General features: G+C 40.6%; 1 protein-coding gene and 3 non-coding genes across 4 annotated transcripts; all 4 read left to right on the forward strand.

The window, feature by feature from the left end:
* Positions 1 to 34,908: 34,908 nt before the first annotated feature.
* On the forward strand, positions 34,909 to 109,025 carry LOC118332820 (cadherin-20-like). The gene is made up of 12 exons (XM_035668643.1): positions 34,909 to 35,264; positions 85,792 to 86,093; positions 89,594 to 89,888; positions 90,273 to 90,392; positions 93,398 to 93,565; positions 95,086 to 95,273; positions 95,856 to 96,109; positions 100,408 to 100,544; positions 102,388 to 102,509; positions 103,164 to 103,281; positions 104,933 to 105,184; positions 107,114 to 109,025. The coding sequence occupies exons 2-12, from the start codon at positions 85,875 to 85,877 to the stop codon at positions 107,632 to 107,634; spliced, it is 2,394 nt and encodes a 797-aa protein (XP_035524536.1). The 5' UTR covers positions 34,909 to 35,264; positions 85,792 to 85,874; the 3' UTR covers positions 107,635 to 109,025.
* trnae-uuc lies at positions 103,744 to 103,815 on the forward strand. Its single transcript has one exon. It is a non-coding gene; the product is annotated as a tRNA-Glu (tRNA).
* Positions 104,263 to 104,334, forward strand: trnae-uuc. The gene has a single exon. It is a non-coding gene; the product is annotated as a tRNA-Glu (tRNA).
* On the forward strand, positions 104,499 to 104,570 carry trnae-uuc. The gene has a single exon. It is a non-coding gene; the product is annotated as a tRNA-Glu (tRNA).
* Positions 109,026 to 116,681: the final 7,656 nt, after the last annotated feature.

The raw sequence follows: 116,681 nt of genomic DNA on the forward strand, positions 1-116,681 counted from the left end.
AAATAAAGGTTAAATAAAATAAATAAAAATAAAAAATAGCCTGGGCACACTGTAATGGACCTGTGCTGTTGTCATGTTCTTGTTTATGTCTTGCTTTGAATGCGATTTTTGTGTACAGACTGTAAAGGCAAATATATTCTCTAGAGGGCATAATCTAAATTTTAATCAACAATTTAAAGGTTATATATATGAGATTTAGAACATTGATACAGCAGCAAACAACTGCTGTAAACATATAGCGGTGTAATTGTGACTTATACGGAGAATGACGTCACACATCCCTTTGCCTGTGTTGCTATTGCAGCCTTTCTGTGGTTTGTTTACAAAGCCAGTTTGCTCCATGTGCAGTGGAGCTGAGCGACTAAAACTGCTGCTTTTCTCCTCTATATCAGTGAATTAAGGATTTATTTTGACCAAAGCAGAACTGCTGATTGTTGGAACACGGGAAAGACTAACAAAGACTGTTTTGGCTATTTCTGATTGAACAAAAGATCTTTGTAGGGATCCTTTCCTTAATGTTTTCTGGCTTAGAATAACAATCTCCTTTCCTTATTGTTTTCTGGCTTAGAATAACAATCTTAGCAGATCTGAGAGGCAAAACAAGCACTTCTAGTGGACATACTATGACAGATACATTCGTCCTCAAGGATTAACATTAGCTTGCATTACGTTTCACTAATTTGTTGTATCTAACTCTACAAATCAAGGGTTTATTTTAACCAAATCAGTGTTGGTGATTGCTGGAAAGACTAACAAATTTTATTTATGTCCCATTGTTTTGGTCTGAGATGCTGGTGTTCCAGTATGATATCCAGTGCCAAGTGGATTTTTTATATATAACCTTTAAATAAATAGTTTCCCTGTAGCTTTGAATACCGGATTAAAACAAAATATGTGACATTTGCATCACAAAGAATCAGTTACCAAAGTGGTAGATATTTCTGATCATTAAGAAATTCCTTTCTAAGAGACCTTTCTAACAATAGCAAAATAATACCAAGTCTCACATAAGTTAAAATACTTGTTTTGGAAGACTCCAGACTGCTTGAAGGAAATTAAGTTATTTTTATAATCCTACAAGTCTGCAAAAGCTATTAATATTCCCATGAGACAGGTCCAAGTGTCTCTATAATCTGTGCATTAAATAACATAAAGTCCTGAAGACAAAAATAGATCCACAGCAAATGAATCTTTCACATCCTCAAATTTATCCTCATATTTCTGTATTATAACTTAATATTAGTGTGAATTTGTGAAACATTTATTTTTGCAGTGATCACCAAGCACTTAAGATACTTATTTAAGCTGTTGTCAAATCTACAGCCATTCAGCCCTTCAGCAACACAAGAACAAGATGGATGCGAGACAAAATGAAGACCACACGTTATTTTTTAAGTCAGCTGAAATTACTTTCACTTAGCGAAATGACTTTGTCACTCAATTTCACCCTGTTGGAAAACCGCCAGGGAACACTGGGGAATTAGTAGATGAAAGAGCATTAATGAAAGACAGTTGTCATTTTCTGACAAATGTCACAATGAATAAATTTGTCGAGAGACGGCAGCGAATTCAGGAAGGTGACAAAAAGACCAGATGTATCAATAAAAGACATTATGTCTAGGAAGTCAAAAATGTATAGAAATTAATACAGCCTTTTCTCTTCAGAGAGTAAATCCTGCAGCCTTCAAGCAGATTCAAACTGTCATGTCAAAAGCCGGGTTATTCTACTTTGTATGAAATTGCATCGAATTGTCCCAAAATCACAGTCTGTCTGACATCAAGTGCAGTTCATCTTACAGAAAAATAAGACTCAATCTTTGCATCAAAAAATGTTCTCTTACTGTCAGAGCTTGGGTGATGACAGCATTATGCAGCATGCCTTTTCAGATGCTCAAAGTAACCCGTTTGCTATTGATTTCAGCTTTACATCACACGACCCTATATAAAAAATATGCTTTTAGATTGACAACATACCATAACATGAGTTCTTAACTGAGTTAATGGTAGAGCCACGCTCAATTGAGGTCTATTGAGCTGTTCAGAGAGAGCCTGCAGTAGCTTCAGGCTGTTTTTTACTCTGGGGATCTTATTTGTATCTTACAGTATAGCTCACTTAAATTTCCAGGTTGTAACACTTAATCAAATTTAATTAAGTGCAGTGCTTGAGTAAGATTTTACATGCAAGACACATGATTAGCATGTAAAGTATGACACATTCTTAGCCAGCTTAGCTAGATGCTCTGTCGATTGCAATGTCGGTAATCAGTCAAACAATTTGTTCAAGACTTAAATGTCTCTACAAATATTGAATGGATTGACAAGAAATTTGGTACAACCATGAATTCATGTTAATTTACAAATGTTAGTATGCTAACCAAATTATGATGAGGTACTATAGGTAAGGAGAACATCCCGTAGAAATTATCTTCACACCTGAGCACCACTGGTTGTTGATCATGAAGCAAACACCTTCCCCTTGTTCTATTCTTTTTCCAGTCCTGACGGTGAATAGAAAAATGGAGAACCCCTCTGGGACCATGACATGGGTCAAATGGTCAAGTCAAGTCTGTAAAAACCATAACATTACACTTCTTACTGTCCTATTGACCATCTCTTGCCAACATCACACACTGTGCCTACACTTCGGATAGAAGCTTAGACTGCACTTGCAGCATCTGCAGTGTAGCCTGGGGCACTTCTCATGAGATTTCCCAGGTGGGTGTAGCTGATGTAATCACCGTTCATGATCATCGCAACGCAACTGACAAACTTGAGTACCTTAAACACACCAGCCACAGCATGCCAAAAAGCCTGCACCTTTCAAGACTTCTGTGGTATGTCATGCCTCTATTCCATACATAGTCATTAAAACAGGGAGACTCAAAGACATGCATGTTTGGAACTGAACTCCTTTGCAGCAACACTTTGGATTAGGAAATGTAGACTACCTTACTGGAAAAAACATATATTGGATTTTAAGGATTGATTAGCATTGGAACAAATATAAAGATCTGGACAATTTACTTACTCCTATGAGAAGACATTAGAGCTCTTAAAGATTCCTGTGTTCATAAGTACTTTTCAACACTGCAGTGGCACTGTGTGACCCTTTCAACTCCAATTACATGCAGAGCCCCTTCTGAGAATCACACCCAGCTCACCTAAGATGTTAGGCTTGATGTTCATTGGTTATGCAAGAGGTGTTTGTCCCCAGAGAGCCTCCACCATCTTTGTTAATTACCCCTTGTCTTCCTTTTACATTCGAGACGACTTCTATCCTCAAGTCAAGATGAGGAGGGAAAAGTGTGCACCTTGAAGTGGGCAATTATTCCTCACATTGTTCAAGTTTCAACTGCAGTCAACTCAGGAAAAGAAAAGAAAGAGCTTAAACTGACTACAGTATAGTTGTTTGTTTTAACTGTATTGGTTTTACACTCAGGAGCAAAATTCCTCTTCAACTGTTTTCATGGCAACAGATTAAAAACAGGCACTGCAATTTCCAAGCTTGGGATGAATAAACTATGTCTATCTATCTATCTATCTATCTATCTATCTATCTATCTATCTATCTATATCCACCATCAGTCAGCATTGATTTAATAATTTGCAGGTCAAAAGACTACTTGATGTCTGTGTTAAAAACTGAAATAAATGTGGTTAAGCATTTAAATATTTCACTGTGAGACAGGTTTTACTACACATTAAACAAGACTATAAGCTTACAGCCAGGCTAGCAGCTCTGTGATTAGGCACATCAGTGCTTAAATGCTAACATCCACATGCTAATTCTATTGGCTTTGAAGTTAACATGCCAGAACCATGTAATTACAACTTCTAGGTCCATCACATGATGCACACTGGCCAAATAAGATTTGTCCTAACAGACTTACATTGGGAAAGAAGGAGTTGATCTTTTTTTTTTTGCCTCACAACCCCCATGAAATGACTCGTTTCACCACCAGAATCTGAGCCATTCGGTCCAATAACATTTGGGAAGTACAGAATTGCTTTTATCCCCATTCAAGTTAGCAGAGGGCTCAAGCAACAACTGGCCTACAGTGCTAATGCTGATGATGAGGTGTACCAGTATATGTTTAACGCGTTTGTCATCTTAGTTTAGCATGTCAGCATACTAACATTTGCTAATTAGCAGTGAACAAAAACTACACCTGAGGCTGATGGAAATGTCATTAGTTTTGAAGTTATTTTGGCCTAAACCAAAGTAACAAGAAGAACATCTGGCATGAAATCAGTTGTACTGAATTCAGACTATTGAAAACATGTTGCAGAAAAGATGTAAGGGATTAATAAAAAAAACTATGCTATTCAACAATCAACTATTGGTATCAGTTTGTAATGCTGTATTCGATTGCCTTGAGCACAGTCTGATTGCATTTTCATTGTTTTTACATATATAGAAACTAACATTAGTCCAATACAAAATATCAAACATAGCAGGTGTTTTTCTCCTTGACCTCCACCATGTCCACCTAATGCCAATAATTGCCTATTGGACAGGGAAGGACAATATTGTGGATGATTAATTAATAAAGTAACAAAATTTTTCATTAACACATGTAGGAAATGTCATTGAACTGCCCCAGGCCTCCTTTTTCTATTATAAGTTTTGTTAAATTTCCTAACCTTACTCCAGTGTTAAACTGAAAACTGTGAAAGACCAAATGTGAAACAATTTGTCATATATCCACAAACATCACAAGTGTGACTCTCATAGGCAATACAGTAGCATAGGTGAGCAAACAACAGGAGGATAGTAATTTATTATAGTTTCCATTTGACTGCACACTGTGACAAACCACAGTTGTGACATGAAAAGGTATTCTATAGTAATTCTACATGTAAACCACTCAAGCATAACCAGACTTCATACAAGTCGTGACCCACAACAGTCAACCATGATTACAGTATGCAGTTATTATGGCTGAAGGTTGTGTGCATTTTCTGCAGCAACTTCACATCCATTATCTCCCAAATTTGTCACCATTTTGACCTCTGCTTTAAATAGATTCCCCTTTTACTGGAAATGGTCTTGTTGCATAAGTAAAGGGCTGTGGCAAAACTTCACCAAACTAAACCAATACTGATTATTTAAACTCAGACTTAGAAGAGAATTGATAAGAGACTCATTAGACTGTCTTATTTATAGCTTTTGACACTTAAATTTGTTTAAACCTCTGATAATTAGATTTGAAACGCTTCATATTTTATTATTTCATTGAATACTGGAACGATAAAAAAATGCTATCAAACTCTAACCTTGAGTTGCATAGAAAAATAAGTGCAGATTGAAAATTTAGTATTGCAGAGAGTTGTGGAAAGCTGTTCTCTACTTTTTCACCTCCGACTTATTATTGTCTACTACTGATTCTAGCACTATCTATGTACCATAATGTGTAGAACTTGTTGACCTTTCTAGTGCAATTGCCTTTTATAAACCACTAATTTTTAGGGCAGGTTTGTGATCATTAACTGCCACATGTACCGTAGATTTTGGGGTATTTAACCAAGTTACTCGCTTAACAAAAAGGAAGCTTATAAAAATCTACATGTGACATGTAAAATTACTCTGAACATCTCCCTTTCCACTTTGTTGAATAACGAAATTTTGATTTCATGGTGTTTTTTTTTTCCATTTATAAAAAAGCTTTCAAAGTATCCCTTTGAAGTGAATCTGATTCTGTGTACTTGCAAATTTGTATTTTTTGCACACAAACATTTCACCCCATCTGATCTCATCATAGGTTGGATGTGCTCTGCTTACCGTGCTCAATGAGCTCCTGTGTTTGAAACATGATGGTTTTATTATGAAAATGTTCTTTCATCTCTGTTAAGACGAGTCATTTTACTAATGAGCCTCTGGCTGAATTATAATTGACAACTGCCAAAGACCAGGTGTTTTCATGCATTTGAATTTCAAAATCGTGCTGGATAGATGTTTGCTTAAAGCACATATTCAAATGTTGAGTGTGTCAAGATGAAGGACCAGCTTTGGCACCAGCTGCCTGGCACTACGGAGCCCCTGATTACAGCACCGGGGGCGACATGTCAGCTTGAAATACTATGCCCTCGGTTAGCATGTTTTGAGGCCAACAGCTCCAGTAAAAACCCCAGCTGGATCATGACTTTACTCAATGTGTGATGGAGAGTAGGCGAGAGAGGGCTGCAAAAGAAGCAATCCCAGGCAAGGGCATCTGCAAGGCCAATAAATAATGGGGTGTATAAGGAGCTGAAGTGATGGCTAGCTGTATTTACTCTCTGCTCGTCTTGACAGCTCTGTGAATGTGATGTTTTTCTTCTTCTTTTTAAACTCTCTTGCCTGCAGAGGGACAATTAAAGAAGCCCATGCTCGGTTCTAGACTCTGTGAATGATTATGGAATACTGATGAGAGGTGATGCCCAGCCAATTCTAACAGGGTTTCACTGCTGAGTCCTCCATTGATTTGTTTCTGTTCTACTTTTTTTTTGCCGACTGGATGAAAAAAGGCTCCACCAGCTGACAAGACTGATAGAAAAAATAATACATTTGTTTGAGTCTGATGAGCTGGCACGGTTAGAAATATACACAGATAAAGTGCTGGGCTGAGGAAGTTTTTGCCCAGGAAACAGAATATGTGAGACATTAAGGCATTTAATTTACATTTCACATTCAGTTCTGCCCTGATAGTGCTCTTTATGTAGAAATATCTGTGTTTACCTAAGCTGGGAACGGACATGTCAGACAGACAAGACTAATGCAAAGACTTTGCATTAGTTTGGACTCAAAGCATTTAATTATCGAATCTGAATCCATTTAGCGCCCCAAGGCCCTCACTTAACTGACCAGACTCCTCTAGCCTTGCAGGTGGTGGACCCACATGCTACCAGACCCAGTCAGTTTCATCAGGCCTAAACCGGGTGCATGCCCGTCCACCAGGACCTTGGTTTACCTATTCCAGGCAAGGTTGCCTTGGGATTGCAATGTCTGGGCTACCATACTTTGCCTGCTGCCAACATGACCCTTCTTAAATCAGAATCTATTTCTTCTTTGTAAAAGGACCAGTGTGTAGGATTTAGAGGAATCTAGTTCTGAAGTTGTAGATTGCAACTAACTGAACACCGCTCACAAATGTATTTGACGACATGGATATAAGCATGGGCTGTGATGTAGTAGAAACTAAGGTGGCTGCAAAACTGACGAAAAGCTTGGAAGGCCCAATCTACAGCCAATGTCGTTCCTTGAAAGCAAGCAAAGACAAGAACTTGAACACTTCATACCCTCCAAATCTTGCAAGAACATAAACTCGTCAGCCCAGTATCCTACAATTTATGTCCCAGTTTGTCTAATGAACAAATGAATGAATGAGACTCAACAATCAGCTATCTTTCTCAGTTCTGATTGGTTGTTTTTGATGGCAAGGCACGATGGATTCTATACGCACTATACAAGGAGCCAGGGGAACCAGATTTTTTACAGATTATCTGTCTCGTTAACTGCTGTCAGGATATAGTGAAAGTTTCTGTTTGTAGCTTTAACGCTCCTTTTTTCCTGTATCTATGATCTTTCCCTAACCTTACCTGTACTGTACCTTCCATTCAGAGATATTGTTGAACAATCTAATGAAACGTTAAAGGCTTTTTTGTTACTTACTTACTTACTGGGTATGCAGCATCAACAAACATCAGTGTTCTTTTCTGGTGGTAGAGTAAACACATTATCTATGATGTTCTTCCATGTTGCTATTTACATGATTACAGTAAAAGCAAAGATATGGATGGGGAAAAATTTGAATGAAATCGTGGCTCGGGCAACAAGAAGGGTAAACTCTGCAGACAGAGCTGGAGGTGAGCAAACTTTGTAAACCTGAGATGAACTTCAGCTCTGCACTGAAACCTGGATGAACTGGATTATGAAATAATACTCTTACTCATGGCACAGTGCAATATTTTTCTGTTTGCTTTCAGACTGCAGTGAAAAGATAGAGGCAGAAGATCAGAATCTTTAAACACACTGTGTTTTTTGATCTCCTGACTGTCAACAACAAACTGGACTTAGGCCAGCTTGGTTTGATCGGTTGAAATATCCAGTTATAACAAGAGCCTCTGGATCATGTGACAGTAAAACGTTCTATTGACGGAGAATAGAAAATAAAATCTTTAAGGCAGGTTTATGAGCAGTGTGCCTCTGTCTGCTCTTTAGCAGCAGGAAAAACTCTGAGCTGCAGACTAAATCTTGGATCAAACAACAGGAGTTCTCAAATCTTGCCTGTAAAGGGCAGTACAGACTGGGAACTAAGCTGTTCACAGTACGTGATAGGGCAACGATGACTGTTGCACACATGAAGGCAAAGGATCACACACTACCTGATCTCATTCATTCAAAAATACAGTTTGTGCATGAACTATATTATAAAATGCTGATTAGAAGGTATGTATGTATTTATTGAGGTATTTTTTAGATGAAGGCTTTTCTGAATTACACGTTAGTTGTTTAGTCTATGAAATGTCAGAAAATGGATAGGAATGTCATTCAAATTGCTTGTTTTGTTTGACCAACAGTCCAAAACTCAAAGATATTCAATTTACAATAATTTAAAAACAGAAATAGACGTTTTTAGGTTCTCAAGTTCTGTCTTAAATTGCCTCTGTGAATGAAAGTTTATGATAAAAGTGACTTCTCTTCCAGTTCATATTCTCAGTTTTTCTGCAAATCTCCCATTACAATTTGCCAGCATCACTCTCAGAACTTGGTGAGCCTTGGACTGCTTCACACTGCATGAGCACGGACAGACTGGGTTTGTCAAAATCAAACAGATTATTGTCGGAATTCAGCTGCTCTGGAATTATAATAACCCAATTTCCAGTTATGAAGCAGTAAGTGCCACAGGAAAACCTCCAGACAAGACTGTTTAGGGTGGGCTTACAAAAACTTTCTACATGACCTCAAACTTTAATTTATTAAAACCAGTCCTCCAAGAGTGTCATCCTGATTTGGTCAGTCGGCCAGCCCTCTATTGTCCTGTTTAATGATACGCTGCTCATCTAATCTACACAATAGCACAAGAGTGTTGTGCTGATTACGGTTGACCCTAAAAGTAATTGGCAGGCTGCTTGCCAAAGCAGGGAATTAATCTAATGTTTTGAAGCAATGATGAATCAAAAGCATTCAGAGGAGATAAATCACAAGAGGCACAACAAACAAATGACAGTGCCTGTAATTATCAAGAGGACTTTGTTTTGCAGCTTCACCTAAGAACTCAGTGTACTGAGAGAAAGGCAATAAACCTCTGTGAGACTGAGGACGCAGTCTCAGCAGAGTGCCCAAATATTGTGTAGACTGATGCCCGGCCAGGGGAGGCTGCAGATGACTAATATCTGCTGAGAGGTGTGAACAAAAGGTTGCCGGTTCAAATGCTAAACCATCTGGGAAAATACGGGCAATAAAAGTTAATATGAAATGCTCTCCCCTTCCCTTGAGACCTGAGACTCTTGAGCAAAGCATGAAAGACAGTGGCCTTTTTCTTGCAAAATACTGTATGACATGTCTGAGAAGAAAACATCACTCTAATAAAAATAAAATACCACTCACACAAATAAACCACTCACACATGGACACACAGCGTGCATGAGCAGTGCATGACGGCTACCTACATTGAGTCTGTTCTTTTCACCTGCAGACACAAAATCAGAATGTTTGCCAGAGCGGGATAAAGCAACAGTCCAGCACATAGCTGTACAGTATACTGATTGTCATAAATCAAGGTATGCACTGAAGTTTTTAGTTTGCATAATATCTGAAATGCACTACATACTTGAAATCTGCTTAGAATTAGTATACAATATGGAATTTGAATACAGCTTTGAAGAGTTGTTCCCACTTTGAAAGCGTTGTGAGGAGAAAGGAGTCTATTTTTGGCGTTGAGGGTTGTTAAAGTAAAAGCCATGTTCATATTGGGTAAAGACAATGTTAAGTGACTGACAGTTGGAGCACAATGAGGCTTGTATGAACGATGGGTAAAACTCCAGAATGAATCATCAGTACAAAAAAATGAGCTTTTTGCATTAGAAAATGTCTGGTTCTTGTGTCTGGTCTGTGTACATGAAAACAGAAGGAGAATTCTGTTAAAAAATACTCAATTAACTTGCAGGAAGACATCCAGAAATCTGATAAAACAAAAAAAGATGAAATAATTGAAACCACCATCCATAACATAGACTTACATTGATGTTAAATTATCCAGGAAACCTTTGAGGTCTGTATTGAGGAACACTGATCATTACAATAAAACAATCACACTGATTTACAGTGGGGGGAAATACTTTGGGAATCAGCAGCTTTTTATTCATTTTTCAGATAAATAAAGGTCAACAAGGACATACTGGATTATTTTGTTTCTGTGTTTGTTTTTAATCAACATCTATTCTTTTGTATTTTATTATCATTATTATTTATTATAATTGAGTGTCATCAATTGGTGAATGCAAATCAGATTTAAATGGGTGGTTGTAAAATCAAACACTGATTTGTTTCCAGATCTAACAATAAAAATCATTTTAAATCCAATTACCAATCATGACTGATGAATTATGAAAATATCTCAGCAGAAAAATGGCAAAGACCAGGCCTGTTAGTCAGCATGCTGTGATTTTTTGTTTTGATGTGGTACAGTTTGCTCTCCGAGACACTTTGGCCACCGCAGAGGGAACTGCTTTCTCTACAAATGATACACTGAAGGTGCTCCTTGTGGATCTTTTTAAAGAGCATAAACATGGGTATTCATAGGATTCTGGAGAGCTTTCTGAACGGTGCAGAGCTGTCCCTCACCACGGCTGAGACAGTCGCAAAATACTTCAAATTAAAGGATGTTGGGCAAACATTCGAGTGGGAATAGAGAGACAGGAGGAGGGGGCAGATAGGAAAAATCGTGAAGGAGGGAGAGAGGCGAGTGAGGATGCAAGCCAGTGCTTTCATGTCCTTCCAGTCCTCCCTCTCACATAAGGGTTTACTCAGAGAAATCTGCCGCCTGTGGTTCTTCATAGAGTTCTGAATTGGCCCTATCGGTGGGATTTGTTTGCACAAAAGGGAGACATTTGGACTGGGATTATCACAGGCCCAGACCTCCATGTCTCAGCTCAGTTTAACAGCCTGCCAGAGATGCTTCTTCTTGCCAAACTCTTGCAACTCTGAACCGAATCGGTGTGGATGGGGCTGTAGTAAGAGCAATGCTTAAAGAGTTTAATGGGTGGTGCCTTTTTTATAGGCTTTCCAAAACACAAGAGCAATAGCGCAAAGACTGGATTAAACAGTGTGTTTATCCGCTGTAACATAAGCTACTTACAACCTGCAGTAGTAACATAGCATTACTCAAAAGAGCCCACTGTACTAGTTTGTGGGTTCACAGGTTAGTCTATGTTAAATAGTCTAATTTACGACTAAAGCATCTGTTCAGAATTTGATTGATTTCTGGATGCCTTAGAGTTTAGGCTAACGTTAGTGGATCTGCTCTGCTCTTTAACACCCAAGACAGTCTTACATTTGCCAAACACATCGGTTAGTCCTTATCCTCCTTACATCTGGTTTTTGTTTTTTTGTTTTGTGCATTTTTCTGTACAAAAACAAGAACCCATTGAGAAATTATAGCGCTAAATCTGCCACCATTGTTGGAACTAGCGTGCCATACAAGAACGGAAAGTTTGACAGGCTTATAGCAACAGAAGCAACTGGGCAGGGCTCAGCGTTCAAAGTGTAGGTGTGCTCCAGCTCCTTGTGGATTAAAGTAATTACAATAGTTTGAAGTCAGCAACAACGCTGTTGTGATTGTTTTTATACATATTTCTTATGCTGAAATCTGCCTTAGGAACTGTAGATGGAAATTTGGATTATAGTGCAGATCATTTATTGTTCTCTGTACCTGCTGAGAGAATAATACTATAGTAAGGGATGTGCCAAGGAGCCCCACTGAATGCCCATTTCCACACATTTCATTACCATCCTTTCCTCTGGCCTTTTCCATCTTTCAATTAATTCTCAGTGTTACACCAATTTTTATTGCTAACTGGAGAATAGAATAGATATTTGCAAGTTAAAAACATCAGTGTTTTAATTAGTTAACTGGTGCCATTAATCGCAAGATTACAGTGTCAACATCTTCTTTTGCAGTTGTCTCAACCATCTGCTGTGTATCATGAAGTACACTGTGTACAAGAAAACAAGGAAGTAAAGGCACTGATTAAAGGGAATTTGGTAAAGAGAGGTTCTCATTAATTTGAAGCAGTAGCACAGAACTGTTGCTCCATTGAACATGAAAACGTTGCAGCTGCTTATCCAGCTCCGAAAACATTAAAAAAAACAAAGATTAGTCTTGTGAGATCATTTCAATCAGATTTCGCTTCAAAAAGATAAAATGGCATTGCATCATATCTCTTAGAGAGGCATGAAAATGTTGATTCCCTCTCTGCTGGTGTGTATTCTGGGCCGAACACACAGTAGCGCCAGGGTTTGTCAGGGTAACGATCTCTTAGACTAAGAGCCACAACAACAAATAAAAAGATAAAACGCTGGGATGCTCATGGGAAAAGGGAGACAAAAGTGAGTCACGGAGGATTTGCAAAGTGAGAAAAAAAAAGAACATTACAGCTGGTTTTGAGGCACAGCTGCATCTCAACAGCAGAGCTTGAACCCTGAAGTCTTTTCATTGCCCTTTTCCATGCAGATGCAGCTTCTACCTCTCCCTCATCTTCTTTACATCAGCTCCTCTTCATCTTCATCACCCTCTTCTTGCTGTTCCAGTTCTGAGCACCGCTATTGTGAGCGTAATGGCCTCAGATGCACAAAAACAGAGATTTAAAACACATGAGAGGGAGAGTGGAGAAAGAGACAGAAGCTCCAGAGGCGTCGGTGGCATTGAGTGTATTTTTGTTAAGCTTCTTTGCTGCATGCCCCACAGATGTACAAGAGGAGATGCAGCTACCATGGAGCAAAGACCTGGAGAATATCATGTTTGCCTCATTAAAAACGACACTCTGTGAGGTGAGTGCAAACAAACAGACAATAGGAATAATAAGACGCCCCGCAGCCCTTCACATATTCAAATGAGCGGGATACATGCAGATTTGCACTTCATTATTTAAAAATGTTCAGTCCGTGCTCACTAAATACGACCAGCCATCAGGATAAAACAAGCAGAGGGGGAAAAAAAGAATCAGTACCAAAGTAGTTCATTGCTGTGAAACCCATTAGTCTCTAGAGACAATTGGGGCGCATGTTTTCCGCATTGTGTCATGTGCAATATGAAGCAGAACGCCCTGAATGCAGCAGCTAAAAGGTGAATTAATCAGTTAATTAATCAGAGGCTTTTCACTGAATTACATGTAAGTTTCAACAACTCAAAGGGGTTGAAAAGAGATATGAGAAATAGTTTGAGTCCCTTGATATCACTGCATATGCATGTTCATCTACATAAGGAGTAGTCCGTTGTTCTAGCAAGACAGACACACCAAAATACTTTCATTAAAAGTTTACTCCCTGAACTACTATTTAAAATTCTGATTGTTCTGGAGTCCAAAAGTTATTTAGTGTTATTCCATAGTGACTCTAAATCCATTTATCATCACAAAGATAAACTGAATACTAGTTATATATAATAGTACTGAATTACCATTAAAGAAATACAGTTAATCAAACATGTTTTTGTTTTTTTTAATCTTTGCTGTGAAATATTTGAACTGCTGTTACTCTTCATCTTTCTTATTCCAATGAAGACGAAAAAAAACATATTAAATATTTAACTGACTGCATCAAAGATAACTGTTATACAACAAGAGGTTATACTTGCAGAACAGTCCCAAATAAAGCTTAAATAAACAATGAACACCTACAATATACAAATGCACATTCAAAATACCAAAAAATAAAACAAACAAAAAAAGAATTGAGAAAATGTAATTTAAAAAATCTGCCTTTTTGGCCACTAGGTTGCAGCAGAAGCGAGTAGAAAAACACAACAGTGACATCAAATTTTAAGTTGATATGCTAAAATGATTTACACATCCAGCAACGTTAACATTTATTTGAAGTTATGTTTAATGCGAGAAAACTAAGTCCAATATTCACTCTGTTTCAGCTCTGCTTCTGGTCTCAACCAACTTGAGGGAAATATTTGGCTCTTTGGTTGCTAAATGCTAAATTATGTTCACCAAATGAACAAACAATGAGCTGAAAGATGCTAAAACATCCACTGATAATTGTTTTCATACTAACATGGATTATATCAGCTTTAAAAAAACAGTTAGTAGTATTAAAAGTTTTAGGGTGGGGGTTCAGTATGTTTTTTTTTATTGGAAGCTCATACCTTTTTCCAGAAACTAAAGCTCTTTTTGTTGTTTGACTTTTGGTAATACATTTTCTTTTTGTTAATGTCAAAATAAATGAAGACAAAAACCCTTCTTAAATGCAGGATTTTTTATTTTTTTTTCTCAAAGACAAATCAACCATATTTAAAGGGTTATCATGATCCATTGTGGTATTTAGTCATGCAGATACTTAGGTACCATGGTTTAGAAATATCTGAAGTGTCTTTCACCAGCTGAGACGTATAAAGCAGAATTTTTAATTTTCTTCGGCAGAAAATAGTCCCTATGTTTCTGCTGTTGGGTTTATGTCGTTTCCTAAAGCGCTACGAATGGAATTCCATTCACCTCCACTGAATCTTGGTGGAGGCAGAAATCCAATACATTATGTATAAGACATATGTATTAAATCCTATAAAATTAAACTACTTTCTATTCATTTGGGTGAACCACACTTTTAGAAGTGCAAATGTAGATGTTAATTCAATGCCTGTAGCATTATGGAATGGCAAAATGTAGATTTATGTAGATCATAATGTGGATTATTACTTCAACTAAGGTATCTCTTGTTCTGCTACATGACTTGATAAAGGCAGCCTGAACCTAATTACTGTCCTCAGGTTCATTTATTCCTGAAGAGAATCATGAAGAGAGGCTGGTGTTTTTCACATCCCGTCACCAGGACACATGGTATGCAGTAATGGTGGCATCTGCCCGAGCACACACACATTTTTGTAAACACTATAACTTAGTAATGATACATTAGAGAAACATCACACTCGCACAGGCTCAAAAAATCCGATTCTGGAACACCTTGATGTACCCTAAAATGTCTATGACTCCTTAGTCATGACAGTACATTGATCGTATGCCAATCATAAACAAGGAGAGGGATGTTGAGCTACAAATATGGGATAATTAAGGAATTAATTGCCTTAATTCATGATCAAATTAGCATAATCAGTTATAAAGATTCATCTCACTGGTCAACAGCCTCTTGTCAAGGGCCATAGCCAAGATTTTAGAAATACTAAATCATGCATGTTTGGTGTTTTTTTAGCCATGCTACTGACATGGCTCCTACCTCAACAACTATTGGATGAATTGCCACAGAATTTGGCAAGCCAACTGACTTTGGTGATTTTCTTGACTTTTCCTCTCAGTTCTGATACAGATTTTCAATTAATTGTAATGATCTTCTGGCTTTCCTCTAGTACGACCAGCAGATTAAAGTTTTCCTTCATTCAATGAAATAGCTTGGCATTTACAACATAGATTGGGACAAAATCTAGTTAAGAAATTTGTGGTTTCTAGAGGAATTCTACTGACTTTGGCCCTACAATTTCCTTTAGCACCATCCCCATCACATTTTATGGACATTCATGTTCTCCAATGACTTGTAATCACATTTATCTAGCGCCACCATCAGGTCAGAATTTTAATTTATCCAATACTTGAACCAAATACCTGCAAAACGAATGGCATTCCTATCAGCCTTAGTTGTGTTTAGCACACTAAACTAAGATGGTAAACATTATACTTGCTAAACATCAGCAAGTCAGCATTTTAATTTTGAGCATGTTAGCAGTGTTGTATGCACTTTACATAGTTTGGCCAGACTGACAAATAGCCTTCTAGTTATAACATTTCTATTGCTTTCAGACAAGTCTTTAAAAATAATTAAATGTATTATTTTTCATGTAAATATTAAAAAGCAATGAAAACACAGGAAAAATCAGACACCTTTTAAACAAAGTTAATGGTGATGTTGTGAAACTATTGGAACGGCTTACCACGTGTAATAAGGGAGTGCCATGTAGAACCACCATGTTTGTAGCCCAGGACAGACAAACCACACACTGGCTCTGGGCCGTTCATGTTTTTTTTGCGTGTTTTCTGGCCACTGTAGTGTCTTCTGCAATCTGGAGTGGACGGCCTAAATTTCAAAGTATAAGTTTGTGTATCCTGACAAAACACTTTCCCTCAAAATGTGGAGTTTCACATTCTCACATCCCCTTAATACAGATGACCTGCCCTCATTGTTCTGAGTGCTAGCAGCGGAGCAATGCTCAGACTCTTGTTTGTTTTGGGACCGGGTTTGTCATATGTATACCTTTTTACACTTTTTTGTCAAATTTCCTATCAAATTAATCCATATGGCCTTTTGCAAGGAAGTGCCACAAACAAGGCAATAAACTAAAATGTATGTTTGAATTATGCAAGGGAAGTGCTGTGAGTACAAAGCATTAGAAACAGGTCCTCAAATACTCGATGTTATAATAGAATTCCACTCAATATGCAAATTTTCTCCATGATTTCAAGGCAATCACAGGTATGCTCAGCTTTTGCTCTTTGCTGGACATGGTTTATTTTTGTATTGAATGGAATAATGTTTTTTTTCTGATGTTTTTTTCTGCTTGCAGTTTACAGTATCCGGGCGGAGGAAATGGATGCATTTTTCATGGCACAGACAAACACTAATAGGGTTTTAAGAAAATGAAAGTTGTCACATCATAATGTCTCAGTTACATTTCTCTGTAATCCAGTTTTCCTTCCTTCCAGCCTTGTGTTTGCTGTCATTTGAGGAGTTGCAGGCCCTGGATACTGACAGCATGACGGAATCGAGACAGAATAAATCAAGTCATGTCAAGTTTTGGACTCCACTATCCAAAACAGAAGGACTAAGATGTACATTTGTCAAATTGATGTTTTATCGGGCCTCTTCTGAACCTATGACAGTCCTCTGAACACCCCAGTGGGGATGGAGGAGTCTTACCAAAGAGTTTCATTAGACTGACGAGAGAAATGAACGGTCAGATTCAAAGCTTCCTTTGTGTGTAATTAAGGGAAATTATCCTTCACAGTTTTGGCAGGGCAACGGGCTGATGAAAATTTGAGGAGGATAGTAAATGGCTCTGCCACTGAAAAATGTGTCAGAGTGACTTCTCAGACCACCTAATGTTTTAAATTGAGGCTTTTCTTTCAGTTAAGGTGACATTAAAGTGACTTTGAATCATGTGGCATAAATGGACTCATATCTTTATACAACATTTACTCCAAAACTTTTACAAAATGCAGGAGTACAATCTTGTACTTCGAGCAATAGTTCTAAAGCCACACACAGTCGAATCGAGAGAGGAAAACGTGTTGTCTGGTGCACTTTTTCTGGCAAATGGACGGCAAGCTTGGGGTGCAGGCAACATGGAGGGAAGGTAAACATTGCTGGTTGAAAATCGAATCGAAAAAGGTTCTCTTTAAGTGTTGTGATTCTTTTAGCCTGCAGGTTTAAGGCACTGACCATGAACTGCAATGTTCCCATTTCATCTCCAGCTGGACAGCTTTGTTGCATGTCATACCCCATCTCTCTTTTCTGATTTCCTTTCATCTCTCTGCTGTCAAATCTCTAATGGTGGTGAAATACTTTAAAAACTTGAAAATATCTTTAGTGTATTTGGTGGTGTTTCCTGCACACAGGTTCCATGACTCTTATGGGATGTAGTATCTTGGTTCTTAAAGTAGCTCTTGCATTAAGCCTGATAAAAAGTGCTTTTTAAAGGAAGACTTCAACATTTTGGAAAATGTGCTCAGTCAGTTTCTAATTGAATGAGTAGTATCAATCTCATGTCTATTCATAATAAATGTGGAACTGGAGATGGGTATTCAGTGAGGAACAGGAAGCCTGGCTCTGTCCAAAGTTTAAAACTACACTTAACAGGATGTCTAGTGGTATAGCATGTAGTGGCCTGTTGTTAAGGATTATATAATAATTTAGGCCAAGCCCCTTTGCTGTACTCTCTACATCTCTTAAAATGTATGTGTTTTGGGGGTAATTTCGGCTATAGCTATGTCTTGACTATACCCCTTTTAGACAGTTTTTCAAAGATTTTCACCTTCCATAGTAACCAACGGGGTTGGGGCTACGGCAGTCAAGGTAGAAAACACATAGTTGTTTTTTTCATGAGATTTCTTAGGGGAAAAAAATACTGAATTAAGACAGCCTTCACTACTCTTTTGAGACATTTGAGTCCTCCAGTTCTGTCAAGGAACCAAAGTTGGAGAGGCATCATCCTCACCTGAACACAACAAAATAAGTTAAATGTTCCTGATTTTGAATGAACTACATGAATTGCTCTCTGTATGTAGGCAGTGTGATAAGCCAAATCCTTCACCTTGGACTGTGAAGATCCACATCAACACCATGTTCCCAAAGTGGAGGAAATTTAGCTGTTTTCATTATTAGCCTGTACGCTAAATAATAGCCAAACTATCTAAAGAACCTTTTTACACTTCATGTGCTCTCACTGGAAATCAACCTGAAACCAAGAAAAATTACCATTGTTGTGTCAGACTTAATTCCATGTTCCAGAAGGCTTGCAGAGGTGTTTTTTCTTCAATGCTTATTTTTTTTTAAATAAACACACAGGTCTGACAGATCCCCCACACCACCACCACTGCTGCCACGCTCCTCTTTCCTCCCCGATTCCTTTTGTCTTCCTAGCAATGCCGCCTCTGGTATTGTGATCACAGCTTCAAGGTCCCCGGTGCCTGAGCTTAAGTTAAAAGCAGAAAGAGAAAGAAGCCTCAATTAGGTTTTTCCTCCCCTCATAATTTATTTTCAATCTTTTTTTTTTTTAAAAAGAAAGGGACAACATCTGTGCTGGTGTGTGAGCTTCTGGAGGTACTGTAAGTTTTCATTTTTAATTTGACATAGTTTGATAATTTCTTCCCAGTCTGTAGGAATTATAACAAACATTGACAGAGTGTTGTACAGACCCTGTGAGTTGTGCTCTGTTGGCATTCATTTTTCCCCTTTCTATTAATTCTGATTTGTAATTTACCAGTCTACAGTTTAGCACGGGGCTCTTTCTACAGGGACCCCAGAGATTCCCAAACTGAACCAAATATCAGTAAAGCCCTGTTTAATTTCCCGAATACTTTTAAATTAGATGGCAGAAAAGATATCGGCCTGTAGTGTTCTGCAGGGAACTAAAATTTTGACTGAATTTTCTTCCTAAACCTGGCCTGAACTCAATGTTAACATCAAAATACACACTCCCAGTCTGCTGCTATACTCTTATGATTTGCAATGGTACAGATTTTCCATGTTTACAACTCGAGACAGTCGTATGATATGATTGCAGAGCTGTTTGTGTGAGGATTAAACATACTGTGCATTGGCAACATGGCAATATATATAAAAATGTAATTCAATAACCTGAAAGAACCTTGATTTTGGTGGATGCGAGACATCCATTATTTGTCTGTTTTTTCAGTAACTTCATATCATTAAGCCCCAGCTTGGATAAACTACTCGGAAAATATGAATCTTATTTACAAGGTAGAAACTGGCAATTACAGTAACTGCCATATAACGTAAACGAGTATGAATTTAGTGGCATCTAGCAGTAAAGTTGTAGATAGCAACCAACTGAATACCACCCTCCTTTATAATATATAATAGAAGCTATGGTGGCTGTGAAAAAAAGTGTTTTGTGCCAGTGGTTTTAGTTAGTCCATTCTGGGCTACTGTGGAAACATGGTGTTTAAACATCGCCAACTCCGTAGAAGAGGACCCGCTCCCTCTGTAGATAAAAACGACTCATTCTAAGGTAACGAAAATGCAACAATCATTATTTTCATTTAATTATACGCTAATAAAAACATATCTGCTATTACATCTTCCTAACACACTGAACTAGGGGTATCACAATAAACCAATATTGACGATAATCCTGACATTTAAGAATGAAATGCTGATATCACGTTAATAATACACATAATATGATACGTTCATGTAAATAATGAAGCGCCTCTTAAATCACTTCGTTCCTGTTTTGTGGTTTACGCTCCAACATAATAAGTGCCGGTAATGCACCTTAACGCTGGTTGCCAGTGTTACAGTTGTGTACTTCATTTGCCAAAAGATGAACTTCACAACTTTCATGATAGTAGGAATAACAGCAGTGGCTGTCGCAGACTGCGTTAGTTTTAGCTTTAGTTAGGTGTACCTGATAACTGGAGACTCTCGTTTAGCCTTAAAGCTGCATTAGTCAATATTTAAATGTTAACAATATATTAATAACAAACATAAAAGGTGTTGCTTATGCTACCTGCCCAGCAGCAAAGACACCAAACCAGATCTACAATGTAAGTGCATTTTAGACTTCTATTCTTGAATGCTAATGTTGCTCTGTGTCTGCTGGATTTGTAAATAGGCCACTGTGTGTTAACACCCTCTCGATAACAAATTTATACAGTATCAATGTGTTAATGTTGTGTCAACAGCTTGTCAATAGAACGGGAACTTTAGGAACTGGCATCAAGACATACAATGGAGGAAGTGGAAGCAGCTATTGACACCCTTCCTTTTAAAACACAAATCTATAGAATACCCCTGGAGAAAAGATGGAGTTTTCCTGGAATATTAGCGAGCATCTGGTGTCCAATAGAGGAACCGCATTTAAATATTTATGTATTTTTTAATGACTCATTAAGACCAACAGCATTCATATACACAACAACCCCCAGCTTACACATTACAGATTGCACTCAATGTGCATTTCCATGTCCTCGTGGAGGTAAAGCACCTTCTTCTTTTCCACTTACCACAGCATTTTACAGCCTTTTCTTCCACTTATTGTACAATAAACATCATCCTCTCCAATTTCTCATCTCGCCTCCTCGCAGTGTATTTTCGTGTGATGCTAGGAGAGGGAGAAAGATAACAGGCTGAGAAGTCTAAGCCAATCAGTGTTACTCAGCTCCTTCCTGGATGCTCAGTACAAGGTAGCCCTGGAAAACTGACAGAGCCAATCATCACTAAAAGGCCATACATACCCTCAGAACCTTCCCCCTCCCATCCGGGCACCTCGTCATGTCACATTAACCTCCCCTAGCACTGCGAAAGACATGCGTGCATCCCACCAACCTGGAGTCTTCTGGAATCTAGCTTCATCTTAGGAGAGCCTTCATCGGCAGGGTCATCACGTTGCAGCTCTTCAGCCCCCGAGGCAAACACTGTATCTCCTCTGAATTACTTTGGTGGACACTCAAACTGCTTCGAAACAGGTAATGTCACTCCTGGGATCAGCTAATAAGTCTTCCATCCTATCACTTTATTTGCTATCTGAAAATAAACAGAATTTATTGGCCATAACATTTTGGTCCATTTATTTGAGGATTATTCACCCACAAATGTGTTTAACAGTTTGAGTCAGAGCTTTAAAATGAACATTTTTGTTTACATTTGGATTTATTGTGCCTTCAACTGTACTGCAACTTTTCTTTTCTTTTATGAAGGGAGTAAAAAAGCAGCTTTAGAAATACAGTGAATGTTTATTGATCTTCATGGGCACATTAGGTTGTTGTAACAGCACGAGTACAGGGCTTTCCTCTGCAGGGAACACAGAAGCATCTCAAGGCCAGGTGTAATGCTGTGTTCACACTGATGTTAGCACTGCATGAAAAAATGCAGCCTGATCAGTCATTTAAATGGGACCACTTCTCAGAAACAGGACTCTCAAGGGGCCACTATACCCTGCACGGCAAGGGTCACGTCACCGATGGGGGAAAATAAGCTGGCACTACTATTGCTAGCATGCTAATCAGCTAGCATGTTAAGTGGTCCTGACTATGGTTGGGAATTGATAAGATTTTGTTGATACCAGTGCCATTATGGATTCTGCTCATCATCCCTTATTGATTCCTAAACAGTTTTCTTTTTGGAAAAAACTGTAGGCCTAGAAAGGCTTTTCTGCATCAATGCACTGAGAATATGAGAGAATATCTGTACAGGATTCGTTTTCATTTAGGTTATCTTAGTTAAAGGTATAATATGCCTGCCTGTGTGGGGCTAATGTAATTATAACAGAGGATATTTACCCCCATGTTGTGTAGAGAGATGTTTCAGCATATTGCTAGTGTTTCCATCCTTACTTGATATGACCATTTTTACATTACAACATCCTTATTCGTGAAATTAAGCCATGCTTTCTTCCTCCTGCCATCAATTTATCCAGCAGTATAGACGCAAGGTTGACATCATTGTTTTGCAGTGTGCAACTGTCAGAAAAACATGCAGGCATCAATAAAAATGGATTAATGATCTTGGAGGCATACCATCTCGATTCCCATCCCTAGTAATGACCAAGCAGCAACCTCTGTGGCTGGCAAATAAAGCCAATAAAGTAACAAAAACTACAGTTCCTCAAATGGCCACTTGAGGCTCGCTAAAGACTCCATATTAAAATGCCCAACTTTACAGCGTCAGTGTCTACGTTTTTGGTCTCTGTTGCTAAATTCCCCCGTTCAGGACAACTGTACAAGAGGTGAATTTTGATGTAACTCACCAATTTAAATTATATTAAGGCTTAAAGTTATGCATAATTAAGGGCATGGCCGCTTTGAGTGACAGCTGGGTTAGGGTCATGGGTTGCCAGACATTCTGAACAGAATGTGGTATTCAGCTTATTATTAATTTATAAATTTTCTCTCATAATAATCCTTTTAACGTTTGAAAATGTCATGGTCTGTCAGAAACACTAGTGTTGTAATATTGTGTAGTCAGTTTTTCAAGTTTATCTGCACCAGTGTCTAATTAGTCTTCACCTATAGAGTATTGCCTGTGTTTCATTCCCCCTGGGCCAGTTCGTCTTTGTACCCTCATGTCTGGAGTTTCAGCCTCTTTTTTCTTGTGTCGTTTGTTTCCCTGGTTTGTGGATTACTGCCTGTTGTTTGACCCTGCCTCTGCTTCTGTGCCCATTTTGGATTTGTTTGCTGTGCTGACTGGACTCCTGTGTACCGTACCTTTTTTCCCTGGCAAGTAAAGACTGTGATTCTAAAATCCTGTATCCTGCCTCTACCTGTCTTGCATTTTGGGTCCTTTTTTCTTGGAATCTCCAGTTTTAACAGAAAATGCCAACCACAGTGATAAAGTGTTGCTGTTTACAGTTTTTCAGATTTTTCAAAGACAGCAATGTTAGCACATCTTCACTGATTACTATTATACAGTACAATTAAACAAATAATATTAATAATAATAATCATCATTTTACTCATAATAATTAGAATAATCATAATAATCATAGTAATACGTTTATTTTAGTTTATTTATACAGCTGTTATAAAAAAAAGCTATTACAAAATGTTTTGTGAGGCTAATGAAAAGTTGCCTTAAGAAATACAGTATATGCTATGCAACACACTAATGTGAACTTATAAATAATTATATATGGATGACAGAGTTAAACGTGTATGTTAAAATGATGAATTCTCAAATATCTTTACAAGCTTTATGTTCGTTTTTTTTGTAGGAAGACATGTTTCTCAGACAAATGTTTCCTTTTCAAGAAGTCTCTTTGAAATGTATTTCTCTGTCCTCTCCTCGAAGTCTGTTATTCTTCATCTGAATCTATAGTTTCCATGATGCTTTCTTAACTTCAAAAGGAACCAGTACATGGAAACTTCCAGCACCATGTCAGTGTGTGTTCTTGTGCTTCTATCTTTGTGAGATAGCCAGCACTACATTCCTCTGTATTTCCTGTAAAATTGTGTGTTTCTGACTAAGTTATACAAAGTTTTGTGCTTTTTAGAATGGGAAAGGGTTGTTGTTTTGGTTCAATTTTGGCAGAAATGAAGGTGGAAGTCCCCCGACCACCTAATAATTTACTTTCTGCTGCGCTATTTTATTTCTAGTAATGTTTCCTTCAGTGGGGAAAATATATTTTTTCTCACTTATTGTGTTTCACAAAACATAAGGAGACAAGACTCCAAAAGAAGTGTTTTATCTAACATTGTAAACAGATTCATGTTTGTTATTTTTCCCCATTTTCCTCTTTCTGGGGAGACTTGAAGTATGTTTTAATAAGTAAGACAAGCGACTGGGTAACAGAAACTGCCTTTGTTTCTCCTTGTGTTTGTTTTAGAAAAACATTGTTATTATGATGTCTCAACAGTGAATTGCAAAAGTCTGCCACAGACAGGTCACAGCTCTCCTTGTATTTGCACATTAAAAAGCCTCACAGTTTTCTCTCCTTATTATTATTCTTTTTTTTCTCTCCCTCTCTACAATAGTGAAAAAGGTCCCTGCAGATGTTCCCTTGGCTTTTATGTCAAAAGCTATCTGACTGATACGAGGAAATGTCAGCCGAATCCAAAAGTAAAAAACAACCTGATTATTCCTTTCTGTGAAAGGTCACCTGTGACACAGTATCTTGAAAATGTAAGATAAATTTGTACAACATTAGGTGTACCCAGCCATACCCAGGCTGGTCACACGTGTCTGTCTCCGCTCAGCCTAAAAGAGAAACAATTGGCTGTATACACGCTCAACTTAAGCCACACAGTCACAGGTTCTTTCATTTGTTTATGAAATCTATTTCTTTCTGATAAAATCCATGTAATTCCACAACGACTGCAGCTCATCATAAAGCTTTTGTTATGCCTTCACGGTGAGTGTACACAGTTTAAAGCGGCTGACTTTGGTGTGTGTTCGCACCACAAAATCTGATGTCTCCATCAGGCAGATTGTGTGCATGCAGTCATGTTTGTTTTCTTCCACAGGTGACCGCCTTGTTCACTCATACAGGCAATGGAAGACGGCAGAAGATTGCATTTTATGGATTGCATTCTTAACAGTTGGGAGTAATGCTTTTGTCTGGGTGCTCTGTATAGAAACAGTGGGTGATGGAGGTGCTTTGCATTGTGCATTGGTGTAGCACCTCATGAAAAGGGTCTCGCAATCTCCAGTTGCATACACATCTGTCTTTGCAGGAAAATTGCAAAACTGAGGCGATATTGTGCTCAACGTCTTTTGGTGATTTACTGTTCTATTGTAGGTAATATACAGCGCAACCTAGGACCACAGCGGATGGATGAAAACAAAATATACACTGATAGTTTTTCATGTGACTCCCTGCTGAGGATGGCACAAATTTCCATTGGAACTCTGACAGTGAACGCAGCACAGCACGCCTTTCCTCTTGCCTAATGATGCAAATTATTAAAATGATTTCCCTCCACAACCTGTTTCATGCATTTCCTTCCAGAAATAATTGAGGAATCTTTTTATGTTTTCAATTAGCCGCTTTTTTCCTTTCTTCCTCCCTGGTTGACATTCATTCTAATTGCTAAAGAGTCAGGCTTACTTGGAAATGTTGCGGGGCATCACAATAACAGGCTTTATTTTCCCCGTCAATCTTCCACAATGAGAAGGAGAAGTGAGAGGGGAGTTTACAAATAATTACTGGAAGAAAAACATAATTTTTTTGCCTTTATGCCTCAGAAATATACACACATATTTCTCTCAGGGAGTAATTACAGTCGATACTGACACAGAACAATTGTAGAGTTTTTGTTGTTTTCAGGAAATTTGCTGCACTCACACCTGATACACATATCTCTAATCCTGCCTAGATTTTTTTTTTTTCTGTTACCTACTAAACCAAAGCTGTGCTCCAAACCTAAAAAAAAAAACCCTCCACTAAAATACTTTTAGTTTCAAACACGCAACCTTGCAGGATTAAAAGGTGGTTATTAAAAGTTGGCAGTTTTGTCCTTCCTAGAATAACAGCAGCTGCGGTCAGTTTGAATTCATGTCTATTACAATGGATGGTGACTCAGTTTCACTGAAAAGAATGATAAGAACATTCAAAGACACCTCTCAGTCCACTTCTGCAGTACAATACACTTCTCCCCGGTTTAGCCCTGTGCTCAGTATGTTACATTATCTAACAGTAAGTATCAAGTATCTTTAAAAAAAAAAAAAAAAACTAAAATGCTTTTCGGAGTTACAATACAGAGGTTTACATAGCATTTTTACTGTTTGTTGTTACCATTAATGTGAAAAGCACAATAACCAATTTTATCATAATGTATTATTTGCTCAAGTCATTTGAATGTATATAAATGCTGGACAAAACACAGAGAAATAAATGACACTCAGTCTCCAGTCCCAGTTGATGAGAATAATCGCACCCTCCTGACTCTTCCAGTGTCCTGATGGAGGTGAAAACTAGGCTAACCTTCCTGGCTGTTTCCCATGGGAGGAAGTGGCAGATGTACAGAAACACATTTGCCCTCCCCAGCACACACACACACACACACACACACACACACAACACACACATTAAACCCGAAAGCTCTCCAGGGTTCTGTCTCAAGCCAAGCCAAAAACCCAAGCTGGGGTAATCCCCAAGGGAGCTCAACTCTTCCACCGGCTCTCCCCTCAAATCCTATTGGGTCATAAAATCCAGAGAGCAACTCCACCACTGGGGGGGAGGATGGGGGTGCTTGTTTTGCTCACAGTCCTATATGGTACTGTTGTCCCAGTGGAGAAAGTGAGGACGGCAGAAGGAGCTAGTTGGACACGTGTAGTTCGTGACTTTGTGAGGCCCCAGCTGCGAGCACACACTTGTAAAAAACAAAACACACACACTTACAGGATACATACACTGCCATCACTCTTCTAGGGTTCAGAAGCACACCACATACAATTTACACAACAATTAAGATTCATCAGCAACGATCATGTCACATAGGAGGGGTGGAAACAAAATCAACAGGGAGACATTTTCTTTCATCACTCAAAGCATTCTGGAAGCACAACAGTCAATTTCAGACTAATCCAACAAAACGCAGCGGTCATCTAATCAGGAGCGAGGCCGCAAGGTTTGCCTTGAATCATGGCACGCCAGCGTCACGCCAAATGCCTGGTGCTGGCATGGAAAATCCGAAAGAAAAAAACACCCCAACGAGGCAAGACATGCCAAAGAAGAGGCTAAAAAACATGCCAAGGACAAAATATCATTGGAAAAACACATCAACAGAGCTGGGGAGTAAAGATAACACAAATAGATACTGTAAGTTGTTGTCAATAGCGCTATAGGGGAAGTCAGCGAGCACTGTAATTAGCAGGCAGTGAGATATTAATAGGAAGCCACGTGTAGGAGTTTGTCATTGATGTGTGTGAGTAAATTGTGACATTTAATGGGCCATTTTCCTACCATATAGAAGAAGATACAATACCAACAATACCACACTTATTTTATTTGCTCACAATCAAACCCACTATAAAAGAAAATGCAGCATCTGTGGTTAAAATTACCCTGACAAGTAAAACCTTTCACACAGTGCAAATTACCTCCCAGCACCAAAATTATGCATGAATCAATCAACTTTGGGGATCCATTATAAAAGACAGATACGTGCAGATATGATTTACAGCCATGAAATATTTACACCTAATATCCACATACAATCTGTGAACTGATGGAGTGACCTAATAACACCTTGTTTCCCCATCCCTCTGTGCAAAGCAACCAAAGGTCAACATCTGCTCTTGCCAGTTTGGAAAACACTGGGAGGCAGAGGGTGACTGGGAGTGGGGTGGGGGGATGGTGTCATTAATTGGCAATCAGAATCTGAATGTAAATGAACGGAACTTTGTCGAGGTGATAATGACGCTGGGATGTATGAGCAGTAAACAGAGTAATATGTGTGCAACCGGAGCTCAAACATGTCTGATAATAGATGCACCTAAACCATCTGCAGCGGGGGAAACGATGAGGCAGTTACACGACGTTGCCGGTTCTCCTGATCAGTAGAAGAACAGGAGGTAGGTACCGACGAACTCAATGTGGTCATGTATGAGAATTAAGTGTATTGAGCCGCATTTTGACAAAAATATGAGTGAACATACTGAGGACTGGAACAGAGGATGGAGCTTTGACAGTGGTTTGAAAAGTTTTAATAAACGTTTCTCTGCTGTGAAAACTTCCATCTATTGGAGGAACCCAATCGGTTTTCTGTGAAGGAGCAAACTATAAAGTTTTTACAGCCGTCTCTGAGACACTGAGGGCTTAAACGATAATGGGCTACACAAAATGTCTTTCTAATACAGGGTTGGAAAGGTTTACATGAGAGCGATGATCACTCCATGCGGAAAGCTGGCATAGTTTAAGCTGCAGTGGATAATTTGCATTTTCACGGCCCCCGAATGAAAACAAGCAGTGATTGATTCCTGTGGTCAACCTGGCCAGTCTGTGATGTGTCCTTATATCAAAGGAATCCACAGGGACAAAAGGGGGAAAGCTTGCCGTCGGAGCAGACTAAAAAAGACAAAGATTTGTTTTTACATAGAAATCTCTTTAAGACTTTTCCCCCATCTGCTGTGGTTGGCTGTTCCGTTCAGTATATCTGATCCACCATGCCACATTTATTCCAATAAAATTTTAGATATTGGATTTGATTTGCATCCTCATGTGCACAGCATGTATGGATCACTCTGCGTGGCATCTCGCATTTCACACATCTCATCGCTGCAGAGGAGAGAGACAGTCCCTGCGGTGAGACACAGCCAGCTTCTGCTAGGGGTCCATCATATAAATAAATACACAAACACACTGAAGCACAAACACACATTCGCCCAGTCATGCTGAGATACTTGGAGCAGACTGACAGAATTTGGCTGAGGAAAAAAAAGGCTATCCAGTTTATTTGCTTGTTGACTGGCAGGTTATTGCATATCAGGTTTGCAAGACAGAACGCTGAACATCAGCTGACTAACGGTAGGATCAGACCCGGCAAACTTCAGCTTGCATCACATCGAGATTTTCCCTGATCCTTGTCCGAGTCGTCAGAACCGTCACCTCCGGGACCTCGCAGAACTTCTCTCCAGCAGCGTCCTTGGTTTTCTGGCCGTACAAGTGAGCGCCTCTTCTTCCAAATTATTCATCAGGCCAAGACTAGACAATCCACTGGAACATGGGAACTGAGAGAATGCTAACTAACTGTCAAGAAAGAAATTGTTCGAGCCCTTTTTCTTCTCTCCTCTGCTGGTTCGAGAAGGCGAAAAACCAAAAACACATCAATCTTGCATGTTGTTGACAGATTCCGGACACCTTTTCAGCGAGGTTTGGTTTGTCATTTGAATAATTTGTGCCATTGTTGTTTTATGGCCGAACCATATCAACAATTTACAGCAGCTGTGCCGTCTCTCGCTGTGGTGTCTTGTTTGGTCTTTCAAACTATGACAAACTTTATGTGACAGTTGTGTTTGCAGTGTAACACTGATTCAATATAGAAAAGTATGAGGCTCCCAAACCTAATTTGCCATATATCGTACCCTGGTGGCTCAGTTGTTTGTTGCGCTACAGAACTATTTTGATTTATCTTACGACTACATGGCCACTTTTCACCTCTCTAATTTCAAATTCCCCTGAGATGTGTGTAAAATTGTCCAATTTAGAGAATGGGTGCTTTCAAATTATTAAGATAATAAACATCTTGACTGTAGCACTGACCATGCACTAAACTTGCTCTAGCGTTGCTCTTATTATAAGCACCTCTAGGGCATGAAATCAACTTGCTAAATGCTCCTACTGTAATTTAAATGTGATTTATTTTCATTAATACGCATTTTTTTACTTTTTATTGTGTGCTTTATAGTCAGAGTACAGTGCCAGACTCAAAGCAAAAGCCTTCTCAGCCAGTGCAGAGCTTGGTTTGACAGGTCCAGTCCTTTTTTTGTATTTTTTTTTTTAATACTGCATAGATGCTTCTTACAGTAACAAGGAGCTGAATCATAAATCAGACAGCCAGGACCAGCAGCCACTGCACATGTCCGTCACAATCGCAAATGGCAGTTTGCATGACTGCAGTCCAAAAGCCACTGTCAGAGCGCCAGCTAGTCACAAAACAGGTCACAAGCGAGAGATATAGCTGACAATTAGGAAGCTGTCATTGTCATTCACTCCCAATCATTCATATATGAAATTGACCAGTGGTCCAGAATGGGAGGAGAGACTTCATCCAGTGTTTTTCTTCCCTTTTTTGGTTCACTGTTTTCTCTCATTATTTCCTGTTGATGCTTCACAGAGACTTTACCCACCTGTCAATTCTCCCTAGTGATTTGGCCATCAACCACAACACACAGAGGGCATCTGGCATGTCTGCGAATGACCGCTGTGTCCATGCACAGTGGACGAGACCAAAAATGAAACAGTAGAATAATGGGAGAGCATGTTGGGATGTCATTTAATTATCTTCTCTCTTTCCACATCTGCAGTAACTCAAAGGAAAAAGAAATTATTTGAATGAGCAGCTCTGATCTGAACTGCTTTCTGATCTCGTTGGTCATGCGTCTTAATCAGCTGCCTTTAAACATGAATGAGATGAAAACTACAAATGCAGCTCTGGGCTGAAATGGTGCCTTAGGGAAATTATGGATTTTGACCGAGGCTCTGCGTTTATCAATTATGACATATTCAACTTCTCAGTTTCATTGCTGGGGAGGTTGCAACACACCAGAGACAAAACTTTACAATGGAGTTCATTAACAACAAGAGCTGAGTAGTCTCATAGTGAGACTTATTTGTACTTTGTTACTCAGTGTGTCCATGTTAGCCGTGTCCATCCCGCACACATAACTTGTCACATCAGTCAATGCAGAAGCTGTCGGAGCCAGCGGTTGCTATAGGAGTGGCTAGCAACTCATGTCAATCAAAGAAATATGGCTATTTAACAGTTGTTATTTCTGTATGTCATCTTACAACAATCTGTGTAGCTGTGTCAATCTCAATTATGCTTATCTACATTTTCATTTAGAATGACAGGATGATGACGTTTACCCATAAACCTCTGATTGGCCTGTGCTTCCTCTAGCAGCCATCAGTGAGTACCTGACACTAGACCTATTTCAATCACTGGAAAAGAAAAATGTGGTTCAGAAATCTGGAACCAGGATAAGACCAAAGAAGTCCTCGGTTTCACCAACAATGTTGTAAATCATGCATTGTAAAAACTTTGGAGCAACTACAGTATCCAGGTAGTTCTGGATAATCCGGGTAAAAATTGTATATTTTCCTTAGTGCTAATTTAGTGCTAGTTTTACCAAATCCTTAGATCCCAGTGAGTAAACAAACTCTAAAGAGTGGCAAAAACTACAAAAATACGATCATTTACTTAATAAAATATTTTTTAGAGGATTTAAATTTTTCTCTTCTTACAGAGTGAGCACCGAGTATCAAGCTGCCATATCCTATCCAGAATATAGTAGACTGAGATGACTCCAATATCCACAGGTCAATATAAGTAGGTCAGGGTTATCAGAAAATGTCAGCGATGGAGTGGGAAAGGTATATGTGTGAAACAAAACTTGTTCTGCCCTATATTTAATGATTTCTTTCCCTAGCACTTTCTGTTTCTGCACCTTTGACAGTTCATACGAGCATCACCCTCATTTTTCCTCTTTGCCTTCATTGTTTTTACTGTCTATCTATCTATCTATCTATCTATCTATCTATCTATCTAGGTCTTTCTTTTGTTTTGTCTCTGTCTCTGTGTCTGTGTGGGTTTACCATGCTCCTCTAATTGTTTTCTCATCTCACTCTCCAGGGATGTGTAGGCATGGCCTTATTATCCCGGCTGATCGATGTGATTTATAGGTTTAGGGAGCGAGACATGCAAACTTTCTCATCTCCTGGGGTTAAACCAAAGAAATCAATCACACGCACTCGCTGTGTGCGGGCCAATCCAGACCTGAAAACTACTTTCTCCAAAGACCATCATGGAAGCACTAACACTCTTCAAATCAAGCTTCTTTATCTAAGTTCTTCTTTTTTCTCGCAAATACTCAATTTAATCTTTATACCAGCATAGTGTTTGGTGTGTATGCCAAAAATATACACTTTATTAATGTTACTCAGCTGAAACACCTGGTTACACATCTTTTTAGTCATCCTTTTGTGTGTTTCACTACAGTTATGCTTAATTTGTTTATGCCATTGCACGGTGCAGTAATTTGCCATGATGCAGATGGCCTCCTTGTTAACATAATCACGTTGGCCCTCGTGAGGACAGCAGGAAATCATATAGCAGTAGAGATTATTCCCACCAAGATTGCTGTCATTTCTTCTTTCAAAGATTCATGTTTTTTAATGACATTCAGCTTCATTAGGGAAGAAACAAGTATCACACTTGATCCAGACCTAGATAGACTGTGGACTTTTTTTTATTGATCGTATACATGACTCAGGCTGGCTGAAGGATTGGGAACAATAAAAGACTGTAGTGGATTAAAGTTACTCTGATTTTTTAAAACCTCTTCCTCATCCTTGATGATGGATCACACTGTGCACCTGCCAGACAGGTGTGTGACGTCAAATCACCATACGGCACTCCACGGGATCAATACCACGCAGTTTAGCATTCAGAATCAGCCTTTTGGCTAAGAAGTGTGACGTGTAACACATTCAAAAGACTCCATCTCCATCCAACTCAGCAAAACTCTTGATAATGCATCCAGAAAGGTCAGATTGTTTAGCTTCCTTTAGCACCAGCCTTAAGCTAATACCACTGACAGCTGGTATTTGCAAAGTGGAGGAACAGGTTACTGCTAGTTTCAAATCCAGAACCAAAAACCAGATTCCACTTTGTTTTGGCTGAAATAGAACCTTGTGCTTTTAAGTCAACGGTAGTTTAACATGCTATTTCTTATATAGAAGATTTTTGTTTCAGGAATAATCAATATTTTCATATTTACAATGCAGCTTCCATTGGCTTTACGAGGTTGTAGCATTTTAATTTTTTGGGATTTTCCAACCTGCAACTTTATGGTTTTGGTTCACTCTCACTGCATGCATAGTGTCGTTTTTTGGCAAAAAGGTCGCTGTCCGAAGCAAAAAAAAACTGAAAAACAAACGTACAGTAGCATCAACTGGCAACCAGACAAAGTTAGCAACTAGCTGACAAGTTGATCAAGAGTTGGCAGGGACCAAAACAGAGCTAAACATTACATTTGTGGGGTTGCCAGAAACACAACCGTTTTTTCTGCTTGATGTATAAATAAAGGTTTGTTAAATGCTTTCGTAAAACTATTTTGTCATGTGACTCAGGCTGGCTGATAAATTGTCCCCAATGTTGTGATATTTTTTAGTACACTTTTTTCATTTCTTACAGGTCTGCCACAGCTGGTGAAAGTATCTGGAACTTCAGTTTATTCCACCTGCACATCATGTGGGATCAATGATAAAGATGGCAAAGATCCCTCATTTACTAGTTGCAGGCATTCACATCATAAGACAACTATGCAGAGTGCAGAGTTGGTTGTGGGTGGGTAAAAATATAACATGTATATTCCATTAAATTTAGGTTTAATGACCTTAAACTGCACACTGGCAGATGTGAGACACCCACATTTGTTTGCTTCTCAGGCACTTATGTGTTAGTTATTAGTGCTGAGTTGGATACCTTGAAGGAAAAATCTCGGTCTTCTCGTTTACTGATTGTCATTATGACTTCTATGTTGATGATAATGCTGTTTACAACTCAGGAACTGTGAATTATAGTACATTTGTACATTTTAATATGAACATAACTCCAGGAAGTACAGCATCAGAAAATATGACAATGCCTACATGTCATTAGGTTCCTCTTTTTGAATTGCATGTGATTATATTGAGAGCTATGAACCAGCAAATTTCCTTGTTTGTGTCAACATAAATGGCCAATAAACTTGATTCTGATTGTGTTTCTAGAAGAGATATATTGAGGTAGGGGAACATATGCCCCCAATGAGAAGATGTAATTGGCAGCAATCACATATGAAGTCCAAATCCCAATTGCTGAGACTTGACATGTTGTTAAAGACTTTAAAGTGCACTTGTACTTTTTCTGCAGAGACTTGACTTAACTTGAGGTAAGACTTCACTCAGACTCTGATTTAAAGATTTGAGCCTTGACTCTGACTTTAATTCAGTGATGTATGAACATCTCTTGGTTCTATCTTCTCTCCAGCCTGCGGGAACGCAACCTGTTTACTGTCGATGGATGATTTTTTATCTGTTTTCCAATGACTCAGTATCTTCAATTAACTCCTATTAGACTTGTTTAAGGACAGTTAATCATTAATTAACCAAGGGAATAGGGTGGTAAATATTTACTTATTCATCAGACATATTTCTTGTTTTGTTCATGATTATTTTATGAGGCAATTTTCTCATAATGTGTGTTCATGTGTGCAGCATTCTAATCTAACGGGCTGGTGTCCCTGATTGCACATTCATCATGAATGTTAGACCATAATCTTTTATCCCTCCTTCAGACAGTCTGTTGATAAAATCCAGTGGAGAGCAGGGACCACAAAGTTAATAGACTATCACTCCCCCTAAAAAGAACTGATTGTACTATTCAGGGGGGTCACATACACAGTGAGAGGGGTCACAGCAAGAGCGAGAACAAAAGAAAAACTGGGGAAAAGTGAGTGGAGTGAAAGAGTGTATTTTGAGTCCTGCGGGTTAATTCAGTGCCTTTCAGCTACAATTGCCGTGTCTAAACATTCATGAGCCGTAGAGGGATGGAGGGAGGGAGGGAGAGAGAGAGAAAGAGAGAGAGGAAGAGAAACGAGGGGTATGGATGGAGCAACAGCACAGCGCTCAGACACGAGGGAGAGCTGGAGAGGCAGCTGCTGTGTGAGCTCGTCCACAACGCTTTGAGCAGGTAGAGAGAGCACAGGCAGCAGAGGGAGAGGCGGAGAAAGAGAGAGAGAGCTAGAGAGAGTGCAGGAGGATAGGAGGGAGGGAGGGAGGAAGTCTGTCTTTTCACCTGAAGATTACTTTGTATCACACTTCTCTCACCCTGAGCGCTGGAAGGAACAGCGAGGAAGGAGCTGAGTTGATCAGGAGGTGCCAGCACTTGCTCTCTGTTTTTTTTCCCCCTCTTCTGCACGGGGGTCAGCTGGACTTCTCTGTAAAAAAAAAAAAACTAAAACAAAGCCACTGATCAGCGTCTACTGGAAAGACTGAGAAATAGAAGCTGGCACGTCTAGGATAGAAGACTAAAAAAGTGAGAAAACTGCAGTAAATGACACTGGCCGCAAAGGAAGAGAAGTTTGACTGAAAATCTACTCCTGAGGGCTTTCAAAGGTAGGATTTGGATTTATTTGTTTAATATTTCTGTGCTAACGGGAATCTGTTAGAACCGCATCACCTGAACTGGTTGTAACTGGAATCATGTAAAATCCCAAATTGGTTTGACGTAGTGACCAGAGCAACCTGTTACAAGGTAAGTCGTTACATGCTGACTTTGCATGCTTGCAGAGTGTCTCCTATATATATGTATGTATGTGTTTATCATGAAGCAATCATGAATATAATTTATTGACTTTCAATAAGCAGCAATTTTTAACTTCTTTTATTTAACTATGATGAAAATGGTGCAACAATGTAAAGTAGAACAGAGTGTTGAAAGGAGGACAGTTTGTGTCAAAAAGATGATCTGCAACAGAGCAGAGAAAGAAGATAAAAATCTGAAGGAGCAGAGGAAGAGACAGTGGGAGAAACAGTTAGAGGGAGCGGTGGGTGGGGGGGTAGAGAAAGAAATACATGAGTGTGAAGGAGAGTTGGACTGAGAAAGACAGAGAGAGTAAAAGAGGAATAGCAGGAGGAGGGATGGAGGTCTGGAGTGGCGGGGGCTCGCTGGCAGCCAACTCAGTAACCAAGGCAGCTGACATGAGGGAGAGCCAACCGGGGACAGTGGGATTTCTATTTTTCACCCTTGCTGAGATACGCCGGGGCTCTGCCAAGTCCCCTGCCTCATCCCCCACGGATAAAGATTTCATTGTGCGGCTCTGTGACCGAATTCATTAAGCATCAACATGTACTCTCCCCTGGCCGCACTTACTCTCTGCCGCTCTCTGTCTCTTTTCTCCCCGAACTCCTTCTCCGCTCGCACTCTCCGGCTGACACTCACTCTCCCTGTCTGCTCCTCCCCTCTCGCTTTCATTATAGTCTCAGTTGGCCCCATAATCAGCTCAACTCGTGTTGCATCAACAGTTGTATTTTGTCAAGCCCCGCAGTGAATAATAAACACATATGCTATGATTCTTGAGGGAGGATTTCTATCAAGAGGAGCTACTTTTGGCAAGGCTGGCCCCCAAACCCAAAGTTTATCAACCTTGGTTTCAGGATGCCACATGGGGTCGCTCTGTATGCAGCTGGGGGGTCTCGGGAGATTTAATGGATGGCAATTTGGCTCACTTTGCTGGCGTTCTGGGGATTTTAGGCCAGTAAAAGGTTGAAATCCTGCTTTTAATGGCACACTGAAATTCTGTAAATGCAGAAGAAAAAAAAACAAAATGGTGTATTTAGAGTTTTCCTTAAGATTTCCTATTCAAAACTACCTTCAGGACGACGTGATGACATAAAAGTGACTATAATAAATAATTGGATCATTTTATGGGAAAGGCGTTGCTCGTTGTGACAAATAATCACCTGATCTACAATTCCCCTTAACTTTCAGTGTATTGTCTTCTGTTTTGGCCATCCAACTTCTTTTTCAATAGCAGCAGGCACCTCTTTGCAGCAAAAAAGCTCTTATAAACCAACTGTAAGCTACCTGCCCAGCACCAAACAGCACAGTGACAAACCTTGCAACCAGCTGGCAAACATTGTGGAGCATTTAGCATTCAAAAATACGCAATTTGTGTCTCCATATGTCAGGAATGCCTTTTGACAAATTGTGCATTTTTATGCCACATTGTTAAATGCCCATTTTTAAAGCTACATTTTGAAAATGTCCAACTTTGATGCCCCATTGTGGCAAACAGCAATGCACACGCCTCTCCTTTGAGTTTATGTTAATTTCACAAAAATGTATGAGACTGCATTGGGGGTACCAAATAAAAGCTCCAGAAAATGACCTTACCGCAGACTTTAGGGATGGAAATTTGTTTAAAAAGAAATGACATTTCTTCAATGTGATATAAATGACAAATATATATTTTAATGTTTTCATGAAGCTTTCTAATTTAAGAGGTCAAAGTAAAAACAAAGGTACTGCTACATTAGATAATTGAATCACTGAATGTGGAGAAAGCTGGATTCAAATGGTTTTTGAATGTGTTCACTGTATATCATACATTAGTCCTTTCATTCTCCACATTGAAGTCCAAGTCATCATCCCTTTAGGTAAAAGGCTGGTAAAAGGCTCCTCATTGTTTCCAAGATGTGAGACACTTCGCTTGTGGTGAAATCAATAGCCCAGTAAATTCTTAATTGAATGACTGCAGGGCCTGGAGCCTGATGGTGCTTTATAGGCTACCAGAAGGACCCTTTGAGAGCATGCAGAATAACAAGGACCCTGCCGGCATTGTTGTGGACTGGGAAACAACGTAATGTCAATCAGCCAGGCCTGGCAGGCGATAGCGGCGATGGGAGTGTGTTAGCGTTTGTACACCTGCCATGTTACGCTTGAGCAGAAGCTGGTGTCATATTACCTCCAATTAGCTTTTGTTCCTCTGAAATGCTTTTTTTGGCTCATTGGATCATTATGCAGCCTGTTTTCCCAGTGTTATTTGACACCAAGGCATGGTATCATAGATGTCATCAAGGTGATCAGAGATTGAAAAACACTCAGGGTGAAACATAGTTGTCAGGAAATGGACACTGGGTGTCAAAATGAGATATATGATTTCTGTACACAAAGCATCCTCATAGTATTTTGTAGCAGAGCGAATCCTTTTATTGGAGCTGTAACTTACCTGTCTGAGCTGTTGATGGATTGACTGACCTTGGGGCCGTGGTTGCAATTTCAACAGAAGTAAAAGACAACAATCCATACTTTAGGTCAATTTTCTGAGCATCATGATTGTTTCATGCTGCAGAATCTCACCCATCACTCTGTTAACCATGTTCTGTAGTCTGTCTATGGATCTGTACCAAGAATTACTTCTGCTTTTCTTGTCAATAGTCAAGTTTAAATTCGAAATAAGCACACATTTTAACAAAATTTCCAGGTAATCAGAAAAGTTGGGCCCATGATGTCATTGAAAGAGCACCAGTCAAACCTCAGATGCTGAAAAACGTGAAAAATGTGATATATATATATATAAATATAGCATATATGTGGTTGTTGGAAAGCACTTAAAAAAAACATGATTGAATAGATGGTTCATCTATTGTTTATAACTGTTATACCAAAGTAAGTCGAGAGTAAAAAACATCCTTTCCATCAAGAAAAGCCTTCAGTGCCGTTCTTTTTTCTTCTTTCAATGAAGAAATATTCTACAGCTCTGATATATCTAATACTGCAGCATCTGCGCTAACCTCTATGCGCCCACCCCCGTAGCTGCCAGTCCTCCCTCCAGAGGACAATCTCGTTTTCTTGCAAGTCACTGCGAGATGTTTAAGTCACATGCGTCTTGCATGTCATGATTTATTTGATTTTCCATTGCGCTTTGTTTATTTTTTAACCTGAGCCAAATGTAAAAACATGTGATATTTAAACCTTCTCTCAGATTTTTTTTTCCGCTCAGGTTTTATAATGCAGAATTGAAAACATGCATTGAACAGGTGGCTGGAAGCGCACTTTGACAGCCAACCCTCGCTAACAACCTTACCTCTGAGGGTGGCGTCTCGAAAAAAGATGTCCAACTTGCCCATTTTTTTCTAAATGACACATTGTCCAACCTTGTCTTAAAAGATTTGCAGTCCCTGAACAAAAACAACCGGCACTTTTCCAGAGACATATGTTCAGCACTACTTGTTAAAGAAGAAGCACATGCAGACAAATGGACTGAGGCAGCTAAACATACGACTGTAATTTAAACTGTCAGTACTAACAAGGCTAATACAACTGCACAACCTTAAAGAACACCTACAGCAAGTAATAAGTTCATTCCTGTGGCATCTGAGTTTTTAAATACAGGCAACACTTCCCCTTTTCCCTCAGTGTATATACAGTACAATAACGTTCATCTGTGTGTAATTGATGCGTGTGCATGGGCCATTGTTTGTGTGTTAGTCTGAACAAATTCCACAGTGCCCGAGCTTGATCATGCACCAGAAGATGCAGGTTTTCATTTCATTAAGCTGCTCCTGCAACTCCCTGTAAGCTCAGACAGTGAATTATTCCATTCCCTCTTGGGTTGAAGAAAGCAATCATGTTTTCACTTCATTTTTTTCCAGGACTGACTCTCAGGCAATGTATCTATTGAAAATGAGAGTTGCTTAAAGTAATAGACAGAAACACCTCATCTCTGAAATTAATTTGAATTGATTCTCCCTAGTCCTTTTCCCCTCTAACAAGGTTTTGAGAGGGAAATTTCAAATGTTCAAGGCCACATGTAAAAATCAATTTCTAAATTAAGCTGATCCGAAAGATGAGCTATCTCTCTCAGACGTCCTCAGCATGGACAGGAAAGCAGTCTGAGCACATACCAAACTTGCCTCAATTGTTGCATGGTAACATAATGTCGAGCTAATTTGTTTTCACTGAACAATTGATGATTTCCTATTAAAAAAAGACAGCTCTGCCTGTGTTGTATTTATTATCATATCATACATATCATATCCAAAGTGCACAAACAACGATTTTATGCGATAGATCTTTACAACCCTAGTCACTACAGCTTTGTGTCTTGACAAGACACAGTGCATGTAAATTTACATGCCAGCACAAAAAACTGACAAACACAAGTGGCTGTGGCAGTGAAAAGTTGCCAAAACTGGTATCAAACTGGAACTTGTGCAAAGCACGGTCTTACAAACACAAATAAGCTGGCAAGCTAGGCTAAATGAACCAGACTTGTTTTGAGGATTCTAGCCTAGTCTCCTCAAATGGACTTTTCCACAGCTCTGGTTGTTTGAATATGATGGCAGGTTTTGATAGAAAACATGTTGATGTGAGAAGAGAGCTTTTTTCTTGTTGAAAGGACAGCAGACAAAACAGAAATTTGTTCTAGTGAATGAACGTTAGCTTCACTGTTGACTCCATTTTGTTCTGAAGCTGTAGCTGTTAGACATCATGGCATGGAAGTAGTAATGGAACTGGACATGCTGTTCCAAGATGGCGACTTTCCAAAAAAAGTTGTTCACTGGATGCATACACCAAAAAATCATGCAAAAGTTTCTGCATGTTTGGGACCCAAGATGATGCACAGCAATATTTATATAGTATAAGCTCTTAAGGCTAAAACAGAGTGACAGACTTTCAGACAGACTGCAGTTTGAAATATGGGCACTACTGCAAAATCCCAAGTAGCAGCCACAGTGCTGGACCTTAGAGATTGCGTGAGGGGTTGTTCATGCAGTGCTCTCTGTGGTGGGATAGGAGTAAACAGGATGATGTCAAACCGTCTTACCTCTGCCAATAGAAGAGACCAAGTAGTTGACGAAGCTGTCCCCCCACCAGCTTAATTCATGCAACAGTAAATGTGCTCACTGTCAACCTGTTCAAACATCCTACCTACTCAGTTATCACACTCTGGATTAGAGCACCAGGAAAAACACCTAAAATATAAGAGCAAACTATGATCCCAGTTTACATCAAAGCCAAACATCCCCTATTTAATTCTTTAACAATCAATCTCCCTGGCATAGGCGAAAAATAAACAGCTAATCGACCTTCAGCGAAGGCCAAAATAATCATCACATTGCAAAGGAATACAGTTTGACCTTGGTCCTGGCAGACAGTGATTACGTTTTATTGGCCCAAAAAATGGAGCCCCATACTCACCAATGTACTCTGGCTGAATAAAATGGAGCGCGGTGAGGAATGAATTATAGTCTCTGGAGTCTGTGAGCTCCAGTCAACTTTTTTTTTTCCTATAGCAATGGAGAGGATGAGCTGCCATAAATCTGACCCAGAGATCCATTAGGTTTCTGTACTCTGCAGCACACAGTATCAGGCTACTCTCTTTTTCTCACTCTGTCCACTGCTCTTTGGACCGGCCCTGACAGTAACATAGTCTGTAATGTTAATTAATGTTATGGATTTTGTTTGTGCATTTGTACATCTTTGAGACCATACAGTGTTCGTCTCTGTGTGTATATACTGTGTTTGAGTGTTTGCGTCAGTGGTGCAGTGACTTACTAGAAATCACTTAGAGAGGGCATTCCTCTGTCAAGCCCACACTAAAGGTCTTCAGGGATCGAACATGTTCGACGTGACCCGAAACAAACCTGTGTTAAACCTAAATCCAGACCTAATGTGAATTAGTTAAGACTCAATCTAAATGGGATCCAAAGACCTGAAGATAACTAAACTTAATTCTTGATGCAGTAGAACCAAAGAAACCCAAACAGAAAAGACAACTCTTTTTGACAACCAACGTCCCATAACAACCCCGCTCAACTGGTATTACTAACTTTTTCTACATGGTTAAAGACACATTGTTGACCCTTGTGTGTCAATAATGTTTAGTCCTGAATAAGGAAGAAATACAGGGATTACAAAAACTGACAAGTAGCTGAAGTTGAAAAGAGTAGCAATTAAGTATTTGTTTCTTGCACTTAGCATCTAACATCCTTTGTCTTACCATTGTCTTACATTAAAACCTTTTCATTACATTAAAACGTTTTCCCTGCAAGTTTACATTCAACTTTTTGCAACACATAATCAGTGCTGACTGAGAGTCTGGAAAAACCTGACCAAGAGTGTTAATGAAATATTGACACAGATCTGAGACCAGCAGCTATAGAACTTTATATTTTCCAGCCTGATTAAACTGAATATAATTTGGAACTAGCCCAAGTGAGGTCTTGGTTATGAGGAACCAGGAGGTCTTAGAATAGTTTAATCAGCAATAAATATATGGTCAGTTGTGCAGACTGGTGGGCAATGGTTCTGTAATTTTTATAATGACTTAATCCTGCCTCTAAATTTGAGATTTTTCTAATAAAGAATTGTGGATATTTTTACATGATTGACTTATGAGCACACTGTGACCGTCCATAAGAGAACTGCCATCAAATTTACCAGAATTGCTCAAAATTTATATGCAGAAGTATCATCAAAATCTGACTGTAATTGCACAATGTGATCAAACGTTATGGCAGGTCTTGTGAAGAGTTTGGCATGCACCTTTAAGAAACAAAATATATATTCAAGAAAAATCTAATTATTTTTACTGCATATAGGGAAATGCATCAGGTTTGGTAAAGATTGGACTCGAGTTTGTAGCAGAAGTGGTAAAAAAAAGTTTTGCAAAAAATTAGAAAAGGTTTCAGCAGTGATGAGTGAAAATGTAGGTGGATAAATATAGCCTCTTTGGGACACTCTTAACAAAATAAAGCAATCAGTTCTTGGCTCATGGCTGAACTTTTCATTAAATAAAAAGAAAGGTGTAATATGTATTTTCTGAGATCATCTGTGCGTCATCATTTGCAGCTTGTTTCTTCTCCTATTCATGCCCAGGCTTGATGTGAAACCTGCTAAAAGAGTACTGTATGTGTTTGTGTGTGTGTGCGTGTTAGTGTGTTTTTCTTTGTGCGTAACCTGTGAATACATGTGTGTGTGGGGGAAGGTGGGTGTTTGCATCAGCGCAGATTGCTCGTAAAATATGACCTCTGTAAAAAGTTTCCTGTCCGCGTTCTCCTCCTTGAACTCCAATCCATTATCTTCAGGTATCAAATTCATCCAAACAGGTGTAGTGTGTTAAATGATATGGGCCCGTGGCAGCCTGCCACAGATGCTAGGATGAAAGAGAAGCACGAGATCAAGTGCTGAGTGCTGGCTCTGCTTATACACACAAACACACATATACCTGCATACCTTACACAGGGGCCCTATACTGCAGTTATCACCCGCATCATCTGCAGCTGTGAGGGAAGTGAGAGCGTCACACCATGACAGCCATCTGATGAAAGTTTAGTGAGTTTTCCTTTTTTCTGTCTTGGAGGACTCAAGTTTTGAAGATATATTGCGCTGTAAGATACAGTTTGCTCTCTGATTGGCTGGAAAGCTTTTATCTGTGCTTTCCTCAAACATCATTTTTCTTCCATATCCTGAAGCATCCGATCGATGGTTTGAGAGTCATGTAGACAAAGAAGACAAAGTCAGAAAAGCAAAGTCTCATATCTGTTTCTTCCCCGCTGTTTGCTGAGACAGTCAAGAATTGTTAGTTGTGCAAGGTGAAAACATAAATCTTTGGCTACACTTTTTGCCTCACAGTACTATAAATGAAAACAGTTTAGACCCACTCCTGCCAAACTCTCCTGCGCCACTATCAAAAAATATCACAACCTCCTTCAGGCATCAATTCTGTAACATTGTTAAATGAGTCCATATGTTAAAGTAATGGCTGTAGGGCTTTTAAAGTGGCTATTATCAATATTTTATAATAATAATAGATCAAATGACAATGTGTAATGTGAAAGGGGTTGCTTGTAGTGATGAACCCACAGACAGTTCTCATCCAACTCTGCAGAAGCTGCTTTAAGCTCACTGTTTTGCTTCACTGTAACCGTTAGTTAACGACGAGGTGGTGAACACAGTGGAGCATTTAGCAGCTAGCAAGACAGATGAGTCTCTCAAGAGTTGGTAGAGACCAAAAAAGAACTATAAGGAGGGTGACTATTAACACTTTCACTTTTGTCTACTAGCAACATGTTTAAATGAGCAGCTGTTTGCTGACTTGATCATATCAAATTTCTGGTGCTAAAATGTAAAAGTTGTGATTACAGCAAGTTAGCATTGGCATTTAGGCTGTACCATCTTGTTTTTTGGAGCCAGATGTGATAATACTTGGACCTGCCTCTATCCTGACTGGATCTGACTAAGATCCCGAGGACACGCTGTGGTAGGCTACTTGTCAATCACAAGGTAGTCTCATGATAGATTGGAGAGCTTGCCATCTACCAATCATCTGGGGATTTCTAAATTCATAGTAGCTGCTTGAACGCCGGTACGTACAACCCTTACTTTAAGGACACATCTTACCTGATTCGATGCTCTCTGCTAGTGAAACAAACTGGAGATACAGTGAATCACTTTGTAACACGAAGAGAGCTTTTTAAAACATGAAAAAGGATGTCCCGAGCACGTTGTGATGTGAGAGTCACAAGGTAGCGACACCCTAAGTCATACCCTGCTTAATCATCTATTTTATTTTATTTTATTTATCTAAATGAGACCATAATTTACGAAATTAACATCTTGCTGTACGGAAGAAGGTAGGTAATAAATCAAGTGGAAAGTAGGGTGATTTTCTCATAAGCTTACATACAATCAGACTTTTGCTGCAGCAAGTGGATTCGCCCCCTGCTGGACATGGGAAATAATGTAGTTTTAAGGCACTTCCGCACTGGCTTATAAATTAAATAATAAAAATAAAATAATCATATTCTTTATATAACATTTTATATTATTATTCATATTGTAAACAGTTGACAAGAATGAAAGTTTTTACTGTGAATAATGTGCTGAATTATTTATTTTTTTTGCACCAAAATGTGAAGGTAGAAATTCAGTAAAAAAAACTATTATTTTTGCGTTTATTAGACTTATTTAATTTACTTAATGAAAAATGACAATGTATTAAGAGAAAAGGTAACCCAAATTGTGAATATAATATCTTTCTGTTGCTTGCTGTAGACCTTTTATTAATGTGACTAACACCTTTAAAATATTATGTAAATGTAATTTGATCCCAGTAAGACTATCACTGTAGCTTCTAACAGGGGATTCATGTTATTGTGCTCATTTACATATTCTTAGAGGTGACTGACAACATAAAGTACACTAAATTGGTTATACGGGAGATAAATAACACTTATTTAATGCATAACATATTAAATCCTGAATTTGTGACGTTAGATTTAATGGAATCACCAGATTGTTTACATGATTTGAAGAATAAGCCTCAAAATAGGATTTAAGATGAAATGACTTTGCCTCAGTGAAAGAGCTACAGTCAGAACCTATTTATTTGCTCACGCTGAGCCAAAGTCCCTTGTGTTAATGCACGCTGTGTGATGGGGCTGACATTACTGACGCCTTGTTGCAGTGATGGGTGGGAGTGGTGGGGCGGGGCACCTACCCCCCCCCCTACACACAAACACAGATGAGCCGTTTGATCTCACTCTGCCTCAGTTCAAAAGGGATCTACCCCTCAACCGCAGTCATAACCCCCCTGAAAGCATACACTTCACCCTGTCCTCCCTCCCTTCCCTAAATCACATTACCTGTGTCCTCTTTTTCAGCTGAGGAGTGTATAGCAGTAGATGAGACAGAATGGAAGATGTAGAGGAGGAGTGAATTGAGGAAATAACCACAGTGAGAGTTCAGTATCGGCTGTCGACAGGAGGGAGGATCAGTTCCTCTTCCTACTGAATTCAGAGTCTCGCTTGTCTCCTGAGTGGATTTGAGTGTCTCATGTGGTGGCCATGAAATCAAACTCATGGAAACCTCTTATCATTTCCAAGTAAACATGTTTTTGATCATTTGAAAGTCAAAAGATGTCTAGACGATTAAAATAAATGCATATTTCAACAGCATTAAATGACTATACTTGTAGTCAGCTGCCATTTAAAGCCGTATTAATCGATTTTGTTGGATACTTTGGGGTAGCAGAACAACCTGTAATCACAACATTAAATCACCTTATATAGTTGATATACTGAACATGCTAGCTAGCAGTTGCCTATTTACACCAGACACAGAATAATATTCACATTTTTTTTTTTCACCTGTTGTTTCTGTACACATAATTCATTCAGTCATTTAAGGCAGAATTCATGTTTTTTGGCCACTTGGGGACAGCATATATAGTATATATAATATAATATAATATAATATAATATATATAATATAGTTCTGAATACAACATTTACATCTTATTAACTTATAAATTTGATATAGCTGTAACGTTTTTTACGCTATTTACACATCCAGGAGCTTTAGAGCAACATTAGCATTCATTTAGAGTCATATCTTTGTCCACCTGATGAATTCAAGTCAATGTTTATTTTCCAACAACCAGTTTCCTGATAGAAAATCCTCCACTATGTTCGCATCTAAACTGTGTATGTCTGCCATTTGAAATAACGAGATAAGGTGGTATGTCAATTAACATTGGCCAATATTTCCCTTCTGTTCACTTCCATTCTACGTGAGCGAAGGGGGGAATATAACTTTGGCTTCCAATGGCAAAGCAGATTTGCATCTTTGCTTTGTGTGGTAAACTTTGACCAGCAAAGCCACCACAGCCTCAACCAGTAGCAAAAGATTGGCCCTGCACTGGCAGACAAGATATAAATTTCACCTCACCCTAAAATGGAATAATTTTCTATCTAGTAATATGAGAAAATATGTCATATAAACTTAAATATCTTGCTAAACTGTGAACTTTCTGCATGTTTTGTGTGTGTGTAACAAGAAACTGAGCTATTTGTTAAATGATGTTGGCAGCAACGCACTGCCATAGTAGCCCAGTTTTAACCTAAACGTCTAGACATTCTTTGACATGCAAATGAGTGTTTTCTGGTTTACGTTTCATATCCAAGAGAACAGCTCCCAAAAAATGCATTGAATATATCATAGCTAGGTAATGGAGTTAGCCTGGGACAATGGTTTGGCTTCCCTTCTTAACTTCTGTGGCGAGCTCTTGTGGCCATATGTTTGAGTAAGTGCCTGTCTTGTACAACAACCTACCAAGCCTTGTCAAGTGAGCCCTGGGATCCATGTTTGCAGTCACTTCAATTCTTAAGTCCTACCTTTAAATATTTGAAGAGCCAGACACGAATTAAGAACAAGGAGAAGTGAGGCACATGCAAGAATAGGAATGCATTCATAATGAATGCGCCTCAGTTCCCTCTCTTGATTTATTTCAAGGCGAATGAGCATAGCGAGCGAGAGCTAAATTAACTTGTTTTATACACTTAACATGTGATAGGAATGGCAATTGTTTTCTCTGGAGTTAGGAATATAGTGAATCTGATGATTATTTAAAGGGAAATTCTTCTTCATCACATACATTTTAAAAGTTGACAACAATCCAGGTGTGAGTCTTTTTATTTTAGAGGTAAACTCACTCTCCCTCTTCCTGGGTTGTATATGTCAACTTCAGTTTGTCATTTCTGACATTTCCAAGAATACTTTTTTGAAAAATGCCTGACAATATGCTGTATGCAGCTGTGGGTTACATGTGAGCAACAGTCAAGAAGAAATGGGAGTCATGTAGTGCGCCCATGTCCCGTAGCTGTGTGGCATTATGGTCTACTGAACCCGCTGAAATTGGTGTCTGTCTTACAATGAGTTTTGTCTCTGTATGACGTCTCAGAAGGCTGAAAATGTCGTCTTGCTGTCGTCTATGGTTGGTATATTTTGGTGGATTACATCGTCAACACTGATATCTACATGAATAAAAGAAATGTTGTGTTTTCTGTACATGACAACATATTATTTCAGAGATTATATATAATCAGGGAAATGGCTGCAGGCAGAGAACTGACTGGTGGGGTTTATGGTTTAAGATTCTGAACTACATTCCACCATAACACTGAATCCCTAACTGTCCGTTCTCTGGTGGGCAAACCAACCAAAAACTGCAAAAAATAATAATAATAATTTCTGTTTTGTAATGGGAATTTGAAGCACACATAATCAGGAGAGAACCCCTATTTCAAAAAAGCAGTTCAAACCTTCAGAGTCTTGTTTTATTTGCTTAGTGGACACTCTAATCTGTCATTTCAACACCGACAGCTTTACACATTTGGCGTTGGTGGATGGATTTGTTTTTATGGCTGAATGTTTATTAGAGCAACTGAAGTAAATGACTTTCTCTTGAGGAAAACGCTACAGCGCAATTTATTCCCTGCTCCTACAATTACACAGCTCTATATAGTACAACACTTGACAGCCTTCACTGCATTTTTTTTGTTTACTACAGTTCTGAAATCATAATTTGCAACCTTACAGTGTTGTGTTCTGTCTTGTTAGAAAACCATGATTAGTATTCAAACACAAAAGGAAGACAGAGTGTGTGTGTGATTATGTTTGTAGACATTTCATGTGAATGTGCCAGGCTGTAATAAGTAAAAAAAACAACAAAAAAAAAACAAGAAGAAGCCAGAACATTGATGTGGTGTGAGTTAAAAAGAGAAAGTGAGACGAAGACAGACGTATGTAAACAAAGCAGGCAGAGAAAAAGCGAGGTGGAAGACTGCTGACTGTTGGACTGTGGATTTGTCTCCTCAGCTGCTGGCTAAGTCTGTCATCTGTTCAACGGTTGAATCAACATCTGGTGAAACCCGCATAAACACAGCTCTCTGAGCCACCGACGGAGAGGCAGTGAGGGAGACAGAGAAGCTTATACACTCGACTGGGTGTCACACTTGTAATACACCTATAGAGAAAAACACAGAGTGAGAAGCAGAAACCAATGATAGAGCATTTTCAACACGTCTATTGCCAATTGTGTTGCAAGTAATGCATTAGATAGCAGGTTCCCTACTGTAATCACATTACTGTTTGCTCTGATAGTCTAATGCTGGATATTACAGTCCTAATTTTAGTCATCACATCACATTTACTGATCTTCTCAACAGGTCATGACTCATATTACATATACAGTATTATAAATAATTCTGAAATAGTATACCTATTTAAGTCGTATTTATTTAGTTTGCCATGCCCCTGCTTCTGCATTACAACAATGAGAGCACAGGATGCGTGCAAGACGAGAGGCAGTGAGATGAGGAAGAGATCAGACCTGATAGAGGAGGGAGAAGCTTCTAATAGCCAGAAGAACAGATTTAGTTTTACTTATTGTCATCTGGCAAAGCTCAACAGGCATAGTTTACTTCCAGGGTGTGGTTAGGGTGTGGTAAGTGGATCTTAATAACTTCTCCAGCAAAACTTTGGTTTTTCACACTGGACTGGAGTGATAAATCCATGAGTTTGGAGGCTTTTTAAACACCAAAACACAGTGGTTTATATTACAATGAGGAAGGACTTTACATCTCTGGAAAGTTATCATGGCAACAATCATTTTATACCCTCCATCTGGACAACTGTAAGGTAAGGGTAAATGTGTGCATATAATAATATGGATTCCTTTGTTGTCGCGACCAGTATCAACCAGCAACCACAGCCTTCAGCATTGGTATCCCAATAATTGATCCCATCTCAATCGCCTCTCACAGACGTGAATGACCAACCAATAAAATATCAAAATTCTCAAATGTCACATCCAGTCTGAAAGAGAAGGTGGGACTGACCTCTATCAGGAAGCACTCACTGCTGCCTCTCCTTGCTTGCATTACTGCGTCGATGTCACTATCAAACAAGTATGGCTGATTGAGTTGCAACTCAGATATTGGTGTAAAATTAAAGATCAAAGCTACTGAAGATTATACATTTTTTACACCAGCAGCAACAGAGAGAACTGGATGAAGGAGAATAAAAGTCCACTACAGAGAGTATATCTTCATTCACAAGAAATTCCAGAGAATTGAGACCACAGAGCCCCTCAACACTGTCTGATGAGTGATTGCAGAAACACAAAAAGCGATGGCAACATACCACCAAAGTTGGCACCAAAGTTTAATAAAAACAATTCATAATTTACCACTTTAAATGAGTGCACAGACAGTGTTTCAGTCAGCCATCACGGGCCATCCTCAATGCATCAAGCTGTCGTTCTATTTCTGGGCAGCGGGACAGACACGTCCTATATCAGTGCCTGTTCAGGCTCGCTTTATGGGAGACCTCCTCCTCTTGCAGTTCAAGTCAATTGTCAACATGATTTATGGAGACGTGAGCTATCTCTAGACCGGCTCCTCAATCTTCCCCTGACGAATTGGTACCATCGGTCCATGTAACCGTCGTTTGTTTTCTTCACTGGCCAATTTTAATCCACGCTAACAAATTAAATCTGCCATGTTTTTGAGCAAGCTATTTTTTCCTCCCTTCTCCTTTTTCCACGTATGACCTGTTCGACAATTACCGGAGATGTGAGATTGACACCAAGGAATGAACTTCACAAAACAATTTGGCATGTCTTTTTTTTCTCTCCCCTTTTTTCCCTCCTCCTTTCTCTGGTATGAGTAATATCCACGTTTTAATGGGGGTATAGTGTCATAACATTTAATGGTTGGGAACTTGGTTTGGATGACACGTTCTGATTCTCGCATCTCTCAAAGACACGCACCACTTATTGTCCCAATCATCTCATATAGCTCACCAACACCAATACAACTTGATTAATGTGACTGGCTTTTATGAGCAGGATAAAAGGCTCTGCATATTACAGAGGCAATTATAATACCCCAGGAAACTCTTCTAAAAACAATGGAAAGCTCATGCAATCAACGTAAGTGGTGCTAACTTTTTAAAGTTTGGCTATTTAAGTTTATAATTGACTCCTCTCCACCACCACTAAATGGAAATGAGGGTCCAGTGAGCAATCAGCCGTATCTTTATCCAGTAACTTTGTTGCCCTACTCTGCCCTGACTTGCCTGCATATTAAGGGAAATGAACTGCCGGTGGCAAGGTGGCTGAAAGGTTGGAGAAAACTGAAAAGGCAGCAGGTTTCACCCATGCAAGGACCAGTGTGTCCATCTACAACCTGGGAACGTGTCAACGATCAAAATACTGCATTTGAATGTCGTTGACAAACTGAAAATGTCAGTACAGCTGAAAGGTCAACAACTGGAAGTGCTCTGAAAATGTTATCCAGGGAGAGTGCATGCAATATGATTTCATGAGGCCACATTTTTATGATAAAAGCATCTTATTAACAAGGCAAAGAGTAGCGGCTAGCATGTTCATATGCTAATGTTTGCTCCAAAGTACAGCTAAGGCAAATGTCTTTAGTTTTGGTATTTGGTTATTGGATATATTAACATTTTGAAGGTCCTTGATGAAAAATTAAGGGACCACAATTCATCCTGATGAGAACATGAATGTCTGTACCATATTTCATGGCAATCCACACAATAATTTAAAATGAAATTTAAATCCAATTTACCTCATGGTGGTGCAGGAGGAACAGTCAGATCACTAGAGATTCATCCAGGGGCACCATGTGTAGCATCTGTATTTCATTTCATGGAAAATAATTAGATATTTCAGTCTGGACCAAAATGGTGGACCGACAGACCGAATGACCAACTGACAGAAATTGCCATCTGTAGCGCCATTCTGCTAATAAACTAGGAAGCATGCACAATATTTAGAAGTAAGAATTTGGGTTCTAAGTTATCAGATTAAGAAAATATATCAAAAAACATAAACTGTCAATGCAAGTGGAAAGTTTCAATTCTAGTTTCAGTTGTGTATGTCATGGTTAAGTATGAACCTCAACTGTTGCAAATATATCAACAACTTTGTTAGTGAACTGCTGTTATGTACTAATGTAACCTCAGCTGTGGTGTGATTTCATGTGTGGCTTAAACTTTCTATTTTTGACTTTGGAGTCTGATGATCAATGATCATCAGGAAAAGATGATAAAACTGACCGGCCAGCTAAATATTCACTTTCTTCCCAGAAGCGTGTTTTAAAAGACACATAATCTTATTATCTGCCATAACAGCAACAGTGCCAAATTCTTGTGAGGCTGCAAACAGAATTATTGAGAACGACGTGAAGATTAATCCCACTGTTCATGACTCTGACGTTCATAGAAGTTTTATCCCACAGCAAATATTGTCAAAACGCTGGTTGTCAAAATTCCAGGTTATTTGTTATTTTCCCACTGACCACCAGCATAAACTTCAGAAAATTAAATAAGCTGTGGAGCACTGAAAGAAAGGTAAGGAGACAGGAAGAAAAGCTTAAGGCTTTAAGACCCCCCCCCAACACCTTTTCTTTCATTCCACTTCCACACAACAGAAAACAAGGCCTGCACGTCCGCGCGCAATCACACTCTGGAGTATCACCACATATAGTGCCAGCTGAGAGAGATGGATGGGGCGGCAGTGGTTTCTGATTTAGTCCGCACAATGAGGCTGAGTGATTTTCTCTGTGGAGCATGTCTTGCCTCTCTTAACCCTGCGAGGGGGAACTCGTCCACTCCCCACAGCCACCACCATACCCTCCAACCCCCCCTACTCTCCGTGCTGCTCAGAAGATTGCCTCCCTTTTCCTGGTGTGATTGGGGTGATAACCACTAATGGATGGAGCCCAGGGCGCATTTAGGGAAGAGAAATGTTGGCAAATCTTTGTGTCCATAATAGGCATGGAAATACTGGAAACATGTCAGCCTGCTATATGGTCTGTATCAAGAAAGCAAGGTTTTAATAATAGGGCCAAGGCTCTCACATTAGCAGGTGAGCATTGATTTTATAAACTGTACATTCAAATCTAAACTTTGGAGGAGAAGGATTCTTCTCCTCCAGTTCATAGATATCATGCTCGAGACCTTCACGTTTCTGTACAAAACCCTTGACTTAGTAGGAGAAACAACAGCTCAGCAAGGGGTAAACCTATAAATATGTAATCATAAATTCATATACATAGAAACAAACACTGGTGCGCCTGCACAGCGTGATCTGTGTACAGCCGTCCTTTAGCTTGCCTGGGGGTGGGCAACCCTCATTGTCATGTTGAACAAATGTGCCATCAGAGCTGCTCTTTAAAGATGGGACGTGTCACAAGGGGCATGTGAGAAACCCACTCGCCTGGAGGCAACACGGACCAACAGTCTGAAACAGAAGAACGGGAGGAGGAAGTAAACATAACAGGCGGCAGCGACAATCCTTGACATTTCGCTACGAGCACTCGTCTTAACGGCTGCTGAATACGTATTCTGGGCAGAGGAATGATAAATATCCTGACGGGTGAGGAGGCAGAGCTGTAGCCAGACCTCCAGAGGGAAGAGTTATTGGGTTTAAGGTGAGGAGCCTGAGACACACGGGGAGTCCATTAGACTTTTATCCAAACAGAGCCAAATAAGATGATGGCTTTGTGCTCTGGGGCGTTAGTCTGGAAAACTCCTCACTTCATAAAAACACCCATCTACCCACCCAGTATAGAGAACCTTCTTCAAGGGGCATTAAATGAGCTTAAAGCTTGCTATGTTTGTTTTTTATTTATGTAAAACTAGTCCTCTAAACTCTTTGCTTAATAGCGATTGGGGACTTTCTAGCTTTTGTTGCTAAAACTGGTTAGAGTTTACAAAAAACTGCACTGCAGAACCAATCCGAAGTCTTTACGATGATGACAAGCAGTAGTCGTGTGCTTGTAAACACTATTGTACCATATAACATTGCTTGGGACATTTTTCAATGTTTTAAAACGCTCTCTCCATGTTACAAACTGATTTGCTATATCTCCAGTTTGTTTCACGGCGGAGGAGAATGGACATTGTTTCAGGTAAGGTGTTCTCGCCGCCGTTAAAGCAACCTTGCATTTAGAAATCCCCAAGAGATGGTAGACGACAAGATCTCTGATCGTCTGGTAATGCAAAACAAATCCAAAGTAGGCTCTCTGTCAATGCCTGACATGTCTGATCTAACACCTGTATCAGTAGGACGACATCATTCATCAGTTATGGAAAGATAATGATTTAGCTGAAAACTTTTTTTAAAAAATAAGTATTTGTAATGGCTGAAAGAGAACAATGTTGACTCTTGGATGCTTTGTTGAGGCTTTCATTTACCCTGACCTCCCTCTAGGTGTTCAGACAAAACTCAAAGCAAAAGGTTTCACCCTGTCCCTGACTATTCACGCAGTCCCTGTTTATTAGCCAATGTAACAACCAATGTACGAACTTCAGATTACTCCAGCCTCTCTTCTTTTCTTCTTACTTTTGTATGTTAAAAAGGAAGTTGACTCAAAGAGTTTGCCTTCAGTTAACATTTGTCTTTGCATTAATCACAGCATGATCTTTTTTATCTTTCCTGTGATGTTGCGTAACTGGACCCAAGGGCAGATAACACATCACACACATCATTTTATTTGCCATGATCACAAACTCTCTCTAACATTAACCCTACTGTACACAGATGTTGTAGAAAGTGAGAAAGGGATTTTAGAACCATTTGATATTATAATAATATTACGTTCTTTATCCTTTTGAAGGACAGTTTATTTGGCTTAATTTGTGAGTTTCTGAACTTTGTGTACTCTAAACTATGTTAGTAAGTGTTTTCTTGCATCAAGAAACACAATATATGGTGACATAATAGGTAAGAAATCTGTTTCACTCGATATTTAATTTAAACATTTTGGTATTTTAAAAGTAAATTTTGGTAAATACAGTGAACAGTAAGCCTTTTTCTCCTCTATCAGTGACCAAACCTTATGTAATGAAGTAATGATGAATTACCTGTAATATAAGGGACGACTGTAAGGCAGCATTGTTCTCATTTGTTTTATGCCTTACACATAAGATCCTAGTGACATCCGTTGCAGCACACTGCGCCTGCCTCCATTGTTAAACACTTAAGAATACGAGTTGTGTTGTGGGAAGTCACAAATCTTAGCACCTGGCACAGGACCTGCTGCGTAATTTAAGTGTCATTTTGTGAAATCACAGCAACGACTGTGTCACTTTAAAATGAGTAAACCAATCTGTCAGTGGGTTTGAGACCGTTTTAAAATGCAGCGACTGTTTTCTTGAAACAAGAGACATTATCTTCTCTGTGGCATCAAGACTGCATCATTTGCTTCTCCCCGAAACAGTGATATTATCTCATCCTACTGGCTGAATATTTTACTTGTTTTAGGAGAAGTCTGACGACCCCGCTGTTAGATTAAACTCTTTGTTGGGATGTTTTGGTTTTTTTTGTGCAGGTCTCCTTCTGTTCACCTCCTCCTGATATCCTATTCGTATGCCCCCATTGCACCTCTCTCTATTCCGTCTGTCTAACACTCTGCCTCAGAGGGCTTTCATGCTTCAGTAGGTGTACATGCACCTAGATAGAGCTTCTTAAATGGGCAGATAGGTCAAACACTAACAGAAGCAGGAGTGTAGTCGACGCAGGGCTTAAAGCCGGACACACGTAAAGTCTGGCCAATTATTTTTTTCCCCTGCTCCATGTCCGCGTCCCTTCCTTTCTTTTTTCACATGTACAAATACACTGATGAGTCCTTCCTGCGTCGAAGTTAAAGCTACCCTTCTCTTGTTAAAGGCTTTCAAAGACATGTTGAAGGGAGCGGGATGGGTGTGGGTGGACAGCTTTTGGTATCTTCTTATCAGTTTTATCCTCTCTGACATGTTTCCTGGCTATCCTGTAAAATGCTTTGGCATCGGAGGAGGAAACCAACCCATGCTGGCCCCAGTAAGAACGTGTGAAAATCAATGATGTTTAGATAAGCTCGCTATCAATCCTGACATCTGCTCTGCCTCCTCTTCATCTCTTTCCTCTGCGGAGCACAACAACAAGAAAAACAAGCCTCAGAAACGTTGTGTTTTGTGTGCGTGCATGCATGTCTGATCAGAGAGTGTTGGGGCGAGAAGGAGGGTTAGTGTGAGTATAGGAGGAAGCTAAATATTGGTTGCAGGTTGGGGAACACTCTCTTTAAATTATGCTAATTTCACTCAAATCCTGAGTCTCACACCAGCAGCGGTGGTGATGAGTGGATGAGATCTTATGTGCTCAAATCTGGGATGAAAAGTTCGCAGACTTCACTGTGAGGGATGTGGGTATATATGCAGGGGTAACCTTGCAGAGCTGCTGGACTCGAGATCACAAGAATCAATCTTGCCAGCCTTCCATCTATGTGTTTGTGGGCGGTGCAGTGGTGCCGGACCAATCAGAGTCCTTTGAGGAAGTTACCGGCAGCTACGGGGGTGGGCATTAGGCGTGGTACAGCGAGAAGACACTGTTGGTTAAATAACAATGGCGGCTCCTGTAGAGGTTAGCGTAGACACTGCTAGTATCAGTTATATCACAACTGGAGAGTCTTCACTGAAAGAAGACCAAAGAACGGCACTAAAGGCTTTTCTTGATGGAAAAGATATTCGCTGCCCTTTTCCAAACAGTTTCCAACATTGCCAGATGGTTCTGTGTAACAAACCATCTGGCGCAGTCGGGTTAAGTCAGGTAAGGCTGTTAATACACACACACACAGCTGTGACTCTAGAGAGGGAATGAGTGGAGGTTTATTGGAGGATTGTAGAGGAACAGATATAAAAGATAATACAGTGGACAAAATGCTGGACTGGTAATGTTTTTTATTTATTTATTTGTATTAGTTGTATTTTTGTTTATTTTTATTAATGCTATTAATTGTTTTATAATTTCTTTATTTACATTTTCAAAATGCAGGAGCATTATAATTTTTTCACATTTTTTTATTTTTTTATTTCTTACTTAATTTGTTTAAAATTTGGTTTTATTTATTGAATAAAAATTTTCTATTTTATTCATTTACAAAATTAAAAAAATTAAAAGCACAATTTATTTTTATAATTACAATTATTAATTCTATTTTTTCGAATTTTCAAAATCCTAGAATTGTACCGATTTTTTTTTTATGTAATTTTTTTTCCCTTATTCATTTAATATTATTAATTATATATTTGCTTTGTTTGGTGGTGTTTCTACTTTAAAATATTATTACCATTATTTTATTAATAGCATGACACAGGTGGCACAGACCAATCGAAAGTCCATCTTCAACCGCAGATGAGTCACGTCTGCTGGTGGTAAAACCAGCACAGACAAGGGCCGGAGAACTTTTCATGGCATTCTGTTCCTGAGCTTTCTTTTATCCATTTGCTCTCCCTCCAGCCTTATTCGATTTCAGACGTGCTGAGAAGGGATTGAGACCCAATATTCTCTTACCCTACCTTCCCACCCGCCTTCCTCCTCTGCTTACAGAGGCTAACATGAGACATGACAGGAGGCAGGAGATGGAAGATTCAGCTCCTCTGCCGCAGAGTAAGCCTCAAATTACCAGACAGATTAGAAGCAGCATCAGAGGGGCACAACAGGCCTCTCAGGGATCGGAAATACCTGGTGAGAAGAGGTGCAGGTCAACATTAGAGTGCATCCTAGAGCCACAGCTGCATACGGGCCTTGTCGCCTGTAGCAGGTGGCTCGTGGAATTACACGTAATGAGGGATGAGAAGTACTTTGTGCTGGCTGGGAGATAGGCTCTGGGGTTAGGGTGAAAGATCGCAACCTGAGCGCAGAGGCAGCGTACTCATGTCTAATTCAGAGCTCAGGGAAACAGAGAGCTAAGTTTCTGGATGCGAGATAGTGTCTGTTCTTTTCAACATGAATGCAGTTATTATACGGGTGAGTGGAGAGGGAGGTGGACAGAGGAGTAAATGAGGAGTGAAGATGTAATCATGGTTGGACCGCAGTGGAGGATCTGAAGAGGTAGATGACACTACAGCTGTATTGTATACTTCACTCTCACTTTTTTGCATGGCGTAGTTACAGATTGTTAGTTTAACAACCTTTTCAGTGTACAGGGGGCAAAAATAAGTTCTTACAAAGTTTCTAAAGAACCAAAGTTCTTCCTCAATGGATATCAGTGACGCTGGAGGTTGGCAGGGAGTCGCAGAAGGTGAGCTGAGCAACCCACGTGATTGGGTTAGAGGTGCAACAGTTGTCACACGTTATGTGAAGAGTTTTTGTTGACATGCAGTGCTGCAGAGGTCTGTTACTGATGGAGCTGTGAAACTCTGCATTAGCCACTAAACACTCTTCTAACAATATGACAGCAAGGTGGCAGAATTCCTCATTTAAAAAAAAAATAATTTATATGATTATACTTTCAGTTAGAGTATTATATTTGTTCACATACCATCTACACACAGTAAAACAGTTCCATCTATTTTTGACACAGTCTGAGAAAATCCAATGTCTGCTATTAGCAAATTGTTCCGATGGCCATGAGAGGGGAACAAGTCTGGAGCTGTCGGTCGTTCTCTATTCATTTGATCTTGAATTTCAATTGTTTTTGAACTGAGGGGTATATTTAAATGCATATTGATGAGATTATGACTTGAAAGATAATAATACCTACTTATAAAAGCTGTATTCAGTTTAGTTTTTTTTTAAATCTTGTAAATAACTATGTGTCATGTCGTGTATGATGTCATGATATGCAAATTAGCACGTGAAATTAGTAATCTTGCGACCTTTGGAGCAGGCTTTAGCTGCTTTGCATTGAAAGTAATTGGCAGCCCTGGTGAGGCTGTGCATGCGGTGTCAGTAAGCCAAAGCAGATCCTCAGGGAGGATAGTAAAGCCCCACAGAGGCTGGAGCTTGTGTGGAATTTAAAGATGATTCAACCAAAGGTTTTGGAGATAAACTAGTCAGATTATGTCATTTATTTAGACCGGATTTGGTTGGTTGGTATTTTCTAAAGGAGGAAATGGTGTTTTCTCCACTAATGTTTGAAGGAACAGGGAAGAGTTCGACATTTTGGGAAATATGTGTTCATTCACTTTCTTCCGGAGAGTTAGATGAGAAGTCCAGACAGTAAATATGAAAGCTACATCAGGGAGGCGATCTTTAGCTCAGCATAAAGACAGAGAACACATAGGAAATAAGGGGAAACAGCTGTCTGGCTCTGTCCAAGGGTGAAAAAATCATCTTGCAGCTCACCTAAAGCTCACAAATGCACATTTCTTTTTGGCCGGTTTCTCATATAAACTTAGTTGTTTTTTCAGACATGTAGCACACGACTCGCACATTGGCTCAACTGGACCTTACACAGACTTCACATAAGTCATTTAATGTCTGATCCAACTGATTTCGGACATTTGCATTCTCACATACAGCTCCTCCATCTTCATTTTAACAGATATGCGAGTGTTATCGATCTTCTCATCTAATTCTCAGCAAGAATGTGAATAAACCTATCTCATACCATGTTGATGAGTCCACAAAATAAATGTATAATTCAGTTTTAATTAAGTTTGAGAGCTGCTTGGCATTTAGTTACAAAAAACATCTGTTGGTGGACAGAAATTAAAAATAAAATTATGTTTGAACTTTTAACCTTCCAGGGTTTGACTATTTGAAATGCAAGGATTTAATGCTGTGAAAGAATTGGTCATGTAGTAGAGGGGAGTAGGGAAAGGAAGAAAAAAGTAGACGGCACCCTTGGGCCTCTCGTTGTGTCATTTTGTTCTTCTCTGTGCCAGTCCCCATTCCCTTTGGGCTCTATTACAGCCTATACCGACTCCTGCTGCCAGGCCAGATACAAACATAATCCCTCTGTGGTATAGTGAAGCCAGGAGCTCGGGGCAGGGAGCATGTTTAACATCTCGATTCTTCTTATTCCACTGTGGGGGGAGCGGTTTTGGCAAGATAGTGCTCCAAGATCAACACGAGGTTGACGGCCATCTGGTCTACAGCTCTGAAAATCCTCAAATGGCAAATACCACCCACAGCCTGGGCTCTGTCTCCCAGCAAACACAGCAGTGGCAGGATCCAACAATCAGCTGGGCAGGCCGGCCCAACAGCAGACCAGCGGCCCCAGACCAAACTACGGAGATTAGATCAAACAAACGATCCAGTGTGTGGGAAGGTGGCTCATCTCTTTAAACAGAGAGGTGACTGGCTTTGTACTCTTTTATTTATAGCAACGTTTATCTGAGGGAGAATAGACTTTGTGAAGGCCAGGAGGCTCAGTCATCCGAGGGTGCAGAGTTTGTGAGGCAGTCAAGGCTATGTTGTATCGCACTCTATGCTGTATAGCAAGGAGCTGTGCACAGGGGTACTATTATCCTCCTTCGCTAACGTGCCCCCTCTGGGATCATCATTTCTATGAGAGCTGCTATAAATCATTTTTACTGCAATGGAAACATCTATTGTGATTGCCTGCCCTTCTATTGGCAAATGTCATTGTCATAATAATACCTGGGAGGGTTCGCTTTACTGTGATTATGAGTGCCACGCTGATGCGGCTAGGTGGGCAGCACCAAGTAATCTGAGTATAGAACATCCTCAGGGCGAGGATGACTTTTATACCGCAGTTAGCAGCTCACATGATCTGTATGAAAAGTTCTGTGTGAAAAGTTGAGTACAAACAGGAGGAAAATCAACAATTATATCCTTTAAAGGCCCTAAAATACATTTTATCAGCTTATTATTATAGCCAATGGGATTCTGCCTGAACACACTGTTTTCTGCGGCACAGTTTTGGTCATGAGATTTCTGCCTTTATGCTTTTCTCACAGTTGACAGTTTTGTGGTGTTGTTTGCTTAACTCGCTTGGCCACTGTCAATCAATTCTTATGACTCACAGTCTTCATTAGTAGAGTTATTGGGGCTTTTACTCGTTAAATCTTGTTGCATACTGAACCTTTAAGCACCATCCGCAGTTTGTTTTCATATTTTGCAGCTATGAGTAGCTCCTCCGTCTCGTATGTGCATTGCAATGCGGGGCAACCCTGTTTCCTAAAGATTAGAAGTATTTTGAGTGGATTATATTCACTGGCAACGTTTCTTTTCCACTCCACAAACTTGTTGTGTTCTGGTTGGGTCGCGATGGATGGCGGCCATACACAGGGCAAACAAAGCACAGGACTTTAACACAGGAGACCATAGTTCATGTGTGGTTAGGTTTAGATAACAGCAACACAAGGGGTTGGAATCATTGTGGTTTTCAATTTCAAAACCAAGACCATGAGCTTTCTCTAACTTTGAGTTCCTTCAACACACACAAAAAAAGTGAATCGAATTTAGTTGTCACTGGAAACATTCTCTTTTTGCAGATATGCTCAGTTTGAACATTTGGCAGCTTTGCCAGTACATCAAGGGACAGATCCAATTTTTTTTCCAAGTTTCAACTACTTAAACACCTGGTTCCACTGGCATTAATGTGTGACTATGGTGAACCTATACACCGAACATAGACGTAATCAGACAACAGTATGTACACTTTAATTTGCATTCCTGTCTTAATTAAAATGGTGTCATAGAAAGTGCCAAGGTATGTTCAGCCAGGGCTTTGTCAAACTGGTCAGCCATGGTTGTTTTTAGTGAAAGTGCTCAAGCTATCTCTTGTTGTTTCATGCTATTGCAGCCCTAGCTGCACCACTCAGCCTGCAGCTCGGGTTGGCTTTGTGTGAAGGTTTTTCAGGTGACACACTCCAGAACATAACAACTCGTAAACGTCTTTTTACCACCAGATCCCTTCCTAACATCAATCCAGTGTAAGTTATGGGGGGATTTTAATAGTTTGCTTATTATGTTGATTAAAAATAAATCCATTACATTTCTTTTAAAAGGCATTTGCTGTTGCAAATGAAAACAGAATATAGACATTTATTATTTTTCCAGACATGTGTCACTTTTCCAAAGAGAATACACCACATGCTCCTAACCTGACTAGCATTAGTATGTAGAATGAGGACAAAATCTATACACATACGGTAGGTGTGTAGGTAATTACTGGGAATATTTGTTTGTGTGCAAAGAGACAAATGAAACAGGCAAATCATATGAGCTGTATGCAAAAGCAGAAATATCCTAAGCATCAGTTCTACGGCATGCAGAAACCAGCTCCCAGCAGCTTTTTCTAAACAATATCCTCCAGGAACCAATATGTCAAACATTAACATACAGAGCAACGGAGGAATCCGGCTGTTTGGGACCAAGGATGTGTCATCCTGAGTTAAAGATATGTCAGCTTCCAGGGTGGCTTCCTGCTTCCCCATCACCCTCCACTGCACCCAATACATCCATGTAGTCAATCTTTTTATTTTTTTATCTCTGTCTTCCAATCTGTACAGCCTCATTTCAGGTTTTCTTTACTCTCTTTGGACGGAGAATCCTCCCCATGTCTTTGGTTAGCTTTTCATTGATCAAACTTCTGCCTGTTTAGCTAATTGTTGGCAATTGTGAGTGGTGTGTAATTCATCCCCGGGCGTAATCCATCAGCCAATCAATCGTATTGATGTGCCAAAGTCTCCACGTCTCGACATGTGTTTACCACAGTGGTGTTGGGAACACAGCGCAGTGGATGTTCATCATGTTGATGAATGTACAATGCACTGAAGTGGGAGGAAAGTCAACAGAGTTATGCTCAATGGATGATTATTTTAACATTCAACTATTATCATTATTATTAATAATAACATGTTTAATGTATTGTTTATTACCTCTTACTTTGAGTATCCTTAAATTGTTTTATTGTTGTGACTAAATATGACGTTACGGTACAATTTATTGGGACCAATAGTTGCTCTAGGTCCACTTACTTATTTTTTGGAGCTTTCAGACGTCTTTGGGAAGCACAGAAATTTGGTATTTCCGCAAACCACCACCTACTTTTTGTTGTGCGATAAGTAAAAAGTAATTCTGAAATGTTCTTTGGTTCGGTAATTGATTAATCGCTTTCTTTATCGAGCAAAAGTGCCAACAGTTGCTCATTCTGGCTTCTCAAATGTGACGATTGCTTTTCTCAGTTTCATATCATTCTAAACTGAAACTATTTGGGATTGGGACTTTGGCTTAGACGAAAGGAGCAATTACACATTACATTGGGCTTTGAGATCTTGCTTCGGCCTCGATTAATACAAAAAATAATTCATAAATTAATCAATGATGAAAATAATCAGTAGTTGGAGCCCTGGACAGAAGCCGGATTCAGTAAACAACCACCAGATGCAACTCACCTTTCTTGATAAACATACAGGGTTTTGGAAAACCTGAAATTGTTCTCACAAGTCATTGTGTGAGTAATGAACAGCAGGGCCCAGGACTCATTTTTTGATGGAGATGAATTACTATGAAGAAAGAACGGAAGACAAAAAAAACAACAACACAAAAGCAGCTGAGACACAAACTGACAACTCAGCCTCAGCGCACAGATCTGAAAGTCCAAGTCTCTGACAACGGAGATGGCAGTGCCTGCACTGGGTGACAGGCCCGATCCATTTGGCGCCGGCGAAGACACAAACACAAGCTGTCTAAAGGGAGTAAGGTAGACTTCAATCAGCTAAAAGGTGATAAAACATAATTAATTCAATCACCCACTCACTTTCTCTCCCTCTCCCCCCTTCTCTCTGTCCTCTTAGAGAAAAAGCAAAAAAAAAACCCACAGCAGTGAGCTTTTCTTCGTGAAGGGATGCATTCACACAAGCAAGTTAATGGGAAACTGCACTCACAGTTTCTTTCAAAGAAGCCTCCTCTTTCTCTCTATTTATCCAGTCCTCAATAACAAGCTTGCATCTGATTCTGTTCAGTTTCACATGGTAATACAGTCCATGTCATTAAACACACACTCGCTCACACACCCACTATACCCTGTGCATGCACACAAAAATAGACATCTGTATTCAAACATTGCATGCTGAGACCCTCTTTACGAGTCTACCTACAGTCATTAACTGTAAGACCTGGAAAATGACAAATGACTGCCGGGTGAGAGATAAAAGACGAGAGCAAATGTATATACACCTGTGTGTGTGTGTGTGTGTGTGTGCACTCATGCATCCGTTGAGCGCAATGCAAAGTAAACCAGTGAGAAAAGGCAACATTAGCGCTGCTCAGTGCCCTCACACTGTCTGAGAGACCATTAACACCCCAACCAGCCCAGCCTCCGTCTGTCAGGGTCAAGTAGGCCGCGATTACTCCACAGCACCACGCTCCACACTCCACCTCCCCTTGAAAAAGAGAGTGTGAGCTGGGAGGGGGGTGGGTGGGGTGTTGCCTCTGAAAATGAGTTAGCATCAGATTTCATGTCAGACTGGTGTGAAATATGCACCGGAAAAATTAGTTGTCTGTGAAGATCACGATGGCCTGAAGGTAGACGTCTAGAGATCACAGAAGTGTGTGCTTCCTGAGTGTGTGTGCGTGCACCTTTTTTGTGAGTCAAAATGAGTAAGTGAGCAGGTAACGTGTATGAGTGAATCTGAGTAGGAGAGTAGATGTTCATTCCAGGCCGTACAGGCAGTGTATATCCCTGAGAACTGGTGCACCGGTGAAAGTAGAATCCACTTCCCCGAGGCGCTCCTCTCCCACTAGAGCAAGGTGTGAGGAATGAGAACAATAGCTGTTGAAGGCAGAGTCATGTTTCAGCACAATTGCTGCCCGCTGTAATACAAGGCCGCTACATTCTGTCTCCCATGGCAACCAAGCCCTACGCTCCAGGGACTGGTTGGTAACACAGGGGAAGGTTTGTCCTCTCCGGTGTTAACCTGACCACCACTGATGACGCGGTAAACAGAATCATGGAGGAAAACAACAGCCTTGTGTTAACAAGACAAAAACGCGAACAAATTAATATAAGTCAGTGAGTTTGAGAAAAGGCATTCATTCAAGCTATTTTCCTTTAAAAGATAAAAACGGCTTTCATTAGCCTGCCACTACTTCCAATTAGACACTGGTTGACATGGGTTTTAATGTTTCTGCAATGTAGCTGCCAGTTGCAGCTGAGTTATATAGGTATCTTTTGATCTATTTTTAAAGATCTACTAATTGATAATAATGTAATAGAACTTTTTATATGAACAATAAATCAAATGGCTACATGTAATGTGAAAGACAAACCCATATTTAGCAATTTTGGGGGGGTTTTTCGCACATTTACTGTGTTCAGTATAAAGCAGCAATATGCCATTTTTCTAATAAAAGAAAGCTTTAATAAAGCCAGTGTACGCTACGTGCCCAGCACAGAATGACAGAGAAAGCTAGCAACAAGCTGGTGAAGAAAGTGGAACATCTAGCAGCTAATACTTATTTTATATATAACAGACACCTGAGAGCCAAAATGTGTGAATACTGGACTCAAATTCACTAACACAACTCCAAGTGAACGCTAATTTTGCACTGCGTTTGCTGAATCTATGAACAGGGGGAAAAAAATTGCTAACCTAAAACATGTTAGCAATGTCTTTAGGTCACACATGCAACAATTTAAGTTTATATCTCACCTTCTGGCCAACAAACAATAAAAAGAAAATAACAGAACCACTCATTTTTATATTAACAATAGACTTGTTGCTTGTTGTAGCAGTAAAGTTAGCGACTGACATTAGCTAGTGAAGAAGGGTGAAACATACATACTGTCGCTAAAGAGCCACATATATTTCTTAGATGTTGGTGGAGACAACAAGCACTACCAGCAGAGACAACCATTTTGTTTGGCCCTCTAGTGGCCAAGAACCACAAAAGCAGATTTAAATTCCCAGTGTGTAACATTTAAGAGGATCTATTAGCAGAAATGGAATATAATATTCATTGGTATGTTTTCATTAGTGTACAAAAAAAAATAAAAAAAATTTATTTATGTGTGTATGTGTTTTTGTTACCTTAGAATGATCTGTTTTTATCTACAGAGTCCGCCATGTTAAAATTAATGTGTATATGTATTCAGTGTTTCGCACAAGAATTCAGGAGAGAAGAGCCTCTGAAATACTTTCTAAACCATCAAGATACTTATATTTGTGGTTTGCTTCTCTTCAAAGCCGATGGCTCACTCTGTTGGCTCAATAGCATATATTGCTTTGATATAAGAACTTATTGCCAAACAAAACTTTCCTGAGCAATAAAATGAAAAAGAAAAGGTATATATAAAATAAAAATGTAATTGCACTTTAGACAGATTGATTTTATGTCACAAATGATTAAAACTTAATATCAGCAAACTCATATATCATTCCAAACTCACTTGACATGGATTCTTTTTGACCTGAAAAGTTTGTGGACTTTGTTCAACTAAAATAATATGTAAACTGATTTTCAATGGCTCTACCCTCCACCTGAAGACAGATTACAGCATCACAGTGCAATGTAGCATAACCCGCATGCAGGACAGCACATTACAATCCCATTATAAACTAGTCATTTAGTTTGAATTGAGTCTTCTAATCTTGTTTTCCTAAAACCAGGTCAAGAATATCTGCCAGTGGGGTGATATCATAATGAATACAATCATTGTTTTAATTTGTTTCTAAAGCTGTTTTGCCTGTTATGAGAATTTATAAACTGTAATAAATGGACTCGAGGCAGGTCACAACATAAAAACCACCTAAAACTTTGTTTTAAAAACAATTAAAATTTTGAGTTTTCCAAAGCCGAAATACAGTTCTTGTTCCTTTTTTTGTACACCGGTGGGTGATGTTGCCCATCAAGAAAGAACTAAAGAGCAAGAAAAGAAAGGGAGCATAATAGTTAGACAGACACACAATGAGACAGAAAGCGAAGGGAAACACAGAGAGGTTTCTGTCTCAATGTGGATAATTACATTTCTACCTTTCTCTGGCAGTTGCATAGCCTTAATGCTCGTAATTAATTTCATTATTTTTGGCCCTGGCTGTTGAGTGCAGATTAGTTCTCTCTGAGTTGTGGGGATAAACACACAGTAATTGCTTATTACTCTCAGAGCCCGCATTAGATTATACTAAAGCCAACGAATTAGAAAATATCCAATCACCTTTAGCTAAAATTCAAAAAGCGGTTGTTATTGTCGTCGCTTGTTTTCATTTGTCCAATACGTCTTTTACTTTGTGCTGGACACTGTGGATCCGCTTATAACAATGCTCTGGCCCCTGGTACTCTGCAGCATTATCTTTGTTCTTTTTATGTGATTGTCCTCATTTTGTTTGTATTTTTTTCCAATTTAAGACTGTTATTAAGGCAAACTAAATACATTTTAAGCCATTTACAACACATTCACACATTTTGGTATTCTTTGAAAGTCTTGTTTACATAACCTTCTTCATTCTCAGTACAGAGAGCATCTTCTATTTCATCAAACTCACCCAAGTCCTTGTGTCTTTTTTCCTTTCCTGTACTATTTTTGGGAAGGTTAGCTTTGCTGCCCTTTTTTCAGTGCAGTTACATTTATACCCGGGAGCTGGCCACTGCGAACAGAGTCCTCCCCTGCTGACTACTGAGCAGCAACAGGCTGGGGATGAAGTGCCTTTCTCAAGGGGACCTCAGTCGTTGTTTATCTTTAGCTGCCCGCTGAGAATTTCACCAGCTGGACTCGAACCAGCAGCCCTCTGGGCACATTGCTGGTTCTCCAGCATCTGTCCAATAATTAACTGGTGTGTGAAGTCAGTTACTGTGACAGTTCTTACCTGAAAATCAACGCATTCACTGTTCTTCATGGATACGTTTCTGGGATATTAATATCTCAAGGCTCTTGAATTGCTGTTTCCCATCATACCAGTTACTTTTCTCTCTTAGTAATTGTCTTTCTCGTTTCACAATGAGCAGAATAATGTGAGTTATAAAACATGTGCTTTGTGACCTTTTAACCCACTATGAACCAAGGGCTTTCATTAAAATATCATTTACCAATAATGCTGTTAAAAGACTTGTATACACTCAGAATCTAACACATGGCAGATACTTAGTACCACTGACATATTTAGGTTTTTACCAAAATGGCATCCAATCTGTAATAACGTATAATGTTTTCTTTGAAAACTTTGTTATCTATATTTTCCAAATGAATGATTCAGATGCAGTTGTAATTCAAAGGAAACAAAATTACTTATTGGAACTTTTGTTTTACACACATGGAGGGTTTGACCTAACATTGAAGCACATTTTATAGTTTTAAACATCAGTCTGCCTATATTTGCAGTATTTTAATATATATTAATAAAAGAAAATAACATTAATCGAATGATACTGCACCCTATCATTATACGCTATTAAGAAAGCAGTGAACCTTTGCAAGCAACTTGTCCTCGGGGCCACTGAGAAAGCCAAGTGTCCGGTACTCTCAGAAGCCTTTTGACAGCTCTCACGGCTCTAATAGACAGTCATGTTGTTACACAATACAGCAGGTTTGAAGCCCAAAACTATGCTTTAGGTCACAGTTACATACATGAAGCGTGAGCAGTTACTGTAGATAAGTGTAGATGTCTGTCAAACCAAAGCTGAAATGGGTTTGACATAGACCATGTGCAAGGAAAGGAGAACCAGGATGAAAGTCAGAAACATGCCATGAAGACCACACAAAGTGCACCACATCATTGAGCCTGCAACCAAACATCAGCCCCATAGGTTCACTTTTGAAAAAAGTAATATAACTCCTAAAATCTACCTAAGAGCAGTAAATTAGCAGTTATACATTACATCCTTCTCCCTTCTGTAAAAAGTATCCTAATAACTATGCACTTTTGTTGCGTGGTTACACTTAAGTATCTCTCTGACTCAGGGCTCAATATCTTGTTACTTCTGCTCAAAGGCAGAAACCCACTTATCTGTCACCACCAGCAGAAAATCTACCTGAGACGCACATCAGAGTGCAGGCTGTTATGAATAGATCATAACTCCCGTAACAAGATCTCAACACAGACACCTTGTGTTCCATCAGGCGAGATGAGAGTTTGACAAGGACTGAGAGTAGGACTTCTGACAATGCTTCTTTGTATGGAGCCAGTTTTCAATGTGGCTCAGTGAAAAGGCAACGTAACAAGATCTAGCAGTCGGGAGATGAACAGTGGATACAATGACCCAACGGAAAAAGACAGACAGAAGGAGAGAGATCACTGTGGCAACAGAAAAATATACTTCCAATAAGTTTTATCACCTCTGTTTGTATCTTTGACACTTTATTTTGATGTTTTGTTTTAATTACCTGTGAGCTAATGAAGCTAAAGAACATAGCAATAGATTCACTCAAACTAGGAATCATTATTTTCTCACTTACCTTTTGTGGTATCCAGTCAGACAGATGCAGTAGGTTTTTTAGACACCATACCAGTACAGTGGAGTTGAATGGAGTTTTGTTTGTTGCTCAAAGCACTGGAAAAAGATCAGGAACTACTTTTTACTGCAGAGATGATGCAGTTCAACAGCTTGTCCTGTGGATTATCCGGGGTAACTGGTGCATTTGCTTCCGGCTGGATTAGCAACAGTGCCAGAGTGCAAATTTTATTTAACATTTATTTGAAAATAAACACATTTAAAGCTGCTATAATTGTACTATAAGTATGATGCTAAAACCACTGTATAACGTAAACAGGGTCACTAGTAGTGGCAAACCCTCATTATTATCTCAACTCTTCAGTTCTTCGCACATATACAGAGCATTGTAGTGTTCATTGTTTTAGTTTAAAGGCAACTTTACTGTTTTGATTGAGTCTTAATCGCTCTCATCATCACATCACATCACATCTTTTACAGCTGCAGATGTTTTCAGAGAAAAAGCTCTAATGACCCATTGTGTGCTGCCGGCCCAGCACTTAACAGAACATAGGCAAGTTTGCAATAAACTGGTAAAATAGTGGAGAATTGAGCTCAATACTCAATATTGGACTTTAAACAGCTTGTTGTGCTGCCCTCAAGTGGCCAAACACTTGATGCATGTGTAGGCCTGACTTGTAGAGGGTCTGTGTTAAAATCCACTTTTTAGACCTTCATCAATGCAATTCCACACAGTAAACCTAGGATCAGATAGTATTCCAGCAGTATTCATCACTCTTAACATCTAATGTATATGGTTTTAATGGGCTTAATAGTGCCCCAGCAGTTTGCTACTTATAGGTTAAATATACTTTTGAAATCCTGCAAGCACAACAAATTCCACTACACTGGGCATTAGGGCAACAGTAATGTCTATCTAGAATCCAGAACTTTTTGCGCTACTTGTTTTAGTAAATTTGGTGAAATGTTTTATTGTATTTTAGCCCTCACTCACATCGCCTAGGTAAACCTAATTTAGAGTTAAACTGTAATCAAATCACCGGATTCTTGGAAAATTATTTCTCAAAAAGAGTGGGAACCCAGATACTCAACCACCACAAAATACATTGCGTCTCTTTAGACTGTCCAGTGGCGGACTGCGCGGCAGGCGGTTCAGTATCTTTGATACAGTCATGAGAAGACATCTCACTCGAGTATACCTTAGTGTGACAGAATGCTGCTGATGGCATACTTTGTTCATTTAGCAGGCAGTATACTGTACGTACGTTAGTGTGCGATTCCGAACACAACCTTAGTCGTCTTATTGAGGTTGACAGGCCTGACACATCAGCCTATTAACATGATTCGACTCGTGGATAAAAAATCCTATCTTCAGTTTCTCGCTGTCAAGTCCACATGTACGTACAAACACATGCAGAGTGCAGCGTGCGTCTGCAGAGATGCAGAGCACTTTAAAGCCTGACTAAATTTCATCTGAAGAACTGGAGGAGCTCTCCTGGGATGCAGCAGCCTGGCCCTGCCACTAAAGGTAATAGGGTCAGACAGCTGCGTATTAGCTGTGGATCATCTCCTTTGACACAGCCGTTGATCTCACTGGCGGCAGCAGTGCAGAGTCCATACCTGTACCTGCCAGGCATATCTGTACTCACTGCAGAGAGGAGCGAGGGGGGTAGCTATGTTTAAGCAGCAGGCAGCGAGCGGAGCGCCTTCTCCTTCCTCGCTTCCCAGGTACACTTCACGCCTCGTGGACTCTGCCTTCGAAGACATCCACTCTGCATGTGAAGGATGGCAGGTTTGTGTCTTGCAAAATGCACTGAAGCAGGTGCACACACTCTTATCACTCTAATATTCAACACCTTCTCTCCATTCATGCATTTTTGTTAGAGGAGGTTAAATCCTGGGAAGACGGGAGTTCAGGCCATTCATTTCACAGAAACAAGAACAGATCAGACTTAGAGAGCTGCCTCTCCCCAAGGCCCCTCATCTGAACAAGACAAACACAAGGCCTGTAATTAAAGATGTAACAAAAGCTCTGTCAATTGTTTCTCCTCTCAACTCCGCTGGCACGTCGCCTTGCATTATGGCACAAAGCTTAGTCTGGTGTGCTTCGTACACAAGGCTACGAGCGAAGGTTCAGCTGTCCTCACATCCACTCGGCTAAAAACTCCTTCACCCCTTTGAGAGGGAGAACTGCTCTACGGGTGCTGTGTTGTTCTTTTGTTTTAAGCCTCATAATATCATCGATGTTGATAATGAAATCCTTCAAAGCTTGCAGTGATTCATTCTGCATGACTGAGCAGGTTGGGATTTGGAGTCTCGCTCAAGGACACTTTGACAGTGCACGTGCCAGTTGATGGACGTATGCTGGCTGTGGAGGGAATTGAACCTGTGAACAGATTGGAGTTTTAGCTACAAACATTTCTCGGAGACAGAGCTGCTCTGGAGGCGGAAATAATCTTATTGATTAAGTTAAACCTCAGTGGGCAGAGCCAAAGAATTGCAGTGTTTCGGAGCGTGTTGAGGTAACTCACAAAAATGTGGTCAAAATAGGATTTTTTGGGGGGATAACTTTTTTTTCGGTTGGTAGCAGAGCACTTGGTTTTAATAGTATTCTATCTTATCTTACCTGCCCTGAGTTACTTTCTGAGGGGACAACATGACATTTGTCCAATTAATTATCTACTGATATTAGTGCCATTAACGTTCAACTACTTGTAACATTTGGATGGACTAATGAGCAATGTTAAAAAGAAGTCTAACAGGGGAAAAAAATGAGACGATCACACAGGTTTTAAACAAACATCCACATCATTCTTGGAGGTAAAATTACACTATTAACATTTGACTTCCTGGTTCATCTTTGACCTACTGTATATGCAAGCTGTTTTCCTGTGAAATGAAGGATTATTAGCAACATTTCAGGGGCACTCGCATTCATTTTACCTCCAAATAAAGTCTGTCTGATCGTCTAAACACTTGTGTTTCTTACTTGCTTCATTTGTTTTTCTGTAATGACATTCACCAAAACAAAGGTAGGAATAGGGGATTGTTTGCAGCATGCACTATAACACTGGGTCTCTTTTCTAGCTACGAACTTTAAAATACACAACGGATCTCCTGCTCCTAATATTTCATGTCACTCTGACTTTCTGGCTACAGCGTCCCTACTAAATTTGCAGATGTCAATTCGGTGAATGTGGAGGTGTCACATTATCCCATTTTGTGCATCAGGAATGGATTCTGATTTAATTTTCCTGCAGATAATGCCCAGATCAGTCCCAGAAGTGTCACTTCTTCAAAAACTCATTCACAGCAGCGGAAGCAGTGATGGCAATTAATTCCGACTTTACGAGCGCTGGCCTGCTTTCTTCTACTTTCGTCAATACCAAGTGTTTCCACATTCTTGGGATAGTTTTTGTCAGCTCCGTAAATGAGGTATTAAAATTCTCCTTTCTTTCTGAGGCTGTCTATCCAGCACACAAATGACTCTCTTTTAGAAATAACTGATGGCGACGTTTGTCAGACGCCTCCGGATTCAGCAGCCCAGAATGCTGCTTCACCGTGGGGCTGAGCACAGCAGTGGAGTCATTAAAGCAGTCAGAGAGAGATGATTTCAGATCAGTCTGTCACCAACCCCTGGGTTGCAACCCCAGCGTAGCGTTAATGGGAACATTATTAAATCAGCTAGAAAAACAGGTGCCAGATTTTACTCTGAATCAAGCAGCCACTTAAAGCATTGTTTCATCCTGCTGTCCTGCTTTTTTTTTTTCATTTTCTGAATATTTCTCATTTTCTTTTGATATGTCTCTCCACTAGCAGCGTAACAATCAGCTCATGATTCGATAAGATACAAGACAAACAGTTCATAGTTCAATACACCTGAGATATGTTGGAATGAAAACAAACTGTGGCTGCATGAAATCCTTCCTCCTTAGATAAAACGTGTGCAACAAACGTGATTTCAAACTTCACCATTTTTAAAGGTTTTGGTGCAAAATGTAGATAGACTCTCTTTTGTACAAGCAGATCTGTGTAAAGTGAAGAAACTGAAGAATGAAGGACTGAAACAAGTATCCGATATGGATAATGTACCAAGTATGAGAATAAAATGTTCACTTTTTGGTCCAGGATGAAATATCTCAGTAACTATTGCATTCTTTGAACTTAGTACAGCTTCTGAAGGTCCCCAGAGAGAGGATGATTCCTTATGACTTTGGTTTTGGAATTTTTTTCTCCAGCACCACCATGTAATTTTAAATAACCATGAACAACTTTTGAATGCAATTTACATTAAATTTGGCACATATATTCATGGTTCCAAAAGGAATAATTGTTAAACTTAGGTGATCCTTTTTGATTATGACTAATTACCTGCTAACATGCTAGCATGGCTATAGAGTTTTAAGATTTAGAACAAAATGTAAAAAATCTATTTAATAAAAAGATAAAGCTGCATTAAACCAAACTGAAGTAAGAAAAATGTCTGCAGGAGAGTGTAATCGTAGAACTGCAATTGAAATATCCTCACACAAGATTTTCTGGAAGGACATTTTAGGCCAAAAGTGCACCTTCTGGATTTTAATGTATGGACACTGAATTGGTACCTTTAGGGGCTTCCTAACTGATCAGTTTTAGCTGATGTATTTCAGTGTCCAGCTCCATAATTGTCACAGTTTCTTTGTTTTACAATAGACTGCCTTGTTATCCCTCCTCCATCCTCTTGTGTTCATACAGGATGTTTAATGCTAATGTACTCTTGTGCATCCTGGCGTGTGCTCGCATTAAAGGGGCACAGAGGCTGGCTCCTGCTTACAAAGCCACACACACACACACACATAAAATAAACACATGCACCTTCTATCCATCAGCACCTTGTAAAGTCACCAACATGGGAGTCTTCAACATAATCGTTGTAAGTGCACCGAAGAGAAAGTCGTGTTCTCTGGTAAAAGGGTTCACTGTCTACAGTCCAAGTTTCTTTGACCCCCCAGATGCGTGTTTATAAGAATAAAGCCAATGGCAGAGCAAAGGTTTTGTGCATCTAAGACCTTCTGAGATAAACGAGTCCTTTGAAGCTTTTAGTTGCCAGGTGACAGAGAAAAAGTATTTTCCCCCGCATAATTTGACCAAGCATGCTGTTACAGACCTTGGAAGCGAGACTCCAGGTGGAGAGAGGATTTCATAACCATCCTAATTGATTTTTTTCATGCACCAGTAGTTAATGACTAGTTGGCCAAGATTGGGCAACAGCTTCATCTACACTGTTGCACAAGATGGACTTGTTTGAGGAGATGGAACAAATACAGCATCCTCTCTTCCTGCTATAACCCCTATTCCTTTCCTTTGTTTAGATTTATCGTGTTTATGTAGCTGGAAACGAAAATGGAAACTTTTCACGCACATAGCTTTGAAGGGAACCACTGTTTTTTCCACTGTGATAAGCCAGGTTTGTTTCGGGGGGGGATTGGTGGACGGTGTTGTTTAAACCCCCGCTGAACTATTTCATTCCTCTGATCACTGGATCAGTGTGGAACTACAAACACACAGAAACCAACAAAGGAGACGTTTATCCTGTGTGTGTTTGTTTCTGGTTAGACGCGGCTGCCTGTGCATACACCCCCCGCATACCAAACGTGTAATGGAGCGCGCGCGCTCCCCGTAATTGTTATTCTATTGACTCTGGGAAGTGGGGGTAGAGACTGAGCCAAACCTGCTGATATGAGACACGTGCACTTGCTACCGGGACATGAGCCCTTTTGAACCCGAGATATTGTGCCCATTGGTTTGGTTTAGCTAAATTAAGTTCTGAAAAAGCATCTCTTACGCTTCCAAACAGACTTCTTGAATGCTGCCACTGCGTGAGGTAAAATGCTCTGGAGTGGGATGCTATTTTGCATTTGGAGAAACATGTTTTCCTCTCCTTTTTCTGCACTCCTTTTTCGTTTGCTACATGTAAATAATTAAGCAACGATGACATTACAGACAGAATACATATGAATACATTCATAATTTTGGAATGTCATGTTCTGTGTTTGTTGCTTGCGTCAGTCACAACACGTGGTCCCCCTTAATTTATACTTCAAAAGTTACTTTAGTCTTTCATTTAAGATTCAGCAGACAGGGTCACAGGGACAAAGCACAGAGGAGGGGTTATGAGGAATGACAGAACAGGGAGGGGTAAATATCAGAGCCAGGCAAACTGTTCCTGAGGTTTGTGGTCCTGCTGCTCGGAGGCCCCACGTCTCCTCAGCTCCTGTCAGCTCATCAAGGCCAAGTCCCTGCCTATCCCCGCTGGAATACCGCATCAAACAGCCCGGGGAGCCTTTTATCCCAAACAGAATGCCGCCGCTTGTCACGGTGAAGGCTCTGCAACAAGCTGCGCGCGGATGGCAAAGTTTAACACAGCGGAGTGAAAGTCAATACCCGGGCGAGGTGGCGTAGCTCAGACACGAGAGGGGGAAACGGTGAAAAGGTCACCAGGAAAATGGGATCTTGAAAGACACAGCTTGTCTCACACAAGAGCACGCAAAGCAAGAAGCCAGATGATGCCAGGCAGGCGGTTAATGTCACGGTTCACTTTTTTCGACCTTGTGCCAATTCTGATGTCTCACAATTAAGGCCAAACATCTTTATTTTTGCCTTTTCCACCAATTACTGTAAAGGTTACTGCTTCAGTTGTGAACTTGGCTTGCGTATACAAATCCTCCTTTCACGTGTGTATCTCCCTCAACAAAGACACGATGACTTCCCCATCTAATTTCCCTTTGTTTCGACCTGTAGCCAGAATCAGACATGAAAAGGCTTGACTGCGCACCCCAAAGACACAGAAGAGCTCTTTGTACTCAGGCTTGTTCTGCTCCATGCCATTTTTAATCATGGGCAGAAGGGAAGAGAGCTACTCCTCTTATCTTAGATGACATGGAGGCTTTGCTCCCCCTCTCTGGCGCTCTCTCATCTTGTTCTTCTGAAATCTAACCCTCTTTCATGCTTTCCCCTAGTGGTGGTTGTGGTGGCGAAGTGATACACTGAATGAGACTGGCTGAATTTTGTTTAGGTTATTCTGTCTGAAGGCTTTTACACGATCAGGGTAAAGAAAAGCAGACAGCAAGCATGGTTTTACCTTCCTGGGCTGTATTTTTGATCAAGTCTGGTGCACCTAACTGTTATCATTATTTTTAATTGACTATGGATGCATAGCACTATTAAGAGCTTATTTAACTTTCAATCTTGGAAGAGAAGGTCAGGCGTATTTAGTGAAGTATTTTCTGGACACAGACCTCTAAAATGTTTCCCGTGTCTCCTCAGTTGCCGACGCAACCGACCCGATCTGAGGCGAGTTTGGTGTGTTGTTATCAAGTTGTGCAGATTCAGACAGAGTTTTAGTCCTAGCTTTGTTTTCATGCTGCACGTGATAATTAAATTAAAATATATTGTGGGTGAAACAGAACAGACAAAGGGTATAACACGCCAGAAAACAAAAATCTGTCACAATACAAATATAGCTTACCTCAGCCAACTGGAAACTGCGATGGCTATAATCACTGCATTAATTAGTGCTGATACTTAAAATCTAAAATCTCTAGTTCAGATGGCAGTTCAGATGGCAGCCAGCCTGCTAAACTCTGCTTGCTAAAAGCACAGTAGTGTGTTTCAGAACATGGCTAACGCTCGATCGAGCAGACGTCTGAACAAACCCTTACGGGCATCGTGACAAATTTTACATCATGAGGATCCTCGCCGAACCTTGTTTTTTAACCTAAGCTTCTCTTCGATGCACAAGAGGCGAAACAATAAATTCATTAGTCGATGAGTTGATTGACAGAATGTAGCGGAGTGTGGGCTAACTTTTGTAATCTAGATAGCGATTTCAACTATTTTGAATATCAATCAAAAATGTCATTCGCTTCTCAGTTGTAAGGATTTGATGCATTTCTGTGATTTATGGGACAGTAACTTTAATATCTTTAGGTTATGGATTGTTGGTCAGACAAAATAAAAGACATTTAAAGACATCACCAGTGGCAACATTTTATAATCTAAGCTAATTGAACTAATATATGTGTGTGTAATAGTTAGCATATAGCATAATATAGTTGCAGCCCTATTGTATAAGACACTACCAGTGGGTTTATATGTGCCGTAAAACAACAGGCACTGGGGTTTTGTGGCGCGTATACGCTGCTGGTGTATGTTGCCCTCCAGCTTGCATTGTTAGTCTCAGGGCCACTGTCTTCACAGGCAGAGAGAGAGTCGCAATGGTCGAGAGAGCTCAAGATTGCAAAGAGAGGTAGGGTAAACGACAGCAAAGCAGTGAATCAAATAAATAATACCTTATTTTGTGATTGTTTCACGGCGGTTACGTTCTAAAGCACAAATGAACTTGGCTACCGTCCCTCCTGCAGTATGTCGACTGTATTTTATTGACGAAAGGCCGCTAACTACACTCCGCTCTGGGGATAAAGCTATAAATTCTTTGCAATAAAAGCCCCTGTTATTTTGTTATTTAAAAGCTTTGATTATAAAGCAGCAAAATCAGGAAGTGTTGAGTTTTCAACAGCAGCAACTTAATGCGACTCCTGTACAACTGAAAGCGAACACAAAACAGTCAAATAAAGCAGATGTCTGAAAGCACAAACAGGAGAAACTAGACTTCAAACCACAGAGATTCAGTTAGATGCTGCAGAAGTACTGAGAGCTGAACACTCAGAGACGTCTGTCTCTCTGGTCTCTGGAGCTGAGTTTTGGAAAAACACATGCATGTTTATTGAGGGGGAGTTGTCACGGGTTGGCCATGATGGTTTGACTCGGCATGACCAAATGTGCTATATGCTGTCTATTATTTCTCCTATATTAGGAAACCAGTTTTTGCTGATTTTAAAAACAACAACATTTCTTTATAAATGTAATAAATCTCTGTATACTTGCCTGTCTGTGTGTCAATGGGAAATTATATCAGAGTGGACGGATACTTAAGTCACAAAGGGCTACTTAGGGGACAAAATGGTTAACAAGACAATAATGTAAGACTGATTAATGGAGTGGTAAGAATTGGAATTGAGAGGATACTTCAGTCCAGAGAGGATATGTAAATGTAACAACCATGACATTTCCTTTCTTAATGAAAGACCTGAACAGTGTGTTGTAAGTCTTAAGTAAAAGGTACTGTGAGGTGACAGAACAAGTCATGGCCCTTATAAGCCTACAACCCTAAACCTTAAGAGAAGGCGTACTTGATCAGATGCGTGAAAGCACCGTGTCCCTACAACATCCTGCATATTATCACAAAACCAAAGTCCGGCAACATGCAGAACATAACTGTATCCAATCTATTTCTACGGCGGATCTAGGCCTTTGTGAAGGGATCCGAAGGGACCTGTTTTCCAGACGTCTACCACCATAACAGACTTTTAAAAACAGACAGAGGCCCTTCCCAAAGCCCTATAGCTTCAATTTGTTCTGCCAATTATTATCCTCTGCCCTGCCACAATGATTGAAGGTGTTGTTCAATGAGCCTGAATGCCACCCTCTCCGTCGCCCGCCCTGACAAAAAGGGAGCCCCTGCCTTTTTCTGGGGGTCCAGTCAAGCATTCGCTGACAGATTGGCTGGGGCGCTAACCAGTCAGGTCTTCAAAGAGACAAAGACGAGGGGAGGGCTGCAGGGGAAGGGAGGGAGACCAGTGGTGAAGAAGAATGACCTGCCAAATGAGAAAGAAGACATATTGAAAGGGACAGAGTGGGAGAAAGAAAAAAACATATTGAACCGATGGAGAAGTACAACCTTTTGACCATCTGGCTTGGTGGGTGACAACAGCCTTCATCTGTATTTTTAGAGCTGTACAACACACCAAATTACTCTGTCAGGAAGATTAAGGAGAGTCAAAGGGCTGTCGAGTGGAAAAAAAAAGAGCAAAGTTGTCCCAGTTGGCTATGAATAGTGGAGAAAGTCAAAACTTTACTAGCTTATGTCTGCAGCTCCATCACTTTATTTTCACTCTTAATATAATATGAAAACAGTTCACACTATGTAATGAAAAAACATAAAATAAGAACCCGAGCAGCAGAGTAGAACACTTCTTGTTTCTATGTAATATATTCTCATTTCTGTTTAAACATGGTTGACTACATCTCCAATATAATTTCACTTTCCCCAGTCCTTCTCCTCCTGCGGAGAAATATGCAAGAGACTCAACTCTGAAAACCTCTTTTTGCTGCATTAATTCCATGATTGCTTAAATGAAACACTGCTATTTTCTCGCTCAGTGCTAAACAGGGATCAGATCTCCGTGACCATGACTAATCTTCCGCTGCGCTTTTTGTGCGTATTGGCGTGCACCTAATTTTTCAGGATCTTTTTCCCAATTTGGAAAACTAATTGCTTTGACTCTGACTGGGCAAGCAGCGGAATATAATGCAGTTTAAAGCTTCATCTTTTATGCCCATAAATCCCTCCACAGATCCAGCCGTGTACAACACTGGCTCATTAAAATGCATTAGGGCAGATTCGCCGGAGTGAGAGGGCAGGTGATTTTTTCTTTCCCCCCCTCATCCTTTGCGTTTTCTACTCCGCTGGTCAGTGATCCAAGGACCCTGCACTCCCGGCAATCTTGGCGCTCGCTCCCAGCCGTCACACACTCCCGAGTTTTCCCCCCACCATGCTGGTCACTTTATTCACTTGCAAATACCCTGAGATGAAATGAGTTGCTTTTGTGGTGCGTGCAGGAGCACTTCCCTCCACTGCTCGCTATCTGCCACCTCATGTCTCTCTCTTCTCATTCCTCCATCCCTTGCTTGCCACCTCTTTGATTTCCACCCCCCTCTCTCCCGCTGTAATTTCACCCCTATCCTGCTGTCAATCTACCCCCCTACAACTCTTTTCACTCCCCTCCTTCTTTCTCCACCTCTTGTCCGTCCACTGCTCCTTCCCATGCCGAAGGTTGTAGATGGCTGGTTTTGCTTGGAGCCAGAGGAGGCCGTCCCACTGATTGTAAAGAGGGGGACAATTGGTCCTTTAGTCTGATTGGGTCCCCAGATAGGCAACACGAGGGATGAGAGTGTGCAGACAGCTATGAGAGGCAGACAGCAGCGGTGACAGAGTAGAGGCAGCAAGAGAAGACATATATATATATTTATATATAGATAGAGAGAGGGGAAACTTTACAAAGAGGACAGCGAGAGAGAGCGTGGACTCAAGGTGACTTTAGGGAAACTGATGCACTGCAGGCAGCAGCTTTCACAACTTTTACAAGGGAAATTTAGCGAGCGTGCAGGGAAAAGCAGTAGAAAGAGATAAGAGAAGAAAAAAGGAGCATTTTTCACAGAAGAAGGACTGAGGAAGAGGAATAAAGTTAAAAAGGAAAAAGGTAAGGCGTGGAATTTTTGCCTAAAAAAAAGAAAATATGATCCTTGACTTTTAGCAGTCATGTTTTGAAACAGCAGCGCCAATGAAAAATGTCAATAATACTTTCAAGCCGTAAACAGGGAATGTTGAGGATGATTTAAGGGTGACTGGGGATTTGTCAGCTGTAACTGAGTGTTGCAGCACTGAGTGGAGATGGAGAGTGCTGAGATGAATAAGGCACGAGGTGGGAGCACGATTTCATTACTGCGCTGAATCAATATTTAATTTTTTTGTGTGTTAATTGATAAACAATGTTTACAGAAACAAATACATCGCATGTCTGTCTGTCAAAAGTAGGTCACGGTGATTATTCAGGGAGCCCTACCTCAGCCGGGAGGGGGGGGCTTTGGTGGCACATTAGAAAAACTTTTGTGAACACGAGCTGAGGCTCAAAGCGTGGCTCCAATTCTCAGCACGTCTGCACTGTCGCTACTTCAAACAAGTCATGCTGAAGGAGAGGAATGCCTATCTGCTTTTTACGGACTTCTGTTTGGCATTCAGACCTCATTCCCCAGCGTAAGCCAAGGTTCTAGTTTCTCAAGAGGAGGACAGATTCATTTTTTTTTCTTTTTTTTATGAAACCCATTAAGCTATCGCCTGTCTTGTAAGCTCAGGCCGACAAATAAGACACTAGATTGGCATGTGTGCTCTCGCCGGGGCAGAAAGACTTTTCTTGCCATTATCAGTGTCAGCAAGAGGCGGTGAAGGATCTTCTGAAAGATGAGCATTGTGCGCGGGCCTCCATATTAACGACACCTCTCAGGGTTTTTGTGATGTTGCTTTTGGTTGAGGTATCTTAAATGACATTCCAGGACAGGAAATAGTCTAATAGAGGAGAGGATTCTCCACTGCTGCCATGTGGTGGATGGAAACTGTACATCAAGTTCTCCTCCCAGACAAAAAAAAAACCCAAATTCAAAAGAGATTATGAGTTCGATATTAATTTGAAAGGATCAGTCCCCAAGACACCGCTGTTTAATCTGCGGTGGAGTGACACTGATTGCAAACTTTTCCAGATGACGCTTATGCATGGTGACATCATTTCCATGCACCAGTGCCTGGGATGAATGCCAGTTTGTGTGATTTAATTTCTCCATAAATGACAAGGCTCCTTTTATGGCCTCCACCGAGCAATGAATGAACTAAATGTGCATCGGGGAGGGATGGGGAGGAGAGGGAGCGAGTCCAAAACAAGAGAAAAGATTGAGGAATCGGAGAGAAAACTAAAAATAAGTGCAAGCGCTCGAATGATATAATAACAGACATAGCAGATGTTAAATGAATTTTTTTGGTCCATGCTATTACAAAAACAGGAGTAGAGGGCTGAACAAACTTCTGAAGCTCACTCAGCACGCAAAGGCAGATAGAGAGCGGAGGGAGGGAGTAATTAAAAACACCTTACAGTAAACGAGCCGCAGGGAGGGAGACGCTCGTCACGGCACAGCGGTGGCGGCGCACGCAGCTGCACAGACCGAGGCCCGGGGTGCTCCCTACAATTAGAGAGCACGGCAGAGGCAGGTTCAAAGCCTGCCCCATGCCAGCGTCTCTGTCCTCGGGGGGGGCAGGGTTAGAGGAATGAGGACGAATAGAGGGTAGCACTCGCACACAAACACACATAGGCATGCTGTGCTTCCACAGAGAGCTCATATTCATACCCACACACAAACAACTATATGATCTTGAGAGTTTGGCCAGAATACACACCTCCCTTAGCCTGGCTCTTCCTTTGAAGGCTGCCATCTCTCCCTGTGTGCTGGCTGAGGAAACTGGGCCCTTGCTGCAGGCGGTCACGGTATAGACCCTTTGCTTTTAGAAACCAGAAGACCTGGTCATTTTATTCCTTCTTTATGCACACACACATACAAAACATACCAGAGGCCATACTGTGGGGGCGACCAGCTTATTAAAAGTTACTGCCGCAGCAGAGTCTGAATTTAATTACGTATAAATAAGTAAATAAACATTAGCATTTAGAAATTAAAAACTACGCTTCGTTGAGAGGAAATGTGGCTTGTCACACTCAGCACTCGGCCCGGGAAGTGAAATTAGATTCAGCAGCTGTATTTAAGAAAACCCTTCCACATTTCGCAACAGCAGCCGCTCGGCTTATTGTACTCGGCTTATTGAAAGACACTTTCTCATGCCGGAGCTTCTGCATCTTAAAAAAGTCAAAGTGCATCGTTGCAGCCCCTCGCCCGGGTCGGAGATATGCAGAGGCTTCGCGGTGACATCCCTTTCCACCGTGCTAAATCAATTGTGGTTAACAAATTGGCCGTGACGTTTTGCGCCGCCAGGGTGGGTGGAACCCTTTTTCACGGGTCCACCCAGTTTGTAAGGACCTTTTCCACAGTCTGGGAGGGCTCCTTTTAGAGCTGAGGTGAGTGGAGCACAGACATGGCCACTGTGAAATTAACACTTAATAATGCTCCACATAGCACTTAAACAGGGCGAACTCATACTAATGTACCACACACTGAGTTGGCCCTTGGTAACCTCACTCAGTGAATGAGAGTTTGGTGGACCAAAAGGTCTGGGTAAGGTTTTTGATAACATAAGAACTGGAACTAATGATTATTTTCATGATTAATCAGTTAACCTGACCTATAATTTGGCCTATAAAATGAAAAGTTTAATGTCACATAAACTAAAGAAAAGCAGGAAATTGTAACGTTTGTGAAGCTGAAAATACATGTAGGTTAATATTTGACATTTCTGCTTGAAAATGACTTAAAATTAAAAATAAGAACAGATTTTTTGAGGAACTGACGAACTGTTTTAGTCCTAGATAACACTGTACATGACATTTTTTTCCAGTATTTTTTTTACAATTTTCATCACAAATACCTTGTTCACCTACAAAACCAATATTTATTTCAATACCTTATGTGTACACAATCAACCAAAATCTGAAATTAGCTAAATTATTACGCGATTTATCTGAAGAATCAAATCCAATTTTTGCTCCAACTTTAAAGTTTTAACACATTTGTCCAAGAGTGTTTCCATAAGTTATTGTACAGCAATGGCAATATGTTTTTCTTGTTAATTTGGCCATTAGTGACTCATTAATCTGAACAGGTAGGGTTAGCGACATTATATATGCTGCCTCAGCCCAGTGGTGGTCGGCCAGTCATACAGTAGCAGGTGTTTGTTTTCCTCCATTGGAAGGAAACGTTCACCTCGCTCACTCATGTAGGAGCAGTTTGATATAGTCTGCTGTTGTCAGATTGCAGTTAATGGAGCAGCAGGTGGACTTGGAGTAAGATGATACAACAATATGGCCCATCATTTTGTCACACCAGCTGCTCCCCGTGACAATCACCGTCTCCTCCACTGTCACTCAATTTCATCCTCCCTCTCAACAAACACCTTTCCTTTCAGGGGTTTCTTGCTTGTCAAAACAAACATAAAAATCAGATGCTCTTATACCTGTCTCGCCATTTTGGCTTAATTGTAGTGCGTTACTCACTAACTCAGTTATTCTCTTTTGGATACTAAGGCAGATTTTCGACGAGGGAAGAATGTTTCAGCCCGGTGGGAAAATACCTCTTCGCCTTAAGCCTGACAAAGCTTTTGCATATGATTGCTCCTCCACCTTCCTCCTCATCCCTTCATCCCTTCATCCCTTCATCTTCCCATCCCTTCTACCCCCCATTCGCAGCTTGTGCGGCAAACACCAGCTGCTTTTTCTTTAAACAAGTGGAATGCCATAAGATTAGCAGAAGAGAGATGTGTGAAATGTTTTGCTAGCACAATTGCGTGGCATGTCACCTCATTAGGGACGACAAAATGGAGCAAAATGCTCGGGTGCAAGCTGTGACCTTTTAGGGGCGGAGCTGAGAGGGGAGGCCAAGGGTTTGTGAGCAGAGAACAGGGAGCTAATTTTACTTCATAATGGCAACCAGGCAGCTTGAATAGACAGAATAGAGGGGAGCGGCGAGGTCAAGTGTCAGCCATCCTGCCAAGCAGCTCTTGCAGAGTTTACCTCTACAGAGGAGGCTCAGAAACACACACACACACATGCATGCATGCACACACACACTTGGGCCAGCCTCCCGCTGACAATGCAGCCACGCCCCCCACCCTTCTCTGCCTTTTGTGCCTCTTCAACAATGATTAACTGAGTTTGGCGATTCAGAGAGTCTACAGCAGCACAATGCACTCTCTCTTACAAAACATAATGGAGTCAGCCCATGAGTCAAACAGTCTCTCTTTCTTCCGCTGTTTTTTTTTCCGGCCCCAAACTTTCCATCTCCCCCTGCTAACAGCCTCCTTGCTTTTCTTTTCCTTCCTCCCCCCTCTCTCTGGTTTTTCTTTGCCTTTTGACCATAAATCCTATTTCCCCCCGAGCTCGTTAATGCAGGAAAAGCGGGCAGATGCTGCCCTCCTCCTAATACATAAAAATAAGATGCAGATGGAAAGAGGCAGCGTAGGTGCCATGCGCTGCATGTGAAAAGGTATTGATTAGCTAAAATCGATGGATAACCTGAAAAAGCATCTCCTGCAAGAAATTCGCGGGATTGACCTCGCTGATCTTAAAGATTCCTATGATGTTCGTATCAAATGCAGAGGGAGATAGTATTTAGAGGCATGAAGTCGAACATCCATGCAATACCATAGGGGCCTGCAAACACAGAGATATGGAAAAAATAGACACTTGTAATGAGCGGTGTGCAGTGCTGATGGGAACTTGTGGAACATGGTGTGAGTAAAGCTGAGCAGGGGTGTTAACAGAAACACTACAGTCTCAGAACATCACACCCCCGGGCCTTTTACAGGAGGTGTAAAGGAGTGAAGGAGCTCACCTCTCCGCGTGACAGGAAGAGGAGGAGGGAAGGAAGCACAATCTTCTTTTTTATCTGCAGGTTGCAAAAAGTGCCTTTATGTGAGTGTATTCAGGGATCAAGACAAGATTACACAATTAAAAGCAAATGATCAGCATTATGGCAAATATACTTATTTTCTTTCTTGTGGAGAGTTACATGAGAAGATTGATAAGCTACCACTCCTCATGTCTCAAAGCAGGTGATTAGCCTAGCTTAGCATAAAATACTGGAAGCAGGAGGAAACAGTTAGTGTGGCTGTCATCTGATTTTGAAAAATCCAATACCTGTAAAACGCCTAAAGCTCACTGGTTAAAACAATGTATCAAAAATGACTCTGTGTGGTTGTAGTGAAACTAAACAAAAGATCCATCCATCCGCCCAGTACTTTTATGCTGCGTCTCGATGTCGTGTGGTTTCCTGGCTACCTCATGGTGACGACAAGACTCCAAAAAGTCGCCGCTCCAAGCTGCTGTTCATCAAGAGATAGTCACAGAACCTAACACTAATCTATATCGTTTTACGGATCTTACAGTTACGCACACCTTTGATGTCCCCAGTCTTTTGTTCTTCGCATTTTAACTCTCTGGGGGTATGGTAATAGTGAGTGGCAGGATGACACCAATGTTTTGTTTTGTACTTCTGTCCCAGTCTTCCTCTCCTCTCATATTACCTCTTCTCCTGTTCCACGTAACATCATCGGCGGTATGAGAAGAACCCCATTCAGCTTTGATAAGGCACACACAGCTCATTAAAACTCAGTAGTGGAGGGCTAATGTGGAAGCAGGAGAAAAGCCTGCGAATGTGCGTCATCCGTAGGCCTCCCACAGTGCAACACAGACTGGGTCTCAATACACAACAAAAGTATGATGTTGTCCAAAAGGACGCAAATTTGAGACTCATGTGTCTTCTTTGTTCTCTTACAGTACCCAGGAAGAAAGGAACCCGGAACAACGGCACTGGTGAAGAAAGAGGAAAAATCTTTTCAAATACTACTCTGTGCTTAACAATGGGAGACCGGTTGCATCTTCCAGCAGTTGCCAGAACCTTGCTCCCTTTGGCCCTTGGCATTTTGACCCTTCTGCCTCACATCCTTCTGGGTAAACCCGCGGAGGAGGAAAATGCAGGCAGCTCAGCACTGCTCCAGAGGGTGAAGAGAGGCTGGGTGTGGAACCAGTTCTTTGTCCTGGAGGAGTACACTGGGCTGGAACCACTTTATATTGGAAAGGTCAGTGTTCACTGCTTGCTGTACTGTATGAGCAGGCACACACATATGTGCACACACAAAGGTATAACTTGAAGAAATGCAAAGTGTACAGGTTTCTGGCCTGGTAGGGGAGCTGCTTTTCTGCATGACCTTTCTGCATGGCGTATCTGATGTGTAAGGTGTCTCAGTAAGGTGCTGCAGAAGTATTTCAACCCTAACTTTCAAACAGTGCAACAGATTTATAGGGGAGCTCAGCAGCCTGGAGGTCATCCACTGCTTGGACTGAGCTGAGTGCATGAATGCAAAAAAGAAGATCATGGGTGGGCAGAGGCAAACCTCAACGACTGCAAAGGAGAAAAATCCCAATTTAATCCCTGGATGCACCGCGTCCATACTAAGACAGCCTCTCTTCTGTCCACTTTGAACCAGAGCCAGACAGCAGTGATTGAGTTAATTGACTCGAACTGAGTCTTCACTCAGTCGGCCCTTTTCCACAGAAGTGGATGGCGCGTCTGCAACACAACCGACATGCACTAAAAAGAGCAGGAGAGGGATGCTCACAAAGGAGCACTTTGATCGCTCAGTCGCTAAAGTGAATTGAACATTTGATCAATAGTTGTAAGGCCAGTCATCATCAGCAGAGAGACACAACAATCTTGCAAACTCGAATGAAAATTGCCATTACATCCCCCAAAAAGTGGGTTCTGGGGAATCTTTTTGAGTCATTTGTAGGTGTTTGTGCCAGTGTATGTCACTGCAAAAATGACCCACTTGAAACATAAAATATCACGTCACTTTGAAATCTTTGCGACAAATAATACAATGAATGCTACGAGCAGGCTTCTCTTGTTTAGCTTTGTGAGTTATCTAATTATAGATTAAACTGTTATTGGGTAAACATACATCGCAATCCAGTGTCTGTACACATAGCATAGGATGTTTTTTGTTATGGAAAGACATGCCATTATGGCATAAAACCAAAGTGAGGATTAGAAAACCACAAAATAGTCTGTACTGTGTAGTTATGTAGCATTTGCCTGTTACTTACCAATACGCTTTAGCTAGTTACTGACTGACAATACCAACAGACTGATAATCCCTCACTCAGTCCAAATCAGTATTTTAATCACCTAACAGAAAGTCTAATTGAATTTAACATTAGATACATAATATAATATGTCTAACATTTTGTAGCACCAAACAGTACAGATTTGTACTTTTTACAAGTAAAAGCTCAATTCTGCTGCTGTTGTGCAAATCTTTTTCTAATACATATAGCAGCTTCTGATCAACCCATATTAATATCAGGACTAATTTCTGGTTAAGGAACCGCACAGATCATTTAGTTGGTTGATTAGATACAGATACAGATAATGGTTTACTCGCTATATAACTGTAGTGCCTACTGTCCCCCTTTCCCCCCCTAAAACCTTACTAATGGGCCCATTTGACAACTGTGGACAGTCCTGGCTCAAAAACTCAATTATAAATGCATGTAAGTAGGGAATTCACTCGCCCCTTAACTAAACTGAGTGATTCCTGCAGAGCATTCTGTCAGAACATGGATGTAAGATCTCTTGGGGCCCACGTCGTGACATTAAAACACCAAAATATGCTGCCCTGATTTTAAAACGCTCATTCCAAACCTTTGATTGAGTTTTCCGTTGCCAACTTTAAAAACACTGCGTTACTAACCTCTCATCCTCTGAAATTCCTCTTCAGAAAAGATGCAAACGTGCCTAATTACTGTTCTGGAATAATTTCCCAGCCACCGCTCGGGAATACCGAGGCAAATGCTGGAATCCGGAAAGTCACGTGCTCCGACCAGAAAGACAAGTAACAAGTCCTTAGAGAGTGCCACCAGTGCTGTAGAAAACTAAAATTACTGTGTCTACTTATGTAGTATGAAATATTCCTTACAGTCGCTGCACCACATTCACTTCCATCTTACCTCTTCTTCTTTCCCATTTAGTGTTTCTTCACTGATTCTTTTCAAGCCGCCCACCCTAATTTTTCCAAGCTGAATGAAATAAGTGATTCTGACAAGCCTGGCTACTACCCAGAGAGCCACTCAAGGCAGAGAGGCATTGTAGGATATGAAAAAGCAGGAGAAACATGTACTGTAGCCTGTCCCCCCACCCCCAAGGATTTTTTCCCCCTCAGCTTAGCATTCTTAGAATTCAGAGCCGCAGGGATGTCGGAGGTTTGGACTTTGGGCTGGGGCTGAGACCGAACAGGTAATTGATAGAGTGTCAAACTCCCTCTTTTCATAGGTTTGGGTGGAAAGGAAGGATCAGAGCAAGAGAAGGCGGATAAGGCGAAGGGAAGGCACCGGCCTGAGATATATCACCATGAGACACGGGCTGAAGTTCACAATGGGGTGTTGATTAGAAAATATATTCTGGGCCGAGCTGGGCTGCACGGCGCTTTGCAGGAGAGAGAGCAGGTGGGCCCGTTGTCCGAAGAGATAGGAAAAGCTGTATTGTCTGCTGCTCGGGGGAATGATAGGTATTGTGAAGATTGCTGCTGAACTATCACCGGAATAACAACAATGAGTGCTGTAGCTGCAAACTTTTAGGAGTTCACCAACCTCAGCGTGGTCATTTCACTTAGCAGCGCCAGACGAGGAAAAGGCCAAAGTGTATGAAAAGAGTGTGCGTTGAGAGTCAGTGGGGTGATTTTTGTCAGTGCTGTGTTGTGCACTCGCTGTGTGTTGATTATATATGACACAGGCGTCAATGGGGGCATTTAATTCCGCTCTGTCAGTGTGATGGCAGTACTCATCATACACAGAGACCCTCTAAGTACAAAGGAGTGATTGCACATCAACAGGCTGGCATTTGCACTTACAGGCCACAAAAGGCTTCTGATTGCACTGCAGGGCCTTTGGCAACAATCAGGCTGTAAGCAGTGATTAGATGTACTAACAGCTACAGTATTAAGGTACACATACAACCACAGATCACCCATGGAGGTCTGGAGTTAATTTATCCACTGGTTTAAAGATATTCATTGTACAATGATATAACATTTAAGATGCTGCAACCAAAGATTGCTTTTGTTAATAAATAACTTAAATCATTAATCGCTCAGGATTGTAGCTAATTTCTTTCAGCACACACTTGCTCTGCCTGGCCTGAACCTCAGCCTACCTCACTAGCACATTTTCAGTTGGATTTAGATCAAGAACTTTCCACTGTTTGACCCCAAAAAGTTCTTTTGATCGTCTCGGCTGTATGTTTAGGATCACTGTGCTGCTGCATTGTTCTAAAATTGGCGGATGTGACCCAATTAAATGTCCTCAAAAACATGTTGCTGCACCATATGTCTGTTATTTTCATGTTTGTTCAACTTGTAAGCACTGGTAAACTTGTTGTCTGGTATATGTTGTCATGATTTTTGAAAGTTATCGTCTTTTTTTGACCAAGCGCTGGCAGATTGGGCACAGATTTGAACACTAAAAAGTGGATCTTTTCTTTTTATATTCTGGAATAATTCCTTACAAACATCTCTGTAAACAGCTCCACTCAGACATGGATAAAGGCGACGGCTCCATTAAGTACATCCTGACGGGCGAGGGCGCGGGCACCACCTTCACCATCGACGACAGCACGGGGGACATCCACGCCATCCAGAGGCTGGACCGGGAGGTGAAGGCCCAGTACATCCTCCGTGCCCAGGCCCGGAACCGCCTGACGGACAGACCTCTGGAGCCTGAGTCCGAGTTCATCGTCAAGATCCAAGACATCAACGACAACGAGCCGAGGTTTCTGGACGGGCCGTACCAGGCGTCTGTACCCGAAATGTCTAAAATAGGTGAGCGTGGGGAGATGAAGGCAGACAGATGGATGGAGACAGAAACTAAACTGTTGCCTGTGCATGTTTGAGGTGTTTGTTTTTGAGGGAGCGGCTGCATAGCAAAGTACATAATGGCCCGGCAGAGTCATCGTTTGTTCCTACAGGCTCGTCTCCATCTGCTTCATTCACTATTCATAAACCCACTTTTGTGGTTACTTTGAAGTAAATAAGCATAGTTAATTCCTGGAGCCGCTCCAGCCACAGAATAAAAAACTCCAACTAAAATTATTTATTTGATTTATATGATGATATTGGTGTAGATTATGTTTCTTTCTCATCCACCTCTTCCTTTTCCTCTAATTCTGTCTATTCCTCCTCACATTTGCCCCCGTGTTTACCCAGGAACATCTGTGATCCAGCTGACGGCCACAGATGCCGACGACCCCACGTATGGCAACAGTGCTCGTGTGGTCTACAGCATCCTGGAAGGCCAGCCTTACTTCTCAGTGGACGCCAAAACTGGTATGACTGCACACATGCTGCTAAACTCCCTCTAAAACACTCAACCTGTAACTCGGGAAACCAGCATTTTTATCCATTACATAAAGAGTCTGATGGATTTCAAACTTCACCAGTCACTTTAACTATTTTATGAGCTCCATATGAATGTTTTATAAGTAAGAATGATGTTAGATGACCTGATAAAAGTCTACAAACTACCACTGACAGCCAGGATTTACTAACATCCTCGGCTGGCAGCTACTGTTAATTCCCCACCTTGTTTCTAACACTGTACCGCACTGTAATTGCACCACAGTCTGATTTTAGCAGTCCACACTTTAAGCCCCTGTGTATACCAACCAGCTCTGAATGTGGGAAGCTCAGCATGGCTCCTGTGGTTGCTATGAGACTTGTCTGAAACACGGCACTCTTTTGTAACAACTTGCAGCATCTCAAACTCCTCGCACTCGACAAAAAAGATGTGCTAAGCACAAAGTGTGACTTCTCTGTTAAAAAGGAGGACAGCATAAGACAGGCAGCCCCTCGTGGGGAAGTGATCGAGTGGTTCCGGAAACTGTCTCACAGGTTTATCTATTGTCATTAAAGGACCATGACAACGAGTTTGTATGTGTTAGTTCAGTCTACTACAAACCAAATACACTGCCAATCATTTGGCAAACAAGGCTGTTGTGATGTTTACTATATCAATATAGCATTCAGCTTATTAGAGTTAGAGTTAGACGGGACGATTGATATCACTTTCATGTCTCTGCATTAAGTACTGAGCTGGAGCCAGGAGGAAATCAGCTTAGCTTAGCAAAGTTAAAAACTACATCTACAATCAGTTCTGAAGCTCACTATGACAAAAAGAAATAGGACAGAAATAATGGTTTTTAACTATAGATAAAAAGCCAAGCTGGCTATTTCCAGTCTTCATGCTATGCTAAGCTAAGCTAATCACCTCCCATCTCTAGCGCCATACTTAATGCACGTACATGAGAATGGTATCAATCCTCTCATTTAACTCTTTCAGTGAATTTGTGTCTTGTTCTTTAAAGACATAATTTAATAACGGAAATCGTTATTTATTCAGGGAAATAAAATACAAAATAACTCTGAGTATAAGAAACAATTAGTTTTGCAATTATACACAAAGAAGCCAACAAAAGATGACTTTGTATCTATGACGAAGGACATAACTGATACATTTGAGAAATTGCAGAGCAGCCTTTTTAAACCAATCCACACTTTGGTTTAAAATCAGTCTGCATTACCACATGATGATAATTATCATGAAAAGTATGTGGACACGTGTTCTTCTGGTACTGTTTATCCTGGCTTGGCATCCTTAGTTCAATGAAAGGAAATGTTGATGTTACAGCGACAACATCTGTGTTGGACCTCACTCATAATCTTGTGACTGAATGGGAGCAAATCCCTGCAGCCAGGGAGTCCAACATCTGGTGGAAAGACTGAAACCAGAAGGGTGGAGGCTGTTATAGTAGCTGATTAATGTCCGTGGCTTCCAAATGTGCCCCCATACTTGTGGGCTTTTAGTGTAATATATCAAAAAATTAAGCAAGATGGTAGCATAATAGTATATAACACTTGTAAATAGAGGGGCTAAAACTCCTTGACAATTAACGTCTAATTGCAACATTGCAGCACATACAATCATTCATAAATGCAGCTACCACTTCCAAAAATCCATTAGTCTCCTAAAAGCAAAGAGTCACTGGCCATTGTTTACCACAGCTGCCTCATTTCCTTGTTTGTCAGCACAGAAATCTGTTGCCAAACCTCTCAGGCTGCGCTGCCCATCAGCAGCCTCTCAGACTGCTGCTGCTGTAGGTTCATCCATCACTGAAACACAAGAGTGGCTCTACAGCTATCAATCAGCCTCCCTGACTGGGCTATAAGCGCAGCACTGAGGCTTTTATTGGAGGGAACACGGTGTATAACTTTAACACATATAGCTCAGAGCACTGTTACATTCACTCCTTTTCTTACTCTTCAGCACAAAACATCCCTTGACCTTGGTTGGATTCTGCTGCATCTGGCAAACTGCCTATGTATGGATGTCTTTGGTAATGCGGTAATGCACTGTTGATAGTAGTGTCTAGATGCCATCCAGACAACAAGGAAAGTGAACTGAAAGCAGGAAGACCTTGAAGGTTTAGTACGTTACATGCACTGCAGTAGCCGGGTTAGTGCACCGTTGTTTTTTCGTACAGTTCAGCTGTGTCTGAATTATACCAATTTTGCCTACTATCCGTCAGTTTATAGTCAGTTTCAGTTTTAGTCAAAGTTTGGATTTATTCATTGTGGATGGAAGCGTGTGCCACATCAAGTGTAGATTTATCCTTTCATGCTGCCTCACTGCTGTCACAGTAATATTTTATCTCCTGTGTGTCTCACGCATACACAAAACCATCCTTACTCAATCACACATAAATAAAGTCTACTATTTTAACCAGGAATTCTCAGAGCTCTTACCCTGAAAAAAGGAGATTGCCTCTAACTCTGGTGGTAGAGTAAGTTGAACATTAATTATAGGATTGGAGGTTTGATTCTTAGCTCCTCTTGTCCACATGTTGAAGTGTCCTTGGACCAGATAACTGCTGTAGTAACTCCCAGTGATTGTATGTCATGCAAAAAAAGTATTTATTTGGACAAAAGTGGCTAGAGATGAAAAACATGAAATTAGTTAATGCAGCTGACTGTCCATATGACACTTCTTGCAGGCAGAGAATGACACAATGCCTTTCTTTACTGCAGCCCAATAATGAAGTTGTGTTTAAACCAGAGGCTTTAAATGAATGACAAGTTTAATTATAATTCACTCATGCAGCCTCTTGTCCGTCTCATTGAGAGCGCTGACATTCCAGGACACCATCGCGTGGACACATGACCCTAATCTGTGTCACCAGCTCTCTGTTGCTAACCTTTAATTCACCTCGTGTATCTTTCTTCGCCCTCTCTTACACTCTCTCTCCTTTTCTGTGTGTCTTGGTTTCCCCCCTCAGGCGTGGTCCGCGTGTCCCTGGCAGATATGGACCGGGAGACAAGAGAAAACTACACTGTGGTCATCCAGGCCAAGGACATGGGTGGCCAACTGGGGGGGCTCGCTGGTACCACCACTGTCAACATCACGCTCAGTGACATCAATGACAACCCGCCCATGTTTGACCAGAGTAAGAGATGGACAACAGTTCCTCCTTTCTGTCTTATTATTCTCACATTTTACTTTCTTTCCTGATTCACTTTCCTCCCTGCTCGACCTGAACCCACATCACCTTTCTTTCTCGGATCCCTCCTGATAATCTTACAGCTAAAAAAAAGTAGTAAAATTTTAAAAGTTATGGACAGTTTCTCTCAGCTGTAGAGTAACAGTGCAGCCAGAGGTGGAAGGCTATATTATGGTATGATATAAAACGCATACTAAACGCATCATGGAGCTGAAAAATGGATCTCAACGTCAACTAAATGTGACAAAATTATGATTGCATGAGCGGCGTGCCAACTTAAGTATTATTTTCATTATTGATTCATTTTCTTTCTTTCCTAATGTTAATCAGTCTTGTTTTGTCCGACCAACAGTACCAAACTCTTATTTTTATGTAAGGGATCCTTTTATTTGCATTTTACACCAAAACCTATGGGGAAGAAATGCTCTTTTTGCACCCAAGGATTTCATTTCATTTTATTTGGACACTGTTAAAAAATGTTTTCCCTTCCCTTAATTAGGAACCCTCAATTATAATGAGTGTGTCGTGAATCCTGTTCCGTACTGAGCCCTACACGCTCACATTTGCGGCTGAAACACATCACAGAGTCAAAGATGACCCTGAAGTTCACTCAAATTTAAAAAACAACGCGTTGTTTGGTTCCAGGATTGATACTTGACTTGTGGTTGTGTGTTTGAGCTGCATGTGGGGCAGCAGTGTGGCACATGCATTAAAACATGGGCCTGCAGCATCTGTAAACCACATGTGAACTCTTATATTCAAAGTGACACACACACACACACCACGGTAGTTTACTGTTTTCTGTGGGTTGCTCTACATCTATCCACCTCATTTCTCTGGAGCATGCAAGCTGTTAGCCCCTCCGTCTGTCCACTTTTGGCCACCAGTCCCTGGTCATTTACCCCCTGGCCTCCTCCCTCGGACACCAGTCGCCCCGTGCTGTCTCTTTGATTATCCCCATTTCTGCTCCTCTCATTACCGTCTCCCGGAGGTCAGGGGTTGTCTAGCTGTCCACGGTCATCTCTTCCTGCCCGACGGGTGGCTTCGCTCCTAGACAAAGAAAAACACCCGCCCATTTCCACTTCCATCACTAGTCCCCCAATTAGCGCCATCACTTCGATAGAACTTTGATCGGTTGTGAAGAGCTTCAGGGATTCCCCTCTGTCAAGCACAATGTGCAGGCATTTCACTTTGGACTGCAGGGAGTGCCACAAATTGGGCAGCTGTCACCTCTTCTTTGAGGTTAAACGGTAGATGAAATTGAAGCTGGCCCACGAGACAGTATATAACCCAATTGTGAGGCGTTTATGGAGCCATTTATTTTAAGCTGTCTGGGATGTGATTTTGAGAGAAGAGAGGCGTCATAGAGGTGATGGAAGACGTTTGGCTCCCTCTAGAGGATTAAAAAAAGAAAAACAGATGGGAAAAGGTGACAGGATGATCACTCTGTTAATTTGCTTCCTCAGGGCTGTATCAGATGAGTGTCCCAGAGTCGGCTCCTGTGGGTTCAGTGGTGGGTCGGATCTGGGCGAAGGACAGGGACATCGGGTTCAACGCTGAGATGAAGTACAGCATCATCGATGGAGATGGAAGGGACACATTTGACATCAGCACTGACCCCACCAACCTTTTTGGCATCATCTGTGTGAAAAAGGTACACAAGCAGACTGATGAAGAAAATATAAATCTATGTTTGTCTGTGTCACAGTTAATAAATATAAGTTATATATATTGTTCATGCATTTATCTCACTTTGAGGCTGTAAAGATGTTTTATAATACATTTCATTAAGGGTTTTTTTGTATTTATTTGTTTACAACCCTCATATGAACCTCAAAGGGCTTCTTTGTCATAGAGGAACAAAACTCCCTTCAGAAATGTTGCAATTTAATTTTATCTTAAGAGGGACAAACATGACATAACATACACTTGCTGTCTACAACCCATTCTTGTTTCTTAGTGTTTTGTTTTTTTGTAAATTCGTTTCACTTTTTTGAAGAAATCTCTTAATCTCTTCACCTTTTTGCTGTTTCCTAGCATCCTTCATCAGATTGTCCTGGCATGTACTTCAATGCATGTTAAGTTCTGCAGGAGATTCTTTCTTTGACATCAAACTGGCACAAATTCAAGTGTTTCTTGAAGGAATAATAGCAGAATGCAAAGAGCATAACTTAATTGCAGCCAAAGACAGCAAGGTTTCATCTTTGTAATGTCTTTATGTGGGTTCATCCTACAGCCACTGGACTTTGAGACCAAGCCCAGCTATACTCTGAAGGTGGAGGGCGCCAACACCCACCTGGACCCTTCCCTACGCCACCGCGGGCCCTTCAAGGACGTCACCATCGTGCACGTGAGCGTGGAGGACGTGGACGAGCCCCCGCTGTTTGACTCACCAGCGTACTACATCGAGCTGCCAGAGGACGCTGAGATCGGGACTGTGTTGAAGACGGTGTCAGCGAGGGATCCCGATGCTGCCAACAACACTGTGAGGTGAGGAAAACAGTGAAACAACACTTCATGTGGTTTATCTAGCTTTGCTCCTTGTTTTCAACCTACCTTACCCTTACTTTATCCAGGTAAACCATCACAGTAAATACATGTTACTTTTGAAATGCAAGAGAAACATGGCGGATACAAGTGAAGCTGAGAGGGTCTGAAGTCTCAGGTATAAGAGCTGGCTGCCCAACAGTGTTGCCTTCATAAGCTGCTGCACCTGTAATTTGTAGGAAAATTAAATCAAGGTGACAAACAAAGGAAATATGGCCCTCGTGGAAAGGATCATATGGATTTGACAACTAGTTCAATTAAAAATGCCAGTAACAATAAAAATAAATTGGCTGCTGTTCGCTGCTGTCATTAAGTTTTATTATGATAACAGCTAATTTCAGAATATGTCTCATCAATATCCAAATAAAATGAGTGCCAATAACATAATGCATTCATGAAAACACATAAAAGTCAGGTGGGAGTATAAGTACCTAACTTTATGAGAGTGGGTATTTCTCCCAGTGCATGCTGGGAAAGGCTGTGATGCCGATAAAGTATATGTAAGTAAAGCGAATGAATTAGAACATTACATTTAGCTGAATTTATATTAATTTACTATAAGCTGGCAGGCAGTGTTTTCTGGCTCTATAGATGTAATGTTACATGATCACCAGCAGGAGGCAGCAGCACAACATGACCCCTCTTAGCAGGCTACTCTCAGGCTCAGTGTGTGTTTCAAGGGGTCCATCGTGGGACAGCTGATACTGATGAAGACGAGGATGAGGAGGACAAAGATAATAATGTTAATACCAACTCTGACAGGTCTCAACATCCAGCAATTAGTCAGCACCCAGAAGCTGAAGACTTTCTCTTCTCTCAATTACTGGATTGTATGTTTTGTGCTCTAACAGAACAGATGTTGCGTGCTGGGTTTACTGTCCAGACTGCACCTCTCATAAACTAATTAGACATAAAGCCTTTAATTAGGCTATTAATCATATGAAGGAATCAATGACTGCGGCAGTAAATGAGTGTTTCACATGGCACCGGCTGTACCCGGTCCCAGCTGTCCTTTTTACAACCTCGATTAGGGCTAAAAGTAGTGGCACAGGAAATGGATGTAAAGGACATGGTTGTTGCTTGTGTGTGCGTGTGCTGCACTGTCTGCACGGACACTCAGCAGTTTATCTCGAGCTCTGCATCTGAAATTCCTTCTTCATTCATACGTTGCACTTATAAATCCTCATCACTGTCACCTTCCCTGTCAGGTAAAGTGTCACACACTCTTCTAAAAGCATTTTTTTGCACAAAAGTGGTTTATGTGCTATTGACGCCATACTTTTTGTTCCATGGTGGACATTTTGTAAGAGCAAACACTTACACTTAAAGCAACATTTGTGTTTTTTGTGATTTGGCGCCCCTGTTTCAGAGTGCATGAATATGAACAGTTGTATCCGTGCATTTGTTATGATTCCATTACTTACTCTGTCGACAGTTTTGCTAACACAGCCAAGTGCAGCAAGTGCAATAACACAAGACATAGCAAGCCAGCTGATGTTACTTACTAGTCCAACAGCAAGAAGGCCAGCTCGCCGTCTATTACATGAAGCTCTCGCCCTCACTCTCCTGATGGCCTCTTGCTCTCACTCTCTCTTATTCACTTCTTATCTTCCTTGGTCTCTTTGCCTCTGCCATCTGAGGCTGCTGAGCCCAGTTATGTTGTCCGGCTCCGGTTCTGGTGCCCATTTTAGCTCCACTTGTCATCATTCCTCCCAGCCTCAAGAGGCTCATGTACTAGAGGTGTAAAGACCAACACTCCCCAGGTATTCTGATGAGCCCCCCAGTACGGCAAACCGAGCTAACTAGCTGACAGCAGCTAAGGAAAAGTTAGCAGCAGTTAGAAGATAACTTACTTTAGCAACAAGTAAAGCTATAAAGCTGTAAATAACAGTTGAGGCGAAGCAGCTGGAGGACTAAGAGGGAAAACTAGGAAATATTTTCTACATAAAATATGATCCAGTTTCACACTGCTGACATAGCTGTGGACTCACACTTTCATTGTTTTAAAGTTTCTATTCCAAAACCTTTTAGTATATTTATATAGAATCAAATATCAGTGCTGTAATCTGGACTTTTTCTTTTTCCACGAACTTGTCTTGGACTTGGCCATTGGCCTTGCCAGATATCCTAGTTGGTCTCAACCGAGTCCTCCTTCAAAACAAAACCTTTGATGAAGTTCAGAAAATTGGTTCAATTAGAAATCCATCTAGAGCGGGCATTGACATTGGCCGGTAACCACGGTTATCAGGCGGCCAAAACTCATCTCATTGGCAATGTCTCGCATTTGGACTCAAACCTCTTTGGACTCGGTTTTGGCTTTGTCTCAACTAGTCTTGTTCTTGGACTTGTCAATGGTGGTCTTGACTGCAGCGCTGTCAAATATACAGTAAGACAAACACAAAGGTGAAAGTAATAAAAAAGTTCTCTTTTAATTTTTAAATTGAAATTTCATAAAAACTGACAGTTTTTCCATGTTGGGAACCACTGCTCTAAATTCCTTGATGCTTGAGGAGCTCCGCTGATGACAATTAACCTCAACAACTCTCTAGTTCCTGAAGAGGGAATGAGAGCAGTCAGCCGCTGATGCAGTTAAAGCTCCAATCTGAATCCCCAGAGCTGGCGCTTGATCCTGGCAACGAATCAGTGAGAGATTTTCAAAAAAGCCGGTTTGGAGCACGAGGAGAGTTACAGCACAAGTAGCAGATAGCTAAAGGAATCAGTTGAGGGTGACAGTGAAGAGCTGAGGCCAGATACTGCAGCAGCAACAACAACATCAGATGACAGATAACAAGCAGCAGGTGACCTTCAGTCTGCCTGTTTGTCTCATTTCCATTTTACATCTTTCTGTCCTTTACCGACAGCAGCATGACTGGCAGATACATCTGAACCCACACAAGCATGTGGCCCACACACACACACGCACACACTTTTTCACCTGCTATTTGACACATTCACACACACAAACACACACAGTGGCCCCTCCTCATGACAGTGGAGGAGTGATATTAATAGAGATCCTTCAGGGAGATCCTTGCCAGTCACGACTCTTCCCTATCAGCACACAGTCCGAAACACACACTGCAAACAACCCTAGGGACAGGAACACACACATACACACACACACTACTGCTACAGTGACTTTAATATATCTGTGTGCCAATTCCAGTCTTTTATTCAACAATTAATGGTTATTTTTATGTTAATTAGTCGTTTAAAGGGAATTGAGTTTGTTCCAGACTTTCCCTTCAATTAAAATCTTATCAGGTCCCTTCTAAATATTAAAAAATTAGAGATTATTGGTTTTGAATGGTGAGTTTTAGTGTTTTGTGATGCTTTTAATGCTGTTTAAGTCTACACATCTGTTGCACAAAAGACTGAATTAGCACAACTTCTGCCTAATATTAGATATTGTAATAAATATAGGTGTCAGCTGTGTGAGCTTTAAATTGCAAGTGGTGCTAACTTAATCTACACTTATTGCCATTAATGCTGATTATCTGTTAATAGATGCCAATTGCAAGTCCCCAAAGACCAAAGTTAAGGAGTTAAAGAACTTGATTTGCTCAACTGTCCATTACATCGAGTCAGGTGTTGTTCTGTAAAACAAATCCCAATTTCAAAGATATGCAAAAGAAAAATCTCTCGGGATGATTGGCACTTTTGTTTGGTAGATGACTTTAAACAATAAATCAGATTGATTATTCTCTAATCAATTCATCCTTTACCTCTCTTGGAAGTGATTTGTTCTGATGCAGACAAACATAAAAACACAGTCACTTCTTCCAGGTGAGAGCAGAGTGAAGCTACTACAGTTGAATTCAGTCCATGTGTGAACACAGGATACCTCATGGTTACATAAATAGGCTTCTGCTCCACAGCCTGGAAGAGGATGCGCTCTACATCCTCCTCTTCTGTGTGTGTGTGTTGCATGTCGCTCTCAGAAGAGTGTTTTGGAAAGCGGCCGGCGGTGGCAGGAGAAGAGGCGAGGTGGCACGCTGCAGGTCTGTGTATCCCTGGCGTCAGTTTGGTTGGCAGAGGAGGCAGATACTCTGATTAAGCCTTATCTGGAGCCTCTTCTTCTTATTGTGCCTTCAGAAGCTGCCAGTCTGACGCCTTATCGCACAGATACATACATGCTGCACATGGCGCCCCCCCCCCCGATAGGATTACAAGCTACCGAAAAACACACAAAAGGTGCAATTCAGATGCTTCACATGGCACATGTCATTTTGTGTCTCCAGGTATTCCATCGAGAGGTCCAGTGACCCCGAGAAGTACTTCTACATCGAAATCACTTCCGGGTCACTGATGACGTTGCGTTCACTGGACCGAGAGGAGATTGGCTGGCACAACATCACTGTCCTCGCCATGGAAATGAGTACGTTTCACACACACACACACACACACACACACACACAGAGGCTCTCTCACGCCAAATCTCCACCTTATTAAGTAATTTCTGTCTATAATTGAGTCCTGAAAATTATATTTTTCCCTCTTTCATGCCAGGACGATAAAAATATTTCAATCTGTTTGTAGTAATCATAGATAGATAGAAATAGGAGCCTGTGTCTGTACTGAAACCAGGAATAAGATGGCACCTCGTTACACTAAAATAACAAAACTAAGCTTGATTTTAGGAAAACGTTTCTACACTGGCTTTAAAAAATAGCTGACATTTTTATTCTGCTCTCTTTTTGTGCAATAATATGCAGTAAACTCAAATGATTCTGCAGCCATTGTGCTTATTCTTCTGTGTTTAACATATTTGCAGAAAGAGACGCATGTTCAACATCTGTGGTGAACTTATAAGTTGGCATATCGTTTGTTTTGCATCATTTATATAATATTACAGACAACTTTTCCCTTTACAACATTAGACATTTTGTACAACCCATGGTGCTGTTGAGTTTGAATTCCACTTAGAAATTAGAGGCTAGCAAGCTAGGACAACTCGGTAAATGGAAGCTAGATTTATTTTATTAGTCCTGATTCCCACTAGGTGGTGCTATTGATTAAACTCGACTCAATTATATACACTGATTCCTTAACAGAAAGTATTTTTAATTTGAGTTAGGCTTTAAGGTTACAGGCAAACTTGACTTGATGAGAAGGGGATTCATGGTGACAAAAAGCCCAGAAAAAAACAGATGGGTGAATATATTTGCACAAATAGAGAAGCAGTGATTTTGGAAAACAACTCCTGCAGAGTTGCGTAATGTAGAGCAGGAGATGCCCTGCAGATCTGCACACAGCTGGTGGCACCGAAAGTCACCTTCATCCCCCTCCCTTTGCTTTGTTTGTCTCTTTGCTTGGTAGACACACTTAAAAGGAGGTGGTAATTGAATTAATGACTAATTGAATAACTTTTTCGCATGGTGGATAATTACAGGTGTGACGGAGACTGCGAGGGCGAGAGGGCAGTGACAGAAACGGTGTGGAGGCAGAAAATTAGCTGGAACAAAATATGATTTGATTTGCTGAAGTAACTTTTTTTTACTTTTACTTTACAATATGAAGAAATTAAGAAAATTGTCATTGCTTCATAGCAGACATTTTGGCACAGTAGGAAAGCTCAGGTGTTACGAATAACATTTAAATTTCTTCTTTCTTTTATTAAATAATCCTGTTTAAAACTCTCTTCTCTCATCCTTCGGTGGAACCAAACTCTCATTTGTTTAAAGCAACTTAATCAATATCCACATTTTGAACTGAGCTGCTTCGTCCTGTAATTTAACTCGCATAGATTCTCACACCGCTGACTTCACTTCACCGAGGTGAAACGTCAGCAAAGTTACAGCTCGTTCACTCTAGCTGGAGATTTAAGTACTTCTTTCTGCCCCTCAAACACACATTTACAGAGTAACACAAGGCCGCAGGGAGCCTTGACCTCCAGAGCCAAAGTCACACCTTTGATTGATCGATCATGTGATGAAACCTGAGAAAGTAGTTACTACCCACTAATTGCGTTTCTAGTGCCTATTACACAGCTGGTTAAGATATGCAAATTTCTGACTGGTAATGGAGAATAATAGAATTGTAATCTGAGCACGAGGAGCTCTAATGTGCCGCAGGCTTGCTGTAAATGATGGGAAGATAAAGAGAGGCACAAACTGAGCTCAGCGGGATCCTCGAAGAGTCATTTATCTGAGTCCATCAGTGCATCTTACAGCTCCTGACCAATGTGTGCATCTTCTGAATGTTTGGGTGTGTTCCTGCAGATAACCCCACACAGATCGCGAGTGTGTCGGTGGCTGTGAGGATCCTGGATGTGAACGATAATCCTCCCTCGCTGACACACTACCTGGAGGCTTATGTGTGTGAAAACGCCAAAGCTGGGCAGGTACGGAGACACCAAACATCTGACGTGACAACATTAGACATCACAGCATGGAGGAAAATATAGTTCAGAAGTGGTGTAAATAATAGTGCTACAGTGTACTTAAATACAAAATTTGATGCACTTTTACACAGCTTTATATTTTTACTCCACCAAACTCCAGAGGAAAATACCGAATTTTTTGTCCACTACAGTTATTTGAGTGCTAAAGCTACGACTTTCTTTCTTAAAAATATGTTACAAACTAAGATCCCAACAGTATATAAAGCAATTAAAATGACCTCAGTCTTACACCTATAACATTAAAACGCAGCCTACACATTAATGAATCAGTAATAATCCACCCTGAAGCACAGTGAAGGCCATTCAGTACCTTTACTTGTGTACTCTACTTGATAAAACTGCACTTTGAACTGCATTTATGCTAACACTGTTGGAGGAAAAACATCAAATCTGAAGTTTTGAGAACAAACTAAATATACAAGAAAAGTCTTTATGTAATGAGAATGAAGCCTCATGGGAGCTGCAGCTGCTGTGATACCAAGACAGCAATCAGATATTAATGTTACACATTATATTGCATGCATGAGCACAACCAAATAAGAACCTTCCGTCCTTCCTCTGGGATGTAACTCTGTGTCTTTTGATGTGATCCAGCTCATCCAGACGGTGACGGCGGTGGATCCAGACGAGCCGCTGGGTGGACAACACTTCTACTACAGCTTGGCTCCAGAGGCCGCCAACAACCCCAACTTCACCCTGAGAGATAACCAAGGTAGAGTAAACAAGTGCTCATCAGCTGGACTGCAGGGGCCGAGGATGGTTGTGTTTTACTAGGCTCTTTTTTCAGTGAATTTCCCCAGTGTGGGATCAATAAGGTCTATCTTATCTTATGTTAAAGGTGGACAGAAAATCCATCTTGTATGATTATGGCACCGCTTTGTATCATCAAAAGATCACCAGGTTTCACAGTTTCCTTTGAATCCCAGGTTCAACTCCAGGCATGGGAACAGAACTTTCATTGACTCTCCACAACCTTTTATGTACACTGTATAGTAAGAATTTGGCTGTATGGGTGAAGCACCTTTAATCTTCACTTTTATCTTTCATGATTATGTGTTAGTGCGAGTAAAAAGTCAGGTTTAGTCGTTTAATTCTTTTCAATGGGAAGATCAGCACCCTCTTTCCTTTTTTGTGCCATTAAAACCATCTAGTCCCATCTAGTCTGATCATCTAGTCCCATATGGTCTAGCGGTTAGGATTCCTGGTTTTCACCCAGGTGGCCCGGGTTCAACTCCCGGTATGGGAACAGTTTTCAACTCTATCGGTAAACTACCTCAAGTAATATTCAACATACTACATGTCTTGTACTTTGATGGTGTCGTAAAAAGTGGACCACAACCCTTTACATACAGTAAATTGTAGCAATCCGACCTCTATGTAAGTACTGTACTGTAATCGCGTCTTCTTCAACTCTCGCGTCTTTGTCCGAGTGATCTTTCAAAGCTTAAACTGCTTTCGTATGGGAACAGTCTTCAACTCTGTCAGTGAACTAACTCAAGTAATGTTCCTCATATCTGGCATTGTATAAAGTAGACCACAACCCTGTACATACAGCACATTATAGCAATCGGACCTCTATGTAAGTACTGTACTGTAATTGCACCTTCCTCACGTCAGCTCTTGTGTCTTTGTAAAGCTTAAACTGCTTTAACTATTTGACGATTTGATGTAACCATTTTAAAATGTGGAAGGGTCCCATATGGTCTAGCGGTCAGGATTCCTGGTTTTCACCCAGGCGGCCCGGGTTCAACTCCCGGTATGGGAAGTCTTTAATAATCAGTCAACTTTCCTTCCCCTCTTGTACTTCCATAGCACGGTTTAAACTAGACGTGTACAATGAAATGGATGCAAAAGTGTTCTAAGTAGCGCTGTTAATCATCATTTTAACTCTCTTGACTGACAGTTGATTGATGGGTCACATAATAGATATCCCATATGGTCTAGTGGTTAGGATTCCTGGTTTTCACCCAGGTGGCCCGGGTTCAACTCCCGGTATGGGAATGGACCTCAGTTATTGTCTACAACAGAAAAAGGTCTATTTATGTCCTGGATGTTGTTCATTGTAATTACATACAGCTTACTTTAAGGTCGATTTTGATCATTTCATTAACTCTTTGTCTAGTTAATTAACATGCTATGAAGGTTTTATTATTTTTCCACCAGAGAAATATAATGATATCCTGGCTTTCAAAGAGCATTTAGACCATCGTGTAGGAAGAAAACATTCAAAGAAAATATATAATGAATAAAATAATAAACAATTATCTATAAAAGTCAACAGTTACTGAATAAGCTCAAAAGTCTTGTCCCTGTGTCTCTGTGCACCCACTCAACCTTTCCCTGACCTCTTTGTCTCTTTTCAGACAACACAGCGTGGATCCTGACGCGTCGCGGAGGCTGGTCACAGCAGGACCAGACCGTCTTCTACTTGCCCATCTTCATCTCTGATGGCGAGCAGCCGGTCCAGACCAGCACCAGCACGCTGACCATCCGTGTGTGCAGCTGCGACCAGGAGGGCAACGTCATGTCGTGCAACGCCGAGGCGTACAGCCTGCCCGCAAGCCTGAGCAGAGGAGCTCTCATCGCCATCCTAGCCTGCATCTTTGTGCTGCTGGGTAAGTTATGACCTGCCGCTGTGAGGATGTGCAGAGAGCAAGAGGCCTTTGGTCATCGAATATTTAATCTGAAACAATGTCACTACAATGTAACTTTATATGACAGCGTTACTTTTCAGATTACAATTTTTCATCCCCTTTATGTCCAGTGAAAACCATGTATTTCCAAATTTGGTTATTTTAAAAGTTTCTGATAAACTGAAAGATGTTCCTTTATCGGTTAAGGAAGTTCTCCTACTTCTTCAGATAAATAAACTATTTAAAAACCCTCTTGGATTAGCTGGAAAATACATCGTCACAAAGCTGAAAACAGGGCAGTTTTTCTGAGCTCATCGAACTTTTTAGAGATACGTTCTCAAAGGGCAGTCACACTACAAACATATGATGATCTTGCATTGCTTTAGTATATAAAGTGTATACAATTGTTCAATTGAGCTCAACCTTTAACATCTACAGCAGTAAAATGCAACATTCACATTAATGCAGCAGTAATATTAATCCATAAATATATATTAGTAAAACACTAATCCACTGGGTACTTACTTATTACTAACATTTAACTGATATTAATAATAAGAATATCTTCTAATATGAAAGTGTCATATTTTTGGCAGATTATTGACCTTTAACTGCGTTATCACTTAAAGTTCTCTTGGGTGCGAATCCTAACCTTGACTAAGGGTCATCATTAATGCATCACAACTTTCTGCTCACTGGTGCCCTTTTCATTTTTCCCACCCCTGCCCCTCAGACAGCCTGAGTCCGCCGCTGACAAATATCACTGAATATCCCTTCAGCTTCAATGGATAAATAGCTTTTTGTAACAAAATCCCTCCTTTGAAATCAGAATCATTATGTCTATTCAAAACAATGAGCTCATACTCAAAGCAAGCGAAGATGTTTTAAACAAAATGTATTGCTGCCTGTCGGTGGAGCAGAGTGAGTCAACCAGCTGAGCCCTCCTGCTCACATTTACAGGTCTGCAGGGAGAGATAAAGTGGGTCCATATCAGCCTCTAGGGGGAAAGAAAGTGTGATGCTATAGGGCAGTTGGTAATGAACATTTTGCCAGGATGCAAAAAGAAACCCTTATTTAATCCTACGCCGATGATATGATAATGCTCCTGTGCTTTCGCCTTTAAGAGTTTCTACTCTTAAATGTTGAGCAAAGCAGTTTATCAATTTTACTGATTTCTGCTTCAACACAAACAAAAGTGATACTTCCATCTTGTTCTAATGTGGTAAACAAGTGTGTGCAGCAGAAAGTCCCTTCTGAGGTGATAAAATGTTTTAATCTTGATAACATTCATATTCATTAGTTTGGCCTAAGCAGCACATTTTATGTTTATATTCTGCTTCAAGGTTGATTATTTTACACTGGAGGAGAAATCACGAATAAAAGCAGCACACTCGCTTTCGCCGAAAGGTCAGGGTGTAAATAAAGTGCTGCAGTGATTTTAATCAAGGCCTACTGCTGCCCCGAGGCTTGCCCTAGGTCGGTGCTTACATTCTACTACAAAAGTTTGAAATGTGGTCTGACCAGGAAAATGATTTCTAGACTCTATTGCATCCACAGATTTTGACACAAAACTTCTGTCTTTTATTGTTGTTCACACTAGGGACACAGCAAACTGTACTTTAGTTTTTAGTTAATAAGCTGTTTAATCTATAAAAATTGTGATAAATGCTTATGAAAGTGATTTATTGCTGGTCCAACAGTCCAAACCCCATATTTAATTTGCTGTTATATGAAACAGAGAAAATGTTTATTTTTGCTTGATAAATTAAACTATTAGAAAAAAGAAACATCATGTATCTGTATCTTCTTTGCAAAAATTCTGCAAATCTCATCAAAAGAACCAACTGTAGCTTGACATCCATAAAGTTCTCCTGCCTCTTCTGACTGTTTCTTATCTCTTCCTTTGACCAGTGATGATTCTGCTCATGCTTTCCCTGCGCACCCACCGCAAGAAGCCCTACCTGTGCGACGAGGAGGAGAACGTCCACGAGAACATCGTCCGCTACGACGACGAAGGTGGCGGTGAGGAAGACACCGAAGCCTTCGACATCGCCGCCATGTGGAACCCACGTGAGGCGCACCACCACCTGGGCAAGATGAGACAGGATATGCTGCCGGAGATCGAGAGCCTGTCACGTTACGTCCCTCAGGCGTGTGTCATGGGCGGCGGCAGTGGGGACAGTAACGTTCATGGATATGTGCTGGCGAAGCTCCTGGAGGCTGACGTAGACCCGTGCGCCCCACCTTACGACTCCCTGCAGACCTACGCCTATGAGGGGGAAGGCTCAGTCGCTGAGTCGCTCAGCTCGCTCCAGTCGGGTACGTCCAATACGGACCACGAGTACGACTATCTGAACGACTGGGGACCTCGCTTTAAAAAACTCGCCGAGATGTACGGCGTGCTGGAGACAAACAGTCCTCCAATGTGGTAGAACACCAGAACCATTGCCTTTTTAATCTGAGATGAGTTACGCCGACAAAAAGATAAAGAGAGACAAAAACATCAGAGAAGTGACACAAAAAGACTAAAAATGTGCGAGGAAATACACAATAAAGCCTGGATGTGCTCATGTTCACATCCATGACTGTTAGCACTTGAATTCCTGCCGAAGCCTCGATTCTCCACAGCCTTGAAGGCCTGAGATGCTCGCAGCAGCAGCAGTGTGAGCTGGTTTTAAATCTCCCCCAGAGACGGGCTTCAGAGACGGGCTTGGATTGGCAGCCGCGCAAGGCCTGCAAAGGAACGGCTTCAAAGCACATGTTAACTCCCCCGCCTGACCCAGCCACAGGCAGAGCCCCTTTGGTTCAAAGTGTTGAGCGATTTATGCGAGAGATGAAAACGAGAGAGAGGGGACTACCTTACTAACAGCGGCACAGGAGACAAACTCTGAAATGCTGATCCACCGTTCTGAGTTTGTGCTTTTATACGACCCAACAACACTGAGGGGGTAAAATGAAAGCGAAAAGTCATTGCTGCAATCGGGGATGTGTTCTTTTCTGTTTCATCTGTGGCAGGTCTTAATTTATTTCTTTGTTCCATGTGCTGTATTTATATTTTTTGATAACTTATTTGGGTACAAACCAACACTGTACTTAAACTGCCGCTATGTGAGGAAATCTTTAAAAGATCACATATATGTTGTAACATACATGATGTAACTGCCCTTGTTTCCAGTCTGTGTGATAAAAAGTTTTTCCACGCATCTCTAAATGTCACATGACATGCACAGGAGATGGCTATGTGTAATCCCGTGTGGGTTTTCCAGGTTGATATGTTTATTGTATTATTGTTTTTGTATCATTTTTGAGCTATTTGTATTGTAACTTTTTCCCAAAAACATAAAGCAGTTATGCATTCATAAGGATTTAAGGGAAGCCATTTTTGAAGATCTTTTGATGGAACTGGATATATCCCTGCAGGACGGTCAAATGTTACTTAAAGTTGTAGCTCGTACTTGGATGAGCACACAACCGAATCGCCTTTCATTTCGGATCCACCACCGTGCCAACCAGAGTCCGACGGCAATGAGGCTTGATCTGTCCTGTTAGAGATACTGCGTTTCTTTTCTGCCACCACACACACGTGGCTTAACCCTCCAATCCTGTGGACTTCAGAGACATTGATAATCTGCATCAAGTGCCAAATGTAAAAAGGACAAAAAAAGACGTTTTGGATGAAAAGGTAAAAAGAAAAAACATCAAAACACCAAAAGACTAAAAAGGATTTTACAAACTGCGCGGGAAGTGAAGGTACATTTTGATAATTTGATTGGGTGAAGTTTACTTGAAATCTATGTGGTCAGTCATGCTACATTAAGTGGTATGTGAATGTAGATATTTTTTGTATTCTTGGTAATAAAAACGAAAAAATAATGTTGCTTCTCTTCTTGTCCTTAAACCCTATTGTACATTTTGCTGGCAAAAAATTTCAGTGGCTTGGAATAATAAACTGCTTTTTTTTTGGCGGCGAGGAGCATTATGCAATGCGCCCTGAAGCGTGACAAAAATAGAAGTCCTTCAAAAGATAAAGTAGCTATTTAAATTTGCAATCATATGCTGAATTGTCCTCCAAAGTGTTATTGCAGTTGATTCACTTTTCATTACAGTTTCCCTCAAAGTACTTAATTTACTCGACTTATTTTGTTTTGGAGCGATAATGCTTAGCATTGATTAAAAACCTCATCCCCCACACTGCCTGCTGTACCTGAGCCTCGGCAGCACTAAATCGTTCCATCTGATTGCTTTCACTGTAACATTTACATGGGTGAAGGGAACGTTTGCCAATGGGAATTAATTACTTATAAACAAGAGTCTGTACTTAATTGCCGACGTCAATCAAAGTGATTCCAGTGAAGGATGGGAAAGTCAAAGGGAAGAAGAAAAGAAACGGTAAAGAAAATTAAGAAGTGGACAGAAAAAAGAAAAGAGAATCAAAGTGATAATCTACCCAGGTACAATATTTTCCACTGGTATGAATTTCCATTTCCATTGTCAAAACAAATAACAAAGAAATAACTCTGAAAACACCTGCTGGGTGGCATTCAGCGGTGAAATTGCACAGAAGATGAGCCTATAATATTCCCAGGATTTAAATTCTCATATAAATGCATTCATATCCTCCGCATGCTGAGCAGAACACATCAATTACACAGCGGGGACTTTCCTCTAATTTGTCTCTCTTTGTTTTAACATTCAGCGGTCCACGAAGGCTTCACAGATCTTTATGTTTCTCCATCTTGCATCATATCGCAGTGTCCTCATCAGTATGACACTTTTTAACCTCTCACCTTATCGCATCACTCATCATTATTATTGCACTACAGGATGGTCTCATTTCCTCGAGTGTGGAGATTGGCTCTGTTGGAAAGTTTCTGTTGTCTTTCTGCCCTTGTTACACGCTTCCTCCCCCGCTGGTCATGAGGTGCATAAGACGTTACCTCACGTTTTCCTGTTTTCAGCCTCAGGTGTAGCTGATCTGCTCATTTAGAGGGAGAACTAATAAAGAAGGAGCAGGAAGGGTGGCTTACTCAGCTCTGAGCAGCAATCGTTGTCGTTGACAGTTTGTTTTGTCTCTTCGTCCTCTTTTTGTTGCTTTATTTCCATTTGTTCGGTTTAGTGCATTTAAGGTTGGTTTATTGTAGCGGGGGAAAGCCCAGATCCTACAGCCCCATCTGGTCCGGTCTGGGAGGCTTCTCTTTTATTTTTATTATTCTGGCTGGCTCATGATTATCAAATAAACAGCTGTAACAGCTCTCTTGTGGACAAAAATGGCTTTATAGAGCTTTAAATTCTACTATATTCAGTATTTGCAAGATGATTCAAGACCATAAATGTAAATGTAATGTAATTTGCTATGTTTCCAGAACTTTAATGGTTCACAATATCACTTGTTGTAGTGCTAACAGTAGCTACTAAAAGCTAAGCTTGCTTTAATAAGCAAGACTTCAACATACAGATTCAATAGAACTGGGCTGCCGCCTTTCAGCTTTTAGCCTTCATTGTCATTTTCAGCATTTATACACGGAAGCCAAATGTGTCCTCTACATATGAGCCATCCTATGAGCAGTGGACACTCGGGGACCAAGATCACGCTTCTAAGAAAGAAAGCAAATAAGAATATTTTCTGAAACTATTCCTTTTTAATTGTCATTTGGAAAGGACTCCTCAGCCTCTCCATGCAGGAGCCTGGATGAGTTGGTTCATCAAGGAGATTCAGCTTACCTGGCCTGAATACTGCATAAGACGTCTCCACACTTTCCCTGTGATTTCCTCCTTCTCAGTTTTTGTTGAGAACGTGTGTGTCATCTCCTTTCTTTTGTCCAACCTTGACCTGACTAAATATTGCCAGAAAATAGATATAAAAAAGTCCATAACAGTTTCTCAGAGCCCAATATCTTCTTTTTTTTCCTTTAAAAACTTCAATGATTTCAGTTCATGAAGAAATAAGCTGCAAAGATAAAGACAAATCATCACGTTTGTTTTGCTGTTGATCCACTAAAGAGTCTTTGTGGGAAAGAACCTTATTTTTGCAAGACGGTCTTAGAGTTTTATTATTCTGTGAATGTTATTCTCTAGGTTACCAAACTTTTCATGCGCTCCGTCAGTCGACTCCTCCTCAAAAACAAGAAGGATCTGCGCTCACGGTGACCTTATCCTCATCACTCCTCACCATAAATCTCTTGTCAAGAGCATTTGTCAGCATAGAGAGTTCCTCCAGTTTTTTTTTTCCTACTCAGTGCCCTTTCCTACACTTTGCCCCATCCCGCTGCATAAATTAAACCCTAACAACCCCTCCAACCCCTCACACTCGCACAGACGCCTCCATCACAAACCTCTTTCTCCTCTTCCGCCCTGTTTGCCCCGTTGCCAGCCTCTCCCAGGGCTATTTCCAGGCCGAAGCTGTGCCATCCGAAAGGCACTGAGGGGGTAATTTGTCTTAAGCTCCACTGCTCTTTCTAACAGACGAAGGAGCTCAAACGGTAGAAGATAATAAGAAGCCTTCCAGCTCTAATCCTGCTGAGGGTAAACCGCAGCAGACCCAGTGAATCATCCCCTAATGCGAAGTGGAAAAACACACTCTGCTTGGCTGGAAATTGAGGGGCGGAAAGAAAGGCAAACTCAAGGCCCTGGGAGAGAAGAGCAGGTCCAACCCATTTGACATGTGGAGTTAGAGAGCGAAACATATATACAGACCCAAATCGCTGCTGGGCTTTCTCACTCTGATCCTCTTCTTATCTCTCTCTTTCTGTCTCTCTACCTCTTTCATTCTCCCTGCAGTTCAACTCCTATGTTGTCTGACTTTTTCTATCCTTCCTCCTTCCGTCCAACGCTTGCATCTATCTCTTACACAAATTCCCTTTTTATGTCTTCCATTCCCTGTCTCCCTCACTTGTTTCTTTCTCCTCTCCTCCTTTGTCTTTCCCTCCTCGTCCTCCTCTCAGCCCAGCTCATGAGTGCAGCGATGGGTTATTTCCGCTTTATCTCGTTAAGCTGCAGCAGAACATGAGCTTTCAGCCGTCAGGGTCTTTGCTGCGAGAATGGAGAGCAGTACATCATCAGCGTCTCAGAGGTTTATAGTAACTTAGCTGCAGACGCTAGGGTATATTGCTTTGAAACAATAATCTGCTAATTTGTTTTCCCTTTTTTTGATGTTTTTTTTTCTATTAGATCTTTGTGCTAATAGAACTGCTGGTTTATTCCCCATAAACTAGAAAAAGCTCATTCAAAATCATGTACCAAACCTGGTAGAGCGTGTGCCACATAGCGTACTAAAGCTGAGTCTTTACAGCGGTGGCTCGGGTTCAATTCCACTCCTTCGTTACATGTCATCCCTTCTCTCTCCTCTCTTTCCTGTCTCTGCTTCAGCTCCCTGTAGTGAATAAAGGCATACAAATATTAAATAATAAATATCACTGGCTTATTATTAGGTGCGTTTTCATCCTGTTTTTATGGGCAATTTCAATTTGGCAATTAAACAGGCGTATCAAATAAATCATGGCATACATTAAGCATGTGACTTAAACATCCGCTGGAGAGACAAAAAACACTCTAAAAAGTAATTCAGCTGACCTAATTGTCACCACTTCAATTAATGTATGGTTGCAAGATACAACTTCAAATTGATTTTTAGATTTAAGTTGCAAACATTATTTTGATGAGTTGTGTTCACATAAATAACCTGGAGAAAACTAGTTGGAACAAGTTAAGTAGCCTAATCAACTTAAAAACTTGGGTTTATGCTAACCAGTTATTAAGTAAGTGGTAATTAAAAATACCTTTTTGATTGTAGAGAAAAAGCTAATTCCCCTCACTCAATGCAGTACATGTGTTGAACATATTTCATAAGAATGCAGCAGACAGAAATATCAGATCTGTGTAGAGCGAGGAGACTTTTACAGAATATTCCATATTTCCATAAAGCTTTCTTCATTGTTTTCCTCCACCTGAGGTTAGAAAGGTTCATCTTGTTGCACCATCTTCTCTTGAAATGGTTTAATGGCCCCTGACTGGAGCGATAGCGCCACCAGCTGTTTATTTTAAGAACCAACTCCTAATATTTTTCTAACAGTAGTGGATGGACACCCACATGAGTTGGTATTTTCTTTTGTCAATCACTGCTAAAATTTACACCACATTTGGATGGAAACCGAGCAGCAGCTTTATCGATTAGCAGAAAAGTTGGCTGCAGTCAGGAGTCTAATCAGCCAAACACCATACACCTGCGTGAGCGGGATAGGTTTGTGAAAACAGGAAGTCCTGAAGGAGATATGGATAATGACAGCCATGCAATGGAGAATAATGTTATGACTGAGCCAGCATGCAGTATACAATGCTATGACATTGACAGAAAACATTTTCTGGGCCTCAGGTTCTGCTTTCATTGTGTCCTGTATTTGAATCAATCGGGTGAATCAATGAGTGTATTGTGAGCCAAGGCACAAACTTTTTAACTTTGCAAGGTAGCTGGATCACAAAATCACACAAGAATGTATGAATCTATGTGTCCTTTGAGGAAGTACTGGCAACTATGGGGGAAAGATGTTTTCGATCTTCTCTCAACTGGCTTCAGTAAGAGTTTGACTATGTTATACAGTTCGTTGATGGACAGATTGTTCATCCACTCACCCGCTGAGACTTTCCAAACTGTTTCCAACAACGACCTCCCAAATGTTTCTGTGTAACAAACCATGTGTCACAGTCAGGATACAACATTTTGGCAAAGATTAGGTTAATTTGTTCTGTAAAATAAGATAATTCTGGAGTATTTCAACAGTTATTTGTTTTTTCGGCACCCGGCAGCAGTGCTACTAATGCTAACAATTCTTCTTTTCTTTATTCCAAACAAGAAGTAAAACATAATTTCTAAAGAAACACCAGACATGCTTTGATACTTGAGACTGTTACTCTTGTTGAGACTAACAAGAGATGGCTACCAAATCTGACACTTAATTTAATAAAATATTATTTATAGATCTCTTTCAATTGGTACCATTTTAGTAACAGCTATTTCTTGGAGCCACATACGAACAAATGAGCCAAAAATCAAAAGCAGCATCAAAGCATCCCTCCCACTCCCAGAATAAAACAACAGAGATACAGTGCTGAAGCATCCTCAGACACTAGAAATATATAGGAGACACTGCAGGGATGGCAAGTACTCTCCAGGTAAAGATGACAGCAACATGACAGAGGAGCACAAGTACATGTTCTGCTTCCTTATACCAAGTTAAAATTATTCAAGGCGGGGGAAGACATTTTTATTCTGCACTTCAGAGTGTTTTTGATCCTGTACGATTTGTCTCACTCCTGCCTGCTTTGCACATTTTATTATTAATGGCGTTGACAGACACCTTCGTATTGGAGCCTACATGTGAATTGAAATGAAGCGGTGGGGGGGGGCTTAGGTGGGAAGTGATTCCAGAAGGTGTTAACTACAGTTGTCAAAGGCAGTAGATTAGAAAGAGGAGACTAAATAAATAAATAAATCCCCCCCATTGGTCTTTCAATCCCTGCTACTTCTCATCTTGCCCGCAATGACCAATTTGTTTGGTTGTTTCCTGCATCCCGAGAGAGGAACTCCAATGCTTTTTTTCCCCTGTTTGACAAAAAAGAAAAGTGAAGCATGATAACACAAACTGCATCTGACAAATTGGACTTGGCACACAGCGTATTAGGTATCCGGGACCCTTGCGATGAATGTCACTTTCTACAAATAGAAAAACAGCAAGGGGACTGGAAGGAAAGTGATGGAAGAGTTGAGAGCGGGCTGATATGAAGTGTTTGTCAAATTAGAGTTGGATTGGGATATGGCTACAGCACTGGTTGTTGTCCCTGTGATAGTGTTCTTATCGAGCTGCCAATCCAGTCAATCCCAGCATGACTGTTTGTTTCCCAGCCTTCTTTATTTTGTCAGACCACAGCGATACAGTGCATCTGTAGGGGTTAAATAAACCCGTCTGTATGAGAGTCTTTATTGGATTTTGTCATCTTGGAAAAATGTTCATGTTTTTCTGTAAAAAAATTTTTTAAAGCAGAATCCCAGTCGGTTCAAAGCTTAGTATCTATTTTAAATACGTCTCACTAAATTAACACACATAAATTCATTATATTTCATCAATAGCTGATTGTAGCAACAAAAACACCTTTGTTTGTGTGTTTTAATGTTATTAAATTGCTAACAAAAAGCATAGACACATTTTATTTAGCAGAGATGGTTTTGTCCTAACTGACGCACAGGTAGGCAACCACTGCTTTAAAATAGTGCCATCTAGTGGTGTAGTTGCATATTACAACCCCCTTGACTCACCCTCCAGTTTTAAGCATATAGGAGGGACCCGCTCCCTCTGGATTAAAAACAGCTTGTTCAAAGGTAAGAAAAACACAACAATTCCTTTCAGGTAATTACACACTAATAAAAACATACTTTAGAATATTATATTCCCAATAGATCCTATAAATAAATGTTACACACTGGAGCATTAATGCCTGGGTAGCATATTTCAGAGTTTACAATCTACTCTAATGTGTAAAGATTAAGAGCTAATTTTCAACTGTGGAAGTCCATGCAAAAATATAAAAAATAATCAACTTGGGACCAATCAAACCACCTGGGAAACACAATCATGTCCTGTGTGGGCCGAGAGCCAAAAGCCTGCAGGTTTTTTATTTCAACCAGTCACCTCAGCGGGTGATGTCACTGAAGGTGATTTCTACTTGATGGTGTGCTAATCAGTTAAATCAGCAGGTAGAGTCTTCGGTTTAAATTAAATCCTGCAGACTCTCAGCTCCCTCCATGGCACGATTGTCCATCCCCAGAGGCTAAAGCCACCTGTTACACAGGCTGAAGATAGACACGCAAATTCTGTGCATCCGGTCCCGCACACATGCAACTCCAGCTGTGCAGACATGGACTGCAGTAAAAGCACCTCATGTGCATTTTGTGAGCGTGTCGCACTGGCGAGGCACCTTTGAGTGCATCCACTAAATCACGACATAGTGGCGAAGTGTTCAAAGCAAGTTTCTTAAGGTGATGAAGAATGAAGTTGCATACGATAAACCTAATGTTCATTAAGAGAGTGGCCCTTTTTTAAAATATTCATACCATATACCTAGCATCGGAGAAACATTCATTTTCTGTCAGTTTGGTATAGCTAATGTCTCTGTGGTACCCATGACCTTGGGCAGGTATTTAAAAGTCTCCACCAGAGCTGTGTAATCAGAATTATTGCATATATTCAGCTCACTTCCAAAACATCCATCTATATTGGCTGAATTTATCAAAGAGAATCTGAGCTGATTAAATTGCTGAATGTTCAACAAAGCAGAATCTCTCTGGTTTTATTCAAAATTTAAGTTAAATTTGGTTGGTGCAACAATGCTCCATCGGAGAATTGACTTCTCTCTTAAAGGTCGAGTGTTTAACATTAAGGAGGATCTACTGGCAGAAATATTCATGGATAGGTTTTAATTAGTGTATAAT

This window comes from Morone saxatilis, unplaced genomic scaffold (assembly GCF_004916995.1).
Source record: "Morone saxatilis isolate NCDOM2014 unplaced genomic scaffold, NCSU_SB_2.0 Contig0, whole genome shotgun sequence".
In the NCBI taxonomy this organism is placed as follows: domain Eukaryota; kingdom Metazoa; phylum Chordata; class Actinopteri; family Moronidae; genus Morone; species Morone saxatilis.

What these genes read in the sequence shown, in the direction of transcription:
- LOC118332820 (XM_035668643.1), top strand. Translation starts at nt 85,875, where the DNA reads ATGGGAGACCGGTTGCATCTTCCAGCAGTTGCCAGAACCTTGCTCCCT. An exon ending in TGTCCTCGCCATGGAAATGA is followed by an intron (nt 100,545 to 102,387) that starts GTACGTTTCACA and finishes GTGTTCCTGCAG; the next exon opens with ATAACCCCACACAGATCGCG. An exon ending in CACCCTGAGAGATAACCAAG is followed by an intron (nt 103,282 to 104,932) that starts GTAGAGTAAACA and finishes GTCTCTTTTCAG; the next exon opens with ACAACACAGCGTGGATCCTG.